At 39.9% G+C, this 137273-nt stretch overlaps 2 protein-coding genes and 3 pseudogenes across 6 annotated transcripts; 1 reads left to right on the top strand and 4 right to left on the bottom strand.

The window, feature by feature from the left end:
* Positions 1–33259: 33259 nt before the first annotated feature.
* On the bottom strand, positions 33260–33774 carry LOC114312235 (thioredoxin domain-containing protein 9 homolog pseudogene; annotated as a pseudogene).
* A 3700-nt stretch (positions 33775–37474) lies between these two features.
* On the bottom strand, positions 37475–39411 carry LOC145805890 (uncharacterized). The gene is made up of 2 exons (XM_082901267.1): positions 38912–39411; positions 37475–38698 (listed from the first exon to the last, which is right to left on the bottom strand). Exons 1-2 carry the CDS (start codon positions 39206–39208, stop codon positions 38030–38032), a joined length of 966 nt encoding a protein of 321 aa, XP_082757393.1. The 5' UTR covers positions 39209–39411; the 3' UTR covers positions 37475–38029.
* Positions 39412–47152: 7741 nt separating this feature from the next.
* On the bottom strand, positions 47153–47680 carry LOC145805546 (truncated FRIGIDA-like protein 1; annotated as a pseudogene).
* Positions 47681–49005: 1325 nt separating this feature from the next.
* On the top strand, positions 49006–95891 carry LOC114312257 (calcineurin-binding protein 1-like; annotated as a pseudogene). Its single transcript, XR_014347911.1, has 20 exons — positions 49006–49065; positions 69090–69168; positions 71543–71661; positions 71748–71788; positions 75748–75959; positions 79386–81263; positions 82600–82815; positions 82932–83597; positions 83758–83993; positions 84121–84301; positions 84441–84596; positions 90536–90679; positions 90760–90967; positions 91369–91771; positions 92556–93034; positions 93580–94237; positions 94321–94330; positions 94418–94474; positions 94556–94633; positions 95284–95891. The product of XR_014347911.1 is annotated as a calcineurin-binding protein 1-like (transcript).
* Positions 95892–99777: 3886 nt separating this feature from the next.
* Positions 99778–133027, bottom strand: LOC114312969 (thioredoxin domain-containing protein 9 homolog). 4 transcript variants are annotated; one of them, XM_082902818.1, is made up of 4 exons: positions 132868–133027; positions 132549–132767; positions 130285–130443; positions 126593–130182 (listed from the first exon to the last, which is right to left on the bottom strand). In XM_082902818.1, the coding sequence occupies exon 4, from the start codon at positions 129490–129492 to the stop codon at positions 128845–128847; it is 648 nt and encodes a 215-aa protein (XP_082758944.1). In that variant the 5' UTR covers positions 129493–130182; positions 130285–130443; positions 132549–132767; positions 132868–133027; the 3' UTR covers positions 126593–128844. The 4 variants fall into 3 exon arrangements, with proteins under 4 accessions (XP_028115067.2, XP_082758944.1, XP_028115078.2 ...); XM_028259266.2 differs by lacking the exon at positions 126593–130182 and adding an exon at positions 99778–100013; XM_082902819.1 differs by having other exon boundaries at positions 126593–130443; positions 132502–132767.
* Between the last annotated feature and the right edge of the window lie 4246 nt (positions 133028–137273).

Here is a 137273-nt window from a genome sequence, read left to right as displayed (position 1 = left end):
GAATTGTTGAATTGTGAGTGAAAACTATGGCTAGTAGTAATGTAGTGTGTTTCTTCAATGTCTGTTATATATTCTTGTTTGGTGTCTCTTTTTTTCCCTCTATCTTCCAGTCATGGTGTTTCGGAACTTTTGTGGTGTTATAAGCTTTAGAGAAATTCAGACCATGATAGTCAGGTTGTATGAGAGGTTAGTTTTAGCTGAAAACACTGTCTACTTTATCCGCTACTCACTACCAGTTTAGTAGTCTGTGAAGTCAAAAGAGCTGTGGAAATATGGAGAAATTCGGACTGATGTGTGAAACGTCCAAAGTGGTGGTACTTGTTGAATCAACCACTTACCTCACTTGAGGATTTAGAATTCCGAGCTTGTCATTCTTGAGATGTATTACTAACTTTTCATGTTGAGCTGTACTCTAATTGTGTGATAGAGAGAGTTTGAAACATAAGGATATGAGAGCACGGGACAAAAATTTTGGCCTGACTTCCTTACTTCAATGTGTAATTGTAATAGAATACCCGTGTTTTGTAATAAATCAATCCCTGTCTATGGCACGAAAACTAAATGACATCTTCACCATTGATCTGTTTCTGTCAGTTGTTAGTTCCTAGTGGCCCTAAAGATAAATGATATCTTCACCGTTGATCTGTTTCTCTCAATTTTTAGTTCCTAGTGGCTAGTGTTGAAAATGAGTGGAGTCAAGTCAAACTTGTTTGTTTATTGAGCTTAAAAAAGAAAAGTTAGTTTGGCTCAAAATTCAACAATGAATAAATTTTTTGACTCAAACCTCGAGTGTGCCTCCTTTAATTAATAAATGCCTAAATGACCGGTTTGAGCTCGTTTATATATATGTAAAGAAATTGAGGAGAATCAAACTCTTACTGAATTTATTGAACTAGCCTAAAAATATAGTTTGAGCTTATCTAAACAAACTCAACAAAGTCAAACTCTTTCTGAGTCAAGCCCAGCTGAATTTGTGAACAAATTAGTTCATTTGCAGTTCTACTAATGGTATGACACGTCAGTTCTATTTTTTTGAAGGTTGGAGAAACATGAAGTATAGCATACAATATAGAATCTTGCTAATGAACTAATGGCATGACATGCCAGTTCCATTTTTTCCAAGCTTGGAGAAACATGAAGTAAATGTAGCATACAATATAGAATCTTGTTAACGAACATCTACTGGACTAGGACTGCAAACGAACCGAGCCGAGCCGAGCTTTGCTGAGCTCGAGTTCGTCTTGTTTACTTATCGAGCTCGTTTATTGAGCTTGAGCTCAGCTCGATAAGAAACTGGGCTCGAGCTTGACTCGCCTCGTTAACATTAATGAAACTCGAGCTCGCCTCGGCATGATAATTTTTTTTTAATATTATTTATATTATTTAATATATAAATAATGTATTTATACAATTATTTATATATTATTTATAATATAAATAATATATTTATTATATAATTTAAATAATGATAAACGAGCCGAGCTTGACGAGCCGAGCTTGTTGTTTACTAAACGAGCCGAGCTGAGCCAAGCCCTTAACGAGCAGAGCCAAGCCAAGCCAAGCTTGTTCATAAACAGCTCGGTTCATTTGTAGCCCTACAATGGACATTCATTCAGGGTCAAATAATGTTAAAAACATAGTGAACCAAATAATGTTAAAAAAAAAAAAAAAAAAAAAATTTAGTTCATGTTTCACATATTACCAAAGAACAGATTATATGATATTTCTTCAATATTCAACTAAGAGAACCCTGTTTCTATACAAACCGTGGCAGGAAGGAGCTAACCTCTGTGTACTACTGTGGCAAGAAGGAGCTAACCTCTATGAAGCGAAAATCCCAGCAATATTGACGACTGAGTTTGGTGTATCATTTTTCGTATGACTCGAGAACAGCTTGAGTATCCTTGTACTGCTAGAGCATGTAAGTTTCACATTTGATTGGAGGAAGCCTGGTCGTAAACCAGCAATAAAAATAGCGAAGCTTCATAAAAACAAAGAAGTTCAGCATATTTTTAAAGAATTTTTGTTAATGCACAAAGGTTTTCGATTAATTGGACCACAGCTTAGCTATTGTTGGATATCTCAACTTTCATAATTTTTTGTAAGGCAAAATTCACTTTATCCCCATATAGTTTGAGATCGAAGCACTTTACCATTTGTGATTTAAATATAGACATATTGTCCCATTGTGATTTTGGACTAAATAGCAACCTAACATCTGTTAACGCTAAGCATCAAAAGACTATTTTACCGTTGCATTAAAAAAAAAAAAAACTAATAATTTGCTTTATCTTTGCTATTATACACTTAAATTTTAACTTGATCACATATTTTAATAATTAAACCATCTATTAACTTTCAATTACTATTTATTTATACACACACACACACACACATATATACACCTAATTATGTAAACTACTAAAACTGTTAATTGTACACAAATCTATATACCTAATTATTTAACCTAACTCCACTCCTAATTATACATACATGTACTTACATATACGGAGGGAGATGAAGCGATGGCGATGGACGGAGAGGGGAGAGGGGAGAGGGGAGTGCTAACGAGGGGCTGAAAAGGAAAAATGGGTCGGGGACAAGGACCGTGTAGGTAAGAGGAAACGGCAGCACTAGTGCTCAGGAAGGCAAGATGGGGCGGGTGCATGGAGAGGGGCGATGGGGTGGTTTGAGGTGGTGGGAGAGAGGGAAAGTGTAGTTGGTTAGGGTTAGGGTTTGTAGAGATTTGGTTGCTCATGTAACAAATTTGGAAGTAATTGGATAAGATGAGGGCCAAAATGTCATTTTCATTCTTAATTTTTTCAATTTTTTGTTTAAACAAATGCTCACTCTCCAAAAGCGTGTGCATCAAAAATTATGTCAGTTTTTTTTTTTTTTTTTGAACAAATCAAACTTTGTTAGTTTGAACAAAAAGGGTAACAATGGCAATTTAGCCCAAAACCATAAGGGGGCATAATCCAAATCAGAGCGTGCATTACAAATTCTGTTATTTTGAGCAGGAAAAGTAACGATTGATATGCCTATATTTGAATCACGGGCGAGTAAAGTGCTCCGGACTCAAACCACAAGGGAGTAGAGTGAATTTTGCCTTTTTCCTTAATACCATTTTGCCTCTAAGTCAAATTACAAAAAAGGAACAAAACCCAACTCCGGACAGACCCTCCTGTCAAACTCAGCCCATCCCCATCCTCCGGTGCCACGCCCAACATATGTTACATGGACTCAGGTACGAGTGTCGGGTGTGGGTGCGTACCTAGAGGTTAAACCCATCAAATCTCAAATTTATGGGTACAAAAACTCGACAAAAAATGATCATATTTTTATATTTTTAATCTATTATATAAGATAAAATAATGTTATACGTAACATATAATGTCAAAAAGGCATTTTACTCATTTTATAGTAATTAGACAACCATATATACATATAATGATAACGTTAAATATAAAAATACAAGAAATGTCTAGTGGAAAATATTGAATACATATCTTACACACACCCTTGTCCAAGTGTCGGGTGTCCAACACGGGTATTTAATCTATTTTAAAGATTGCATGTAACATAGCTCCCAGCAACCTACCCACCTTAAGTGCCACCCTAGCGCCTCGTTGTAGACACCCCATTTTTGACCGACCTTAAGACTCAGACATCATCGATTGAGCGCTCGGTGATGATGCATATTGTGCTCATTCTGAGGTTTCAGAGTCTCGGCTGCGAGCCTTGCCTCCAGACTTCGGGGCTCTTTTGTGCTTTTTCTCGGTTTGCGAACCAGGTCCTGTTTTCTCCGTTTTCTTTTTTCGAAGGGAGGGAGAGGTCTCGTAGACCATCTCTCAGTGGCCGTAGGCTACGTTTCATGGTCGTAGGCCATTTGTCCCGTTTGGAGACCAATTTTTGGTTTTCAGAGCCATCGGCCGTGTGCCTCGGTTTGGGACCGCTCAACTACCTCCGTTTGCTCTGATTTTTGGCACACACCTTGTTTCCTCTCTATAGAGGGACACTGTGGCCCAAGAGACCACCTTCGTGGTCGTATGCCACCTCCGGTGCCTAATAGCTTGTTTTCAGGGCCCCAAGCCGCGCGTTTTGGCTCCCCAAACCCTCGTTTTACATCGATTAGGGTTCATGTTTGCATGGACCCTATTTTCATTATTTGGAAGGTGGTAGTATAGTGGGAGACCATAAATTCTTTTGAAAAATATTTTCTCTCTCCTCCAGCCGATTTTCTTGACAGAAAGTTGGTTTTTCCCACTTTTGGATCATAATTTCTGGTCCCCCATACCAGCATTGTGTTGTACTCATCTGGGAGGACACCAATATGGGTAGGCCGACCAGCTTTTCTTTCTGACCCTTTTGAACAGTGCTAGAAAGTTGGTTTTTCCCTCTCTTGGGTCACTTTTTCTGGTTTTTCACCCCGCAGCTGTATTCTACTCATTTGGGAGGCCACCTTTCTGGTATGGCCGACCAGAAATTCACGTTGACCCTTTTAAACCCTGGTCGGCCGACCACTTGAACTGGTCGGCCTACCTTCTGCTTTTTGGCCTTCCCAAGTGCATCACAGCTGTGCCAGCTCTGAAGCATTTGACCCATTGTCCGAGATTTCAGCCCTTTGTTTGGTCTTCTTAAGTTGTTTTTGACCCTCTTGCTTAGCTTCTTAGGGAAGCTTGACCCTTTTGGTCTAGCTTCCTCAAGAAGCTTGACCCTTTTGGTTAAGCTTCTTGGAGAAGCTTTGACCCTCTCTTGGGGCTTCTCCAAGAAGCCTTAGCTCTTCTCCTCTATAAAACCAACTCTCCATCTCCATTTGCAAGGGTTAGAAAAAAACCAACTGAGGCATATACATACAACTCTCCATATCTCTCTCATCCAAGCTCAAAACACCCTTGTTCTTGGTCATTTACACTACATCTCATAGCCTACCACCTCCACCATCCATTCCAGCACTTTGAGACTGATTTGCAGGGGTTGAAGGTTCACTAACTTGGTCCAGAAGTTGCTGCATTGCTGTGCTACAAGGGTAAGTCTCCATTTCCCCTTTTCTTACATTATTTTGCTCCATAGCTTAGCCCTATTTAAAAGAATTTTTGGGTTTTTTTATAAACTGTAAAGTGTCTTATTTTGAGCTCCTCTTAAAGTTTGATTAATGATACTTTTCTGTTTGAGGTCTCCTACATCCTTGTATGCTTCATCTCTCTTTAGGGCATATTTTGCATGATATCTTAGCCTTACTTGAAAGCATTTTCGAGATTTTTCATGAACTAAAAAAAGTCTTATTTTGAGCGCCTCTTGAAGTTTGATTCAGGGAATTTTTCTTTTTGGGGTCATCTTCCCCTTGGCATGCTTCATTTCCTCATGATTAGGGCTATGCATTAGGGCATTCGCATTGGCCTTGGTTTGGCCTCTTAGCCACTGAAATCCAATGGATTTTCAGTGGCTTAGATGTGTTTTTGAGAGCTAAAATCAGAGGGGGGTGACCCCCTCTCTCCTTGTCTTGTTTGTTGGCCCTTTTGGCCTTCCAAAGGGCCCCTTACTTGCATGTTGTGAAGTCACTTTTTAGGCCCAATTTCGTGAGTTTCAAGGTCTTCCTTAGCTCTGTCTAGAGCCTCTTTGACCATATTTTGTGTCCCCCATGCATGTGTGGTACAATCCTCCTCAAGTCCTTTCAAGAGGACCTTTCATTGTATGCTTCCTTGACCCATTTCAGGGCCTTTTTGGTGAGTTTTAGGGTTGTCATAATTGATTTCCAGAGTTGGTTTTACCATGTTAAGTGTTCTTGTTATATGTGTTGAGTAACCCCTTGCATGGCCCTCCAAAGGAGCTCATCATTTTTGCATGCATTGGATGCATTTCAGTGGTTATTTGGGGTTTATTTGACATGCCATGTTACTGTTTTGGGCTGGTTTGGTGACCTCTCTTATGCTTCATATACATGCCATGTAAACCATGCTTACTAGCCTAGGTTGCATGTTGTTTTAGCCCTTCATGTTAGCACTTTTGGGCCATGCTTGGAACTAATGTTATGCTTATTTTGGACTTCCTTGGCTCTGTTTTCATGCCTCATGGCCAAATAATGCTTGCTCTGCATACTTGTGGTTCAATGCATTTGTCTAGTTTTGAGTTTCGGGGCCTCTTTCATGCATTAGGTGCCATATTTCCATGATTTGGGACAATTGAGCATCATATTTTAGTGCTGAAAATTGCATGTTTGTATGCCATCATTCATCCCTTGCCATGCTTTGGTAGAGTGGCATTTGATGCCTTAGGTTCGGTCCTCGGTATTCGTGCATATGTGCACGCATTTCGATTGTCTCATTTTGATCTAAGGGCCACTGATGTGAGTGTGGCTGAGGTCCACTCATGTTGGTGTAAGTCCATTACGCATTGTGTATGCCATTTCAGTTCATAGCATTGCGTATGCTAGGTTGCATGTTAGAGCATTGTGTATGCCATGTTACATCGAGCATTGTGTATGTCATTTCATAGTATTGCGTATGCTGGGTTGTATGTTAGTCGGATTGTGTATGCCATCTCATTTGCATCATGTTTGGGATAGGAGTTAGCCTAAGCACGGGAAACGAGGGACGTTTCATACTCCGAGTGACGGAACGTGTCTCAATTCCCGGTCGCCGACACTCCAGATTACCCATGATCGAGTTTAGGTCTTGTTGTGTTTGCATGTGCATTCATTTCATATTGAGTCGTGCAATTCGACTCCTTGGCCATCATGCATCGAGATGCGTAATTGGTGGCACGAGGATCGAGGACTACACTCCCTGAAGAGTAGTCATGCATACATATGTGAAAATACTTTGACATGCCCCTTTCTTGCTCTCTGTTGTAGCAAATCAGAAATCAACAGCCTTCTGGAGCTTCGCACAGCATTTCGGGATTAAGTGTAAACAGAGGTGAATCGGGGCATCGCAATAGATTTCCGCGCAAGGCAATTCGAACATGCATCATTCATCATTCGGAACAGAGCTGAGGCAGTCCATAGCTTGCATGCTAATTTATCCGCTTTCCTAGTTAAGTTATTAATTAATTAGGATTTTGTACTTATTCGGACTGTAATTATTCATTCGGACTGTATTATTTATTCGGACCCTTCGAGCGAGGGCACAACTGTAATAAGTGTGTGTGCGTGTGATGTATGTCTTCCAACCCCACTTCTTTCTCCCGTTTATTTACCAGCTTATGATGGTTAGATTAGGGCATGTTTCAATTAGCATACTTATGCTTACATGTTTGCATCATTCATCTATTTTGCATGCACCGGGCTCGGCGCATCATACTAACTGCATTCGTATCTCAATTCCGAGTTGAATACTTGTTAGCTGTAGCATTTCATATGTCATTTTAGAATAGCCGAGCCTATTGTAGTTGCATCTTTGCATGTGTTGCATTAGGCATTTCTATATAGTTAGGATCATGCATGGATTTCTAACATAGCTTTTGTTTTGGACTGGAGTACTTGGTAAGTTTTATGCTTTAGCATCCTTGCACGCGTGTGAGTGACTGCCATGATAGCATGCTTACCATGAGGCTATTTGCTTATGTGATATACCTGCCTGAATGCCTGTGGGTGAAGGTTGGATTATCTGAATTGGAATAATGCGTTGACTGTGAGTTTTAAGCCCACTAGATAGTGGCAAAACCATGTTTTCTAAGCCCACCCGAGGGTGGCAAAATCTGCATTTTAGCCTACTTGCGAGTAACAAACCGTTTTCAAAGCAAACATGAGATGTTTTGTTCCAATTTAGGCGACCCAGTCTATACTTGTATGCTATGTGCATCACGTAGTAAATCTAGGCTAATAACCGGAATAAGAACACATAATGTTTTCAAAACTCGATATCATGGTTAGTAGAGGCCGATCTTTGATCGGGCGAGCGGGGGTGCTCACGAAGTGACCTTCCCCAATCGTACCCAAGTTCCCGAGCCGAGGCAACTTTGGTGATGACGGACACGTGGCCTTAGGCAAACAAGTCAGGGTTTCCTAAATTCCCCGAAATAAAATATTTAGGTGGCGACTCTGTATCTGGCAAAGCAGTCCATGTTTGGCACTTCTTTTAAAAAAAATATGTTTTCAAAAACGATTTGCCGGATTTGGACTCTTTGATGATTCATCGGTCTTGTATTGCTCTGCGAGATTAGATATATGACCGTGACATTTGAGTCCTGAACTGTAGTGAGCCCAAATGAACAAAACGGGATTCCCTCCCGGGACGTTTGGGGACGTCTACAGTTTCTGGTGACTCTTCTAGGGAGTTAGAGAACTTGACTCAAACCCATGATATCTGGTTTTGACTACACTTGTGTGTTTCTTTGCATTACATTTGCATTGGTGTGCCTAGGACACCGTGTTTGCCGTATGCTATTCCTGAACAGTTTGCCGGAGGCTCGCTTCAAGAAGCGTGCCATAAGGCTGACCGGTAGCGAGCTTTGCCACGACGGGAACACAAACCCCGGTTTTACCGGGGCACCCTTTTTGACCATTTGAAATAGTGCATATCGAAATCCATAGTTACTATTTCAAGCTAGGACAGGTTACTTACCCGATTATAGGTTGTTTGAAACCGCTGTGTGCGTAGTGAAACCCTAGTTCCTGATAAAATAGGACAGGAAAACCCTACCCCAACATAGGGGTGTTTTGGATCTTACTTGCTTGTTATGTGCTTTTAGAGTGCGTCTCTACAGGGAAAGCATGTATCAATTTTCAAGTTCGGGCATCAGGCCTGCGGGCACCAATTCAGTGTTTTTGGGAATCAGTTATCTGCGGGTATCAGATTCAGTTTGGGGACAGTGATTTGGGGATAATGATCAGTGTTGGAGAACAGCATTTTCAGCTTATCAACTGTGTGCTGCGGTGCCCAACTGTGTGTTGTGTATATATTTTAAGCCGTTATGCTGTCCGTTCATCTGGTTGTTTATTTCCTTATTATTGCTTTATTTATCTTTTTTCTAGGTAGTTTAGCACAATTGTTTCAGACTATGCTGTCCGTTCATCTGGTTGTTTATTTCCTTATTATTGCTTTATTTATCTTTTTTCTAGGTAGTTTAGCACAATTGCTTCAAACCAAGCAGATATTTCCCAAGCACTTTGGACAAGAGGTCACCGACTCAAACGATCTGAGGATCTGGTCAACGGACAACCAGTGTTCCACTCTCTACCCCCGGTTATTAGACGGAGGCCGAGAAGACGCAGTGTATCCGAGTAGAGATTACCAGATCAATGGACTTTGAACAGTCAGATTGAGCTTCCTGAGGCTACTCTAGAGTTAGACCTACCGGTATTTCAAATAGATCAGGGCAGTATGGCAAGAACGACAGGAGTTGAGGAAATGATGCGTCAGATGCAGGACACCATGAGAGCCATGCAGCAGGATGCTGTTCGTCGAGATGAATTTGCCAAGCAACAGGCCAAGATCATGGCCCAACAAGCAGAGTTAATTGCCAGGTTGCAACAACAAACTGGGGCATCTGTTTCACATCAAGCTCCTCCACCACCAGGGGTTCAGACACCTGGGGAAACACGCAATGTCCAGGAAGGTACGGACATTCCGGTAGGGCCGGCTCCGCCCCCAATTTTACCCCAGCTATCCAAAACACCTACCAATCTACCGGACTCTCCCTTCGAGTTTGAGGTCGATCCTACCGCGTTAAAATTAATCAAGCTTGAGAAGTTGTTCAAGAAATCCCAAGGGGTGAAGTCTATCCCGGACATTGAGGACGGGTACACCGACGTAGCTGTGACGCTACCAGATAGGTTCAAAATGCCACAAATCGTCCGTTTGACGGATCTGGGGATCCCATGGTGCATCTTCGGTTATTCTCAGATATACAATGACCAATGGGCCTCACCAGACTGCAGAAGCTTTCATTATTCGGCTGGACCTTGTCAGGTGTGGCCGCTATCTGGTATGCAAAATTAGAAGATGATGTTAAGCGGAGCTGGGACGAGATGGCCGAGGCTTTCATTGCACAGTACTCCTATAACACTCAAATTGAGATTACAACCCGTGATCTTGAGACAACAAGGCAGGAGCCTAAGGAGAGCTTTTCAGATTTTGTGGCTCGGTGGAGGGCCAAGGCCTCAATGATGACCCTAAGGCCCACTGACAAGGACCAAATTCGGATGATTGTGCGCAATCTCCAGCCAAAACTGATGCAGAAAATGATTGTGCTCCCCTTCCCTACCTTTTCAGATTTGCACGAGATGGGGGTACAAATTGAGGATGCTACAAAACAAGGTCTGATTGACCAAGACAGAGAATAACCCCGAAGAACCTTCAACCGCAACAACAATACAGGCACCAGCAATGCCGCAAATGCTAGAGCTTCAGAAGTAAGCATGGTCACCACCATTCCCCCTCCAAGACCCATGGCAGCTACACCTTTCTCCGGCGTGTCCGGAAGCAACACACAAACCACCAAATACCAACCTCGAGGCCAAAGGACCTTCACCCCATTATATATGCCCATGTCCAAGGCTCTGGGGTATTAATCAGGAAAGGGCACTTAAAGCCCCTGGAGCCGAGGCCATTGCCAAATCCACTCCCTCCCTCTCATAACCCAGCAAAATACTGCGCACATCACCAACAACATGGTCACGACACTGACCAATGTTTTAGACTGCGTCATGAGATCCAAGATCTCGTTGACAAGCAGGTGATTGTGCCTCCCGAAAAATCCAATGTCACAACAAACCCTCTTCCACCGCACAACCAAGCTCCACCCCCCAAACGTATCAACTTTATCCAGACTGGGGTCGTATCTTACGATCCTAGCATATAAATCACCCCATCCCACCTACCCAAGCCGGAGGTGCTCCTTCCTGACTGCACTGACTTGTGCATGTTGGACATCTCCAGAACCCAACCCAGACCAATGGTGGTGACTGTCGAAGACAGAATAGGGGAGATTTCAGAGGAGAATGAGATTGTTGAGTCAGAATCTGAGGAATCTAGGAGTTTTGCGGAGGAGGTATACAGTCCGAGTGACTACATTCTATCAGTAGGCCAGGTTGGGCCAAATGTGAAATTGTCGGCAGGGACAGAGCTTTGCGTGATACAGGGGGATGAATTTGGTCAGAGGATAGATGACTTGGCAGCTGTGGAGGAGGACTTTGCTAACCTCCAATTTTTCAATGAACAAGATCCAGAGGGCATGGTAGTCAACTGGTCAGATTTTGAGGAGTCAGCGGAGGTCACCGGATGGCTTGATGACTACCAGATGTTGTCAACAAAACTCAGTTGGGACAGGGCCCGGCAAAGGCAAGAACATCAATTGTGGCCGGAAGGGCCGAAAATCTGAATGCATCGCTGGAGAGCGCCGGTGCTAAGAATTTCGCTCAGGATCTGGGCATTTTGAATACAGGAATTATTGAACAGCCAGCTGTACCGACGCAGTTGGAACAAGAAAGATTTGGGAATTCTGAGAGAATCAGGAAAGCTAAAGCCCTCATGGGAACTGAAAGTGCCGTGTGCACGGGTACAGAGAATGCTGTGAGCATGTGGACGGAAAGTACTGTTGGTATAATTGCACCGAAGCTGGACAGGTGTCTGTTGGCTGCCGATGGAATGTGGTGGGAGGACGATGATCTATGTCTCGCCCACACGGATGAGGACTGGGGGAGCGATCAACCAGACGATACCTGGTACATTGGTGAAGTTGACCATATGACTAGGAGTGGACGGTATTTCAAGCCTCCACATCTAGATCAGCCAGAGGCATCTGGGAAAGATAAGGAGGCAGAGAAGCAAAAAGAGAAGCAAATCGAAGAAGAGGCTGTACTGAAGCAGTTAAAAAAGATACAGGCAGACATCTCCATCTAGGGACTACTTATGGCATCGCAAGTGCATCGACAAGCTGTCTTATCGGCCATGGACAAGGCCAAGCTCTCAATAGACACCACGCCCAAACAGCTAGTGGGCTTAGTTTTTTCAGGAGGAGCTACCCCGATGTTGACTTTCTCCGACAAAGAGCTGCCACCTGAGGGTGCGAACCATAACAAGCTACTCTATATCTCTGTGGAGTGTAGAAACAAATGGATACCCGTGGTACTTGTTGACATAGAGTCCGCCATCAATGTGTGCCCGGCGAGAACTGCATATGCAATCGATTTAAAAACCGCAAACTTTGCGCCGACAGCCCAGGTGATTCGGGCATATGACAACACGAGCCGAAAAGTAATGGGGACAGTGAAAATTCAGACCAAGGTTGGGCCGGGACAACGTGAGATTGACTTTCACGTCTTGGAAGTTCCTGCGACGTTCAATCTGCTTTTGGGACGGCCGTGGTTGCACCAGATGAAGGCAGTTTCGTCCACCTTGCATCAGATGGTGAAATACCCCCATGGGAAAGGAGTGGCCATTGTTTTTGGAAATTCGTCGATCCATCCACCACCAGAAGTATCTACGCCAGTCCTGAAAATTGAGCACGGTATGGAGGATGTGTTCTTATCCGGTTTCACTCTAGCTGAGGCCCGGGTCGTGCAGAACATTTTGGCTGTTAATGAGGGGGTGTATGCCAGTGCTCAATCAGTATACCTCATGAACAAGCTTCAACACATCCCCGGGATGGGATTGGAAAAGAGCGGCCGGAAGAGTGTTGCAGCGTTGGCCGAAGTGCCACACAACCCGCATACTTTTGGTTTGGGTTATCTGCCCACCAAGGAGGATTGGATAAAGAAAGGTAAGGAGATGGCTGGGAGAACCAGAGCAAAGAAGGCCAGGAAGCCTTATGAATTAATGCACCGACCCATCCAGGGTACCCTAAACGGACGCTTCGTCCGAGAGGGGGAGGACTTTCCATTTTGCGGCTTCCCGGAACCATGGTTGAACACGAAAAGGAAGTGCGTGCCGGGGTTTGAGATCTTCTTTGACCTGCAGTTATCCAGGGATGACGTTTCCAAAGAGCAGACAGACCCATTAGCTGAGGCTGAGCAGAGCAAGAAAGTAGAGTCTGAGGATGCCGGAAGTGAAATAGGGGTAGCGCTGGCGTGTCTACTTTCAGATCCTCCGATCGAACAGAAGTGCTTGGGGGATAACTTCTCGGTATGCGTGATCGGGAATGAAACAGCTGCGGGCCTACCAGCAAACATTTTGGATGCATCTATCGCACCCTCTCTCATTTGGCAGTATGAAGAGGGATTTTTCTTAAGCAGCGCTGGGTTAGGTAGTGAGCCGGAATCTGATTCCACCGAGTCTGTTGAGTCGGAATCAGGTTCCAGCTCGACTGAGTCTGAGTCCGGTATTCCAGGGGGTGACAACCTAGATACCACAGTCCTGTCCAGGTCGTCTTTTTCTTTCTCTTTTGAGTTTGTTGTAACTGAAGAATCGGACGATTTGGATGTGCTTAATGAGAATGATGTGGCTGTGGTTTCTGAGTACTTTTCTGTGCCCTTGATTTATTGCATTAACTCAGACTTTCAAAATTTTGATGAAAACGACGAGGAAGAAATTCCTCTGGTTTTGCAACGCTTAATTGAACAAGAGCAGGAAAGATTTGTTAAACCCTTAATGGATGAAATCACTACTGCGAACATTGGTACTGAGGAGGACCCGCGGCTGGTCCAGATCGGGTCCACGTTGTCTTCGGAGGAACGCGAGCGCTTAGTCGCTTTATTAAAAGATTTCAAAGATATTTTCGCATGGTCCTACGAAGACATGCCTGGAATCAATCCTGAGATTGTACAGCACCGGATCCCTCTTGACCCCGAGGCCTGACCCATTAAACAAAAACTCAGAAGGATTCACCCGGACTAGGCTCTCAAGATTAAGGAAGAGGTCACCAAGCAAATTGACGCAGGTTTCCTGCTGGTATCCGAATACCCAACTTGGTTGGCCAACATCGTTCCGGTGCCAAAGAAGAATGGTAGGATTCGGGTATGCGTGGATTTCAAGGATTTGAACAAAGCCAGTCCAAAGGACGGCTTTCCCTTGTCGCATATCGATGAGTTAGTGGACTTCACAGCAGGGCATGCTTTGCTTTCGTTCATGGATGGCTTTTCGGGCTACAACCAGATAATGATGGCACCTGAAGACTGAGAAAAGACTGTATTCACCACCCCGTGGGGGACTTATTGCTATAGGGTAATGCTATTTGGGCTGAAAAACACTGGAGCTACATATCAACGGGCCGCAACCACAATATTGCACGACATGATCCACAAAGAGGTTGAGGTGTACGTGGACGACATGATTGTCAAGTCCAAGGAAAGAGAGGGCCACTACACCGCCTTGCAAAAGTTCTTTCAAAGGATCAGAGAATTCCGGTTGCGGCTGAATCCTTAGAAGTGTACGTTTGGTATTACAGCAGGGAAAATGATAGGGTTTCTGATTACGCAGAAAGGTATCGAAGTTGACCTTTCCAAAATCAAGGCCATTCTAGAAATGCCACTACCAAGGACTGAAAAGGAGGTGCGAGGCTTTCTGGGTAAAGTGCAATTCATAAGACGATTTATCTCAAAATTAACCTTGACTTGTGAACCACTTTTTGGCCTCCTAAAGAAAGGAAAGAAATTCCAATGGGACGGCTGATGCCAAGCTGCTTTTGAACAAATCAAGGAATACTTACAGAACCCACCCGTGTTGTCACCACCAGAGCCGGGGAGACCGTTGATTTTGTATCTTTCAGTAACTGAGACTACGATGGGCTGCATGCTCGCGTAAGAATCAGAGGACAAAGTGGAGAGAGCCATCTACTACCTGAGCAAGAAGATGCTGGAGTATGAGACTTGCTACACACCGTTGGAAAAGGCTTGCTTAGCCTTAGTATGGGCTACCAGGAAGCTGTGGCACTACCTGTTAGCTTACTCCGTAATGTTGGTTTCACGATTAGATCCCATCAAATATCACTTTGAGAAACCAGCACTTACGGGTAGGCTAGCTCGTTGGTTGCTGTTGCTTTCCGAATTCGATCTGAAATATGTGACGCGCAAGTCGGTTAAGGGAAGAGCAGTAGCAGAATTCTTAGCCGATCATCCAATGGAAGGAGGTGAAGCAGTTGAGTACTTATTCCCAGATGAGGCCATTTTGCATATCGAAAATGAAACTTGGACGATGTACTTTGACGGAGCGTCGAACCAGTATGGGTATGGGATAGGGGTGTTGCTTATAGCATCCGACAATTCTCGTATCCCTTTAGCATTTAAACTCCGATTCAAAGTCTCGAACAATGAAGCAGAGTACGAAGCATGCATTACTGGTTTAGAAGCAGCCCTGGAACTAGGGGCAAGGCGGTTGGATGTCATTGGGGACTCGAACCTTGTTGTATCCCAAGCTAAGGGGGATTGGAAAGTCAAAGAGGAAAAGATGATAATGTATCACCAAACCTTGGACCTGCTGATTCCTCGATTTGAGAAACTAAACTTCACTTATTTACTAAGAGAAAACAACAGGTTCGTAGATTCACTAGCAACTCTATCTTCCATGATAGACATCCCGTTTGGAGTCCGGATGCGTCCAGTCATTATCGACCAGAAATTTGTGCCGGCTTACGAGTCAATTGCTGCTATAGATGAGGTTCAGGATGAGAACCCCTGGTATTATGATATTTGGAATTTCTTGGAGAAGGAAGCATATCCACTAGGGGTAAATGCCAATGATAAAAGGGCAATCAGAAGAATGGCCGTTCAGTTCATCATCTGCGGAGGTAAATTGTATAAAAGAGGTCATCTGGGAATGCATAAGTTGTGCGTTGAAGCTGAAGAATCGAAACGCCTGATGGAGGTCATCCATGGAGGGGAATGCGGTGAGCATATGAACGGGGTAATGCTAGCGCGAAAGATCCTCAGACAAGGTTATTATTGGTCCACCATGGAGGAGGATTGTATCGGCTTTGTTCGGCGATGCCACAAGTGTCAAATCCATGCAAACCGCATGAACATTCTACCGTCGAAGCTGTACAATATGACTTTGCCATGGCCATTTTCGGTTAGGGGAATCGATGTGATCGGGGCTGTCACTCCAAAAGGGTCGAATGGGCATGAGTTCATCCTAATCGCGATAGATTATTTCACGAAGTGGGTTGAAGCCCAATCTTATGCGGTGTTGAAGGCATTGCATGTTGCAAAGTTTATCAGAGACAACATCATCTGTCGTTATGGGATCCCGAACGAGGTCATTTCAGATAATGGTTCCCACTTCAAGAAGGAAGTGATTAACTTGTTGGAGAAACATAACGTGCCTTTTCATAAGTCATCCACATACCGGCCGCAAACCAATGGAGCGGTTAAGGCTTCCAACAAGAACATCAAGCACATACTGCAGAAGATGGTGGAAACCTACCGAGATTGGCCAGATAAGCTGCCGTTTTCTCTGTGGGGCTACCGAACTTCAATTAGAACCTCTACTAGGGTGACTCCATATTCATTAGTTTATGGGATGGAGGCCATTCTGCCTATTGAAATTGAGGTTCCGTCTTTGCGAGTACTGGCTGAGTGTCAGATAACTGAAGCAGATTGGCAGCAGAGCAGATTTGAGGAACTCATGCTCTTTGATGAAAGAAGACTGCAAGCATTGTACCATGTTCAAGGTTATTAGCGCAGAATTGCATGGGCTTTCAACAAGAAGGTCAAGTCCAGGAATCTAAAAGAAGGAGATTTGGTGCTCAAGGACAACCGAGCTCCCATCCACGATCCTAGGGGTAGGTTCAGACCCAATTGGACTAGTCCCTACATCATTAAGTCTATCTAGTCAGGTGGAGCTGTGGTTCTGATGGACCTGGATGGCCTAGAGTTCTCCCAACCGATCAACATGGACAAGTTGAAGAAATATTACCCCTGAGAGGCTCGCTAGGCCGAAAACCCGAGAGGGCGACCTAGGCAAAAGTCAGAGCACAAAATTTGAAATTATAAAAACTGAGCTCGCAAGGTTGAAAACCCGCAAAGGGCGACCTTGGCAAAAGTTAGAGCGTAAAAGGAGAGTGAAAATACTCGAGTGAACCTGAGCCTGAACTACGTAAGGCTTGATTCCCATCTTTGGGATACGTAGGCAACTTCATCTTGAAGTTCAGCCATAAACTTTTCCCCGATCAACTTTGTCCATTTGATCATCTCGGCCATCTTTGTCTATTCAGCATTCAAGAGTTCGGTCAGGATCTCCGGTGCAGTGCTTTTCAGACTAGGGGCAACTTTCCGTTGCTTTGCAGTGCCGCGGTACTATTCAGACTAGGGGCAACTTTCAGTTGCTAGGATCCGAGTTTGTGCATCTCAGTGACAGATTTCAGGCATGTCCAGTTCTGATCCATATCAAAAATGGTTTTGAAAAGTTTTAATGAAAGTTGACTTTGTTCAAAATTAATCTTTTTACAACTTAGACCATTTTTGGACCAAAGCGGAAAATTTTCAGTAGCCACAACCTTCAATTTCATTGATTTCAATATAGAGTTCTCCTGCTCTTACATACAAATTGAAGTTGTTTTTTATTACATTCATAAAGAAAACTTGAAAGTACTAATGAAGCAATAAATCCGGGGCATGGATAAGTCAGGTGTTCCTGCGCCCCCTCCTAGAGCTGGTCGAAGCCTCCGATGCCAAAGTGGGCCCTTCATGTGCCTCTTCATTGAGCCAATCCAAACACTCATCAGACAAGGCGCAACTGAAAGTGGGAGCGGGGGCCGGGAGTTCTCTAGTCCTCCATGCTATGGCATACTGGGCAAGCTGTGCGCCTCAGACTGGGAATGCGGCCAGGTACTCTATCCCCTCTGGCGGGCAAGTCTGATCATGGCCGAACTGGCGTTGGAATCAGAACGGAAAGTAGAAGACACAGTGTGTCATGCCAATCAATTGGATCCCGGCCTGTTGGGACATGCTGTAACTTATTGCCGATAGGTTGAGCCAAGGGCACCGCCAAGTAATGTTGTCCGCAGTCAAGTTACACATCCAGTTGTACCACCACCCCTCATCCAGGGCATCGACCAGGTGTTGTCAAAAAAAGTAGCCGCGACTTGAATATGCTGGGCAAGGCTCCACAATCTGTAACTTGTCCATCAACCACACCTGGAGAGGGATGAAAAATGAGAGAATAAAGAATAGAGAGATGTACGATGAGAAAAAAGAAAGAAAAGGGTTTTGTGAGAAAAACCGAGCCTGAGGGCTGAGTGATGTGAGCTATACATATGTGAGATTAGGTGGGAAACATTACCTGCAATAGTAGTGGGCTCCCCGCAAGCCTAGCCGTCTCCCGGCAATGAAAAACTTCTCAGCCCATCAATGTCTCAGCCAATGTCATGGCGATGCAACTCTTGCCCTCCTTCAAACCTTGGGCAACCTCAATCAACCGAACATTGAATCCATCGGAGCCCGGGGCAAGCAAGAAGTGAGACAGCAAGCATAGGCAAAGCACGTGTCGCCGATAGCCCTGCCAATGATGGTCACCGCGGTCACCAGCATCAGAAAACCAGCGAACCAAGCTTGGGATGTCCAGCTCCCCGTCTTGAACCAATGATCGAGCATCATGCAAAGTGAGGCCGCACATTCGTCCTCGGGCGTGGACGTGGCCAAATCGGAGTTGAGGCAAGATTTTCTCGTTGCGCTCGGATTCCATCAAAACTCGGAAATCCTCGAAGGTAGGACACATCTCTTGCCCGCTAAAGCTAAAGACGTGTGTTACCGGATTCCAAAACCTTGCCGCGGCGTGGAGGAAAGGAAGATGTAGCGGAGTACGGCCCAGCGTGAATAGTACATTCAAGCCAAAGCCCCGGAAGTTCAACTTTTCCGAGCCATCTAGAGAAACAATCCAAGCTTTGAGATTTTGGATGAGAAACGCTTCTATTTTGATGCAAAACTGAGATAAAATGAATGAACCACGAAGCTGGGACTTTTATAGAGGATAAGGCACTGTTTGGGGGACACGTGTCAACAAACTGATGGTTGCCAAGTTAAGTGGTCGGCCGACCACCTTTTCTGGTAGGCCGACCACCCCTTTGGTCTTCATTGAAAAAAACTGGTCGGCCAGCTCCCTTAGGTGGTCGGCCATGGAGAGAAGTGTGGCTTTGGTCTTGTCCTAGCTTCTGGAAGAGAGTTCGTAGCATTTCCATGCATCGGGAGTGTTGAAGGTGCGAATTTTTCTCTGTTTCGGATGCGTTCCGTCACCCAGATCGTCCGAAATGCATTTTGTTTATCGAGTTGTTGTTAAGTCTTGCTTACCGAGTTGTTGTTTTGCTTATCGAGTTGTTGTTTCGTTTGTCGGGTTGTTAAGTTGTTGTTAAGTTTTGTCGAACCGCTGAGTTTTGTATATTAAGTTGTTACTCTTTGTTTAATCAACATTGTTATGTCTTGTTTATTGACTTGTAAACTTGCTAAGTATGTGTCATTTCTTAGTAAGTTGATTGTTTAGTTTGTTGTGTCGGTTCATTACCTGACTTGGCAATTTTCAGTGCACAATTCCATTCGTTCTCATTTTCGTGCAAAACAATGCGATGCAATGCTGAGAACATAAAATACAACACTTTTTCAAAAAGCTGTTTCATTCCATCATGCTTTCTTTGTTACAACATTTTACAACAAGGGTACAAGTTTTACAAAAAATAAAACAGCCTAATAGTGTACAATGTGCTACAACTACTAGTAAAAAAGGAAAATAAAGCAGGGAACAACTGCATCAGTGCTATCAAGCATAAGAGTAAGAGGCCCTCTTCGTTCTCTTCTGTGAAACAGCCTCTGCACCATCATCGTTGTCGGAATCGGAGTCGCCGCCCTCGAAATCCTCCTTAGCCTCATCTCCACTACCGGAACCGGAGCCAGAGTCCTCCTCTCTGCCGGCGGATGTCTCTGACTGGGGATGTGCAGGCTCCTTCTCTTCGCTGGACTCCTCATCCACAACAGGTGCTCTGTGTCTGCCTCAGCCGCGAGTCGAACCCTCTCTCCCAACTCCCCGGGAAGGCCTAGATGGCCCGACCTGCGGCTCAGTATATAGCGGAGGCATCTGAAAAGAAAGAGTGCAATTCGAATACATCAGCCAAAATATGTATATCAGACACACAGACAAGAAAGGTACATAGAGTGGATGTATGCAGATATAGTACATGAATGAGGTGTGTGTCAGATGTGATCTACACATACAGACAATCAATGCAGTGAAATGTTCAAGTTCAGTATGTCATCAGAAGTATGATAAATGCAAGAAAACTAAGAGTACCGAGACACCGAGGATGGACAACTGTGCCTCCCTCCGCAAGACCATGCCCTCAAGTGAGGCCACCAATCCGAGCATCCCCTCCATGTACTCTCTAGGTGGCTGCAGATACAAGCTCAAATCATCAATGAATAAATGAGTGTCTAAATATCTGGGTGATAAATGAAAAATAGTGGAGCATACCGGTGGTGAGTCAGGATCGCTGATGTATCGGTGATCAGGCATAGGGGGCTCTATCGAAATCGGGTAGGAAGTCCCGTATCGCCAACACGTCAACTCGGTCGGAATGTCTGGCCATCCGGCATGATGGTAAGTCGGGGGGATAGGGGGAACCAGTCCCAGCCCCACCTCTCGATGTGCCGGCTCTGCTGGTTGAAGGGACATCTACAGCCTGGGGTCGGCTCGATGATGGCATGCCAGTAGGCCTCCTCGTGGGAGTACGAACACCTGTCAATGGGGGCATCAAGTATGTATGATGGTAGGTCGCATAGTCCCCCTCCTCTAAATGTAGCAATACATCTGTACCCAACATGGCACTAACGACATCCTAGGGAGTGAGCCCCTCAGTAGACCGCATATCGACCGGAGGTGCTGAGGGGATATCCTGATGAGGGTAGCCTATTGTCTGGCGCATGAAGTGATCCCCCAGAAACCAGGCTCTACCAACAGGCCCCTCAAATAAGATCCTGTACTGGGAAGCGGCCCACCCCCCAGCAAGCTGAAATCGGGTATTCTCATCCAAGGGCGCCCAGGGCTGCCATGTGATCTGCGGATAACCAATGCATAAGCTGATTAGAAATCGTAAATGTGCAAGATGAATCAAAGACGAAAACATGGAGAACTGAGAGTTTTGAATTACCTCTGTCGGCCGCACTGTGTCAAAATACTGCCGCAAGTAAGGCAGAGTCTCTCAGGCCCTCGGCCAATACTGGCCCTCGAATACAAGTGAATAAAGGATCGTGAAAGGCACCGCCACCTTGAGCTCCAGAGCCAGCGTCGAAAAGTACGTGAAAACCCAGAGCTGTGAAAAACAAGGCGATAGCCATCAGAATACAGAATGCTGAGTGCAGAACGTGAATGCAGAATGTAAGAGAATGGGGAATGCTGATAACAGAATGCAACATACAGAATGTAAAGTGTGCCGTGCGTGCAGTGTACAGATAACAAAAAGCATAAATGTAAATCAAGAGGGCAGAAAATACCTCCCAGGCTCTCCAGTAGCCACCGACTATGTTCCCCCGTCCGTGGGAGGTCGCGCTCATGTAGTAATAAATGGTAGCTAAGCCAGCGCCACCCCAATCATACTGACTGACTCATGCGAGGTCTACCAGGGCACTCAGTAGATAAAGCCCGACAGTGTTCCCCCTATCGGAGAACAAAGTGGTCCCGATGAGGAACATCAAAAAACCTCGAGTGTACTGCGCTGTCTCCTCGGGAGTCTCGGGCTCAGTCCTCCTGAAATGTGTGGAGAACCAAGTATATTGGACCCTGCCTAATGCTCTGTCAACCGGTGGGCGAGCTCCCAATAGATAGATCCAGGCGGCCTCCCACTTGCCCATATCCTCATCGTAAGGGATCGCCCAGCCTCCCACGTCAAGGCCTGTCAATACAGCAAAGTCGTACGGGGTCATAGTCATGTCCCCAGTGGCCGAGAAATGGAAGGAGTTGGTGGTGTCCCACCATCTCTCTACAAGAGCCCCCATCAATGTCCTGCTAGCAAGATAGTGAGATATCCCAGTGCAAAAGGGTCCGAACCCTGCCTGGTCAACCCAATCACGGACGGCCTCCAGGAGCTCTGTGTACCACTCCCTCGCAACAATGGAGCCATATCCTCGTGTGACACGGGAAGACACATGCATTCATAATGAACACATGTATTCAGTTTCAGAATGAAATGAATAAACTGCGTGCAAATGAAATGTATGAGCTGTGTGCAAACCAAATCAGATACAATGCTGTGAGCTGTGTACAAATGCAAGTGTGTGCTGTGCGTTCACCTCAAATTTGGGCTGTGTGTTCAGAAACTCAGAGTTTAGGCTGCGTGTTCGACTTTCAACAAGTGTGGACTGTGTGTTCATCCAAATCAATGGGCTGTGTGTTCATCTCAAATTTCGAGCCATGTGTTCAACGTCAAGTATTTGAGCTGTGTGTTCATATTTCAAAATTAGTGGGCTGTGTGTTCATCTCAAAGTTCAAGCCGTGTGTTCAACGTCAAGTATTTGAGCTGTGTGTTCAGATTTCAAAATCAGTGGGCTGTGTGTTCATCTCAAAGTTCAAGCCGTGTGTTCAACGTCAAGTATTTGAGCTGTGTGTTCAGATTTCAAAATCAGTGGGCTGTGTGTTTATCTCAAAATTCGAGCCGTGTGTTCAACGTCAAGTATTTGAGCTGTGTGTTCAGATTTCAAAATCAGTAGGCTATGTGTTCATCTCAAAATTCGAGTCGTGTGTTCAACGTCAAGTATTTGAGCTGTGTGTTTAGATTTCAAAATCAGTGGGCTGTGTGTTCATCTCAAAGTTCGAGCCATGTGTTCAACGTCAAGTATTTGAGGTGTGTGTTCATATTTCAAAATTAGTGGGCTATGTGTTCATCTCAAAGTTCAAGCCGTGTGTTCAACGTCAAGTATTTGAGCTGTGTGTTCAGATTTCAAAATCAGTGGGCTGTGTGTTCATCTCAAAGTTCAAGCCGTGTGTTCAACATCAAGTATTTGAGCTGTGTGTTCAGATTTCAAAATCAGTGGGCTGTGTGTTTATCTCAAAATTCGAGCCGTGTGTTCAACGTCAAGTATTTGAGCTGTGTGTTCAGATTTCAAAATCAGTAGGCTATGTGTTCATCTCAAAATTCGAGTCGTGTGTTCAACGTCAAGTATTTGAGCTGTGTGTTTAGATTTCAAAATCAGTGGGCTGTGTGTTCATCTCAAAATTCGAGCCATGTGTTCAACGTCAAGTATTTGAGCTGTGTGTTCAGATTTCAAAATCAGTGGGCTGTGTGTTCATCTCAAAGTTCAAGCTGTGTGTTCAACATCAAGTGTTTGGGTTGCGTGCTCAGACTTCAAAAATTCAAAGTTTGGGCTGTGTGTTCAGCTCTCAACAAGTGTGTGTTGTGTGTTCACAATCAACATGTGGGCTGCGTGTTCAGAAATTCACGTGATTGAGCTGTGTGTTCAAGATACAAACGGAATGTTGTATGATAGACTAAGTGTTCAGGACAAGTTGTGTGCTAAAATGAGCAGATAAACATAGCGAAAGCATGAAATGCATAGAAAATGCATAATACATTGCGAAAAACGTAAAAGTGAGGTGCATACCTCCCGTGCCTGATGAGAGAGGTGGGACTCCGGGTCTCGCAATTGCAGATCCACGGGTGCTCGATCATCAAAATTAGTAAAATGGTAGAAAATGGCCCGGGGAAGGATATGCTCTCGAGGGTGATACCTCTCGGGATCGAAGGGCCAAATCCTCGGGGGTAAGGACATGATGTCTGGATCACCTCTGGCACCGGGAGGACCTCCGCCATAAGGGAAATGACCCGCCATCTCGAAAAATGAGCAAAAATGAGCAAAATGAGCCAAAATTGGAAAAAGTCAACAAAAGTCAACTCTCAGGAAATGAAAAAGTCAACAAAAGTCAACTCCCAAGAAAATGTTCCAAATATTGAGACAAACTTACCTCAAGTGGTGAAAATGGAGAAAGAAGCATCGAAATCAAAATTTAATTGGTTCAAAGTGAAGAGAACTGAAAGTTTTCGCGAAACAACTTTGCGTGGGGCATTGGAAAATGTTCCAAATATTGAGACAAACTTACCTCAAGTGGTGAAAATGGAGAAAGAAGCATCGAAATCAAAATTTAATTGGTTCAAAGTGAAGAGAACTGAAAGTTTTCGCGAAACAACTTTGCGTGGGGCGTTGGAAAACGCGTATAGAGCACGGATCTGAGGAAGAAAATGGTCTAGGAAGGAGGAGAAGGTGAATTCGGATCTGAAGTTGTGAGGAATAAAGCTTTGGCCGAATGGATTTAAAGAAATGAGGGTGAAAGTACTAAACTGCCCCGGATTCTGTCTAGGTGGTCGGCCGACCACCTTTTCTGGTAGGCCGACCACCCCTCTTCACCAAACCTAGTCGGTGGCCTCCAGTGGACTCCAAACCTGGTCGGTGGTGTTCCCAAGGTGGTCTCCAAGGTCTCTGCAAATTTTGGTAGTGATCGAAGTCCCCGGCACTCAAGAAAGTACAAAGAAAGTGCACTTTTTGTCGCGAAATCCCTCGGCGGGAACTTCAACTCCAACTTTCGATGCGTGTTTCATCGTTACTCGTCAAGAGCAAGGTGTATCCTTTGTGAATATGTTGTGACCCTTCCGGGAGGTAAACCGGAGGCCGCGATTGAGTCGCCCCGTCGAAACTCGCATTTCTTTGCTCGTTGTTTTGTGTCAAATATGCGTTCAAGTTTGCACTTATCCAGCATTGTCATGCACGTCACTTGCATTCTCATGCACGCCACTTGCATTGTCGTGCATGTTTCATTGGTATTGTCACGCCTCCATGTTTAACTTGCGTTGTCACACACGTTTCTTCTTGCATTGCGATGCACTTTCTCATCGGAACCATGTTCATTTGCATTCGATATAGCATTGAACATATATTGTGCTTGTTAAGTTTCTCTCTCTTCCAGGCACGATATTATATGTACGGTTCATTTGATGCTGGTGCGACCAGACGAGCCGTGCAGGTATTGTATCTTCTCCGTGTGAGACGTAGCGAGAATTGAATAATTTTCCGCATTCTTAAACTGCATGAAATGTAGTCGTTGCTTTGCATTCTTACTTAAAACCGTTGCATCTATTATGAATACTTGCTTCATTACAGCTTGCTGCTTTGCATGATCATGAGTTATGTCCGGCTTTGGGCATATCTGTAGACACCCCATTTTTGATCGACCTTAAGACTCAGACGTCACCAATTGAGCGCTTGGTGATGTTGCATATCGCGCTCATTTAGAAGTCTCAGAGTCGCGGCCGTGAGCCCTGCCTCCGGATTTCCGAACCCTCTTCTGTGCCTTGCCTCGGTTTGCGAACCAGACTCGGTTTTCTCTGTTTCTTTTCCTGAGGGGAGGGAGAGGTCCTGTAGACCATCTCTCAGTGGCCGTGGGCTACATTTTGTGGCTGTAGGCCATTTTTCTCATTTCGGAGCCCGGTTCCCGGTTTTCGGAACCGTCAGGCCGTGTGCCTCGGTTCGGGACCGCTTAACCATCTCCATTTGCTCTGATTTTTGGCATACATCTTATTTTCTCCCTTTTGAGAGACACTGAGGTCTGAGAGACCCACTTCGTGGTCGAACACCACTCCCGGTGCCTAACAGCTAGTTTTCGGGGCCTCGGGCTGCTCGTTTTGGCCCCCGAACCTTCATTTTGCATCGGTTTGGGCTCATTTTTGGTGGAGACCTTATTTTCACTGTTAGAAAGCTTGTAGGAGGGTGGGAGGCCAGAAATTTTGCTGAAAAGCCAACTTCTTTTTGGTCAAAAGTGGTTCAGCATGAATCCGGGAAGGAGAAAAATTTGCGCGGCTTCACCGAAACGGGCGTAACTCTTTGCACAAGAGGAATTAAGATGAGGCCACCACCATTGGAAATCTTACTTCCGGGGCTTCATTTTGCACTCAAGAATCTCCCAAGTCCAAGTCCGGGGGGGGGGAGATGTGGTTGGTTGAAGTCTGGTTGGACCGAATCTGCGCGGCTTCACCGAAAAGGGCATAGCTTTTTCTATAGGAGGAATTTTAATGCAAGGTTTGCGCCATTGGAAAGCTAACTTCTGGGGCTTCATCCTAGGGGGTGGCCGGCCACTTTTTTCCCTTTGACCTAGCCGGCCGGCTAGGGGAAGTGGCCGGCCGGCCACCTGCAGCCAAAATGCCAGGCCAGCCTGCTTTTTCAGGTTGAGTACATTCCAGCTGTGCCTTGGTTTTCCCCCAAAAATATCTACATCCGGGGGACCCTTTTGGAGGAAAAAGAAGCCTCATTTTCCCTCCACTTTGGCTAGACTCTTCTATCCATCTCTTGTCCATATAGAGAGCCTCCCAACTCTAGAAAAAGGGTTAGAAGAATTGCTTTGAAGATATAGATACATATCTCTCCATTTCCTTCAAGTCTTGGCTCCATTTCTTCATCATCATCAAGCTCTACCACCACCACTCCATTCCAGCAGCAAGGGGAGGAATTCCAGCAGCTTAGAGTCATCAAAGTTGGTCCAAGAAGCAACAAAAGCATTGGCCTTCAAGGGTAAGTCCACTTTCCCTCTTTTCTAGCTCATTTTTGCACCATTCCTCTAGCCATCTTGCTTACGGTTTTAGGCTCCGACATTAACTGAAACTAGGTCTATTTTGAGTTATTCTACATGTTTTTTGAAGGGCTCAACCCTCTTTGAGAATCCTATCTCACACTTGCTTCAATATCTCCTTGTATGTCAATATTCTTGCATGCTTCACTAGCCTATCATTTTTCTATTTTTGGACCATGATCAGAACTGAAAGTGGCCTTATTTTGACCTTATTAACATGTTTTATTAAGGGTCTTTGCTTGTTTGGTGAATGATTTGTATACCTCATGTTATAGCCACTTTTGAGCCTCATTTTGCATTGCATTTCTAGCATGTTTGTATACTGATTTCGGGGCTTCCATAAACTGTAAATGTGCATATTTTTGGTCCCTCTTCAATGTTGTAGAAGGAAATTTTTCAGTTTGGGCTTTGCATATACCACTTGCCTCTTTGGCCACCTTTTGACCCATTTTCTTGCATAAGAGCTTAGCCATATCTATGTTTGTTTTTGGAGTTTTTACAGTTCTGTAAAGTTGCTTATTTTGGGCCTCTCTTCAATGTTGTTGAAGGGCCCTAACCTATTTGGAGTCAGAAGCTGTGAGTTGCTTCATAATCTCATATTTAGGGCCATTTTTGCATACTAGTTTTGCCCTATCTATGTTTGCTGTTTGGCCATGATTTGTACTGGAAAATGCTTATTTTGGGGCTGCCTTGCTTCTGTCTTTTCATTCCATGTGCCAATTATGCATGCTTTGTATAGCTGTAGTTCATTCTATGTGCCTAATTTTGCATTTCGGGAGAGATTCCATGCATCGGGTGCACTTTCGCCTCATTTCGGGGCTGTTTTCCCCCACATTTCAGTGCTGAAATTCCATTAGCATGTTTGCATATCATTTTCCATGCTATTGCATTGCGTATGCCATTGCCTCGGTTTGCGTGCCCGTGTGCACGCATTTTGAGGCACTTCATTTTCATCCATCGGCCTCTTATGTGAGTGCGGCTGAGGCTCTCTCATGTTAGTATAAGTCCATGTTGCATTCTATATGCCATTTTAGCCATATTGCATTGCGTATGCCATTGCCTCGGTTTGCGTGCCCGTGTGCACGCATTTCGAGGCACTTCATTTTCATCCATCGGCCTCTTATGTGAGTGCGGCTGAGGCTCTCTCATGTTAGTATAAGTCCATGTTGCATTCTATATGCCATTTTAGCCATATTGCATTGCGTATGCCATTGCCTCGGTTTGCGTGCCCGTGTGCACGCATTTCGAGGCACTTCATTTTCATCCATCGGCCTCTTATGTGAGTGTGGCTGAGGCTCTCTCATGTTAGTGTAAGCCCATATCATATTTCCATGTCATTTGCATCGCATTCTGTCATTTTCTCGGTTTGCGTGCCCGTGTGCACGCATTTCGAGACATCTCATTTTCATAGCATTGTGCATACTAGGCTGTATCTTAGTTGCATTCATGCATATCATGCATATTGCATCGTGTTCGGGATAGGAGTTAGCCCGGGCACGGGAAACGAGGTGCGTTCCGTACTCCGAGTGACGGAACGTGTCTCAATTCCAAGTCACCGACACTCCGGATTACCCATGATGGAGTTAGGTTCTTGTTGTGTTTACACGTGCATTCATTCTATATTAAGTTGCACATTTTGACTCCTCGGCCATCATGCATCGGTATGCGTGATTGGTGGCGCGAGGATCGAGGCATGCATATATCTGTGAAAATACATTGCCATGCCCCTCTCCTGCTCTCTGTTGCAGCAAAATGAAGAATGAGCAACTTTTCGGAGTCTGGCACGCATTTTAAGAAAAGGTGTAAACAGAGGCTAATTGGGGCATCCCAGTGGATTTTCGCGCAAAGGCAACCCGGGCATGCATCATTCATCAATCCGAAGCGGAGTCAAGGCAGTCCCTGGCTTGCATGCCAGTTTACAGTTTTCTTAGTTAATTTGTTAATTAATTAGGAATTTGTACAATATTTGGACTGTAATATTCTTTTATTCAGGACTGTATATTTATTCGGACCCTCTGCGCGAGGGCACAACTGTAATAAGTGTGCGTGTGTGTGTTGTATGTCTTCCAACCCCACGTCTTTCTCCCTTTTATTTACCTGCTTATGATGGTTAGATTAGGGCATATTTCAATTAGCATACAGTATGACAGCATGTTTGCATCATTCATCTGTTTTGCATGCACCGGGCTCGGCGCATCATACTAACTGCATTTGTATTTCAATTCCAAATTGAATACATGTTAGTTGTAGCATTCCATATGCCATGTTTAGAATAGCCGAGCCTGCTATAGTTGCATTTTGCATGTGTTGCATTAGGCATTTCTGTATACTTAGGATTCATGCATAGATTTCTAATGAATGTCTGTTTTGGCTTGGAGTACTCGGTAAGTTTTATGCTTCAGCATCCTTGCATGCGTGTGAGTGAATGCCATGAATAGCATGCTTACCATGAGGCTAATTACTTATGTGATATAACTGCCTGAATGCCTATGGGTGAAGGTTGGGTTATTTGGATTGGAACAAATCATCAAATGTTTGTTTTAAGCCCACTAGATAGTGGCAAAACCATCTTTTCCTAAGCCCACCTGCAAGTGGCAAAATCTGCATTTTAAGCCTACTTGCGAGTAGCAAACCATCTTTCAAATAAACGAACATGAAATGTTTTGTTCCAATTCAGGCGATCCAGTCTATACTTGTATGTTGTGCGCATCACATAGTAACCTAGGCTAATAACCGGAATAAGAACACACAAAGTTTTCAAAAATAGATATCATGATTAGTAGAGGCCGATCTTTGATCGGGCGAGCGGGGGTGCTCACGAAGTGACCTTCCCCAATCGTACGCAAGTTCACGAGCCGAGGCAACTTTGGTGATGACAGACACGTGGCCTTAGGCAACGAGTCAGGGTTTCCTAAATTTCCCAAAAATAAAATATTTAGGTGGCGACTCTGTATCTGGCAAAGCAGTCCATGTTTGGCACTTCTTTCAAAAATCTGTTTTCTCAAAACGATTTGCCGGATTTGGACTCTTTGGTTCAGACTTAGAACCGTGACAAATTTGAGAGTCCTGAGCTGTAGTGACCCCAAATGAACGGAACGGGAGCTCGTTCCTCCCGGGGTGTTCGGGGACGTCTACAATATCATTCTGCATTTTGCCCCCGCCTACGGGCATGCCTTCGGGCACATCTTTGTTTATCTCGCCTGTTTGTCTAAGTCTTCGGCCTTGTCAAAAATGGGTCGTCTCTGGGCTTTGACATTCACTCCCGTCACTTATGACTTCCGAGTTCTGTCAAAGAGGGGCAACTGTAAACACCCCATTTTTGACCGACCTTAAGACTCAGACGTCACCAATTGAGCGCTCGGTGATGATGCATATTGTGCTCGTTCTGAGGTTTCAGAGTCTCGACTGCGAGCCTTGCCTCCAGACTTCGGGACTCTTTTGTGCTTTGTCTCGGTTTGCGAACCAGGTCCTTTTTTCTCTATTTTCTTTTTTCAAAAGGAGAGAGAGGTCTCGTAGACCATCTCTCAGTGGCCGTAGGCTACGTTTCGTGGTCGTAGGCCATTTGTTCCGTTTGGAGACCAATTTCCGATTTTCGGAGCCGTCGGCCGTGTGCCTCGGTTCGGGACCATTTAACTACCTCTGTTTGCTCCAGTTTTTGGCACACGCCTTGTTTCCTCTCTATAGAGGGACACTGTGGCCCGAGAGACCACCTTCGTGGTCGTACGCCACCTCTAGTGCCTAACAACCTGTTTTCGAGGCCTCGGGCCGCGCGTTTTGGCCCCCGAACCCTCGTTTTGCATCGGTTAGGGTTCATATTTGGCATGGACCCTATTTTCATTGTTTGGAAGGTGGTAGTATAGTGGGAGACCTGAAATTATTTTGAAAAATATTTTCTCTCTCCTCTAGCCGATTTTCTTGACAGAAAGCTGATTTTTCCCACTTTTGGATCACAATTTCTGGTCTCCCATACCAGCATTGTGTTGAACTCATTTGGGAGGCCACCAATACGGGTAGGCCGACCAGCTTTTCTTCCTGACCCTTTTGAACCTTGCTAGAAAGCTAGTTTTTCCCTCTCCTGGGTCACTTTTTCTGGTTTTTCACCCCGCAGCTGTATTCTACTCATCTGGGAGGCCACCTTTCTGGTATGGCCAACCAGAAATTCACCTTGACCTACTTTTTGGCCTTCCCAAGTGCTTCACAGCTGTGCCAAGTGTGAAGCATTTGACCCACTGTCCGAGATTTTAACCCTTTGTTTGGTCTTCTTAAGTTGTTTTTGACCCTCTTGCTTAGCTTCTTAGGGAAGCTTGACTCTTTTGTCAAGCTTCTTGAGGAAGCTTGGCCCTTTTGGTTAAGCTTCTTGGAGAAGCTTTGACCCTCTCTTGAGGCTTCTCCAAGAAGCCTTAGCTCTTCTCCTCTATAAAACCAAGCCTCCATCTCCATTTTCAAGGGTTAGAAAAAAAAACAACTGAGGCATATACATACAACTCTCCATATCTCTCTCATCCAAGCTCAAAACACCCTTGTTCTTGGTCATTTACACTACACCTCATAGCCTACCACCTCCACCATCCATTCTAGCACTTTGGGACTGATTTGCAGGGGTTGAAGGTTCACCAACTTGGTCCAGAAGTTGCTGCATTGCTATGCTACAACGGTAAGTCTCCATTTCCCCTTTTCTTGCATTATTTTGCTCCATAGCTTAGACCTATTTGCAAGCATTTCTGGGTTTTGTTATAAACTGTAAAGTGTCTTATTTTGAGCTCGTCTTGAAGTTTGATTAAGGATACTTTTCTTTTTGAGGTCTCCTACATCCTTGTATGCTTCATCTCTCTTTAAGGGCTTATTTTGCATGATATCTTAGCCTTAATTACAAGCATTTTCAAGATTTTCCATGAACTAAAAAAAGTCTTATTTTGAGCCCCTCTTGAAGTTTGATTAAGGGAATTTTTCTGTTTCAGGTCATCTTCCTCTTAGAATGCTTCATTTCCTCATGATTAGCGCTATGCATTAGGGCATTCGCATTGGCCTTGGTTTGGCCTCTTCGCCACTGAAATCCAAATCCAGTGGATTTTCAGTGGCTTAGATGTGTGTTTGAGAGCTAAAATCAGAGGGGGGTGACCCCCTCTCTCATTGTCTTGTTTGTTGGCCCTTTTGGCCTTCCAAAGGGCCCCTTACTTGCATGTTGTGAAGTCACTTTTTAGGCCCAATTTGGTGAGTTTCAAGGTCTTCCTTAGCTCTGTCCAGAGCCTCTTTGACCATATTTTGTGTCCCCCATGCATGTGTGGAACAATCCTCCTCAAGGCCTTTCAAGAGGACCTTTCATTGCATGCTTCCTTGACCCATTTCAAGGCCTTTTTGGTGAGTTTTAGGGCTTTCATAATTGATTTCCAGAGTTGGTTTTACCATGTTAAGTGTTCTTGTTGTATGTGTTGAGTAACCCCTTGCATGGCCCTCCAAAGGAGCTCATCATTTTTGCATGCATTGGATGTATTTCAGTGGTTATTTGGGGTTTATTTGACATGCTGTGTTACTATTTTGGGCTGGTTTAGTGACCTCTCTTATGCTTCATATACATGCCATGTAAACCATGCTTACTAGCCTAGGTTGCATGTTGTTTTAGCCCTTCATGTTAGCACTTTTGGGCCATGCTTGGAATTGATGTTGTGCTTATTTTGGACTGCCTTGGCTCTATTTTCATGCCTCATGGCCAAATAATGCTTGCTCTGCATACTTGTGGTTCAATGCATTTGTCTAGTTTTGAGTTTTGGGGCCTCTTTCATGCATTGGGTGCCATATTTCCATGATTCGGGACCATTGCGCATCATATTTCAGTGCTGGAAATTGCATGTTTGTATGCCATCTTTCATCCCTTGCCATGCTTTGGTAGAGTGGCATTTGATGCCTTAGGTTCGGTCCTCGGTATTCGTGCATATGTGCACGCATTTCGGTTGTCTCATTTTCATCTAATGGCCACTGATGTGAGTGCGGCTGAGGTCCACTCATGTTGGTGTAAGTCCATTATGCATTGTGTATGCCATTTCAGTTCATAGCATTGCGTATGCTATGTTGCATGTTAGAGCATTGTGTATGCCATGTTACATCGAGCATTGTGTATGCCATTTCAGTTCATAGCATTACTTGGCCCTAGGGAATAAAGATAGATTATGCATTGGCTCATGAAACAAACAAATCTTCTAAACTATTGGCTCATCATGTGTAATGCATTGGCTAAAAAAACAAGATTCTGTTATCGTTGACACCCTAAACCCTATTTAACTATATTTAAAAAAAAAAAGAATCATACCCTTTTTTATTGGTTATGAAAAGGAATCATACATTTAGACTGTTGATGTTTAGTTTGAAATCTTCACAAATTTTAAAATGTGTTCAAGTTTGATTTGTTGATAAGTAAATCTCAAACAAGCTTCAATAAAATCAATAATGAACCAAGCTTTAACTAGTTTGGGTTTTTACAGTGCATAGAAGCTTATCAAGTCATTGTCTCAATAACTTAATGAGTTTTAAAGTGTATTGAAGTTTGGATTGTTAACATAGAAAGTCAATTTCGAAGAGCTAAAGAGGAGCCGAACGCAAATAACTTGATCCGTTTTATAGCCCTACACACTTTGCATAAGCAAAGGCATCTCCAATCCTTTGACTCAAACCTATATCAAATTTATATTTGGGTATACCAAATTGAGTTTACTCAAAATTTACCAATCTGCAATTATTCAACCTTCTACTCAAATTTGAGGAAAATTTTGAAGTGGCCTAATTAACATTTGAATACTTTCTCACAGAAAATCATCCTGGGAGCAAATTTCTCAGCAACCAAACAATGTAATTTCATGTTAAAATCCAATCAACCTATAAACCATACTTGAAAAAAGAAAAGATAGAGATATGCATACCTTGCAAGGCCAATTCTCGCGATAGAAATGGTAGACGATGCGATCGCTGGCTTTAACGACGGAGAAGAAATCCTTTTCGATGGGGATCTTGGAGTACTCACCATGGCCGAGGGCGATCCAACGTCTCTGCTTCTCCGCCATGTTCTTCATCTGTTGGAGGCGGCGCTCTCTGAGGACGTCAATATAGTCGAGATCGAGGCGATCTAGGGCGTGGATCTCGTCATCAATCTTGTCTTCAACGGCTTTGGCCACCGTCAAAACTTGCTTCTCTATGATCTGCAAATTGGAGACTCAATAATTGAAAATGCAAATGTACCAAACAAACATATATATAGATACGGACATATATATAAAGAGGGATATGAGCTTTTTACCTCTTGAACCTTGGAATTTTCCATAGATTTGATTGTTGGAGATCACTACCTCCTCTCTTCACAACAATTCAAAAACTTTCAAACTGAACCAGGATAGAAGAGAGAAAGAGGGACAAGAGGTGTCACCATCAAGCTTTTAAAAACCGGACCGGTGAGTGAACCAGAAAAAGGATCAAGTGGACGGGTCGCCGATTCAACCATTGGGTTGAACCAGATCGAACCGTGAAATCATAATTATGTCATAAATAATTTCTAAAAAATATAAATTAACAATGCAAATTTTTTTTTTAAAAAATCTTAAATATTTTTAGTGATGTTTTTCTATATTTAAAAGAAATTTCTAAATGAAAGTCATAACACTTTACATACTAACAACAAATAAAATTGAAGAAGAAATTTCTAAATGAAAGTCATAACACTTCACATACTAACAACAAATAAAATTTGAAGATGAAAATTTAGCCGTTAAAAACAACAATCATAGTAATAAAAATTATAAAAGCATCCAACTAAAGCAATCCATAAAACATAAGTTACAAAAAAGACAAAACTACGTCCAAACTGACATAAAATAAACCCGTAAGTCACAAAGTATAAAGTTTACAAACATAAAACACAAATCTCAAGCAACAAATGTAAAAAGACGTTTACAATATGACATCATTCTTAAAATATATATATATATAAAAAAAAAATCAACATAACACAACATCACAAACAAGGGACGATAATTTAGCCAATCATCATCATCATTCTCATTAGCATTAGAGGCCCGGTTGTTTGATCTATTATCAATGTTCAAATATTACAATTCAGATTCAGAGACTCGATTAAAAAAAAAAATCAGATTCAATACAATAATTAATTATATCATGTGACAAAAGGAAAACAGAGGCTTCTTCAAATAAAAGGAAAACAGAGGCTTCTTCTTGCAAACTTACAAAGAATAACAAAGTCAATACATCTAACATTATACTAATATATGTTTAATTGTTTGTTAATCACAAATATCTACATATATACTAAGAAAACTATATGCATATGTGTATATATATATATATATATGAAAAGGACCTAAGATATTCAAAGCAACAACCATTTTTTTACTCTCATTACCCACAAATTGATTACTGCAACAATCTTCCATTACCAGTGAAAAAATAATAATAATAAAACCAGGCAGTTAACCATCAAACCAGACACCAAACTACGGCACCACCACCGACCATCTCACCACTTTCTACAGCGGCCGCAAAAATAGACCCAAATTTTTTGAAAAACCAATAAGGAAATCAAAGATTCATCAACCCCCTCAAACCAAATCAAAGATCACTAAGTAGCCCTACAAATTACACAAAAGTAGTACCTGGAGGCTGGAGGTTGAAAGTCTTTCGCAGCAGTAGTGGTAAATCTGTGTGTAAAGTTGAGAACTTGATTCGTTAATGGTGTGGTGGTGATGATGATTGACGAAAAAAATAGAGAGAGCCAGATCGATTGCTTGAGAGAGGGAGAGAGACTTGAAAAGAAGCCCTAGGAAGATCAGAAACGAAAAAGAACAGCAGATCTGGGGAAAAAAGAAAATTTATATATATCATAGGCAAACCGGTCCGGTTCGATTAATCCGTGAACGGGTCAACCGGTTTCACCAATTCTCTTTAAATACACTGTTTTTTTACTTGAACGGTTTAAGACAGTCGACCGGATTGGAACCTCAACCGATGTTCAATTAGTTGAATTGGTAAGTCCAGCCCGAGTTTTAAAACCTTAGAGCATCTCCAATGGTTGTTGCTATATTGGGGTTGTTATTGCTATAATTTGACAATGAATAGTGTTATTTTGTCAAATTATAGCAATGGTGCTCCAATGGTTGTTTGCTATTTTTGGCAAATCCCAACCAACTTTCCCTCCAACTTTGTAGGTGTTGTTTGGATATAGGTTTTTTGTGATTTTATTTTTGTTTATTTTTTTGTCTTTTGTGACATTTTTTTATCTGTTTGTTAAAAAAATTATATATTTATATTATTCTCAACTAGACAAATATAAAAAATTAAAAAAAAATTAAAAATTAAAAAAAAAATTTATTTGATTAATTCACCCCACCAAAAAAAATTTAACTACACATAAAAATTAATTTTAAAACCAATTACCCACCAACAACCAACCACCAACCAACCATCAATTATTAACCCAACATTCATTCACTCACATCCACCCACCCAACAACCATTCATTATTCATTCACCTACCCAACAACCATCCATCATTCATCTACCCACCCAACAACCATTCATTATTCATTCACCCACCCAACAACCACCCATTATTCATCCACCCACCCAACAACCATCCATCATTCATCTACCCACCCAACAACCATTCATTATTCATTCACCCACCCAACAACCATCCATCATTCATCTACCCACCCAACAACCATCCATCATTCATCTACCCACTCAACAACCACCCATTATTCATCCACTCACCCAACAACCATCCATTATTCATCCACCCACCCAACAACCATCCATCATTCACCCACCCACAATTTTCTCTATAAATATAACATAAGATTTTCTACAATTTTCATATTCACCTACCTATCATTTTCATATCTTCAAAACTCTTTGTATCCACCAAGAAAATTTTCTACAATTTTCATATTCACCTACTCACACATCCATTTACAATGAACAATTTGAGTAAAGCCATATTAAATGGAGATTTTGATGAATCTTCATCATCTGATGATGATATCATCATGATGCAACTATTCACAGCGCAACAACAAAGATTACAGATGTTAAGCCTAAACCAACAAACCAGACGTGTTGGTTCCACAAGTGGTCGTCGATACATTAATCGTGAGAGGGTCAAAGGCGACGAACAAATTTATAGAGATTATTTTGCAGATAATCCTGTCTATCCAGAAGAATACTTCCGAAGACGTTTTCGAATGAGGCGGTCATTGTTTGTTAGTATCTTACACAATATTCAACAAGTGAATGAGTACTTCATCCAAACCCGTGATGCCACTGGTGCTCCTGGATTATCCGGTATACAGAAGATGACTGCAGCACTTCGGATCCTCCAATACGGCGTGCCTGCTGATGCTGTAGACGAGTACATTAGAATCGGCGAAAGTACTGCAATTGCCGCCTTAAATTTTTTTACCAGATCAATTGTTGCTACCTATGAAGCTGTTTACTTAAGATCTCCAAATGAAGCAGATGTCGCCAGATTATTGCAAGAGGGAGAGCAACGCGGGTTTCCTGGAATGTTAGGGAGTTTGGATTGTATGCACTGGCGTTGGGATAAATGTCCAAGTGCCCAAGCCGGTGCTTACACTGGACACTATCACAAACCAACAGTTGTACTCGAGGCGGTTGCCTCCTATGACTTGTGGATTTGGCATGCTTTCTTTGGCATGCCTGGCTCTCTAAATGATATTACTGTTCTTGACAGGTCGCCTTTATTTGCTGAATTAACTAGAGGACGTGCCCCTGCTGCCAACTACACCATCAATAATCACGCATACACCATGGGGTATTATCTTGCTGATGGTATCTATCCTCGTTGGGCAACGATTATGAAAACAATATCTCAACCTCAAGGCGCAAAAAGACAACTATTTGAGAGGATGCAGGAGGCATGTCGGAAAGATGTCGAAAGGGCATTTGGAGTGCTCCAAGCACGATTTAATATTGTCAGCGTGCCAGCTAGAGGTTGGAGTGATGAGGATCTGTATTACATCATGAAGACGTGTATTATTTTGCACAACATGATCATTGAAGACGAGCGTGATATTCCAGAAAATGAACGCAGTGCAGCACAACTTGAGACTGATACTAGTAATTTGGGCTGTCAAGTGTCACGCGATCCGAATGAGGAGTACGCTCAATTTATGTTGAATCGGCAAAGGATTAGATCTGTTGAAGCCCATAATGTAATTCGTAATGATCTAATTGAACACTTGTGGTCCCGAGCTGGAGAGTTAGATTAAGTTTGCATTTTATCTTTTTAATGACAGTTAATGTCATTTAATGTCAGTTAATGTCTTTTTATTCGAATAAAATGTTCTTCATTTAATGTCTTTTTATTTTACAATGTCTTTTAATGTCAGTTAATGTCTTTTCATAAAATGTCTTTTTTTACATTGTGAAGTACAAAATACTAAAAAATAAAATAAAAAAACAACAAGGAATTTCATTACAAAATAAAAATTACATTGCAAATAAAGACTGACAATTACATCAAAATATAAATGATATTGCAAATTTCAAAAATACATTATCCCGTAATTATTCATCAGGAGGTAGGGGAAATAAAAATTTGGGCTGCTCACATTTGAGGACCACTTGGCGAAAATCTCATTTTTTCGCATTGTGTAATACGCTTTCATCTGAGGGTCCAAATGAGAAATGTCCGTAGTCATTATTTGGTATTCTTCCTTTCTCATCTCATGTTCTTGTCTTCTGATCTCGAAGTCATGTTTTTTCATCTCAAGTTCTTTCATCTCCTGCAGTGCTTGAATCCTTTTTTCTTCTCTTTCATCTTTTTTCTTTTCCTTCTCAGCAAGGTATTGGTTAAATGTGTCCAGTTGTGTGCTCATTTTTTGAACTTCAGCTTGAGCGACTTGATTTTTCCGAAATAATTCTTTTGCAGATTTCCTACCCATCGGCCTTTTACCCCTTGCAGAGACACTGCCTTCACCGACAGTTGGATTGTTACCAACACTTGGACTGGTGTCATCTTCAAGAGAAATGCAGTTTTCCATAGGGGAATCAGGGGCTGAATTAGGGGTAAACACTGTATGCATCCTTGACTTTACCGTATTCGTGGGAGCTACATCTTGCCACCTGATATTGTCTTGCAATATTGGCCAACAATGTTCAAAAGCGAAATGTTTGTTTTCATCTTGATGGTATAACAGTTTTGCTTGAAGCATCTGTTTAAAAAAAATTGTAGATAAAAATTAAATGTAATTGAAAATCAAAACATTATTTAAATAAAATAAATAATAATTGAATAATAAATAATAAACATTATTTAATATTCCAAAAAATTAAATGTTTTCATATTGAAACATTATTTAATTACGTAATTTTTATACGATACCAGAATAAGAAACTAAACATAATAATTGAAAATAAAAACTTACTATATCAACTTGAGAAATCCCACTTGGGTGAAGATTTTCGACTTGTGTTAAACATCCCCGAAATTTGTTAGAACATTTCATGATTATACCCCATCGAGATTGAATAGACACTTGTGTTCTGGACTGATCATTCTGAAGCAGGCAAAAATTTTCATAAATTCTTCCCCAAAAGTGAGCATACGATTGCGAATTGCCAACAATTGGGTCTTCCGAAATGTGACACCAAGATTTACAAATTGCCATATCTTCTTCAACGGTGAATGATTTTCCTCTCTTTGTTTTTGATGAACCTTCCATAGTGATTGGATGAAAAAACTAAAAAGAATATAATTTAAGAGGTTTGTTGTGAAATTAAATTCAAAGAAGAGAGGAGAGGAGAAAAGAAAAATTAAATGTAAATATTTGTGTGAAATAAAAGTGAAAGAAAGGTTTCAATTTATAGAAATCAAATTTATTACCGTTTGGCAAATAGCCGTTTAAAGAGCCGTTGTAAAAATTAATTTCAAATTTTTTTTTTTTTTTTTTTTTAGTTGAACAAACCAAACAGAGCCCAACGGCTCTGTTATTTACACTGACCCATCACTCTTTTGCATACATCTATCTCTGTCTCTTCTCACTCTCATCTCCCTCTCATCTCCTCCACAGCTCTTCATCTCCCTCTCACTCACTGTGTCTACTCCTCCATGGCCGAAATTAAACAGAGCACAAACCAAACAGAGCACAGGATCGGAACCCGATCTCCCCTTCTCCTCCAAGATCGAAACCCCCTCCTCCAAGATCGGAACCGCTTCTCCTCCATGATCGGAACCCGATCTCCCCCTTCTCCTCCAAGATCGGAACCCCCTCTGGTACAATCTTCATCTATATATATATATATATATATGTTTTGATCTATCTGCATATATATATATATTTTGATTTGTCTTGATCTCCATCAAAAAATTCTGTTTTTATGTGTTTTGGTCTCCATAAAAAATATCTGTCTTCATATATACATATTACATATATATATATATATATGTTTTGGGTTTGATTTTGATCATATATATATATATATATACGGTTTGCTATGTCTTTAATGGGTATGTTTTGGGTTTGATTTTGGTCATATATATATATATATATATATACGGTTTGCTATGGGTTTGATCATATATATATATATATATGTTTTGGGGTTGATTTTGATCACATATATATATATATATATACGGTCAGCAGAGGTTCATGGGTTTGATCATATATATATATATATATTTTGGGTTTGATTTTGATCATATATATATATACAAGCTGTCTTCATCTCCAATGATCATATATATATAAATACACGATCTGTCTTCATGTGAAATTTGCTTGATTGTAAAAATTGGGTTTGATTTTGGAAAATAGCTTCCCTACTGGATTAATTCTGTTGTTTTCTCAACTGAATTTGGTGCCAATTTCTGTTGGATTTTGCTGATCTGGCAATGTTGGCATCTGCTATTTCACTTGCCATATTTGAGAACACATATGGCATCTGCCATCTTTGGCAAGGGAAATAGCAGACCATTGGAGACTGATTTTTGCCATTTCTGTCATTTTTTAGCTTTGACAACTGATATAGCAGCTCCATTGGAGATGCTCTTAGTCACCGTGTAATCGTGTGTGATACTTCTTCTAGAAAACATCACATACGATGTTGCTCTGATGTTTCTTCTCCCTCTGTAATTCCATGTTTGGTATAGTTTATTATTGTAATTGTACTTGCTTGTTGTTTATAAGTTAATAAAAATTACATAAATAAAAATAATTTATTATCATAATATTAATTTCAAAAAAAAAATGCAAAAGCTAGCCAAATAGCATATATCTTAGAGCATCCTTAATGTTTTAATAGTTTTTTTTTTATTTAATTTTTTTTTTTTTTTTAAGATAAGAAATGTTTCAATAGTGGAATAGTTAGATGTTAAAATATTTTAGCAATCATGTAACTAATAGAATTGTAAGAATATACCACATAAGATATGGAACGAACTTATGTGATAATTTTTTCACATTCATATATTTGCATCTCTATTATATGTGATATAATGGAATTTGAAACAATAATGATGTGACTGACATTGAGATTTTGATAATTATAAATTATATTGATCCACATTTTAATATTTAAGAAATATATATAAATTAGATACATCTTCATACTTATTATATATCTGCTGCTCCGAGAATTGGAGGGCCTGATCTACTCCAGCAAAGGGATGTCCACGGTTTAATTTTTAAAATAAAAAATACTATAAATATAAATAAAAATATAATTTTTTGTGACATATTGTATATATATTTAGTGTTGACGTGGTTATTGACGTGATATTTGCAAAAATTTATTTTTTTAAATATATTATTAAATTGTTTTTGAAATAATATTTTTACATGATTATATTTTTAAATGATAATATTCTTTCAATGGTAATATTTTCAAACGATCAAATGGGCCAGATCGAATAAGAAATAGTAAATATGAAGCAAGCAAGCAGAGATGCAACAAGCAGATATACACACAATGGCGGGAAGACCATTTACCTAGTAATGGATCTTAATTATTTTTGGAGAACTAAAATTAAATGTCTTTTGTGATGCAGATCCATTAGAGGAAAATCAAAACAGTAGAGTCCTATAAGAAAGATTAAAACTACTTCACGATAAAAAAAAATGCCCCATAAATGAGGGGTCTTTCTTTTATATAGTTTTTGATCTCCTTAATGGATGGCTAAGATCAATTTGATTAAATGATCATCATTATTATTCTAAAATATTTTAGAATCATTTTGCAATTGTATTATATTTTAGAATTCTCTAAACTATTCTACTACGTACTAGTGAATTTTTTTATATTTTTTTAAAAATTCTACACCTTTCGAATTCTTCTAAATGACTATTGATGGCCATTGGATTAAATACTTATTTAACCCAAAAGAAATATGATAATAATATAGTAAATACTAATGATGGCCATTCGATAATCTATTATGTCAATGTTGTATTGAGTGACACAGGAAATAATACAGTAAATACTAAATAAAATAATAGCAAACATAACATTATTGTTATAACAATATTTATAAAAATTATAATTAATTTAAGGGTGTGATTTTAAGATACATGTTAAACAAACTTTAAAAAATTATATATTTTTATTACATTACTTTCAAGTAAAATGAATAATTATTTTAAGATTTAAGCATAATAATATGTATTTAGAAACACGTTAAGAAAGTTTTTATTTTGAAATATTTCAAGTAAAACGCAAATTCTCAAATAGAATTCATCTACATATGCGTAAATTAATTACAAAATTTAATGTCAACCAACTACTATCATTACCTAATATATATATATAACAGTGGTATTACATGCACCAATTAATCTACATACTAGTGTACCAACTAGTGTTATGTCATTATTAATGACCTCACTTATTATACAAATTACAAATATCCAAAATTTCTAAAATTATGTTACATCATCTGTTAGTATACTAGTTAGTATATCAATTGATGCATATAGCATTATTCTATAAATAAACATAATTTATCTTAGAACTCTGGTCTAATATCACCCCATCAATAATTCCCTCACTCAATTCGACTGCACTAATAATCACCTTACTTAAACAAGCATGACATTAGTGCTTGACTTTTTTGTAATAATAGGATACTTGAAATATTCGATTAATCTCGAGACCCATACTGGGGTTGCTTAGCATTGGCTTTGCTAAAAAAGCACAAAAAAACAAAATAAGTTAAATAAGTTAATAAGACAAAATGTCACATTCAAATCATAATCATTTTACTCTTTCTCTCACAAAAATTTAAAAAGTCAAAAAAACCAAATCAAACAAACTTTTAATCCCAAACTAAAATAACCAAAAAACTAAAAAACTAACTAAAAAAATTAATTGCCATACGGCAACACAAAGTGTCCTCCACCTGTGTTCATATATATTATTGCAGGTAAAAAATAATAATTTAAACTAATAATACAATTATCTTACAATACAAATTAAACTTATAATACAATAATTTAAACTCATAATACAATTATCCACCTATGTGAATTCTTACAATTATTATTAATTTTTTAAAGTTTTTTTAACACGAATCTTAAAATCACACCCTTAACTTAATTGTAATTTTTATAACTAAAGTTATAACAATAATGTTATGTTTATTATCAATTTATTTACTATTTATTGTATTATTTCATGTGTCACTCAACACATGATCGAATGGTCATAATGTATTTAAATACTGAGAGAATTTCTTTTGTATCCCTATATTTTTTCTCGATTTTCAATGACATCCCCAGACTTCGAATAATTTTAATTTTACCCTCAAAATTTTTGAAATCGTATTAATTTTGCCCCTGCTCTCAAATTTGAAATAAAAAGAGTTAAAAAATTTACATTTTGGCACCAAATTAATGATACATGCAAACCCATCCACTCCTACTCAAATCCACCATCTCCTCAAACCCTCTTCAAATCCAAACCTTAAAACCCTTCTTCTTTTTCAACCTCTCTTCCTTCTTTGTTTCAGTTTCTTATACTCACTTTCACACACACACACACAAACATATATACAGAGAGAGAGAGAAAGAAAGGGGAGAGAGAAAATGAAGGGAGAATACATAAAGGAAAATTCAAAACCCTCAACAGAAATCCTATCGCCGAAACTGAGTACTTGACACAATTCAGTAGCTTGCTGATTGTGACAACCCCACCACGTATAATATTTTATATTTGGTTAATTAAGGAGATTTGGGATTTTAGGTAGTCATTATGCTAACTTAATTTGGGAATTATGAGAATTGTAGAATCTGATTCGTATATGATTTTATTAAAGATTTATTTTAGAATTAGAAATTAAGGGTCCAAATGGCTTAAGGAAGTGAATTTAAGAAGTTGAATCAATTTAATTTTAATTACGGACCTATTTGGGAGTTTAATTAATATTTAGTTCAGCTTAGTAAAATCAAGATTCAATTAATTGGGTTCAAATCGGAGTCAATTAAGTTAATTCATGAGGTGTTCAATTGAATATGAAATTTATTGATAAGGATTTTGGGTTTGATCAGAAATTGGAGGCCTATACGATTTGAGAAATCAAAATTGATGATGGAAATAAATTTAATTTGATAGTTGGAGCCTTTTGAAATTTTGATTAAAAATCTTATTCAAACTAATAAATTTAAATATAATTAATTGGGTCTTAATTGAAGTCAATTAGACTAATTAAATTATGTGAAATTTATGTTTAGTAGTAATTAATTTAATTATGTGCTAATTGAGGTTTATAAGACTATATGTGTTATTTAATTAAGCTAATCGTAATCACAAATCAAATTAAGGAAGAATTTAGAATTGTGAGTGTGTGTGGGTGTGCAGAGAAACCAGATTTGTTTGTATAAGTGTTGTACTGGAAATTAGATGCAAACACATAGATAGAGAGAGAGAGAGAGAGAGAGAGACCAAAGGAAGAAGAAGAAAGAAGAGGGTTTTGTGGGACATCAAATTCAAGCTAAAAAAAATTGTGGAAAATTCATCATGAGGTAAGGAATTTCATCCTTTTTCTAGGATTGTTTAATTAATTTAGACAAAAATTGATTCAAGGTGGATTTTGAGGGGATTAAAAATAAAGATTTGAAGATTAATTATATAAATTGTTAAAATTTGGATTTGCATGTAAAATAGTTAGGTTGAAGAATACGAATTATGATTCCTTAAATTTGGGTTCAATTTCATAATAATAGAAGAAATTAGCAAGATGATGAATAAATGGAGTTAGGTTCAAATTTATAGAAGTTAAATTGAGAATCAATTATATTGAGCTTGATTTTTGTAGTCTTGCATGAATTTGAGTTCCATTTCTACATGCATGAACAAATTTTGTAAGTTTAATACTCTAATTATACATGCATCATGGATTTTGAAAATTTTGAACTAATTCAATCTCATATTTTGAAGAAAGAAAGGAAAAGCTTTGAAAATTAGGAATTTGTTTGATTTTGTTCTTTAATCCATGCATGTAATTTAATTTAAAAGTTTTATTCAATTTAGACACATTTTGGAACATCTATGATTATAAATTAAGTTTTTGGTTACAAATTAAGTTAAGTTGAAACTCTAAGAAATTATTTTTTGTAATTCATTAGATAAGTTTGATTTTTGTTATTAATAATGTAATTGGGTTCTATTTTTTTTTTCATACATCATGAAATTTCAAGGGTTTGGAAAGTTTAATTTATATTTTAAAATTTGTGGGTTTGATATAAAGAAAATGAATTAAATCTAAATTTGGGCAATTGGAGCATGATTTTGAATAAATGATTTCTAATTAGGAGTGTTTACTAAATTATACAATGATTCCCCATGTTTTTGTACCAAAATACAAGTTTTGAGGCTTTGAATATCAAATTTGAACTTCAAACACAATTCTGGAAATTCCAAAATTCACACTGTCCACTCGAGCGAGGAAAGTCTTGCTCGAGCGTGAAAATCGAGCTCCCAGAAGTTTTTCAAAATTTTACAGTCCGCTCGAGCGACCAAAGTGGCGCTCGAGCGAGGACTCTATTTTCAGCAATTTCTGACTAACTCTTTTAAATGCATAATTGCATCCTCATGACATTGTAAGTATTCTTAGGCACCAATTGGACTCACATAGTCATGGAATGAACTAGAAACACATAAAGAGAGTTAAATTGAAATGAAATGAATATTAAATGGTGCTTCTATTGTATGTTTGTTGTGTGATTTGTTTAGGTGGACGTCCGAGGCCTTACATCGACTTAACCCACTGTGAGTAGTAACTTTATAAAGATATGTTCAAATTATATTTATTTTCGAAACTGTCATTGTCCTCGAAATCGATATATGATTGATTGAATGGTTTATTGAAACTTTAGTCTTTTATGAATTAATGAAGTTCCCTTTTGAAAATGTATTCGTGTCATCCTTTAGTGAGGCCCTCGCCTAGGGGATACAATACTATGGCCCATTGTTTAATAGGCCCTTGCCTAGGGGAAACAATACCATGGCCCATTGATAAAGAGGCCCTTACCTGGGGGAAATTAATACCATAGCCCATTGGCCCTTGCCCGGGGGAAACAATACCGTGGCCCATTGGATAATTGAAGCACAGAGATCTCTGCTGTTAGACCTTAATGGTCACATTGGATATGATATATTGATTGACCGATTGTGGTCCCATTGATTGACCATTGAGGTCCCATTGCTATTGATATATTGCTATTCTATTGGATGTACCACGTAAATTGTCATTGAATGAGTATTACCATTGAGATAACATGCACCACTGAGGAATTGTATTGAAAATGCTATCGAACAATGGTTTCTGTCATTGCAAAGGATTGATATGATGGCTAATCGAATTGTTTTACCTATTGAAATGGATTGTTTCAGAAAACGAAATATATGTTTTGATAAGGGAATTGATATCGAAAAATGTTTTGTGATAAAGTTTGATATAATATGGCCAATGCCTTACTTTGAAAATGATTTAAGATTCGTTTTGAAATCACAAGGCAGGTTTTTGTATTATCGTTGAACTTCATTCATTTAACCCCTTTGTTCTGTTATTACTCATTAGGTTTTAGCTCACTATTTATATGTATATGTAGGCAAGCAAACTGAGCAACAAAGATAGAGAAAGTCTTGGAGTCTACCCGTGTCAACCTTTTGAAGAGCTTCCGGAATTGAACAAGTTAAGCTTGAGTAGAGCCAAAAAAATTAGCCCTTAGCTTTGTCAGATATTTAAATTTTGTTGAGTCTTAAATGTATATGTGTGTGAGATATATAAGATTTGTATGTAAATTATTATTGTGTTTAAATGTTTTAATTATTTTAGTCATCATGTATGCACAAGCTCAATGGACATTGTTATTTCTGTTTTGCTTCCGCTTTAGGCCATGATATAATTTAAATATCTTGAAATTTAGTCTTTGAGGTCGAAGGTAATCCATGATTACTAGCCGGTTACGACGCTAAACCTATAGGGGCGGGTTTGGGGTCGTGACGCTGATACCTTGCAGCAATGGCAACAAAATCAAAAGTTCCTCTACACTAAACCCATCTCTCAAACCATAAGTCCCCACAAGAAGAAGAAACCTAAATGCCTCCAATGGATTCTCACCATTAGAATCCACTTTCCCTTTTTACTCATCAGCTAAATTCCTCGCTCTCTACTTCACTTCACTCCCAATCTTCGGCTTCACACCCATCAACTTCTTCAACAAAACCACACAGGTTTGCCTTAAATCATACAGCTCTGATTTCATCACATAGAAATATTCCATCGCATCCAAAACCATCGTAGCTGAGTCCGGAGTGAGCCGAAGCACGTTAGGAAGCTCGGTTTTGATCATGACTCACTCATTGTGCCGCTCGACTATGTAGTTTCTCAAGCCTAACCCATCCATGTTCTCGCAGAAGGCTTTCAGCTCTGGCTAAACCGAGATAAGTGAATCCGGTTGTTGGGTTTGATTTGGGGGTTGTTTGGGTGGTTGAGATTGGGGGTTTTGTTGGGATTAAAAGAGAGTAAACTGGGTTTGGAGAAAGGATTAGAGGGGGGAAAAGTGGGAATTGAGGTCGGACCATGATAGGATAAAGGAGGAGAGAAAAAATGAGTGGGATTGAAGATCTTCGAAGGCTTTTCAAAGATTCTCTTTCTTCGAATCGGCGAGACTCAAAGCTACTAAGATTGTCTCCATTGTCACCCTTTTGTGAAACTTTGTAGAGAGAGAGAGAGAGAGAGAGAGAGAGAGAGTATGAGGCAGTGCTTGTAGAGCGGAGGAGAGAGTAAAGAATTAAAGAAAGAGGAGAGAGGGTGAGTTTGGATAGAAGAGGGTGTGTTTGTGTCTTTGTTTTGAAATTTAGAGCCAAAATGTAATTTTTTTTAACTTTTTCCATTTCAAATTTGACGGCAAGGGTAAAATTAATACAATTTCAAAAACTTTGAGGGTAAAATGAAATTATTCAAAGTCTAAGAATGTCATTGAAAATTGAGAAAAAGTATAAGAGTACAAATGAAATTTTCTCTTAAATACTGGTAAGAGGATTTGTGTTTATTCTCTTATCGATTTTTTGTATTATTTAACTTTTTCTCTAAAATAATTTTTACTCTCACACTCAATCATTCTTCTTGAAATGCAGACCCATCACGTATCACGAGCAGATGAGGTTTGTCCTCTCGCCACGTGTCTCCTAACTCATTTTTATCCCCTATACATTCTGCCTTGCTATTTCTCACTCACTCATCAAACAATTAGCATTAATTCACCGTTTGATCAAACCCACCTTCAATCATAACCATTTACCATGTCCGATGATCAATCAAGACCCTTAACCTAGAAACCCAATGAGCCATCTCCAACCTCTCGGCACTCCATTATGCTCTTAATAGCATCAGCAATTAGTGCTGCACTCTTGTTCCTGTCCGAGTTAACCTTAACCGGGACAGTGATATCCCTGGTCATTACTAACCCCAGTTTTGATCTTGTTCAGCCCATAGTTCTAAATATCGGCCGATACGCTACGTATCGGCTGATATGTATCGGAAAAATGGAGTACCGCAACAGATACAGGCCGGTATACCGCTGAGATTGAAAATCGCAGGAGCATCGGCTGAGTCCCGATATGTATCGGCCTGTAACCGTTACATAAGCCATTACACAAGCCGCGACGGGCCGATACTCACACGTTCGGACCGGTACAGGAAAGAAAAAGCTGAAAAACTTGTGAAATGATTTTTAAAATTTCACTGCCGCGACACTCGATTCCCAATACGTACCGATCGATACTGTCGATACCGATACTCCACCGTTGATACCGTTACGTTACCCGATACCGCTATTTAGAATCTTGGTTCAGCCCAATACTATTCCCAATTGGGATAATAATATTCTTGGCCACCATCGGATTCTTGTTTTTCGACGGCTGCAGCGTGGCAGCGACTGTGGCATTGGCTTGGTTATACAATTACATTACGGGAAAACGGCGGTGTGGGGCGGTGGCGGAGCAACTCGATTATGCGAGGATGAGGATTGCTAGTAGGGCTAGGGATATAAGGGAGAGGGCTAGAGAGTATGGTCAGAAAGTACAGCAGAACAAAGCACATAGTTAGAATGTTAATCAAGAGTCAGAATCGAAAGATAGTGGTGGTGACGGTGTTGATGGCGGCGGCGGCGGCGGCGGCAATGATGGTGGTGGTGGTGGTGATGGCAATGACAACAATGATGGCAGTAGTGGAGATAGCTAATGTGTTCTACTACTAGCTAATGGTGGTGGTTTATGTCTGGCATTATGTTATGTTAATATGCATGTATGGATTGGGGTTATGAGCATGTTCTTAATCTCTCTCTCTCTCTTTAATAAGTTTAATTGAATGTGTTTTGTAAGTGAATGTATTTTGTAGCATTATGATGCAAATAATGGTTAAGTCACGAGTGTGTTTGTTAGAAAATGATTTATATGTTGTTTTGTGAAATGATTAATTTAGTTAGTATTTTTATTTTTTATGATAAGACATGTAAAAAATAAAAATATATATATTAATTTCTTTATAGGATTTTTTTTTTTTTTTTTTTTTTTTGTTAAAATAGTCTATTGTCAAAAAGGTTTTAATTAATAACAAGAACGATTAAGGTCCTACCAATATAGTCCTTTCAAAAGAAAATTAGTTTATCTTTTCTTCTTTATTTTTTCATACAAATTTATCGTTAAATTTAAACAAAAACTCTAAAAATGCTGTTTGGTAACACTTACGTTTTCAGTTTTCTGTTTATATTTACAAAAATTTTAAAAACTCAAATAAAAATTTGTTTGGTAAATTTTTGATTTATAAATCAATGGTCTCAGTTTATAAATTTGGCCAAAAAATGTAAACTCAAAAAATGTGTTTCCGTTTTGAGTTTTGAGTTCTTTTTTTTTTACCACCCAACACTAGCCACCACCTGCCACCATTTTCCACCACCGTCTTCCGCCACCACCACCCACCACCCACCACCCACCACTCACTCCCCACCACCACTTGCCACCACCACTCACCACCCACCTGCCGCCACCACCCACCACCGGCCACCACCACCCACCTGCCGCCCACCGGCCACCACACCCACCTGCCACCCACTCGCCGCCGCCACCCACCCTTCGCCGCCGCCACCACCACCCACCCTTCGCCGCCACCGCCACCACCACCCACCCTTCGCCGCCACCGCCACCACCACCCACCTGCCATCCACCCGCCACTACCATCCACCGCCCGCCGCCACCACCACTCACCACCCACCTGCCACCACCAGCCACCCACCACCACCTGCCACCTACCCGCCACCACCACCACCACCACTCACCCGCCACCCACCACTACCACCCACTCGCTACCACCCATCACCCACCACCCGCCACTGTTACCCACTCATCCACCATCACCACCCGCCACCTACCAGCCACCACTGCCAATCCGCCACCACCACCCGCCATCCACCACCCACCTGCCATCACCACCCACCACCCACTCGCTACCACCACCCACCCACCACCTGCTTTTGAAACCCATGCTTAATTTCGGGGGCGAAATTCTTTAAGAGGGGGAGGTTATAGCGATCCCGGTTATCCCTTTGCTGTTCTGTTGTATTCCGGACTTGGTTCCGTGAGGTTCGTAGTGGTATCTGTCTTGTTGTCGTCCTTTAAATTCCACTTGGTTGAGTTTTAGGATGTTTATGGGCTTGTGTTGAACAGGTGGGTTAAGCCTTGGTCTTTATCCTTGTTGCCCAGGTTTTTGGTGTTACGCTCGAGCGGGTCATTCTGCGCTCGAGCGGAGTTTGGTTTCTAGTCTAGCGCTCGAGCGGGTGTTCTGGCGCTCGAGCGGGTATTGCACGCCTCCAGTATTTTCGGGTGTCTGCAAAACTTCTGCAGACTTGATTTTTGCGCTCGAGCGGATTTGTTTACGCTCGAGCGGTGGCGCTCGAGCGGGTCGTTGGGCGATCGAGCGGGTAGTACTTCCAAAGTATAAGTTCTGGGAGGTGGAAATCTGCGCTCGAGCGGGCTGGTTTTGGCGCTCGAGCGGGCCTTATTACGCTCGAGCGTGTCCAGAGTTTTGTTCTTGGCGCTCGAGCGTCGTGTTCTCCGCTCGAGCGGACCATACGTATATGAATTATCCGCTGGGTGATTTCAAATCACTTTTTTGCTTTTCTTTCTCTCTCCTACGTTTTCTAAAAACCATTTTTGAGAACCTCTCTCTCTAGATACTCCCTTCTCTCTAGGGTTTGATCTAGTTAGAGTGTCTTCCTTCTCTTCGGCCTTTGTAAAAGTTGTGTTGATCGTCGAGGGCGTCTTTTTAATCTGAAAATTTCAGAAATTGGAGCATTTTGGTTTTAGTCTTCATCTCCATTGGAGCTCAAACTTTGAGGTAGGGATAACCTACTCCTTTCTATGAACCTTGTCTCTAAATTTTGGTATTTTGAGATGTTGGGGTTGGTTTGGTAGTTTGGTAAAAGTTTGGGGCACTTATGTAATTTTATAAAAAGTTGGGGTTTTTATTTATATAAAACCTAGATGCATGTTTGGCATGAGAAAGTGGAAAATAAATGTTGATACATTAATGAAAATGGAACCTAAGGGTTGTAATGTGAATTATGGAAAATGTCCTAATTACATTGGTTAATTAATTTGCATAATTAATTATGAGACATGAAGAATTGATTTGGGAAGTCATGGGATAAAAGGGTGTAGTTGGATTATTTATCACTCACCTAGTTGGAATGTCGATTATATATCCATTGTTGCATTTATTTTCTGTATAGAAATAACTGCTTTGGGCTATCGGTGGAGGATAGTCGTGATTGTTGTAGACAATGCATGATGATTAGGCAAACTGTAACTAATCACTGGAATGTGTCATCGAGATTGACGATTGAAAGAATGCATTCAATTTATGTATTGTGTGATGATGTGTATAATTGTTGTTTATATGCATTGTGTTGTGTTGGAGGAGATAGGGGATGTACTCCACGGTTTAGGGGAAGATAGGGGATGGACCTCTAAACCGGATGTGTTAGGAGGAGATAGGGGATGGACTCCATAGATAGAGCTCATATGCTTATCTATTAATGTGTTGACAGAGCTCATATGCTTGTCATTGGAAGTGTGATAGTGCTCATATGCATATCTGTGGAAGTGATGATATAGCTTGTATGCTTATCTGTTGTTGTGTGATATAGCTAGTATGCTTATCTAATATGAAATGGGAAGTGTTTGATATGAGTTATTGTCTCATGTGAGTTGTTTGGCCAGGTTCTGAGCCATGGATGTAATTTGAGAATTGAAAAGGAATTGGAAAATGAGTTGTAATATGAACTTGTATATCATGAAAATGTAATATATGATAAGGGAAGGTACCAGTGTTGACCATCTATCAACTGCTAATCTTTTAGTCATTGTTCATATTTGGTTTAGTGTATTTCTACTGGGCTGTGGCTCACCCTATATGGGAATATCATTTTCAGGTGCAGGTAGCATGCCACCTCCAAGGACATAGCTTGGGAGGCTAGAGGCAGACACACTTTTGTCGTTTTATTTTGATGTATTACATGTAATTCAAGCCAAGGGCTTAATGTGTAAATGAGTTAGTACTCTTTTGTTGTAACCAAGTGTTAACTTGGAAAGCTGTAAGCCTTTAGGGCATTTGCTTTTGTCGTTAACATGTAATACTTTTTGTAATGAAACTCTGATAAAATGAAGAATGTGGAACTTTTATATATCAATGAATGTCTTTATTGATGGGTTTTTTAGTTATTATTTTGAGGGCGTTACAACTTAGTATCAGAGCCTACCGGGTTCGAATACTTTGGGTACGTGGGAAGTGATTAGGATCACAATGGGTTTGTCTCGCTTGATAAAGACTTAGATGTAGTGTCATATGCTATGTGTTTGATTGATAACATGCTTATGTGACTATGTGGGTATGGGATTTAGTTTCTAGGATGTTGATTGGATCCTTGGGTTTCTGGGAGTCTTGTTGGAAAAGCACTTGATCAATGCTGTTTCTAACCGGAACTCTAGTAACGCCTCGGGACTATCATTATCCGGAAACGAAATTCGTAAGTGCTTATGTGTTTATGTGCTTACGTGGAGTGAATTACTGTTGTCCATGCATTAGGACGTGAGTGTTTAGTTTTGGCACATTTGTGAATGTGCTAACGTTCTGTATTACCTTTATTAGGATGTCAGGACGAGGAAGAGGTGCTAGGCGTGGTAAACTTGCAAGGCAGGAAGTACCGTTACCGGAGGAGGTTCCGGCAGTACAGGAGGGAGTTGGTCAGGCCAACGTGGCCGAGCCAGCGGGTCAGCAGGCTATGAGTGCCTTGGCACGAGAGATAGCAGGAGCTTTGGGTATACTCAGAGCTGGGAATCAGGCAGCTGAGGTGGGGCCCTCTTTCTTGAAGAGAGAGTTCTTCCAGTCTAACCCGGAGGAGTTTGTTGGGGATCCAAATGAGCCACTAAAGGCTGACGAGTGGCTAAAACAGATGAGTAAGACGTTCGATATGCTTGGCATCGAGGACGGGGCACTGAAAGTGACCTTGGCATCCTTCCAATTGAAGGGAGATGCGGGTCAATGGTGGAAATACGAGAAGGCTCGTGTTGGTGGTACATGGGAGGCGTTCGTAAATGCTTTCCAGGAGAGGTTCTTATCTGCAGTGGCTAGGGAGAAGCTGAGGGATCAGTTTAGCCGGCTTAATCAGCAGGGTATGTCTGTGGCAGAGTTTGAGGCCACTTTCACTAGTTTGTCCAGGTTTGCACCTGAGTTGGTGACATCCGAAGAACGTCGTTGCTATGAGTTTGAGCGGAAGTTGAGGCGAGGCCTTAAGCTGAGGGTTGGTGGGTCTTACATCCGAGAGTATAGACACCTAGTGGATGCTGCAGCTCATATGGAGCTCATGATGCAGGAGGAGGATGAGGGGCAGAGAGGCTCTAAGAGGAGCCAAGATGGTCAAGGTGATGGCAGGAGACAGAGGGGTTCTAACCCTCAGCAGTCTCAGGGAGGAGTTGCTAGATCGACCTTTCCGGTGCCGAGTGTAGGCTCGGGGAGAGGTAGTCAGGGAGGCCTGACTTGTTTTGCGTGTGGCCAGCTGGGTCACAAGTCTTCAGTTTGCCTGCAGAAGGGAGGGGGTTAGCGAGCTGCGTCTTCATCAGCTAGACCTCAGGGCCAGAGTCAAGGCAGAGGCCAGCCTTTGTCTTGTTATCAGTGTGGTCAGCCTGGGCACCTGAAGAGGTATTGCCCGCAGTTGAGTGCTACTTCGGGAGCGTCTGGTTCTAGGCAGACGCAGGGTTTTCAGCCAGCTCAATCTGTGCAGGCCTCGAGGGCCAATCCGGGGGCTTCATCGTCCCAATCAGTGCAGCAGTCGTATGCTCCGAGAGGTGAGCAGGTGGATCAGGGGCCTACAGGGCGCGTGTATGCTGTTACCGCGCAGGATTTAGTACCGGCTCCATCGGTAGTGAGAGGTACTTTTCTGTTTTGCAACTCGGTTGCTAGTGTGTTGATTGACACGGGTGCATCTCATTCTTTTGTATCTGCTGCATTTGCATCTGTTTTGGAATTGGAGTTAGCATAGTTAGCATCTCCTATTTGTGTAGTGTCGCCTCTTGGTGGTGAGTTGATCTTGAAACAGGGTGTTAGAGGTTGTGATATAGAGGTCGCCGACTATAGGCTTCCTTTTCCTTTTGTGGTCATGCCCATGAAGGGCTTTGATGTTATTTTGGGTATGGACTGGCTATCGTCATACCGGGCTGTTATCGATTGCTACCGCCAGAGGGTCACGTTATGTACCTTGAGCGAGGAGTGGTTCCATTTCTTGGGAGACCGGGTTGGTAGTGTTTTGCCACCGGGGTATGATTCGCGAGGGCGAAGTGAGCTTAGTGGTCTACTTGCTAGCTTTGAGAGTGGTGAGTGTGATGAGACCCAGATTGTATTGCCAAGGGTGGTTTGTGAGTATTCGGATGTCTTTCCCGAAGACCTTGTCAGTTTGCCACCTCACCGAGAGATAGAGTTCTCTATTGATTTAGTGCCCGGCACGGCGCCGATTTCTATGGCACCTTACCGTTTTGCTCCAGCAGAGTTGGTTGAGTTGAAAGTCCAGCTCCAGGAATTGCTAGATAAGGGTTTTGTCCGCCCTAGTGTTTCACCGTGGGGAGCACCGGCCCTCTTTGCTAAAAAGAAAGATGGTGCCTTGAGATTGTGTATAGACTACCGGAAATTGAATCGGGCTACGATCAAAAATAAGTACCCTATGCCCCGTATAGATGATTTGTTTGACCAGTTGAAGGGTTCCCATTGTTTCTCTAAGATAGACTTGAGATCGGGTTACCACCAGTTGAGGGTCAGGGAGGAGGATATTCCGAAGACGGCATTCCGTACACGGTATGGCCATTATGAGTTTCTGGTGATGCCATTCGGGCTTACCAATGCACCGGCAGTCTTTATGGACTTGATGAACCGGATCTTCCGGGAATTCTTGGATCGATTTGTAGTCGTTTTCGTGGACGACATTCTTATCTATTCACCTTCTGAGGAAGAGCACGAGGAACACTTGAGAGTGGTGCTTGAGTTGCTTAGAGCCCATAGGCTGTATGCCAAGTTTGGGAAGTGTGAGTTCTGGCTGAGGGAAGTCAAATTCTTAGGCCACGTGGTATCCGGGGAATGAGTGTCTGTTGATACATCCAAGGTGGAGGCAGTGCAGGATTGGGCACAGCCTAAGAGTGTGTTTGAGATCCGCAGCTTTCTGGGATTAGCTGGGTATTACCGTCGGTTTGTGAAAGATTTCTCCAGATTAGCGTCACCGTTGACTAGATTGACGCGGAAAGGGGTCAAGTTTGTGTGGAGTGAGACTTGTGAAAAGTCGTTCCAAGAACTGAAGGTTAGATTGACCACTGCTTCGGTGTTGATCATTCCGGAGAGAGGGTTGGGTTATGCGGTTTATTGTGATGCCTCACGAGAGGGTTTGGGTTGTGTGTTGATGCAAGAGGGGAAAGTGGTAGCTTATGGCTCACGTCAGTTGAAGATACACGGGAAGAATTACCCTACACACGACCTAGAGTTAGCGGCTGTGATCTTTGCCTTGAGAATCTAAAGGCACTACCTTTATGGTGAGAGGTTCGAGGTGTTCTCGGACCACAAGAGTTTGAAGTACCTGTTCACACAGAGAGACTTGAATTTGAGGCAGAGGAGATGGATAGAGTTCATTGAGGACTACGACTTTGAGTTGCACTATCACCCGGGAAAGGCCAATGTTGTGGCCGATGCCCTTAGCAGGAAATCCATTAGTGATGTAGCTTGTATAGCCATCCGGGAATGGGAGATGTTGGGGGCACTTGGCGAGTTTGATTTGTTACTGGGCGAATCTGTTAAGGCTGCGGCCTTGTTTTCTGTTGTTGCACAGCCTACACTTGTGCCTAGAGTGTTAGAGGCACAGAGAGGTGACCTTGAGGTAGAATCCCTCCGAGAGAAGATCTCCAGTGGGAAAGTTAAGAAGGGTTTGACGGTGCATCCCGACCTGAGTGTGAGATACCGAGACCGTTTGTTTGTGCCGGAGTCTTGCCGAGAGGAAGTACTCCGAGAGTTTCACCATTCACGTCTTGCGGTACATCCGGGAGGCACCAAGATGTATCGGGATTTGGGTCGCCAGTTTTGGTGGCGGGGTATGAAGAGAGATGTGGCTGTTTTCGTATCAAAGTGCCTTACTTGCCAGCAAGTGAAGGCCGAGCATCAGAGGCCAGCGGGTTTGTTGCGACCCTTGCCTATTGCCGAGTGGAAGTGGGAGCATGTCACTATGGACTTCGTTGTAGGTCTTCCGAGGACTCAGCGGGGTAATGATGCTATTTGGGTGGTTGTAGACCGGTTGACTAAGTCGGCACACTTTATTCCTATGCGCGTGAGAGATTCAGTAGATCATCTTGCCGACTTGTATATTCGGGACATAGTGAGGTTGCACGGGGTCCCAGTGACGATCGTCTCTGATAGAGACCCTCGTTTTACTGCCAGGCTGTGGCAGAGTTTGCAGAGTGCCTTGGGCACCAAGTTGACCTTTAGTACGTCTTATCATCCGCAGACTGACGGGCAGTCCGAGCGTACTATTCAGATCCTCGAGGATATGCTTCGGGGTTGTGTCCTGGACTTCAGTGGAACGTGGGAGAGGCACTTGCCCTTGGTAGAGTTTGCCTACAATAACAGTTTTCAGTCTAGTATTGGTATGGCACCGTTTGAGGCCTTGTATGGCCGACCGTGTAGGTCTCCAGTTTGTTGGGCCGAGGTGGGTGATGCACCTTTGTTGGGCCCGGAGTTGGTGAGAGAAACGACGGAGAAAGTTGAGCTTATCCATAGGAGGCTTGTTACAGCCCAGAGTCGTCAGAAATCTTATGCTGACCGTAAGAGGAGGCCTTTAGCGTTTGAGTTGGGTGATCATGTCTTTCTGAAGATATCACCTAGGCGAGGTTTGATGAGGTTTGGGAAGAGTGGGAAGTTATCCCCTCGGTTTATTGGTCCTTTTGAGATCCTTGAGAGGGTTGGCGAGGTTGCTTATCGGTTAGCTTTGCCGCCGCAGTTGTCCGGAGTTCATGACGTGTTTCATGTGAGTATGTTTCGGAAGTATGAGCCAGATCCATCACATGTATTGGATTGGACCGATTTAGAGGTAGATGAGGATGCCTCGTATGAGGAGAGACCGGTTCGGGTCTTGGATAGGCGGGATCAGGTCCTACGTGGCAAGACCATCCCTTTGGTGAAAGTCTTGTGGAAACATCACGGAGTGGAGGAGGCCACTTGGGAACGTGAGTTGGAAGTCCGTGAGAAATATCCGGATTTGTTTGTTGATATGTAATCTTGTAATTAGATTCCGAACTATTGTTGAACTTAAGAGCTTTTATATATGTCTTAAGTTGTGAAACATTGAAAATGTTTTGGTTTATTGGAAGTATGTTTTGGGACTTGCCTTATATGGAAGTTGAATGTAACTTTATACATGTTGAATATATTGTTGAAATTGGAAAGGAAATGCATAATGTTGATGCATGTTGAAAGTACATATGTTGTTTACATAATGTGAAATGCCTCTTGATAAGAGATGGGATGACCGATAATGGGTCGAGTTTTTGAATGTTAAAATGTAACATTGTTAAAATGAAGGAAAACCTGCTTTTGAAACCCATGCTTAATTTCGGGGGCGAAATTCTTTAAGGGGGGGAGGTTATAGCGATCCCGGTTATCCCTTTGCTGTTCTGTTGTATTCCGGACTTGGTTCCGTGAGGTTCGTAGTGGTATCTGTCTTGTTGTCGTCCTTTAAATTCCACTTGGTTGAGTTTTAGGATGTTTATGGGCTTGTGCTGAACAGGTGGGTTAAGCCTTGGTTTTTATCCTTGTTGCCCAGGTTTTTGGTGTTACGCTCGAGCGGGTCATTCTGCGCTCGAGCGGAGTTTGGTTTCTAGTCTAGCGCTCGAGCGGGTGTTCTGGCGCTCGAGCGGGTATTGCACGCCTCCAGTATTTTCGGGTGTCTGCAAAACTTCTGCAGACTTGATTTTTGCGCTCGAGCGGATTTGTTTACGCTCGAGCGGTGGCGCTCGAGCGGGTCGTTGGGCGCTCGAGCGGGTAGTACTTCCAAAGTATAAGTTCTGGGAGGTGGAAATCTGCGCTCGAGTGGGCTGGTTTTGGCGCTCGAGCGGAAGTGCTTTATTCTTGGGTCTTGGCGCTCAAGCGGGCCTTATTGCGCTCGAGCGTGTCCAGAGTTTTGTTCTTGGCGCTCGAGCGTCGTGTTCTCTGCTCGAGCGGACCATATGTATATGAGTTATCCGCTGGGTGATTTCAAATCACTTTTTTGCTTTTCTTTCTCTCTCCTACTTTTTCTAAAAACCATTTTTGAGAACCTCTCTCTCTAGATACTCCCTTCTTTCTAGGGTTTGATCTAGTTAGAGTGTCTTCCTTCTCTTCGGCCTTTGTAAAAGTTGTGTTGATCGTCGAGGGCGTCTTTGTAATCTGAAAATTTCAGAAATTGGAGCATTTTGGTTTTAGTCTTCATCTCCATTGGAGCTCAAACTTTGAGGTAGGGATAACCTACTCCTTTCTATGAACCTTGTCTCTAAATTTTGGTATTTTGAGATGTTGGGGTTGGTTTGGTAGTTTGGTAAAAGTTTGGGGCACTTATGTAATTTTATAAAAAGTTGGGGTTTTTATTTATATAAAACCTAGATGCATGTTTGGCATGAGAAAGTGGAAAATAAATGTTGATACATTAATGAAAATGGAACCTAAGGGTTGTAATGTGAATTATGAAAAATGCCCTAATTACATTGGTTAATTAATTTGCATAATTAATTATGAGACATGAAGAATTGATTTGGGAAGTCATGGGATAAAAGGGTGTAGTTGGATTATTTATCACTCACCTAGTTGGAATGTCGATTATATATCCATTGTTGCATTTATTTTCTGTATAGAAATAACTGCTTTGGGCTATCGGTGGAGGATAGTCGTGATTGTTGTAGACAATGCATGATGATTAGGCAAACTGTAACTAATCACTGGAATGTGTCATCGAGATTGACGATTGAAAGAATGCATTCAATTTATGTATTGTGTGATGATGTGTATAATTGTTGTTTATATGCATTGTGTTGTGTTGGAGGAGATAGGGGATGTACTCCACGGTTTAGGGGAAGATAGGGGATGGACCTCTAAACCGGATGTGTTAGGAGGAGATAGGGGATGGACTCCATAGATAGAGCTCATATGCTTATCTATTAATGTGTTGACAGAGCTCATATGCTTGTCATTGGAAGTGTGATAGTGCTCATATGCATATCTGTGGAAGTGATGATATAGCTTGTATGCTTATCTGTTGTTGTGTGATATAGCTAGTATGCTTATCTAATATGAAATGGGAAGTGTTTGATATGAGTTATTGTCTCATGTGAGTTGTTTGGCCAGGTTCTGAGCCATGGATGTAATTTGAGAATTGAAAAGGAATTGGAAAATGAGTTGTAATATGAACTTGTATATCATGAAAATGTAATATATGATAAGGGAAGGTACCAGTGTTGACCATCTATCAACTGCTAATCTTTTAGTCATTGTTCATATTTGGTTTAGTGTATTTCTACTGGGCTGTGGCTCACCCTATATGGGAATATCATTTTCAGGTGCAGGTAGCATGCCACCTCCAAGGACATAGCTTGGGAGGCTAGAGGCAGACACACTTTTGTCGTTTTATTTTGATGTATTACATGTAATTCAAGCCAAGGGCTTAATGTGTAAATGAGTTAGTACTCTTTTGTTGTAACCAAGTGTTAACTTGGAAAGCTGTAAGCCTTTAGGGCATTTGCTTTTGTCGTTAACATGTAATACTTTTTGTAATGAAACTCTGATAAAATGAAGAATGTGGAACTTTTATATATCAATGAATGTCTTTATTGATGGGTTTTTTAGTTATTATTTTGAGGGCGTTACAACCACCGCCACCACCACCACTCACCCGCCACCCACCACTACCACCCACTCGCTACCACCCACCACCCACCACCCGCCACTGTTACCCACTCATCCACCATCACCACCCGCCACCTACCAGCCACCACTGCCCATCCGCCACCACCACCTGCCATCCGCCACCCACCTGCCATCACCACCCACCACCCACCACCTACCACCACCATTTACTCGCTACCACCCACCACCGGCCACCGTCACCCACCCACCCACCACCACCACCACCCACCCGCCACCACCCGCTACCCACCACCCACCGTCACCACTTTCCACCACCGTTTTCCGCCGCCACTTGCCACCACTTGCCATTTCTCACTTTTTTTTATATTTTTAAATTTTTTAAAACATTTTGTTAATTACCAAATGCGTTTGTAGTTAATGTTTTTCTAAAAATAAACAAAAACCAGTTTATAAATTTTTTGTAAATATAAACTGAAAACGTAAACGTTACCAAACAGACCCTAATCCCTTTTACTTTGGATTTGAACTTTTTTTTTATTTGAGACCCTAAACATTAATCACTTGAGATTGCTTGTAAATATCTTAATATTGGTGTTAGTTTCTCATAATATATATTTATAAGATAAATTACATAATAAACTCTGAATTTTACCCCTACAACTTGAACTTTATTATTATTATTATTAATTTAAATTATAATATTTTAATTTGATGTGAATCTCAACTTTTTATCTCTCCTGTTAATATGTTAAATAGTGTGTACTATATGTATTATAACTAAAAAATAGAATAGTATAATTTCATACTTTTTGAGTTATAACTATTTTATTTTATTTTTTTGTCGTGAGTCATAATTAAAATAATGATATAACTAAAAAACAATATTTATCATAACTAAAGAATAAATTAATATAACTAAAAATACATATGATACCCCTTTTAAGAACGTGCGTATTATAATTTCCCTATGTTTAATGATGAAAAAGTTCCGCGATTGTTTTTCCGATTACCAACTCACAAATCAACTTTTATCAACCATTCACTAAAATCAAAATTATTCATCATAAATCATACCTTGCACTCGACCACACACATTTTAATCCTTTCTTTTCCCACTTAGCCCCACCTAAGCCTCGTCTTCCCACCACAAAAGTCCATGGCCCATGGGCCATTCCAAGCCCAACCTCCGCCATCGGGCTTTGGCTCAGCCTGGGTCCATGTCAGAGGCCCATATTAAGGCGATACATATACTAAATAACATATATATATTTTGCATGTGTTGATATTGTTAGGTTTTATTATTGGCAATCCCGTTTGACAAGGATTTCTTTAAGAAATTGATTTTCTTCCAAAACTATGATTACTTTTGGATTACTATAAGTAATTGGATTTCTTCCAAAACTATGATTACTTTTGGATTTTCTATAAATAGTTGGTTTTCTCCCAAAACTATTTAATTCCTCCAGATCTTCTTTTTGGTTCTTGAGGTTTATATCTGGGGATATTTTGTTAGTTTTCTTTGATGTTTTATTGAGTATTCAACTCATGGTTTAAAGAGAGTACATCAAAGGTTTTGTTTGTTATACAAAAGAGAGAGTTGTTCTTCGGTGGATTCTGAAGAATTCGAGCCTGAAGCTTCGGTGGATTCTGGAGTGGCTCATCGTAAAGACAATTCCGAGGTGAAGACGGGGTTGGAAGAGGCACATAGAGGTTGGTTCAATTAGGCGTGGATTTGCTAGGTAATTGAGAGTATACCTGTGTAATTCCTTTAAATCTTCTTAGTGGATTGTTTTGTAGCTGTTGCCCGCGATTTTTTTTATCACAGTTGGAGGTGTCCAATTGTGATTTTTTTCACGTAAAATCGTTGTGTCGTTTTGTCTTGATTGTTTGATTGGGAGTGTTATATATTGCTTTAAATTGATACACAATCACAAATCAACATCTAGGGGATTTCTAGATTTTTCAGATATATTTTTGCAAAGCAATAAGATTAAAAAATGAGTAGCACGCCAACTATATTTTCATAGGTTTAGGTGTACATAAAATTGAATAACATAATCATAATGATGTAATTGTGTATTTCAATTAATAAATTTATTTTTTATTATTAATTCTAATTATTGTAATACGCTTCAAAAATTTATATTATAGTTTTATTTATTTATTTGAATTTAATTTTAAAAACACACACAAACTAATAGCCAATTTTAGGCCTATATAAGCTAGGCTCGACTCAAAACCCATAAGTTCATATTTTCAAACCCATGAATAGGGCTTGAGCTTTATAAATATAGTATGGGTTGCTCATTGAGCTCGACCTGTTAACTGATCAAGGTCTATGGGCTTGAGCTTGGGTTGAGAATTTCAAGGTTGCATTAGTCCATCCCAGTCCAGTGCCGAGACTTAGTCGCACCGCCACTTGTAGAACCACCTTATTCCTCTCATATTTTACTATTGTCTCGTCTTCTTACCCAACTATTATCTCTCACCCCGTTGTCCTTCTGGTGTGTCACCATCACAACCTCACATTACAACCACTCTACTCACGAGGACAATTAGCAAAAGTGACTCCACCACTTCTTAGGACCAACAACTGGTTCCATTATCTCCACAACTACCTTTATTATTAAGGTGTTCAAATTACCCAATGAACTAAAAAATCAAACCAAACTGACCTCTTTGGGTTGGATTGATTTAGTTTGATTATCGTTTTTCAAATCATTAGGATTGGATTGGTTCTTAGTTTAGGTCTTGTCTAAACCAAATCAACCCAATAACCAAATCTATTTATATACTAAAATTTTGTTTATATTGACATACTTTTACCTAATTAGTCTATTATAATGAATTTGATTATACCTAATAATTGTTCACATATAGAAGTTGTCTCTAGTGAGTTGTTTTATATTTTGCTTGGGATGCTTTGCTTGGTTGATTCGATTAGTTTGTTATTCATTTATTTATATGGATTGAACTGTCTTCAATCCTCTATCGGACTGGATCATCCAATCTAGCCCAATAAGCCTACTGTTGAGCCTCGCTTCGATAATTTGAATCGTTCACATTTAAAATATAAAACTAAATATAAATATATTTTGATGAAAGGGTTACTGATGGATCATCCAGTTTGGCCTGATAGGCCTATTGTTGAGCCTCACTTCGGTAATTTGAACTGTTCACATTTGAAATATAAAACTAAATACAAATATATTTTGATGAAAGGGTTACTAATGTCCAATCAACTTGATTTTTTTTACATGTATATTTTACTCGACATACTCTAAAAAGTAAACAGTTTGTATCATTAAAATGGTCCCTAGAATGGGCCCAATAATTCGTTTTCTAAGAGGGAGAAATATGGGGCGTGAATGATGGGAGGAAAGTGCTAAGAAGTTGCTTTGAACGGAAAATTTATTTTGATCCAAGTAAATTGAACTGTCAATTACATAATAAGTTAATCTCAGTTGTTCTAGCCAATTGTGTTAGAGAGACATTTTAAAAAACTTTTTTTGTTTTATTATATATATTGTATGTGTTGATATATTTTTGTAAAGCAATAAGATTAAAAATAAAAATAGAAAGTGGGTTAGGACACAAATTATGAAAGTAGTAATTATATTTTCATAGGATTATGTAGACATAAAATTTGAATTACATACATAATGATGTAATTGTGCATTTCAATTAATAAATTTATTTTTTATTATTCATTCAATTTATAATTATTATAATACATGTCAAAATTTTATATTATAGTTTTATTTATTTATTTGAATTTAATTTAAAAAACACGAATTTATAGCCAAATTTAAGTCCGTATAAGCTAGACTCGACTCGACTCGACTCAAAACTCATAAGTCCATATGTTTAAGCCCATTAATATGGCTCAAGCTATATAAATATAGTATGGATTGCCCATTAAATTTGACTTGTTAATCGATCAAAGTTCATGGGCCTAAGTTTGGGTTAAGAATTTCAAAGTTGCACTAGTCCAACCCAATCTAATGCCGAGGCTTAGCTCCACCACCACTTGTAAAATTACCTTCTTCCACTACTATCTTATCTACTTACCCAACTATTATCTCTCACACTATTACCCTTCGTGGTGTGCCACAGTCATCACCTCACATTACAACCATCCCACTCACGAGGACAATCATCAAAAATAACTCCATCATTCCTCAAGGCCAATGACTAGTCGACCACTCCATAAGCACCATTATTACAAATCATTTAGGGGTGTAAATTTGGCCTGGCCGGCCTATGTCGGGCCTCGCAGGTTCTCGGCAAAATTTAGGCCAACTCACGAGCCAGAAAATTAGGCCTAGACCCAGACCTAGGCCTAGGGGGTATTTGGGCCTTGGGCGGGCAGGGCTAGTGGGCCTGAACATTTTTTTGTTTTTATTATTTTTTCTACCAAAATTTTATTATTTTCCATTAAAAAAACACTAGGCCTCGGGCGGATTAAACCTTGAGTGGGCCTTAAGCGGGCCACGGGACGGGCCAAGTTGACCGGGCTGGACTTCAAAATGATGGCCTAGGCTCAGGCCTAGGGTCTCGAACTGGGCTCGGGCCTAGGTCCAAATGGACCTAAACGGGCTAGGCCCACCCCGAGCCGCGAGCCATTTTTACACTTCTGAAATCATTCATTTTTAGTTATCTGTTTCTTACTAACTGGAACTCTCTAATCAAATGAGCACTTATTTTTAAAATATAAAAAAAACAATTGTAATTTTCACTAAAAAATAAATAAAATTCATCAACTTGTGAATGTAATTACATCAAACTTATGAATTTTTATTTTTATTTTTAGATATATATAAATAAATCAAGTGTAATTTTCAGTAAAAAATAAATAAAATTCTTTAACTTGTGTCATTAAATGGCTTATGTTAAAAAACTTACTGCGTGTAATGTAAGGTTTCTTTTAATCGTTTAACAAAGAGAAAATTAGTCTAAGGTCCCTATCCCATTTTTAGTAATGGAAGAGATCCACAATATTATTTTGTGATATCTAAAGTTCCTTAACCCGACACCCATATATTACAGAGAAATTTGATTCTTTCAAATCAAACCTGTCTCTCTTCCTCTCTTCCTCCCTCTCTGCTCTTCTCTCAAATCAGACTGCGCACCTCTCTCTTACAGCGGCGACAACGTCCTCAAACGTCACCACCATCGGGAGGAGTTCTCGAATCAAGAAGGCGGATGTGGGCAGGTTGTCAGGTATTCGGGTTGGGTTTTTGTAGGAAAAGACATCTATTTCGAGAAAATCGAAGAGACTTAGAAAGTGAAAGAGAAAGAAAATAAGGTTTCTGATGAAACCCAAGAGAGAGAGTGTGTGGAGGAAGAGCTTTGGAAGGAATACTTCTGCGTAACCCACCGAGAACCCCATGGAAAGGTATAAAGAGAAAGTTTTAGAGAAAGAAAAGCTTTTGATTCTGCTCTGAGAGGTTAGAGAGAGAGAGATATGAACAAACAAACTGCAACAGCACAGTAGAAGGCTAGTTTGGCTAGCTGTGATTTTTTGATTTTGAATGACTAATAATAAAGGAGTTTAGATAACCAAGAAATCTTTCATGGTAGGTAACCAGAGCAATTATTCAATTTTGAGATTTTGAATGACTAATAATGGTTGTGAGAAATCTGGAGAATCAGAAGCTTCTTCTGCAACCATACATCCAAAGACAAAAATATTAGAGAGAGAGAGAGAGAGAGTTTAGGCCAAGCTGAGACTTGAACTTACTTTGTGCAGAGAAATTTGGAAAGAATTTCTTTAGAAAGTGGGAAGTCTAGAGAAATTTGGAGAGAATTTCTCTGGATGATGGGAAGTCCAGAGAAATTTGGAGAGAAGTCCAGAGAAATTTGGACAGAATTTCTCTGGAGAGTAGGAAGTCTAGAAAAATTTGGATAGAATTTCTCTGAAGAGCGGGAAGTCCAGTGAAATTTGGATGAAATTTCTCTAAATCGATATGTGAAGGACCTTAGACAATATGAAAAATATTAGATATTCTTTATGTTATAAAATTTTAATACTAGAAACCTAAAAAAAAAAATCCCCTTTAACAAACCCTAAAATGTTTGGTGTTTGGGAACTTGGGTTTGAGATTTTTTTTTTGATTTTTTTCACTAAAAGACAAACTTTTTGCAAAACCAAAAAAAATACATCCAAACAAAATATCACATCCAATCCCATAATCATTTCACTTTTTCTTTAACAAATATCACATCCAACTACAAAAAAACCTAATTATCTTCCCAAACACCAAAATTTTTTTATCCAATAATATCCTACAATTAAAAAAACCTACATAAAAATCCACTTCCCAAACACCAACAATACCTAGATAAATTAGGTTACAATCTATACTATATATTAAGCAAAATGGAGTTTTTAACTCATAGGCCTTGTGAGAGCTCCAATATCCTAATCTTAATTTTCTAATTTTTTGATTTGACAAAAAAAAAAAAAAACCTCAGCATTTATTGTTTCTCCCAACCCAACCTCAACATTTATTAACTTCTCTCAACCCACAATCCCTTTTGATTTCTCTCATAATTACTGCAACACCCTTTTTAATTTCTCTCATACACTATGGTTACACACAAACATAAAGAAGATAAGAATTTAGCTATAGATCTCAAAAAAATATAACATCTAAATTTGAATTATGATTTAGTAATATAATTATGTATTTTTTTATATATATCTATCAAAATTTTAAATCACTTAATGTAACAAATTAATCAATTTTCTAAAATTATTAATTTTTTAATTTACAAAATAGATTAAAAAAATATTAACTGATTTATTTATTTAATAACAAAAATATTTCATAATCTCTCCCTCCTAATCTCTCTCACCAATTTCAAAAAAAAAAAATAATAATTTAAAACTTACATTCGTTTTCTCTTCCCAAAAAATCATATAATATTTTTTATTAAAGTTATAAATATCTATTTATATTATGATTTAGTAATATAATTATGTATTTTTTTTATATATATCTATCAAAATTTTAAATCACTTAATGTGACAAATTAATCAATTTTTTAAAATTATTAATTTTTTAATTTACAAAATAGATTAAAAAAATATTAACTGATTTATTTATTTAATAACAAAAATATTTCATAATCACTCTCTCCTAATCTCTCTCACCAATTTAAAAAAAAAAAATTAAAACTTACATTCGTTTTCTCTTCCCAAAAAATCAGATAATATTTTTTTATTAAAGTTATAGATATCTATTTATATCTTATATATTATATTATAACATAAAAAAAAACTAAAAAAAACTTTAAAGCTTATCTAATAATTATAATAATAGTTTTTTTTAATTTATAAAATTCCGTGCATAGCACGGGTTATCACTATTTATCTATCTATCTATATATATATATCTATACTATATATTAAGTAAAATAGGGTTTTTAAGCTTAAGCCTTGTGAGAGTTCCAATCTTCCAATCTAAATTTTTTGATTTTTTTATTTAAAAAAAAAACCTTAGCATTTATTAACTTCTCCCAACTTCCAAGTCTTACCCTCATAATAACACTTTAATGTATTAAGAACAAACATAAAAAAAATTATTTGAAATCCAACAAATAAATTCTTTGAAAAGTTTCAACACATATGATTATTATCCCTCATAATAATACTTTAATGCATTAACAACAAGTATAAAAAAAATTCTTGAAAAGTCCAACACATATAATTATTATCAAAATATTAAGGGCAAATTACATATACACCCCTCGAGGTTTGGCTAAATTACAGATACCCCCTGAGGTTTGAGAAATTACGAATTCCCCCCTGAATGCTATATTTGCATAAGAAATTAGGGGGTAATTTGTTATGAAATATAAACCTCAGGGGGTAAATTGTTATGAAAATACAAACCTCAGGGGGCGGGATGTAATTTCCGAAACCTCAGGGGTATCTGTAATTTAACCAAACCTCGAGGGGTGTATATGTAATTTGCCCAAATATTAAACTTTAATATAATATAATAAAAAAAGACATTTAATTCTTTAAAAAGGCCAACACATATGATTATTATCAAAATATTAAACTTTAATATAATATAAAAAAAAACATTTAAAAAGAAAAATATATATATATATATATATAGATAGCGACTGATATGCTAGCTATTTTTAAATAGGGCAAATTACATATACACCCCTCCAGGTTTGACAAAATTACAGATACCCCTGAGGTTTGAGAAATTACGAATTCCCCCCTGAATGCTATATTTGCATAAGAAACTAGGGGGTAATTTGTTATGAAATATAAACCTCAGGGGGTAAATTGTTATGAAAATACAAACCTCAGGGGGCGGGATGTAATTTCCGAAACCTCAGGGGTATCTGTAATTTAACCAAACCTGGAGGGGTGTATATGTAATTTGCCCTTTTAAATAAAAACGAAAAATTTAATGAAAAAAAAAAAATAGTAAAATTATCTCAACCGAAAATCGAAACCCCAACCTGTCCAAATACTTGCACTGATTCGCTCTCTCTCGACCGATCGAAACACTGGTACGTACTTTGAATCGCTCTGAGCTTCTTTCGTTCATTGTCAATGAAAGACGTTTAATTGTTTTGGTTTTTTTTTGGGGGTGTTTCAGTTCTCAATCGCAGCTATAAATGATACAGACTCAAGAGGCCAGTGGGAACCTTTAGCCCCAACTAAATAAGCCCAGGCATGTCCCTCCATCTCTCTCTCTTTCTCTATGTGTGATCGTTAATATATATATATATATATATATATATATGTATGTATAGGCGTATACAGAGTTTGCATTTTTAGTTACATTCTTAATTTGGCTTTAAATGGGAAAGTTTTTCTTTTTATTGACTATTTTTCGTGGAATTACATGCACTGGTGTTGCCGAGAAACCTATGGAACTGGAAAGAAAAAGAAAACAATATTTGAAAAAGGTGTTTGTTTTCTTGTTACCTAGAAAATGAAATCAATACAACTAAATCCAAATCCTCGTAAATTTCAAGAAATTATGGTTTATTGTTATAATAAGAAATTCAAGAAAATGGGTGGGTGTTAAATTCCTGACTTAGTATGTTTTGAATTTTTCTGAGTATTCATCTTCTACTCCAGTATTGGATTATATAGTTAACCCAATTCAGTTCACTACAACATTATGTTATGGTGTACTTTTTTATTTTGAACTACAGTTATAGACTCTAGTAAGAAAACCTGTTGTTGCAAGTAACTGATTGTTCACCGTTAAATGAAAGCTTCAATAGTGTAAAGTATTTCGTTTGCTCCGTTGAATTGTTTTTCTTTTTTGACATTTTTGGTTGGCTTGTAGACAATATATAATTTTTGGTAATGTCATCCAATTATTTTATTTGCTCATGCTTTTCTTATGCTAGTATTTATGAAGCACTGACATGGACATGGACATGGACATGGACATGGACACGGACACAGACACGGACACAGATACAGACACGGATACGGCGAATTTTATTTTATTTTATTTATTTTTATGTGTAGATTCATATTACATTCATCCTAAATCAAAATTAACAAACACTAACATAGTAACATTAATTCAATAAATATAACCTATGATGCACGGACACGGACACGCGACACGACACGGACACGCGAAAACGCAAATTTTCAAAAAATAAGAGACACGACACGCTGGGGACACGTTCAATATATATGATTTTATTTATTTATTATATGTAAAATTAAAAAATATAAATATTATTTATTTATTTTAATATCAAATATTATTTACAAATTAAAATTTTTTTATAAATAAAAATAATTTATTTAAACAGATAATAATATCTAAAAAATAGAAAAAAGGAAAAGAAAAAAAAAATTTGTTCAAATATATATCTAGTATATAATATATATACTATTATTATTAGGATATAAATATATATGTATATATAATATTAGTAAATGATATATATATGTATATATATTATTAGTATATGATATATAAAGCGATCGATGGTCAAACGCCGAAACACGATAGTGATAGCGAGAGCAAGAGCGAGAGAGAGAGAGAGCAGATAGCGATCGATAGTCAAAGGAGAGGGCCGAAACACCATAGAGAGAGAGAGAGAGAGAGAGAGAGCAGAGAGGGAGACGACACAGACGAGGAGGACGACACAGACGAGGAAGACGACGCAGACGAAATGAAGAAAGAAGAAGAAAAATGAAGAAAAACAGAAGAAAAGAAGAAGATCGAAGGAGAGATTTGAAGAATTGAAGAACATGCCTGATCTAGGGCTCCATTTCAACAGGTTCTTCACCCTCTCTCTCTTTCTCTGTGTTTGCAACAGGTTAGGGTTTCTCTCCCTCTCTGTCCATAACGTGTCCAACAGTGTCCAAACAAGTGTCCGGCTGCAAAAATTGAAAAAAAAAAGGGACACGTTGGGTAGAGTGTCGGACACGTGTCCGAAGCGTGTCCGTGTCTGACACGTGTCCGACACCCAAACGTTGCCTTAGGGGACGTGTCCGTGCTACATAGAATATAACCACTACATTTAAACAAATTAATAGATCATCCATTCACAAAAAAGTCTTAATAAATGATAACAAGAACTAAGATGAGAAGGAGAAAACATTCATCATCCAATAATATTCTTCACAAAAGCACTAAATAAGAGTGGCAAAAGAAAAAAACATAAAATAAAATTAGTCTCACTGTGTCCCAATGTGGACACGCGTGTCCTTGCCGTGTCCCATTCTGTGTCCCCATATGGACACCCGTGTCCCCGTCGTGCCCCCTATAAAAAAGTCATTAAATTAAAGGGATGTGTCCTCGTGTCGGACACCGGCACGGCACTGATTTTGGAGTGTCCATGCTTTTTAGGCTAGTATTCATTGGCTAGGTTATTAAATTCATTGAATAATAACCTAGTTGGTGAATACTAGAGCTAGTGACACGGTAGCGACTGAAATGTAAATTGCTTGTTTTTCTTTCCTCACCAAGTATAGCATGATGAGTTCAAGTTACGGAAACTCCGGGTTTAATTTTGTGTATTTTACTTCCATACACCTCATATGGTGCTTTCTCCATCTGGTCAATGCAAGAGTTTCATCTTTCACAAATTTACCAAGAAGGACTTCTTAAGTTACAAGCCAAGGAATATGAGAAGGCTCGTGAACTATTAGAATCCTTGTTAAAAGATCCTCTTATTTCTAGTGCTCAGGTATCATGTGCTCCAAAGAATCTCTAGATGATCAAGCAACTTACTGTGTTGTCAATAGTTTCTCACTTTGCTTTTCTTTGTTTTAGGTGAAAAGTAGTGCCAGTGACGGTCACCTTTTACAACTCATGTTTAAATTTATCCTCCAATTATTTTTTTAATGTAATTTAGTTATATTTTTAGGTTTGTTCATTTGTTAGCCCTCTCTCTCTCTCTCTCTCTCTCTCTCATTGTTTAACCAAAACATTCAAAACTTAAATAAATTTCTATAGTTGCTGAGCAACATCAAGGTTTATTTTCCACTTCTTTTTATAAGGGGGCCAATGAAACTCGTCCTTCCTAACCTCCAATATATATTACTAGCCTGGCAATGATACTTCTTGTGAAGTTATACATTGGCAAGTTAAAATTATATGTCCCTGCCCCCCAAATAAATTAATGTTAAATATGTGAAGGATAATTTCGGTGGAAAACTAACATGCGTCACTTGAATGGCAATAAGGAGCTATTTGTTGTCTTAGATTTATAAAAAGCTGTAATAGTTCTCAAGTAGATCTAAGGCCATATGGGGAAATTACTGTCTTAGATAATTCAAAGATATAGGTTGTAAATTCTGCACTCCCAAACAAACACATAGACAAATTATGTATTACGCATCTCTGTGGTGACTTGGTGAGACAGAGATATTTTTAGTTGAGAAGAGTTTGAAGTTGTGTTCAGCAGTAGATGTGGGATTGGACCTAGGAAGCACTTGTCTTAGAATGTCTGATGCTGTCATAATGTGGTGACAAAACGTATCAGTCGTACAAATCTTTTAATTTTCTAAGTTGATTTGATCCATTCATTTGCAGAGCTATTTACTCGCAAGCATTTATGATGGTTTTCCACTTACTATACATTTTATTGTTGTCGGTATGGACTCGGAGTAAATGATTTGACCAATGAATAAACCAAATATATAAACTTTTCATTATTATAAAGCACTATCCCCAATTTTATATAAACTTTTCTATTCTAAACTTTTCTCCACCACCCAACACCATCATCACATTTTCCACCTCCCATCTTTTTTAATATTTCAACTCCACTTGCCTCATTAATTAAAAAAAAAAAAAAAAAAAAAAAAAAAAAAAAAAAACAATTAAACCAAAAATCCCAAAACCGTGGTTTTTACCAAAACCGTGGTCCCATCTTTTTTAATATTTCAACTCCACTTGCCATAATGATGCTGTCCATGCCTTGGATCCTCTTCTTATTCTTATTACAAAAAAAAAAAAAAAAAAAAACCAATTTCCATATTTGCACAACACACCATATTTTATTCATATTGGGGATCAACCCCGATCACACTTTTACAGCAAAAAAAAAAAAAAAAAAAAAAAAAAAAAACCAAACCCAAACACCCACATCCACAGGCGGGATTTTTTCTTCTCTACTCTGCCGCTGGTCTCTTCTTTTTGCCTCCGTCCTGGGCGGTCCTTGACGGTGTTGCCTCTGTGTTTCCCACTCCACTGGGCACGATCACTACCCCCTGCTCCTCCACTGCAGCATATGGCGGCCCTCCAAATCGGAACATCACGGTGGCCTTCCGCTTCAGCTCCTTATTTTCTGCTTTCAGCACACTTATCTCTGTTCGCGCATCCTTATACATGCGTTGGAGCAGAGCCAGTTGGGCGTTTAAATGCTGCACCTCATTTGTCTTACTCTGCAGCCGGTTCGACAAGTTTGTGACCGCCGTCATGGTTTCCACACATGACTTCAAAGTATACTGATTGGCCTCCACATCCGACTGCACTGCCATTCTTTGCTCCACAGACCGCATCGGAAAGTTCAACGGAGCAAACTCCGGGGCGTTTGGTTGAGGTTCCAGTGCCACCGCACCAGTTCTCTCTCTTGTTGACTCGTTGAGGTCGGGAAAGAGGGTGAGCAGACTCCGGGAAGACGAGGCCATTTTCTGGGCAACAGAGTGTTACAGAATATCTCTCGCAACAGAGTGTTACAGACTCTCTCTCTCAGCACAACGAAGAGTTTTTCAGAGGATTTTCAGAAGATTTTTGTCTGCCTCAGCCTTAGCATCAACCTTGGTTAAATAGCGAGGCAGCCACGCGTATCGCGCGCCACTTGACGCCAGACGACAAACGGGCGCGCCAGCCAAGGCACTCACGTGCCTCGCCATCATGTCCGGCACATCTTTTTATGACTTGGGCTCGCCTTTTGATGGCACGCCTTTTTATGGATTGGGCACGCCTTTTGATGGCACACCTTTTGAAAAATTGGGCACACCTTTTGAGGGTGCGACTTTTTAAGGGTCCGACAAGACTCTGTAAACTGTCCCGACATTGATTCCGGTTAACTCCTTCATGGGTCCGACAAGACTCTGTAAACTGTCCCGACATTGATTCCGGTTAGTTTCTACAAGGGTCCGACAAGACTCTGTAAACTGTCCCGACATTGATTCCGGTTAGCTCCTTTAAGGGTCCGACAAGACTCTGTAAACTGTCCCGACATTGATTCCGGTTAGTTTCTACAAGGGTCCTGCAAGACTCCGTAAACTGTCACAACATTGTCTGCTACAACGGTCCGACATGACCCCATAAACTGTCTTCTACATCGGTCTGACACCGCCATCCAGTGTCCTCTACACCGTTATGACACCACCATACAGTGTCCTCTACAACGTTATGACACCCCATACAGTGTCCTCTACAACGTTATGACACCACCATCCAGTGTCTTCACCAATGGTCTGACACGACCATACAGTGTCACCTATCCTTTTTTATTTTTATGTATTTTCTTGTTTTGTTCCTCTCTTCAAACTCAAGTTGGTTAGTTTCTATCCTCCTTGAGTTTGCGGGGGGCTGTTAGAATTTACCATAAACCTACCACCACTACCACTTCACCTACTCCACTAAACCTAACCCACTACACCACTACCACCTCCACTTCACCTACTCTCCACCTACTCCCAAACACACTCCTATATAATAGGAATCCTTGTAATTGTAATATACATATCAATAAATACAGATCTATCAATAATATCAATCATCAATACATATTTCATTCTCTCTATTTTTCCATACATTAAATTTGACATATTTGATAATAAAGTTTATGCTTGTATACAAATCTAGAGGTTCATTCCTAGATCTATGTGAATTACTATTAGATTTGATTTGGGTTGGTCAGATTGGGTTTTTTGATGCGGCTCATGTCCCAATTTTGGCTTTAAAAAAGTACCAGGATTAGGTATACCAAAGAAAAAGAGTATCACTAACTTAGATCTTTTTGCATTTATCATTTAGGACTTACGAGATGATGAAAGTCTCATGCACGATTTTTAATGAGAGAAACAAGTGATGAATCATCTTTTTGACTTTGACTTTCGCACTCTAGTCATCGTTTTTCTTTCTCTTACTTCAAAAGTAGTTGCTTCAACTTTAGCCACTTGAATTTTCAATATTCCTTTATATGTCTCATCAAAAAAATGACATTTTCTTTTGGAGTCCGAGCTATTTTAGCATGATATTGGGAAATCTCACCAAAGATGTCGTAGAACCAATAGTTCATTATCTACTGGATCTTTCCATTCTAATACTCTATCTAATATTTATCGGTATTTATGAAATCTCTTTCTATCTAACAGAAGTCTATTGGATGAAATGATAAAGACATTGTTCAGAAAAAAGATGGCTTTTCCCAGATGAAATGGAAATTGGGTTAATGTAACAGGAGAAAGATCTCCTAGTCCTTGGCTTGAAAGATGTGTAGAAATGAAAGAGGGATGAAGTGGAACAAAATTGACTGGGGGTGGTAGAGTCATGGAAACACTCTTGAATCGAGATCTTTTGGATCAACTTTATTTCAATTTTGTTGAGGCATCAATCCCATTTTTTTCGTATCATAACAACTACAATTACGAACATACACATAAATTATCTTCATAGATTGGGAAAACTTGTTTGATTCTTAGGTTTATTTTTTGTGATTTTGGAACCCTATAGACTTTACCATTCATCTTGATATTTTATTGTATATAAATTCTGCAAGTTTATATTATACAGCTATTATTTACCTTTTTTACAGATTTTTGGCATTGAAGAACCTTGCCACTGTTTTTCTTCAACAAGGTCCTGCCCATTATGATAGTGCTCTACGCTGCTATCTTCAAGCTGTAGAGATTGACACCAAAGATTCTGTTGTTTGGAACCGGCTAGGAACATTATCATGCTCAATGGGCTTACTGAGTATCTCGCGATGGGCATTTGAACAGGGACTCTTTTGCAGCCCAAACAACTGTAAGCATTTTATTTAGTTATTTTTTGTTTACCATCACCTACCACACACTTACCATCACCTACCACACACTCACCTACTACACTCACCTACCACCACCATCCACTACACCTACATCTATATAAGAAACCATTTGTAATAGACAAAAAATCAACAATACATCAATCAATAATACATCAGTTTTTTTACATGGTATCAGAGCAATAAGATTTAGGCCTATATTCCTTTTTTTCCGGCGGGCAGTCGACTGGCACCCATGCCTTTGCTGCCCGCTGGAATTTTCAACACCTCCTTTCTTTCCACCATTCACCTGAACAGGCACATTTCCACCACCTCCGCCGCCAGGGCCGCCCTTCTTACCGCCATTTCCTCCATTACCACCAGCACCAGCACCGCCACCAGGCTTGGCCTGAGCATTCATAAGCTGCTGCCCATTCATCACCACATTGGGAATCATCTGACCATCACCCATAACCGGTTTCAACTTGCTCATAATCTGATCAGCCATTTCATCATCCAATTCATCGTCATCATAGTCATCATCATCATCATATTCATCAAATTCATCATCGCTCAGATCATTGTCCTCGGGCAAGGTGAACCTCACCGCCTTCTGGTTCGGGTCCTTGTTCAAGGGGGGCACGGGCCCACTGAGTCCCTTGAATTGGGGCATCTTCATATCTTGAAGCGCTTTCATCTGCTGCAGCTGTTGCTGAAGCTGTTGCTGTTGCTGTTGCTGGTTTGGGGCTCCTTGTGGACCACCGCCTTTGGGCTGGTTATTACCATTGGCACCCTTCTGAACCTTGTTGTTTCTTGAGCTTTCTTTGCTCAGTGCCTCTCCGACCCATTTGTTTTCTCTCATTTTCTCTCTGTTTTTGTTTGGGAAAAGACCCAGAACAGAGAACAGAAAACAGTGAAGAATCTATTAGCAACAAACTCCTTTTCTCTTTCCATTATTGTACCCTTCTGGTTGTTCTGTTTCAGTTCAAAACATGAGTAAAGAAGAGTTCTTGAAGATCCAGACTTGTGTTCTGAAAGTGAACATTCACTGTGATGGTTGTAAGCGCAAAGTGAAGAAAATCTTGCACAAAATTGATGGGGTTTACAAAACCAATATAGACTCAGAACAGGGGAAGGTGACAGTGGCAGGAAATGTGGATGCAGACACACTGAGCAGCAAAACCAAGACCCAGCTCAGATTCGGTTTACCACCATATTTTTTTTTTAACCCACTTCCTCTCTCCACTCAAGGACATGCACCTCTTTGTCCACTTTTCAACCCTTTCCTTCCTCTTTTTTGCACCCCACTCACAGATTCACACACCATCACTAGTTTTTTTAAATCATTATTTTATGTTTTATTTTTTCTTTTTGATCATTACACCATTGCCCCAACATCCTCCACTCACAAATATTCTCCCTTTTCTTTCTCTATTTTTTATTCTTATTATTATTATTAAACACAACAAAAACAAACCACACCCGACACACCCACTATCTCTTACAATCATTTATCATTTTTTTTTTCCACCCACTATCTTTTAATATGTAAACATATACATAGATATACATTGACTTCAATTTCTTTTCTTTTCTCTCTTTTCTTTTCTTTTCTATCTATCATATATATTATTATTATTATTATTATTATTATTATTATTAAAAAAAAAAAAAAAAAAAAAACATTGCAGGTTTTCACAAAACCGTGGGCCACGAAACCTTTTTCATTATTATTTCAAACCAAAAAAAAAAAAAAAAAAAAAAAACCACAAACCAAACAAAACAACCACACCCACAGTGGGATTTTTCTTCTCTACTCTGCCGCCGATCTCTTCTTTTTGCCTCCGTCCTGGGCAGTCCTTGACGGTGTTGCCTCCGTGTTTCCCATGCCACCGAGCACATTCAATCCCCCCTGCTCCTCCACTGCAGTATATGGAGGACCTCCAAATCGAAACATCACGGTGGCCTTCCGCTTCAGCTCCTTGTTTTCCGCCTTCAGCACACTTATCTCTGCTCGCGCATCCTTATACATGCGTTGGAGCAGAGCCAGTTGGGAGTTTAACTGTTGCACCTCATTTGTCCTGCTCTGCAGCCGGTGCGACAAGTTTGTAACCGCAGTCATGGTTTCCACACATGACTTCAGAGTATACTGATTGGCCTCAATATCAGTTTGCACCGCCATTTTTTGCTCCACCGACCGCATCGGAAAGTTCAACGGAGCAAAACCAGAGGTGTTTGGTTGAGGTTCACTGGCCACCGCACCAGTTATTTCTCTTGTGGGCTCGTTCAGTTCTGGAAAGAGCGTGAGCAGACCACGGGAAGAGGAGGCCATGTTTTGGGTAGCTGGACGGGAAGAAGAGGCCATGTTGCTGAGTGTTTCAGAGACGGGTTGGTTACAGCGTATTACAGAGTTTCTCTCTCTGGCAAGGAAGAGTTTTTTTTCAGAAGATTTTAGCAGGTTTTCTGCCTCAGCCTCCGCATTGATTTATATAGAACATGACGAAGCGGCAGACACGCGCATCATGCGCCGCTCGACGCTCGCCGACAATATAGGCGCGCCTTTTGATGGCACGTCTTTTGATGGCACGCCTTTTGATGGCACGCCTTTTGATGAATTGGGCACGCCTTTTGATGGCACGCCTTTTGAAAGATTGGACACACCTTTTGAGGGTGCAACTTTTACAACGGTCCGACATGACCCTATAAACTGTCCCGACATTGATTCCGGTTAGCTCCTTCAAGGGTCCGACAAGACTCTGTAAACTGTCCCGACATTGATTCCGGTTAGCTCATTTATGAGTCCGACAAGACTCTGTAAACTGTCCCGACATTGATTCCGGTTAGTTTCTACAAAGGTCCGACAAGACTCTGTAAACTGTCCCGACATTGATTCCGGTTAGTTTCTACAAGGGTCCAGCAAGACTCCGTAAACTGTCACAACAACTGTCACAACATTGTCTGCTACAACGGTCCGACATGACCCCATAAACTGTCTTCTACAACGGTCCGACATGACCCCATAAACTGTCTTCTACATCGGTATGACACCACCATCCAGTGTCTTCACCAATGGTCTGACACGACCATACAGTGTCTCCTATCCTTTTTTATTTTTATGTATTTTCTTGTTTTGTAACTCTCTCCAAACTCAAGTTGGTTAGTTCCTATCCTCCTTGAGTTTGCGGGGGGCTGTTAAAATTTACCATCACCTACCACACACTCACCTACTACACTCACCTACCACCACCATCCACTACACCCACATCTATATAAGAAACCATTTGTAATAGACAAAAAATCAACAATACATCAATCAATAATACATCAGTTTTTTTACATTTTTGAATTTTGGTTTCTCATGAACAGCCAACCTTATCCTATTAGAAGTTCTGGACATTATGTTCTTTTTTTCTGGACAATGCATCCAGGGAATTGCATGGAGAAGCTCTTGGAAGTATTGATTGCTATTGGTGATGAGGTTGCGTGTCTTTCTGTCAGTCAGTTAATTTTGAGGCATTGGCCATCACATTCTCGAGCTTTGCATGTCAAAAATACCATTGAAGTGTTGGAACCAATCCCATTTTCTCCAAGAGGTATAGACAAACTGAAACCAAAACATGTTCGTCTTAAGTTCTTGGACAAGAGAAAAAGAACAGACGATAATCTAGATGAGGGTGTTTCACCTAAAAAGTTGAACCAGAATGTAGAATTGCAGCTTGCAGAAGCTTCCTAAACAGCCCTTGCTGATGCACTGTTGGGAATCTTACATCCCTTGAGTGGATGCAGTTCTGAACAGGGGTCTGACAAATTATACAAATCTGGTGACATTAGATTAAGTATACAATTGCCTCATGGTTCATAAAATATTATGGGGTCTGTGGAAAGAAAAGGACCTAATGTCACCTCAGATGGTGAAAGTGTGTATCAGTGATTGGAACTCTGAGAAATCTAGTGTTTTGAGAGAGAAAGAAACAAATGCTTATGAAGAACAACCTCAAGAGAGGTGTAGTAGTCGTCTTGAAAGGCTCAGGAGTCGTAAACCAGGAAAGAAGAATTGGATTTTGCTAACAGGAAAGATCTGGCTAAAGTTGTGGTTCAATTTCTGGAACCTTTCATTGTGGTTGGAGAAGGAGCTCAAGATAGTAATAGTGCTGTTAGTTGTTCATTACCTTGTCCTGATGTTGTGGCTAATCCAGTCTATACTGAATTTGATGATGTTACAACATTTGTCAAGGAAACTTCAAAAAATTATGGTGCTTACCACATGGATCACTTGCTTTTAGAAGAGGTTGCAAGTAGAGCCATTTCATACCGGGACACCGTTGCTTTGTTTTTGGAGTTGGAGAAATTGACAAGGCAATGGGGAAGGGATAGGACACGGGAATGCAGTATTTTTCTTGCTGAGCTGTACTATGACTTTGGGTCACGCTCTTCTGACACCTCCAGGCGGTCTGACTTCATGTCTGATGCATCTTATCATCTTTGTAAAATCATTGAATCTATAGCTACAGATTATCCTTTCCACATAATTGGTGCATCTGAGGATGAGAATAGCTCTTCAACAAGTAGTTCTCAATGCAATTCTGAAACATTAGTTGGGAACAGTTCTCAGTTGTCCAATAATTCTCACTTGGGTTCGCTTTTTTTGGTTAAGTGGGAGATTATCAATTTTCGATGGCGACAGGGCTAAAGCTCAGCAAGAATTCTGTATTTCTTTGTCACATTTATCCAATGAAGAAAATCTGAACAATCACCTTCGGTCTGTTTGCCTGCCACAATGCAAAGTTATTAAAGAGTTAACTGTAGACAGGATCCTTCATGAAATTAATTTATTAGAGGTTGATTTCTTGTTGAAGGGGGCAGCCATAGGTCAGATAATTGAGAAAGAAATGTATCTTGAGTGTGCACACTTGCATGCTCCCCTTCCTTTTCTACAATGGACACTCACCAGGACATATCATGGGTTGCTGATAACAAAGGCGATGAGATTGCTTCAGTTGAATTATCAGCATTGGATGTTCTCATTAAAGCATGCGAAAAGGCAAAACCAAACAGACTTTGAGGTGTTTTTGAATTGTTGCAGAAGGAAGCTGCAAATACTCTTGGTTGCAGCTGGCATGGATGAATGTCTTGCTTCACATAAATCTATTCACAAGATGTCTGTCCTAAAACCACTTTCTGCTTCAGGAACAGAATTAAATGAAAGCCCAAGCATGCATTGGAATCAATTGGTTGCAGAAGAAGTGAAGGCAATCTCTCAATGTGCATTACAAATGAAGACCTTCATAGATCTATCTGGAAATTCTGTAAGTTCAGTTTATATTGGTAGAATTTGACGTTTATATTTTATAATTTTTTTAAAAATATATTATTGAAAGAACCATCATTATGAGATATGGCTACAATTACTATTTGTTCCTGTAATTTTAATAATTTTAAGCGTAATGTGTTTCTTAGAACTGATGCGGGTCACTGATAGATTTAAACTTTTCAATTAAGATCATGTGCTTCATGCAAGATAAAGCGTAAACGATCAGTATTACTGTCTAACTCAGAAGTTTTGAGAACCTCAGGTCTTGGAAAATGTGATCAAATCATGATGAAACCTCCAAATATTCAAATACTTCTTCTAGGCCCCTATAGGTCTATGAAGCATGATACATCAAGTGGCATGTTGGTTTGTTGCTCAAGAATTACTTATGTCAGGTTGAGTCACGATCAAGCTTATCATGTTTAGCAAGAGCTGTGACTGTTTTGAATTTGGGATTGAATGCTGCTGGCATTAATATTTTGAGTTTTAGGGGGCACCAAGAACTATAGTATGGTATAAGTATCTTCACATAGTAGGTTACACAATGATGTTACTTATAGTTTAAATTAAACATATTATATTAGTAAATTATAAAAAAAAAAAAAATTCGAATTCTTTTCAGTTTGTAAGCAGTGAAAACCCTACATTTGAAATTTGAATTTTACCACCAAAAGTCCAAAAAACGGGTGAAAGGAAACTGCTGGAAATAAGAAATCCTCGAAGCAATCCATTTCCCTCTGAGCACCGGCTCAAAATGGAGTGACAAATGAACAAGGCAAATAGCTCTAAGGATAGAAGAGCCTAAGGTCAACCCCGATCAAGGGGCAAAAGCTCAAAAGCACCACCATTGCATAACCCTCGGACATAAACTCCTTGAGCAATGGAAGGCATCAACAGTCCAAGAAAGGCTTTATGAGACCAACTCTGAAGTTTGGAGGCCAGGGAATCCTTTGGCGAGCCTTGTCGAATCTTTCCAGCAAAGAGCGTTAGAACAAGGCCGGGATCAAATGGCTCGATTCCCTCAGGGAATGCAAATCCCCAGAAAGATAAACTCCTCAAGGAAGACAAATGGCCTCAGTGATTGTGGGAATAACTGTGGATTCTTGCTTACATGGTGGTTCAGCATTTTATTTTATTTTCCCCCGTTTTTAATGCAGGGTTCAGCAAAGGTGTTTTACCTTCACAGCTGTAACATTGATTGGATTATAGTTGACATTTTTGTGATGTTAAAGCAGATTCCAGTTTTTCAAGGATTCATGATTCAGTTAATCTTCTGTTTATCTTCTTGCACCCATTTTTCATTACAGCATATGCTTGTTGTCTTTCTGCAGAATGGCTTTATTGCTCTTCTGAGAATTATTGGTGATATTCAGTCTTTGCTGCTGACACTCATGTGCAATATTGTGAGTACATACTTTTCTAAGAAATCTGCTGGACCTGCAATTTCAGATCAAATTGAACAAAGCCGAAGATACTGCTTTATTGATTCAGCCATTTTAATCTGCAAACTTCAACATCTGAACCCGAATGTCCCTATCAAAACTCAAGTGAGTTGTATCGCCCTCTTCTGAGGAATTGAAACTTCACATTGTGTTGGCCTATGCAGTGATTTCTGTCTTTCATTTAAGTTTTTAACACCATTTGCTTTCATTTATTATCTCAGATTGAATTGATCGTGGCAATGCAAGACTTGCTGGCAGAGTATGGGCTGTGCTGTGCAGGTAACAGAGGAAGGAACATTTCTAAAACTTGCAATAAAGCATCTATTGTCCTTGGATATGAAGCTTAAGTCAAACTTTCGTTCTTTAAACAAGGGATTGGAAACAATGCAATGTGACAAGCAGCTTTCCCACAATAATCCTGTCGAAACATCTCTAGACAAATCAAAGTCAGACACGGTAAATGTTGCCTCAGATACAGTGAATGTTGCTATAGATAAAGGCAATATTGTGGAGAAGGATGTTCTTGAGGGAGTGCCTTCCAAAGGCATTTTGTCTCATGAGAGTATGGAGAAAGAGAATACAGGATTGGAATGTAGCAAATGCAGTGGTGATGGGCCCAACGGTATGTCCCATGGAGAAAAAGCAAGCAAGCAATTTAATGATCTTGGCAGTGAACTAACTGAAGATGAAAGGGAGGAACTTGAGTTGGAATTGATAATGCTTTGGATCGATGCTGTTTCTGTTTGTATGGTTTAAAGCTTAGATCAGATTCATCCTATGAAGATGATTTAGTGCAGCACAAAAATACTAGCCGTGGCGATTATCAGACAAAGGAACAGTGTGCTGATGTTTTCCAGTATATACTGCCCTATGCGAAGGCTTCATCTGTTAGTGAATTTTCTGTTCCTTTCTCATTTCTTTCATTGGTTTTTTTTTTTTTTTTCCATTTTTCTTTAGTCTCAAATTATTATTTTCTTTTTTGAAGATTATGTGGTGATTTTTGCTTTTTCTGACTTCCATTCGACTGCTAACATTTGTACGTCGCAGAGAACTGGATTGATAAAGCTTCGGAGAGTATTAAGGGCCATACGCAAACACATTCCACAGCCACCAGACAATGTTTTGGCTGGAAATACAATTGACAAGTTCTTAGATGATCCCAATCTGTGTGAAGATAAACTCTCAGAAGTGGCCGGATCTGATGGGTTTCTTGATTCTATCATGAAGATTATATTTCCCGATGGTAGAAGCCTCAAACAACTCAAGGCATCATCATTAGGGAGGTATACATCCATAGATCAGTATTTTTATGTCATTTAATTTAATTTTTCCCCCAAATGATGCTTTGGCCCATGGATTGTTATTACTTGGAACGAACTGTGTTTTTGATGTGTAATTAACTGATTGCAGCTCTGACCCATATTTGGAGGTCTATTGCAACTTGTACTACCTCCTTGCTCAGGCTGGGTTTGTACTCACCAAGGAAGGGGAAGAATTTGTAGAGCAAGACGCTAACCTTTTCAAATATGATTTACAGTACAATCCTTTACGTTTTGAGAGTTGGCAACGGCTTGCCAATATTTATGACGAGGTAAATTTGATGTTAATTATCGTTCTCATCTTGAATGTTGTACAAAATTGAAAATGAGAAAAAAGATGTGTTGCTGTGCTTTGACGATTCCCAGCATTAATTTGATTGATGAAGACTTCCCATGGTTTTATGTACGCAGGAGGTGGATTTACTGCTAAATGATGGTAGTAAGCAGATAAACATTATAGGTTGGAGGAAGAATTCTATTTTACCTCACAGAGTTGAGACAAGTCGTAGGAGAAGTCGGCGGTGTCTATTAATGACTTTGGCTTTAGCAAAGACATCAGCTCAACAGGTCCTGAAGCTTGAGTAACCAGCTTAGAGGTATGATAGAATATCACCCCCTATTTATAAATGAAGATTAGGGTTTACAAGAAAGTCAATTACAAGATAATCCCTGAGGGCACAAAATGATTACAGACAGACCTTAGTGAAACTTTCGGCTAATATAATATGCTAACACTCCCCCTCAAGCTGGTGCGAAGATATCTCTCATGCCCAGCTTGCCTAATATGTCATGAAATGGTTTATTCCCAATCCCCATGGTGAGAATGTCAGCAAGTTGTTCACCAGACTGGACAAAAGGAGTACAAATGGTACCACTAGTGAGTTTCTCCTTAATGAAGTGGCGATCAATCTCAACATGTTTTGTCCTGTCATGTTGAACTGGATTGTGAGCGATGTTGATGGCGGCCTTATTATCACAGTATAACCGCATGGAGTCCGTCTGATCAATACCTAGATCACGCAACAATAATTTGATCCATAAAAGTTCACACACACCTTGTGCCATAGCTCTAAACTCAGCTTCTGCACTTGACCTGGCAACCACATTCTGTTTCTTACTCCTCCAAGTAACTAGGTTGCCGCCAACAAATGTGCAATACCCTGAAGTTGATCTCCTATCAGTTACTGACCCAGCCCAGTCAGCATTTGTATAGGCTTCTACACGAAGATGATCACACTTTGAAAAATACAGACCCTTACCAGGAGCAGACTTCAAATACCTCAAGATTCTCATGACAGCATCAAAGTGAATCTGATGAGGAGCATGCATAAACTGACTAACTACACTGACAGCAACAGCAATATCAGGACGGGAGTGAGATAGGTATATGAGCTTACCCACTAATCGTTGATAGCTCCCCCTATCCACAACTTCTCCTCCTTCATCATCCCCCAATTTCTGATTGGGTTCCAGTGGGGTGGCACATGCCTTACAGCCAAGCATCCCAGTTTCCTTCAACAGGTCAAGCACATATTTTCTCTGTGAGATAAATATCCCATCCTTAGAGCGAGCAACTTCAATTCCCAGAAAATACTTCAAGCTTCCCAAGTCTTTGATTTCAAATTCTTTAGCTAAATATTTCTTCAACAGAGGTATTTCCCCACTATCATTGCTTGTAAGAATTATGTCATCTACATAAACAATAAGTGCTGTAGTCTTACCGCGTGAGGAATATTTCACAAACAATGTGTGATCTGCCTGACTTTGTTTGAAGCTGTAAAAAATGATGTATAAAGAGAAATAGAGAATTGTATTATTGATTGATATATTGATCTTATTTTCTGTCTATTACAAATGGTTCCTTATATAGATGTAGGTGTAGTGGATGGTGTGTAGTGGATGGTGATAGTGGTGTAGTGGGTTAGGTTTAGTGGAGTAGGTGAGGTGGTAGTGGTGTAGTGGGTTAGGTTTAGTGGAGTAGGTGAGGTGGTAGTGGTGGTAGGTGATGGTAAATTCTAACAGAAGCCATATTTAAACATAGCCTGAGTGAATCTCTCAAACCAAGCCCTTGGAGACTGTTTGAGACCATATAATGACTTCCGTAGTTTGCATACTTTGCCTTCTGTTTGATGATCCTCAAAACCCGGAGGAATGTCCATATATACTTCTTATTCGAGGTCACCATGGAGAAAAGCATTCTTGACATCAAATTGATAAAGCGGCCAATCTAGATTAGCTGCTAGAGAGAGAAGTACTCTGACTGAATTCATTTTAGCCACTGGTGCGAAGGTCTCCTGATAATCAATACCATATGTCTGAGTAAACCCTTTTGCCACAAGTCTTGCCTTGTAACGCTCAATAGACCCATCTGCTTTGTGTTTCACAGTATATACCCATTTACATCCCACAGGTCGTTTGCCCGTAGGTAACTCAGTCAATTCCCAAGTGCCATTCTTCCTAAGTGCTTTCATTTCCTCAATCATGGCTAGTTTCCACTCAGAGGTAGCAAGAGCATCCTGAAAATGGTTAGGAATGCTAACAGAGGAAATATTGGACACAAATGCTCTATATGAGGATGACAAATGAGAGTATGATACAAACTGTGAGATAGGATGTTGAGTACAAGATCTCACACCCTTCCTCTTGCAATAGGAACATCAAGATCAATGGACTCAAGAGATTCAAAGTTACCCAGACTCTCATCAGAAGCAGGAGATGGCAGGGGAGTAGCAGAAACGGTCCCGTGTATCCAGTTAACTGGTTTTCTATCTATGTCCCGGACATAAACATGCCCGTCCTTATTCTTGGTGACAGTGGGTTCGATAGTCCCAGTAGAAGAGGGGGGTGCAAGAACAACTGGTTCCACCATAGGAAGCACAGTAGTAGAGGGTGGTGCAAGAACAACGGGTTCCACCATAGGAGGCACAGGAACTGGTTCCACCATAGGAGGCACAGGACTCACTTCACACCAAGGCTCCCCTGGAAATGAGGACGGTGACACCGGAAAGGACAAGAAATAGGACTGGGACTCAAAGAAAGTTACATCCATGGACACAAACCACTTACGAGAAGAAGGGTGGTAACATTTATACCCCTTTTGAGTAGGAGAGTAACCAAGGAAAACATATTTGAGGGAGCGAGGGTCCAACTTACCACGAGAGGGAGAGTGATTATGGACAAAACAAACACAACCAAATATTTTGGGAGGAATAGAAAACAAGGACGGAGAACTGAGGAGGACGTGAAGCGGAGCCTGTTTGTCCAAGACCTGGGTAGGGAGACGATTAATAAGATGGGCAGCGGTGAGAACAGCGTCGCCCCAATAGGGCCGAGGCACATTCATAAAAAAACACATGCACCGAGCCATGTCAAGAAGATGCCGATTCTTGCGTTCGGCCACCCCATTTTGTTGAGGGGTATTTGTGCAAGAGGTCTGATGGATAATGCCATGAGTAGAGAAATATTGTCCTAACCCAGAATCTATGTATTTCCCGCCATTATCAGAACGAAATATTTTGATAGTGGCCCCAAACTGAGTACAAATCATCTTATGAAAAGTGCGAAACACAGAGAAAACCTCACTCTTATCTTTCATGAGATACACCCAAGTAGCACGAGAAAAATCATCAATAAATGTAACAAACCAGCGATGACCTTTCACAGACAGAACACGAGAGGGACCCCAAACATCAGAATGTATTAATGAAAAAGGAACGAAACTTTTATTCAAACTGGGAGCAAAAGAAGCTCTATGTTGTTTGCCAAGTTGACAAGACTCACAAAGAAAGTCAGACACATGATGATTTGCGAAACTAGAAGGAAATAAATGCTTAAGTAAATGAAATGAGGGATGCCCAAGACGCCGATGCCACAGTCATAAATCAGCGGGGGTAGTGGAAGACGTGGTGGAAGAATAAGCAAGTTTGTTCGGTTGATCTAGGAAGTAGAGACCATTTTCTGCACTACCACTGCCAATCGTCCTCCCCGTGACAAGGTCCTGAAAAAGACAATGATCAGAAAAAAACGTCACACTACAATTCAAATCCTGGGTAAGACGACTTAAGGATAACAGATTAACAGAAAACTTGGGAACATGGAGAACAGAAGATAGATGTATGGTAGGAGTGACTTGGACTAAACCTTTTCCAGAAATGGAAGAAACAGTACCATCGGCAATCCTAACTTTGTCCTGACCTGAAGAGGACTTATAGACAGAGAAAAGATCAGAGGAGCCAGACATATAATCTGAGGCACCAGAATCAATAATCCAAGGCAAAGATGTATGACACAGGAAAGCACAAGGAGAAGATGCTAAGTTACCTGAGCGGGCAAAGGACGAGGAAGCGGTACTGAGGGCAGTAGAAGATCGGCGGTCCAACAATTGGCGCAAAGCATCCTCCAGCTCAGTATCAGAAGCTTGGGTAACAGAAGTAGAATTAGACTCAAGGGTATCAACGGTACTAGACTGATGAGCCCGGGAATAGGAACCACGTCCTCGAGATTGGCCGGACCGACCTCCTCGAGAACCAGACCGATCACCTCGACCCCCAGATGGAGTCCCATGAAGCTTCCAACACATCTCACGAGTATGCCGCGGCTTCTTGCAATAATCACAGAATACAGACTCCTTAGCAGCAGACGGAGGAGGTAGACTGAGGCCATCTCGAGGAGTAGACAGTAATGCGGAACGGTCAGTAGAGACAGGGGACATCATAGCAGACCGACGACTCTCCTCATTTTGTACATAGGCAAATGCCTCCTGAAGTGAAGGAAGAGTGTCCATACTCAGAACTCGACCCCTAACTGGATCATACTCCACATTTAGGCCGGCCAAAAATTTAAAGACCCGTTCCCGTGCGATGAACTTCTTGTACCCGACAGAATCAGCAGGGCAAACGGGCTTATAGTCTTCCAGGTGGTCAAGGCGTTTCCAGCCGTTGGTGAGGAAAGTGAAGTACTGAAGAACAGTCTGCTCCCCCTGAAGTGAGCTCTCAATAGATCGGCGCAACTCAAATGCTTGTGAAAAATTTCCTTTGCGGGAATAGGTAACAGCCACAGCCTCCCAAACGTCCTGGGCAGTCTCCATAGACAAGTAGCCCTCACCAAGTTCTGGAACCATCGAATGGATAAGCCAACTCATAATCAAAGAGTTGGTAATCTCCCATTGGTCATAACCTGAGTCAGTGAACGTAGTCAAACTTTGAGACCATACTAGGTAGTTCTGACCATTAAATAGAGAGGTGGTGATTTTCAGACTAGGGTTGGGGTTCTCAGTCATGGTAGTAGGTAGAATGGGACTCTCACTCTTTGGTGTTTGAGAAGAAGGGGACACACTGGTGGAATCTGTCATGGATACAATACTACCAAACCCGCAACAAAACTAGTGGAAATCACAAACCCGGAAGGTGGTAGTGAGATAACAGGCACAATGACCACTATAAAGACATAACAAAATTAAGAAACCATTTTTTTTTTTTTGTTTTGTTTTGTTTTGTTTTTTTTTTTTTTTGTGTTTTTTGTGTTTTTTTTTTTTTTTTGTGTGTTTTTTGTGTTTTTTTTTATATATATATTGATTTATTTATGTATACATGTATTTATATATAAATATATATAACAGGCTATATTTATATATACCAAGGCTGAGATCATACCACAGTGAGACAGAGGCTGAGGACGATGACGACGAGCGACGATCGACAGAGGAAGGCGAGGAGATCGACGAGGTGAGGGAGACGACAGAGGAAGGCGAGGAAGACGAGCTGACGGCTGAGTGATGATCCACCCAGGTAAGCTTCCAACCCTAGAGTGTCGTTGGTGTAAAGGTCTACCAACGAGGGTGAGCCGAAACCCTAGAGGTTCTGCTCTGATACCATGAAGCTTGAGTAACCAGCTTAGAGGTATGATAGAATATCACCCCCTATTTATAAATGAAGATTAGGGTTTACAAGAAAGTCAATTACAAGATAATCCCTGAGGGCACAAAATGATTACAGACAGACCTTAGTGAAACTTTCGGCTAATATAATATGCTCACAGGTCCCACTCAGTCCCTATGTTCGATTATATGGTCCTCAAATATTGATGTTCAAATCCATATAGCATTTTCACCCTTGCTAGCTAGACATGGCTTGCAAATTGAATTAGATAGATTCAACAGCATACAGATTCGACACCAAAGGCGTGTTATGGTCTAGTGTTAGGGTTATTGCCAATTTGGTTAGTCTGATGATATGAACATTTGGATGGTTAATCATTTGAATGGTCATCTAATCAACTGGTCAGGTCCATTCTGATAATTTTGACACTAAAATCTGTAAAGTGAGGCGTGCCTTGTGTTGGATCCTGCACCTGCAAGTATCTACCATACAACCAGTAAAGTTGCTTAAGAAAAAAATGAGATAATCTTGGAGGCTAAGATTAAAAGTGGTTTTTCTTCTTCGCTCTTAATATTTCTATTTATTATATGGTAAATTGTCAGGCAGTCAATAAATTTTGTTTGGTTCCAGGGTGAGATACATGGATTATTGGCATTAATCTACTATGATGGCCCACAGAATGTGGTTCCCTTCTATGATCAAAGATCTGTTTTACCCTTGAAGGATTCAGCATGGATGATGTTTTGTCATAACGCAATGAGACATTTTAAGAAGGCCTTCGCAGTATCTTCTTTTTCCCACTTGCTATTAGTTTGCTATTCTTTTCAAATATGAACTGCACCAACAAATTTGAGACTTCTACTTGCAGGGAAGATTGGTCTCACGTATTTTATTTGGGGAAACTCTCTGAAAAGCTTGGATAACTCTCATGAGATGTCATTTTCATATTATGATAAGGCTATTGATTTGAATCCTTCAGCGGTAGATGCTGTCTACAGGATGCATGCTTCACGCTTAAAGTTACTTTGTACACGTGGCAAACAAAATAAAGAGGTTCTAAAGGTTGTTCCTATGTCGAACTTATCTTTCTTTTTTCCATTATCAAATTGCCTTCCACTCCTTGTTTCTTTTTTGTAGATTTCATTTTTTCCATTGATTTATTCATCTATGTGTTTTATTTGAAGTGGCAGATGAAAGATATCTAATATTCCATTTCAAAATAATTGCATCTAAATACATATGCATCTCCGCTTAGTCCTACACGAAGAGAAACGATCACTTGGACACAAACAAACATGTAGAAACATACACACCTACGCATGGTTGTAGTGTTTTATTTTATTATTATGAATTAGTTTTACCTTTATTATTGACAATATCTTCAACTTGCACAAGTAATGTTGTAGTTGATGTCTGTGCTATAATTTGTTTTTTTGTCTTGATTATTCTTGGGTCTACCTCAGGTTGTTGCAGAATATTCTTTTAGTGAATCAACAAAGGAGAATGTCATGAAGATATTGAGCAGAATGGGTACTGAAATTCCAGATTTGTTAATGGATGTTGAGGATAAAAGTATTCAAACCAATCCCGAGGATACAAAGCTAGTAGATTCACATCAGTTGGAAGAGGCGTGGCATATGCTTTACGGAGATTGCCTTTCTGCCCTCGAAATTTGTGTAGAAGGAGACCTCAAACATTTTCATAAGGCCAGATATATGCTTGCCCAAGGGCTGTACAGAAGGAGGTGAGAGTGGGGATCTGGAGAGGGCAAAGGATGAACTTTCCTTTTGCTTTAAGTCATGTCGCTCATCCTTCACAATTAATATGTGGGAGATTGATAGTATGGTCAAGAAAGGAAGGTACAAGCCTCGAACTATTTTTGCAACACAAATATTTTTCTTATTTGGCTCCATGAAGTAATTACAACGAAAATGTGTCTTTATTACCATGTTTGAGTAATTAAAAGAAAAAGGGACAAGTCATTATCATAGGAAATACTGAATAGTGTCATCTCCGCATTGAAATGATATCATTCTTGAAATGCTAAAATGATTCTACATGCTTTGCAAGAGTGATGAATCGTGTTTTGAATGTATTACTGGAAAGTCCCCAGTAAAGACTGGGTTTTGGCCTTAGTTTTAACATTAGGCTTCTACAGAGACATGCACATTGTCTATCCAAAATTAAATAAGGGGGAAAAACAAAAAAAAGAAAAAAAGAAAAAAAAAAAGAAATAAGAGGAAGTCCCCAGTAACATTTTCCTGTAGGTCCTTTGTTAGTTATTTTTATTAGCTTCTGAACGAAATAATTCAATAGACAATCGGCATATTTTTCCTTCTCTTAATTTCAGGTGCAAAACACCAGGGCCTTGTTTGGTTTGTTTTTCAGAAAATTTTTTGGGAAAATTTCTCTACAAACAAATTTTCAAGAGTAATCAAACCAAACAAATTTTTCCAAAAAAAATTTCAAAATTTTGTTTGGTTACCTACTTTCCAAAATCACTCTCTCTCTCATACACATCAAATCAATCACTTTTTTTAAAACTCTTTCCCCAAAACAATTTTTCAAAACCATTTCTAAAAAAAGGCAAACCAAACAAGTTTTCATACTTGTTATCTCAAAAACTACTCGACAAACACAAACCAAACACACCCCAGATCTTTCTGGGAACAGAAAGGTCCTTGAAGTTCACTTACCAGAAAGCTCTCGCAAATTTATCACTTGCATTCGGAAGTACATTCTGTTTTATTGGAAACTGTTGGAGGAGGCGGGAGACATCTGTACACTTGACCGGGCTTACATCTCTATTCGAGCAGATAAGAGGTACAACCATATTTTCATTTTAAAGATTTCCTTGATTATATGTTGCAGTAAGACTTACTATCAGTATCAAATCCAGTTCCCCTTGTGCCTTGAAGTTCTTGTTCTAGTAGCTCTTGGGAGGTATGTTAAGTCCCTAATTTCATTGACACATCAAACTGAGAATGTTGGCTCTGGTGCTGCAAGCCGCTCTGAGCATCTTCTGGAGAAAATTTTCTCCTTGTTCATTGAGCAGATGAACTTATGGTCAGATTTCTGCTATTTGCCCCAGATCATTAATCCAGAATTAACGGAGAGCAGCTTATATGGGTAAGTGATGCTGAGAAAATTAGTTTCCTAAGAAGCCTGAACTATATGCAAACTTACGGAGCTTCTAAATGTACACACAATATTTCCATGTACACCCACCAGAAATTATTATTATTTATGACAATTTTTTGCCAAGGCACAATTATCATTTAGGACAAAATTACAAAAAACAAAATTCGTTCTCCATCCCACCTCCCCAACTTACCACTCACCTCCTCGGCCACCCTCCCGATGCTGCTTCGTTTCTCTGACATCCTAGTTACAAGCATACATATCTGTATATATATGTGTGAGAGAGAGAGAGAGAGAGAGAGTATAGGGTGGGGGGTGTCCGGGAGGGGAGGGGCTGGGGTGGGGTGGGGTGGGGGCCATCAGGGGAATTTAACTATTCTAGTGTTCTGAATTGGCCAATGTGTTGATTCAGCATAGTGCATTCCAAGGGTTGTATACATCTTTAGCAATTTATTATCCAATACCAGTTCACATGAGAGAAACAGGTTCCTCTCCTGGTTTTACATACGTTCTAATAATTTTTCTCCTTGTAGATATCTGTACCAATATATCCAGTTATTAGAGAGAAATGTCAGAGTTTAAGTACTTGAAGGAATAAGTGAAGAGATACGAAAGCGTTTTAAGAATCCAAAGTTGTCAAATAGCAATTGTGCTAAAGTTTATAAGCATGTCTCGGTTGCTTGGTATCGGTCACTTGTAATTAGCTTCGCATTGATCACACCTTTACATTCTGGACTCTCAAGTGAGATCCAAGTTCCTAATCCATCAGATTTGGGGTCAGAGAGCAGCCAACAGCTCTGTGTTGATCTGCAGACAAATGAATTGTGGAATTCTTCCTTTGAAGACCCATCTAAAAAATCTTGAAACAAAATGGAACCCTTTATTGCCAAAAATCAAAATGGTTATAATCAAGAAAGCTTCAGAGCAAGATCTGGAGACAGCTGCCACACTGCTTGATGTTCTTACAACTTAAGTAGAGACACCTCCTGTGCAGTGCTCGCATCAAGTGTCAACCTGTATGTGGTGCCGTTTCAGTTAGCAACTGCAGGACACTTCTATCCCGGCCTCGATGGGGTCAATGCTCTTGATCTGAATATTCCGCGGAAGCTTCTTTTATGGGCGTAGACACTGTTGCATGGCCATTACACGAACATCCCGGCCGTAATGAAGTATTGTGAAGAAAATGCCAAGGTATTTAATTGAGTAAACTTTGTAGAGGTGTTTGGTTGGCATGCCAAAATGCATTGTGTAAATGAATGTAAATTAATTCCTAGGAGGTGATTGGCACTTTATTATGCTTTGTCCTTCAACACTGGCTGCTTTGGCTGCTTCTGTGGCCTATTGACTAAATTTTGGCTTGAATGTCTGCAGAAGCAGCCAAAACAACTTCAGCAATTGTTCTTTTATTAGATGTAGAGCATTATGAGAGTATAATTTACAATTGCATGTAAAAGGAATCTATGAGCAAATGGAACTAATATATCTTGGATTTTGGTTCTATATCTGCAGTCAAAGATGAAAATGGATCTGGAAGTTCATCAGTGCCATCAAATACAAATACACCCGCTGCTGGCGCTTGTAATACAGGTTGACTTCTCCTTATTTTTTTCAGTCTTCATTTTTTTCATATTTCTGAGGTTGCTTATTTTCTATATGCTCACACTGCCCAATATTTTGGGAACATATACGTGTGTCCGGGGCCAATGCCAACTGCTGTAGTATTTAAAAAAATTGAATTGGTGCCAGATTGTAATTTTCTTTCTTCTCCCTTACACACGAACTATATGTGTGCGCGTGCACGTGCTTGTGTGTTTAAAACTCTGTTTATGTCTCGTCTTTTGTTTCGGCACTTCGTCTTGTATTTATGAAAAATTCACCGGATCATTGCTCATGGAAATGACTAATTTCTATCGGGCCAGGGTCCTTCCGAACTGGAGGTCTTGTCTGTTGCTCGGATGCTCGCCATGTCAGCATTTTTTTTTAAATTAATGGTTCAGATTTTATCCACCTGTTTATAAACCCAATATTAGATCCAATTTAAAAACCTGACCCAATATTTAATGGGTCAATGGCTAGATAATTTATACTTTCAATTTACAAAAGGTACTGACGTGGCACAATCTTGAAGTCCGGAAAGTAGCCATCCTCATTTCTTTTTATTCCTTCTTTGGTTCTCTTGAATGTGTTAATTCATCATTCCTATTCACTGATGTTTATTCATAATGCTGATGTGATAGGTGGTGGGAAAGATGGAGCGAGTAAATCCAGTGTAGCAGAGGCTGCTACATCAACCACCGTGGCATCAGCTGCTGTGCCCAAAAATGAGAGCTCCCAAAATACGACATCTGCTTCATTGCCTGAAAGTGAGAGTGCACAGAATGTGGCATCTGCTTTGCTGGAAGGCAAGCCCACTCATGACCCAGTCATAAATCCAATTGGTGAGAAACTCCAAATCTGCCTGGTTGTAACAAAAATGTTGAAGAAAGGAGCAATCTGGATGTGCATGATGGAGCAGATCCAGGCAAAGGTTGACTTCAGTTTGGCCTTGCAACCGACACACTTTACATGTGTAGTGATATACGGCATGTATGGGGGGTCATTCTTTTCTTTTCTTCTTCTTAGAATGTAGAAAATGTTGTCTTGAAGAGATGACAGGACATGAGTGCTCATAAATACAGAGTCTTTTCTATTTTACTTATTACCTGAAGAGGTTTGTTTATGTCATGACAATCTCAAATTTTGCGATTTTTTATGTACAAACCAATTTCCTAGTAGAACAGTGAAATCGTACGCAAGTTGTTAGACATTTGAACAATAAAAATTTTCCATTTCTTTTGTTTGTTTAGGGGCTGAATTTTGCGCTCAAAACAGACTAGTTTGGGAACTACTTCTATTGTTTATTATTTATTTTGTATTCTTCTATATTTTTTAGAGGACGAAAAAAAATTTTATGCACTTTTTGAAAAAACAACTTTTTTTCTCAAAAAAAAAAGTCAAAAAACAAATAAAATTTCTTTTTGAGTTTTTATGCACTTTTTGATTTCAGATATGGAATACAAAATTTTGAGAAAAATGTAAAACTACAATCGTTGTACATTTACATAAACACTATGTATCCAAAAAAATTATCTATAATTTGAATGATTCTAATCTGTAATATACTTTCTTTTTTTCTTTAATGTTTGACTTGTAAATTGTTTTTACTTCTTGCTCTTACCCATCCCTCGAATGCATTGAAATTGGAAAGTTTTTAGAAAAATATCCTTAGTAGGCTTACAAGTAATGCTATGTGTCAAGTGTTATTGTTATCTAAGGGAAGTTTAATACTTTAGCATATGTTTATGTGTATTAGCTTAAACACGTATGTTTAAGTTGTAACCCTATTATCATTGAAATAATATTATAGCAGCTACTTCTCTCTTTCTCTCTCGGTTTATTCTTTTTCCTCTTCTTCTTCATCTGTGAAGCTAACATGGTATCAGAGCCTCTTCTTCTTCCTGGAAGAATTTTTTCTTGGTCTTTCTTTACTTACCTCTTGTTTTTTCATTTATTTCATGTACAATTTCCAAAAAAAAATCCCCATGCTCGAAATTTGATGGGCTTTCTCCTTATGATTTTATTTTAATTTTTTGTCCATTGTTTGGTGGTTTTTCTATTTTTGGTTGATTTTCTGGGAAAACGACTCATTTTTTGAAACTCCTTGCTCCAGCCTTTTTCGGGCTAATTTTTCTGTTCCTCTCTTCTCCTTGGGAGCCTACTGGACCAATGTGGTAGGTTAGGAGTCCTCTTTTGATGATTTCTTGAGGTTTCTGGGGTTGATTAGTCCTTTGCTTGCTCTATCTGGCTTGTTTTGGTGTGGGTTTGCTCTGTTTTCACCCATATTGGTGAGTTGCTGTCTCCAGTTGATTGTTTTCTGATTTGGTTGATACCTTGCTCTATTTTCCTATGACTGGGTTCGAAGGCCAGACTTCTAAGGGCCTTAAAGAAAAGGATTGAGTTGTGGTATGACTCTAGGTGATAGTCCTTCGCTTCAAATTAGTCTTGTTAAGCTTGATGGTATCAACTACTTGATTTGGTCTCGCTCCTGCAGTCTTGCTATCGCTACTTGTGGTTTGACTGGATATATTGATGGTACCCTCAAGCAACCCACTAATGATGGTGATTTGCGTACTCAATGGATTTCTGAGAATGCTTTGGTTATGACCTGGTTGATCAATTTCATGCAACCTACACTTAGTCGGACTTTCCTTTTGTTGGACACTACGCATAAGATTTAGACAGTTGTGGCACATATGTATTCTAAAAAAGGTAATGATGCACAGGCCTATGAGTTGTGGCAGAAGGTTCGAGGCTTAGATTAAAAGGATCACTCACTTGCGGTGTATTATTCTAAGCTGAGTGGCTTGTGGCAAGAATTGGATTATTACCAGAGCTTTCAGGCTGTTTGTTCTTACGATGCCTCTTTGTTTCAGCAGGCTATCGTAAAGGAATGTGTTTATGATTTCCTTGCTGGTCTTAATTTAGAGTATGATCAGATTTGCGTTCAAGTATTAGGCCGTTGTCCATTTCCCACAGTGCGAGAGGCTTATGCACTTGTTCAGTAAGCGGAGAGTAGACGTAGTGCTATGGTGCATTCCTCTCCACCAGATCGCTCTGCGTTTGTTGTTGCTCCTTCTTCGGGAGACACTATGCTTAGTTCATCTCAGTTTGGTAGCAAGGTTCCATCGGCTGATCGGGATTGCTTGAAGTGTGATTATTGTGGGAATGACAGACATGACCGGGCACATTGTTAGAAGTTGAATGGTCGTCCTTCTCGAGGCCATGGTCATAGTGGTGGGTTTCTTCCTCAAGCACATGGGTTCGAGGTTATTGCTAGCACCCCTCCTGACACTGGTCTTATTTCACAGGATGAGCTACACACTCTCAGGCGTTTGATGGCTCGGCTGGATTCTACCACAGCCTCTTCTTCTTCTGCTTCTTCCAACTTTGCTCATACAGGTAATCCTGCTAGTGTACTCAGTACATCCTCATCATCTGCTACCGACCACATGACAGGTGCCTCCCGTCTTTTTTATTCATATTCCCCTTGTTCTGGGCGAGATAAGGTTAGAGTGGCAAATGGCACTCTATCCTTTGTCTCTGGCAAGGGTTCGGTTCTTTGTTCCTCTTTATTATCTCTTTCATCTGTGCTTCATGTTTCTAATTTTTCCACTAACTTACTCTCTGTTAGTAGTCTTACCACCTTTCTAAATTGCTCCATGACCTTTTTTCCTACTCATTGTGTCTTTTAGGAATTGGCTACGGGGAAAATGATTGGCAGTGGTAGAGCACAAGATGGACTATACTTTCTGAATGTTGTTCCTTCTGCCTTACCTTTGTCATCTCAGGCTTTCAAGTGCACTACTGGCTCATCTCTTCATCTCCTCTATCAGTGGCATCATCGTTTAGGTCATTCGTCCTTTAGTGTTTTAGAGAAACTTTTTCCTTCTTTAGTTCGTGATTGTCCTAGGCATAATTTTGGTTGTGATGCTTGTAAACTTGCAAAGCATAAACGTACTTGTTATCCTTCCATTAATAAAAGAAGAACTTTTCTTTTTATGCTTATTTATACTGATGTGTGAGGCTCCTTCCTGTGGTTTCTACTTCTGGGTATCGGTGGTTTGTTACTTTTATTGATTGTTATTCCCGTGTGACTTGGATTTACTTGCTTCAAACTAAAAGTGAAGTGTTTTCTTGTTTTCAAATTTTTCATAAAATGGTGACTAATATTTTTAATGCTCAAATCAAAATTCTTCGGAGTGATAATGGGACTGAGTATGTTGATGGAGCTTTTCGGGCATACCTAGAAAAGCATGACATCTTTTATTAGACTAGTTGTGTTAGCACTCCTCAACAAAATGGAGTTGCTGAACGCAAGAATGACTATCTCCTTGAAGTTGCTCGCTCTCTCTTGTTTACCATGCATGTTTCTCCGTCTTTTTGTGGTGACGTTGTTCTTACCGCTACTTACCTTATTAACCGTACGCCTTCCAGTAACCTCAAATTTCAAATTCCTCTTGAACTTTTACCTGTCACTTATTCCCCTCCCCTTCTCTTCCTTCTCAGGTTTTTGGATGTGTGTGTTTTGTGCATCTCTAACCTCATGCTCGTGAGAAACTTGATCCTAAGGCTGTGCGTTATGTCTTTATTGGCTATTCTGATACTCAGAAGGGTCACAAATGCTATGATCCACACACTCGTAAAGTGTATGTTAGTATGGATGTCAGCTTCCGTGAATCTAAGTCCTTTTTTACTTCTTTCCCTCAATCTCCTCAGGGGGAGTGTGTTCCGGATGACATTGCAGATGTATCATATCAGCATGAGTTATCTTTTTTCCTTTCTAGTTAGCGGTCTATTATTTGTGGCGAGGGGGAGTCCAATAGTTCTCCTGATGTGGAGCTTGACATTGGTGATCGTTTGGACAGAGCTGATCTTAAGACTTACTCAAGGCGTCAGAAAAAATAGATTCCTCTTGTGCCACCAGGTCAATCATCATCCCTTGTGCCAGCTCTATATCATGTTCCGGCTTTGTCACAACCCAAACTCGCCTCTATAGGTTTAGTGTCGTAACCAGCCAGTAATCCTGGGATTACCAAAGGCCTCTGACCTAAATATCATATAATATAAGGGACTGCAGGAACAATTATATAAAATACATTGTCCATAGAGCTGTGCAGACATACATGAGACATAAATTTAAAACTTTATACACCAACCCACATATGACATCAAGTATACATTTACATTGTCATTAACTTAACACGTAAAAGAACTGCTCACAAAATAAACAAAGTCTTAAACTTATAGCTTGATCCACAAAACTCGACCACTTGACTGTTTCTGGAACCTCCTCGGGAGGCGCAAGGGTTGGCCAACAAAAATAGACTTCCAGACCTTCATCACTGAGTCTGGTCATGCATCTGGTCACCTACATACATTATATAAATAGTGAGCGGAAGCCCAGTGAATAATAACAGAGTAAAAAGTTTAATGAATGATGTCCCATATCAGATTTGGAAAGTAGAGTTCAAATCAGAAATAGATTCATATTCTTATTCAGAGTTCAAAAGCATGTACTTATTCAATTACACAGAGGATCATACGTGGTACACCCATTAGCACTAACAGATCAGATACAGAGCATTATGAGTCATACTTGACCAGTTCCATAAAGGAACCTCTGGTATCGGGAACAGATAACATACTTAAGCCATAGTATTGTTACCCTCGGGTGAGAGCCATGAGACCACGATATTATTACCCCCGGGCAAGGGCCTTGTGCTCATAGAGCACGGTATTGTTACCCTCGGGCGAGGGCCATGTGCTAAGGATTCCATGAATACTTTTCAATATATGGATAGTCATTCATTGATACAGAACATAGCATTTCAGAAAACTAATCATTTCTTGTCATATCATATCATTTCATATAGGAAAATATTTAAACATGAACATAGCTTTACAAAGTTATTACTCACAGATAGCTCCAAAGCAGACAGATAGAGCAGACAAATCAAACTAGTTGCAGCGCGTGACCTACATAAATATAACAGACAAACATATTGAAATACACACTCGGATATTACTTAACTCACTGTGTTTCGTTATTAGTGTGTTTCTAAGTCTTATCCTCATTATTATGGCTTAATTGAGGCTTAAGGATGCCTAAGATGCAATGAGGATGCCAAAATATACTTTAAAACACTTAGTCAAATTTTTTACAACAAGGTCTTCGCTCAAGCGCAACCTCGGTCGCTCAAGCGGTCTGTAAACTCTGCAAAAGTACTGGTTGCATGATTTTTTCGCCCGACGGTTGCTCGAGTGCAGAGTTGAGTAAAAAAGGTCCTCGCTTGAGCGCAATTCTTGTCGCTTGAGCGGTCTACAAAATTTTGTAAACTTCTGGGAGCATACATTTTACACTCAAGCCAACTTTTGGTCGCTCGAGCGAAAGTGCAAAACATAGAGTGGTCGCTCGAGCGTAGGTTCTGTCGCTTAAGCGGAGAAACAAAATTATGGGGTTTCTAGATTTGCTCCCAAGCTCAAAACTCGAATTCAAACCAATAAATCATGTTCTTTTGGGCCAAAAGCTTAAGGAAACATGTATAAACTTGGAAAACATTGGGAACTCAAAATCATTTCGCAAAATCAAAGCCCAAAAGCATGCCAATTGTGCAAACTCAAGCTTGAAATGTTGAAAACATCACATGCATGTAATTTCTTGACTTCAAAACTTTCAAAACATGATCAATCAAGGTAAAATGATATGAAACTTGATGACTTTCCAAACCCAAGGTGAATTAAGGACATGCATGAGAGAATTACTTGAAATTCAAACTCAAAAATGTGATGAAAGTGCATGCATGCATGGTATGGCTTAAATTCATCAATTCCAGCTCAATTCTTGCATTACACAACTTAATTTTCTAGAGTTCATGTCCTTGATATCATAATTTTTATAATCTAAGGGTTGAATTCTTACCTAGACTTTCCAAAGTGAGAACTAGAGGCTTAACCCTTGAGTCTCTAAGTCCAAACCCTTCAATTCCCTACAATTATTCTTTCCTTCCTTGAAGACAAGTCTCTTACTCTAATTCTCTATCTCTCACATTTTTGTGTAGGCTCAAATGTTGAAGAGGAGATGACTAAAGTGGTGTATAAGCCTTATATAGGCTTGATTAGGGAATTTAATTAATTAGGATTACCACTCATCAAGTGAGCATTAATTATTCTAATTATTTCGTTCCATATCGAATTTCAATTTAGCCCACCATAAATTTCCAAAACTCTCAAATAACACATAAACCAAGTCAATTTCATGTTTTGTGGCCAATAAGGCCCTCAATTCGCAGAGCGAAACGGAAGCACAAACAGATACTTCTACGATATACAAATATAAACACAAATAATGCAATACGCATGCAATTAATTCAGGAATTCACCTTAATTCCTTATTAGGCTCATTTTATCATGGATTAATAGTTAACCACAGGTCGGGGTTGTTACAGGCTTATTCTCCAGGTAATGACCCTCTGTCTACTTCTCCACCAATAGTTTATAGTCATATTGTTGATGATTTGAGTCTTCCTATCGCTTTTAGAAAGGGGGTTAGGGCTTGTACTCAACACCCCATTTTTAAATTTGTGTCATATGATTCATTGTCTCCTACATATCGTGCTTGTGTTTTGTCTCTGTCTTTTGTGTGTATCCCATAGGGTTGGAAAGAAGCTATCAATGATCCTAAGTGCAAAGTAGCTGTGGTAGAGGAGATGCAAGCTCTGAGCAAGAATAACACTTTGGAGTTGGTTTCTCTTCCTAGTGGAAAAAAAACTAGTAGGGTGTAAGTGGGTGTTTACCATTAAGCAGAAAGAAGATAGGATAATTGAACGGTACAAAGCAAGATTAGTGGCCAAGGGGTTTACCCAAACGTATGAAATTGATTATCAAGAAACCTTTACTCCTGTTGGAAAGATGAATTCCATTCGAGCTCATCTTTCATGCACTACTAACTTGGGATGGTCTTTACAACAACTGGATGTAAAGAATGCCTTTCTCCATGGTGACTTAGAAGAGGAGGTGTATATGTATGTACCACCGGGATTCTCATCTCAGTCTACAGATGGAAAAGTTTTCACGTTGAAGAAGGCTCTATATGGTTTAAAACAATCTACCCGAGCTTGGTTTGACTGATTTCTAAAGGCTATGTTGAGATTCAGGTATAGGCAGAGCAATGCAGATCACACCATGTTTGTCAAACACAATGCAAATAAGGTTATTGTGCTTATTGTATATGTGGATGACATAGTAGTGACAGGAAATGATGAGGAGGAAGTGATGCATCTCATGAGGCAATTGGCCAAGGAATTTGAGATCAAAGATCTTGGCTCGTTGAGATACTTTCTTAGAATTGAACTTGCTAGATTTGACAAAGACATCTTTATTTCTCAAAGGAAGTATGTTCTAGATCTTCTTGGGGAAACTGGTATGTTGGGTTGTAAACCATCTGATTCGCCATTGAAGCTAACCATCATCTCTGCAGTGGTGTTGGTGATCTTGTGGATAAGGATAGGTATCAGAGACTTGTGGGAAGACTTATATACCTTTCCCATACTCGTCCCGATATTGCTTATGCAGTCGGGATAGTGAGTCAGTTCATGCATGATCCTCATGCAATACATTTAGATGTAACATATCACATTTTGAGGTACCTTAAATCAGTTTCGGGAAAAGGGATTCTTGTAATAACCCTCACCACTGTCTACTGATAACCCTACTGATTACTGTTAAACTGAGACTGAACATGATTAGTAATTGAATTGATTGAAATACTGAACTGACTGATTGAATGTCCCAGTTTAAATGCATTTCTATCTGTTTGACTGTTAAACTATATGTTCATGTTTTATGCATTAAACTGCAAATTGAAGGCCTTATCGGTGGCCGAATCTGAAATTGATTGATGTTTTATGATCATTAGAATTTATGTGATTTTATGGTAAAATTTATTGAAAATTGATTTGGTATGGTTAAATTAGATCAAATAAACTAAATTGCATGGGTTGGACTAATTACCACTTTGCCATGCCTAGTGGACCACTAACTAAACACTTTGAGCTTCACACACACTTGGCCAAAACATTTTCATCAGCCATTTTGAGAAGTAAGAACCGGCTAGAGTGAGAGAAATAGGAGGATTGTGGAATCAACTAGGAGATTGGCTTGAATTGTGGAAGAATTGGAGATTGATAGCAATTGAGCTTCTAGACTTGTGATTGAGGACCCAAGGTAGGATATTTAACCTCTTTTTAATGTATTTGTGTATTGTCTTGCATGATCCATGAGGAACTAGAGATCCTACCCAAGAGTTGGTTCAAAATGTTGAATTGTAGCATGTATCATGCATGCATGTTTCCATTCTTGAGTCTTGAAGCTATTGTTCATGAAATTCACATGCATGTTCATGTTTTTGCAAATGGACCATGATTTCATCTTGTTTTTGATAAAATTGGCTCATTAGAGTAAGTATTGGAAGCTTTGAATTGGTTTAAACTCATGCATGTCATGTTTGAGTTATGTTCATGAAATTTAGTTTGAAATTGGGTTGAATTGATCTTCCTTTGGGGCTTTGATTTTACAATTGAGCTTTGAATCATGTTATATTATGAGTTTTGAAGTGTTTTCCATAAAATTGGCTCAAAAGGATCGAATTTGGTACATTGAAACTTGATTTTTAGTTTGAGGTTCGAATCTGGGAATTTCCAGATTTTGAACTCACGCTCGAGCGGGGTGACTGGGGCTCGAGCGTGAAATTCGTGCTCCCAGCACTTTGCACTGTTTTGAAGTCTGCTCGAGCGGGGTAATTTACGCTCAAGCGGGACCTTGTGTCTTACGCTCGAGCGGGTGTCGAGCGCCCAATCGAGCGTGATTTTCACCCATCCAGCACTTTTGACTGTTTTGCAGTACGCTCGAGCGGGTAAGTCTACGCTCGAGCGGAAACCTTTGTCTGCATGTCCGCTCGAGCGGAGTAACCTACGCTCGAACGGGACCCCTGTTTTCTGAAAATTTTGAAAAATGTTTTAAAGTGCATCTTTGCATCCTCATCCCATCCTAGGCATTCTTAGGCCTAATTTAAGGCATCTTAATGAGGATACTGATGTAAAACCACACCGAGTCTGAGTAGGGACTAAGTCTTTGATTCCTGAATATGAACTTAGTGTGTGTTCATCCTGTAAACTGCGTAGGGTTGGCATCTGAGGACGCGCTTTAGCTTAACTGTAGCTCAAAACTCTGTGAGTAACAATTATGTAAAGATATGTTCAAATATGAATATCTTCTGAATGGTTTAACTGTACTGTTTCTGAATTGATACTGTTAACTGAATGAATGTATGTCCTCTATTCTGAACTGTATTGTGACATCCATAGTAACTACTGTTACTGTTACTGCTACTGTTACAGAGATCTCTGTCAGTTTCTATCTTGAAACTTCTGTTTACTATTATGATGGCCATTATTGACTGCTCGGTCTTCCAAGACCTACTGTTTACTGTACTGTTCTGCTAATGGATGTACCACATATGACTGTTATGATTGAATGACTGATATACTGAATCAATTGATTGTTTTCAATATTGAAAGGACATTCATTCTTAACCTCTTTACGCATTATGTTATTCACTGGGCTTTAGCTCACTGTTCATATATATATGTAGGTGTTCAGGCACCGGACCGTTGCTAGAAGCGTCGGGGTAAACTCCAGTTTTGTCAAGCCAACCTATGTACCTCACTGCGAGGTTCCGAACCTATTTCAAGCTAAGGCTATGGGGTGTTTTAGTTTTCCCCCTTTCTGTTCTGTTTTTGTATAGACTGTATAGACTGTTACTGTACTGTTTTAATAGGGATTAAGTCCCTGTCCCGATCGATTGTAAATGTTGTACATACTGTTTTGCACTGATTGTATATATGTATGAAAAGTCTTTTTGCATACAGACTGTTACAGCTCATTGGACATTGTTTATTTACTGTTTTGGCTTCTGCTAGCCCCTGTACTCTGTTTTACTATTTTACTGTTAAGCAGGCCTTCGGTAATCACGGATTACTGGCCGGTTACGGTGTAAAACCCATAGGGGCGGGTTTGGGTCGTGACAGAGTGGTATCAGAGCGATACTTACCACGAGTTATACCGCACACACGTGTCCAAATGAGCTATAGGATGTCCTAGAAAAGTGATTAGGGCATTACATGAGCATGATAAGTGTGTGTGGCTATGACATGACTGAATATATACTAATGCGATAATCTGTTTAAAGTATGCAACTTCTTATCTTTATTATTACCATGTTGCATATAGTGAAAGTGAAATGGATAATGCAAATACTGCTGATGGAACTGAATCATCTGACGCCAGAATGGCGAGACTTGAAAAAACTGTTGAACTGCTAACTGAAGCCTTAAGGCAACAGCAACAGCAGAACCCACAGCTCCCATCTCCTCTTCCGGTACAGCCGGAACCGAATGTTAATGATGGGGATATAATTGCTCTGACACAGAAGTTTAGCAAGATGAAACCGCTATCCTTTCAGGGAGGCCTCAAACCACTAAAAGCTGAAGCTTGGGTTCTTGAAATAGAAAAGCTATTTGAAGTATTTCCGTGCACTGAAGCACATAAAGTATTGCTAGCTACCTTCATCTTGCAAGAAGAGGCCAAAAGGTGGTGGATACTAGTCTGTGACACCAACACCGTTATGAATTGGGCTCAATTCAAAGGAGCCTTCTTTGAGAAGTATTTTCCTCAGTGTGTCCGAGACTGAAAAGTGACTGAGTTTGAACAGCTGAGACAAGGCACCATGTCGGTAGCCGAGTATGAAACAAAGTTCACCGAACTTGCCAGGTATGCACCACACATGGTGGACACCGATTACAAAAAGGCTAGGAAGTTTGAAGGCAGCCTGAATGTGGAAATTCTTGACAGAATAAATGTACTGAAACTGTTGAAGTATGTAAATGTTCTTGACAGAGCCATCATGGCTGAAGCAAACATTGGGGCACTGAAACAGCCTAAAACACCAGGAATTGAATGGCGTGGTAAGAGACGGGGTTTTAAATTCAAGAAAGACAAAAATAACCCGTTGAACAAAAAACAAAATACAGGGTCAACGACTACTTCTAGTCAAGGGAACCGTTCCATACCGCCCTGTTCTAAATGTGGTAAGAACCATAAGGGAGTTTGTTATAAAATTTCTAGTGCTTGTTACAGGTGTGGCAAGGTGGGCCACATGGTCAAAGATTGCCCTTCCACTTCACAGGGCAATAGTAAAGCTGCACCAAGCGTAGCAGTATCAACTGTTGCATCAAAACCTAACCCTAAAGCTACCGGGAAAGAGCCTATGAGGCAGGGCCAAGTGTTCACCCTAGTACCGGGAGATGTGCAGAATACTGAGACCATTGTGTCAGGTATCCTCTCAATTTGCACTCAAAATGCATATATTCTGATTGATTCGGGGTCTACACATTCATATGTATCGCATGCTTTTTCGCGAAAATTGAATAGACCATTAGAACCCATGAATTACTTGTTAGCTGTATCTTCACCTGTCGGGGGATCTGTGACTTGTGCTTATATGTACCCTGCATGTGAAATTATTGTTAGGGATATGCATCTGTATATTGACTTACTGTCGTTAAATATTGACCATTTTGATGTAATATTGGGGATGGACTGGTTACAAAAATATCATGCTACTATTGACTATGTAACAAAACAAGTAATTTTCCGTCCACCTGGTTTACCCGAATTTGTGTTTGACGGAATTGGTGTAGTACCTCCCCCATATCTAATTTCATCTATGAAAGCCTGTAAATTGATTAAGAAGGGGTGTAAAGGGTATCTGTGTTCTGTATTGACTGTCTCTACTGATGATAATGTTAATGTGAACAGTATTCCTATAGTTAGAGAATTCTCAGATGTTTTTCCAGATGATCTACTAGGGGATTTGATTGATAGGGAGATTGAGTTCACTGTTGATGTGATTCCGGGTACACAGCCAGTATCTAAAGCTCTGTATAAAATGGCACCTACCGAATTGAAAGAACTGAAAGTTCAACTGCAAGAACTGTTAGATAAAAAGTTTATCAGGCCCAGTACTTCACCGTGGGGCGCACCTGTCTTATTTGTGAAACAGAAAGACTACTCACTGAGACTCTGTATCGACTACCGTGAGCTGAACAAGGTAACTGTGAAAAATAAATATCCATTGCCGCGTATTGATGACTTATTTGATCAGTTACAGGGTGCTCAAGTTTTCTCTAAGATTGATCTCAGATCCGGATATCATCAGTTGAAAGTTAAACCAGAGGACATTGATAAAACTGCTTTTCGAACGAGGTATGGACATAACGAATTTTTAGTTATGCCTTTCGGAGTTACCAATGCACCTGCTACATTTATGGACCTCATGAACAAAATCTTTAAACCATTCCTCGATGACTTTATTGTTGTATTCATAGATGACATTCTGATTTATTCCAAGAGTAGAGAAGAACATGAACATCATCTGAGACTTGCCCTACAGACCTTAAGAGAACAGAAACTTTATGCTAAACTGTCTAAATGTGAATTTTGGCTTGATCATGTTATGTTTTTGGGACATGTTATTAGCAAGGATGGAATTTCAGTTAATCCACAGAAATTTGAAGCAATGGTAAATTGGCCTAGACCAACAAATGTTACAGAAGTCCGAAGCTTTTTGGGATTAGTTGGATATTACAGAAGATTTGTCAAAGATTTCTCCAAAATTGCCTTACCGTTGACTCAATTGACTCAAAAGGGGATATCATTTGACTGGACTGACCAAAGGGAATCAGCTTTCCAAGAGTTGAAAACTCGACTTGTGACTGCACCAGTTCTTACCCTACCTTCAGGTACGGATGGTTTTACCATTTTTAGTGATGCTTCTCACGAGGGTTTGGGATGTGTTTTAATGCAGAATGGGAGAGTAATTGCCTATGCTTCCCGACAACTGAGACCGCATGAAAAGAATTACCCAACCCATGATCTAGAACTTGCTGCAGTAGTGTTTGCACTAAAAATCTGGCGTCACTACCTTTATGGGGCGACATGTGAGGTGTATACAGACCATAAGAGTTTAAAGTACTCCTTCACACAGAAGGAACTGAATATGAGGCAGCGGAGATGGTTAGAACTGATAAAAGATTATGATCTACAGATTTTGTACCATCCGGGAAAGGCCAATACCGTTGCCGATGCACTGAGTCGGAAATCGATTGGAAACTTAGCCTATTTACTCACCAGACAGAAAGAGTTGCTTTGTGACCTTGAAAAATCTAAAATTGAGATTGTTTTGCGAGAACAAGGTAGAACAATAGCTGTTATTTCTACTCAACTGGCACTGATTGAAGAGATTAAAGAGAAACAGCAACAGGATGACTTCTTGAAGAAGATCATCGAAGAACGGGAATCTAAACCGAAATCGGACTTCAAATTTGAAAATAATGTATTGAAATTCCAGGAAAGATTGTATGTACCGAATGATTCTGAACTGAAAAGAAGAATTCTGCAAGAGGGCCACAATTCAAAACTGTCTATCCATCCGGGGAACAAAAAAATGTACCAAGACCTGAAACTGAATTTCTGGTGGCCGGGAATGAAGAAAGAAATTACTGATTTTGTATCAAAGTGTCTTCATTGCCAACAAGTCAAAGCGGAACATCAACGACCCGCAGGCTTACTGCAACCCTTACCTATACCAGAGTGGAAATGTGAACATATCACCATGGATTTCATTGTTGGTTTACCTCGCTCTAGTAAAGGTATGGACTCAATTTGGGTTATAGTTGATAGACTGACTAAATCTGCTCACTTCTTACCTGTCAAAACAATTTATAATGCGGACAAATTGGCTATACTCTATATTGATGAGATTGTTAGATTGCATAGAATGCCTGTGTCCATTGTTTCTGATAGGGACTCAAAATTTACATCGAGATTCTAGCAAAGCTTAAAGATTGCATTGGGTACTGAACTGAGACTGAGTAGTGCCTATCATCTTCAGACAGATGGCCAATCAGAAAGAACCATCCAGACTCTGGAGGATTTACTGAGAATGTGTGTTCTTGATTTCCAAGGAAATTGGGAAAGCCATTTGCCTTTAGCTAAATTCGCCTACAATAACAGTTATCATTCAAGTATTGGTATGGCACCTTTTGAGGCATTGTATGGCAAAAAATGTAGATCTCCGATTTGCTGGGCAGAAATTGGAGATGGGCCTTTGCTTGGGCCCGAGATTGTATATGAAACGACTGAGAAAGTAAAACTGATACAACAGAGACTGAAAACCACACAGAGTCGACAGAAAAGTTATGCGGATGTCAGAAGGCGAGACAGAGAGTATGAAGTATGTGATAACATTTTTGTAAAAGTGACACTGATGAAAGGCCAGACTCGTTTTGGAGTCAAGGGCAAACTGGCGCCAAGATATGTCGGACCGTATGAGATTATTGAGAAAATCAATCCGGTGGCGTATCAAGTAGCGCTTCCTCCTGAAATGGAGCATATGCATAACGTCTTCTACATCTCTATGTTGAGGGACTACCTCCGGGATCCTTACCATGTGATTGAGCTTACTCGTGTAGTGTTGAGTGATGACTACACTTACGAAGAATGGCCTATTCAGATTGTAAATAGACGGATCAAGAAGTTGAGGAACAAAGAGATCCCGTTAGTGAAAGTTGATTGGCAAAACCATGGTGGTGTGTATGCCACTTGGGAGAGGGAAGATGACATGGCCAAGAGATATCCTGAATTGTTCCTACTGAATCCTGTTTTCTTCCAGAATAAAGGTAATTCGAGTTTGAAGGACCAAACTCTTTATAAGGAGGGGAGACTGTAATAACCCTCACCACTGTCTACTGATAACCCTACTGATTACTGTTAAACTGAGACTGAACATGATTAGTAAGGTGCCGTTTGGCAACACTTACGTTTTCAGTTTTCTGTTTATATTTACAAAAATTTTAAAAACTCAAATAAAAACTTGTTTGGTAAAATTTTTGATTTATAAATTAGTGGTCTCAGTTTATAAATTTAGCCAAAAAATGAAAACAAAAAAAATGTGTTTCCGTTTTCAATTTTCAGTTTTTTTTTTTTTTACCACCCAACACTAGCCACCACCCGCCACCATTTTCCACCACCGTCTTCCGTCACCACCACCCACTCGCCACCACCACCCACCTGCCATCAACCCACCACCACCCACCACCCGCCACCCGCCACTACCATCCACCGCCTGCCACCTACTTGCCACCACCACTCATCACCCACCTGCCACCACCATCCAACACCTGCCACCACCAGCCACCCATTACCACCACCCACCTGCCACCCACCTGCTACCACCACCCACCTGCCACCGCCGCCGCCGCCACCACCCATTCGCTACCACCCACCACCCGCCACCATCACCCACCCACCCGCCCGCCACCACCCGTCATCCGCCACCCACCTGCCACCACCACCGGCCACCACCACCACCACCACCCGCCATTGTCATCCACCCACCCACCACCACCACCACCTACCCACCACCACCCGTCCGCCACCACCCACCACCCACTTGCCACCCACTCGCCACTACCACCCACCCCTCACCACCACCACCACCACCACCACCTACCCACCACCACCCGTCCGCCACCACCCACCACCCACTTGCCACCCACTCGCCACTACCACCCACCCCTCACCACCACCACCACCACCACCATTCACCACCCATCCACCCGCCACCCGCCACTACCATCCACCGACCGCCACCTATTTGCCACCACCACTCACCACTCACCTGCCACCACCATCCACCACCAGCCACCTGCCACCCACCCGCTACCACCACCTACCTGCCACCACCACCACCCACTCGCTACCACCCACCACCCACCACCCGCCACCGTCACCCACCCATTCACCATCACCACCCACCCGCCACCACCAGTCATCTGCCACTTACCTGCCACCACCACCCACCACCTGCCATCACCACCACCACCATCCACTCGCTACCACCCACCACTTGCCACCGTCACCCACCCACCCACCCACCACCCGTCATCCGCCACCCACCTGCCACCACTACTCACTACCCGCCACCACCACCACCACCACTCGTTACCACCCACCACCCGCCACCGCCACCCACCCACCCACCCACCACCACCACCACCCACCCGCCGCCACCAGCTACCCATCACCCACCGTCACCACTTTCCACTATAGTCTTCCGCCGCCACTTGTCACCACTTGCCATTTTTCACTATTTTTTATATTTTTAAATTTTTTTAAACATTTTGTCAATTACCAAACGCGTTTGTAGTTTATGTTTTTCTAAAAATAAACAAAAACCAGTTTATAAAATTTTTGTAAATATAAACTGAAAACGTAAACATTACCAAACACACCCTAATTGAATTGATTGAAATACTGAACTGACTGATTGAATGTCCCAGTTTAAATGCATTTCTATCCGTTTGACTGTTAAACTATATGTTCATGTTTTATGCATTAAACTACAAATTGAAGGCCTTATCGGTGGCCGAATCTGAAATTGATTGATGTTTTATGATCATTAGAATTTATGTGATTTTATGGTAAAATTTATTGAAAATTGATTTGGTATGGTTAAATTAGATCAAATAAACTAAATTGCATGGGTTGGACTAATTACCACTTTGCCATGCCTAGTGGACCACTAACTAAACACTTTGAGCTTCACACACACTTGGCCAAAACATTTTCATCAGCCATTTTGAGAAGTAAGAACCGGCTAGAGTGAGAGAAATAGGAGGATTGTGGAATCAACTAGGAGGTTGATAGCAATTGAGCTTCTAGACTTGTGATTGAGGACCCAAGGTAGGATATTCAACCTCTTTTTAATGTATTTGTGTATTGTCTTGCATGATCCATGAGGAACTAGAGATCCTACCCAAGAGTTGGTTCAAAATGTTGAATTGTAGCATATATCATGCATGCATGTTTCCATTCTTGAGTTTTGAAGCTATTGTTCATGAAATTCACATGCATGTTCATGTTTTTGCAAATGGACCATGATTTCATCTTGTTTTTGATAAAATTGGCTCATTAGAGCAAGTATTGGAAGCTTTGAATTGGTTTAAACTCATGCATGTCATGTTTGAGTTATGTTCATGAAATTTAGTTTGAAATTGGGTTGAATTGATCTTCCTTTGGGGCTTTGATTTTACAATTGAGCTTTGAATCATGTTATATTATGAGTTTTGAAGTGTTTTCCAGAAAATTGGCCCAAAAGGATCGAATTTGGTGCATTGAAACTTGATTTTGAGCTTGAGGTTCGAATTTGGGAATTTCCAGATTTTGAACTCACGCTCAAGCGAGGTGACTGGCGCTCGAGCGTGAAATTCGCACTCCCAGCATTTTGCACTGTTTTGAAGTCCGCTCGAGCGGGGTAATTTACGCTCAAGCGGGACCTTGTGTCTTACACTCGAGTGAGTGTTGAGCGCCCAATCGAGCGTGATTTTCATCCATCCAGCACTTTTGACCGTTTTGCAGTACGCTCAAGCGAGTAAGTCTACGCTCGAGCGGAAACCTTTGTCTGCATGTCTGCTCGAGCGGAGTAACCTATGCTCGAGCGGGACCCCTGTTTTCTGAAAATTCTGAAAAATGTTTTAAAGTGCATCTTTGCATCCTCATTCCATCCTAGGCATTCTTAGGCCTAGTTTAAGGCATCTTAATGAGGATACTGATGTAGAACCACACCGAGTCTGAGTAGGGACTAAGTCTTTGATTCTCGAATGTAAACTTAGTGTGTGTTCATCCTGTAAATTGTGTAGGGTTGGCATCTGAGGACGCGCTCTAGCTTAACTGTAGCTCAGAACTCTGTAAGTAACAACTGTGTAAAGATATGTTCAAATATGAATATCTTCTGAATGGTTTAACTGTACTGTTTCTGAATTAATACTGTTAACTGAATGAATGTATGTCCTCTATTCTGAACTGTATTGTGGCATCCATAGCAACTACTGTTACTGTTACTGCTATTGTTAGAGAGATCTCTATTAGTTCCTATCTTGGAACTTCTGTTTACTGTTATGATGGCCATCATTGACTGCTCGGTCTTTCAAGACCTGTTGTTTACTGTACTGTTCTGCTAATGGATGTACCACATATGACTGTTATAACTGAATGACTGATATACTGAATCAATTGACTGTTTTCAATACTGAAAGGACATTCATTCTTAACCTCTTTACGCATTATGTTATTCACTAAGTTTTAGCTCACTGTTCATATATATATGTAGGTGTTCAGGCACCGGACCGTTGCTAGAAGTGTCGGGGTGTAACAACCCTCATACTGATTACTGATTAATGACTGATTGATCACCAGTTACTGTTAAACGGAACTGATAATGACTGATAACTGACTGATAATTGAACTGAGTAAAGTACTGAACTGACTGATTGAAATTGGAATCTGAATTAACTGAGTATATGTTAGTTAATTGCATTCTATCTGTTTGATTGTCTGATTATCTGTTCATGTTTATATGTTTAAACTACTAATTGAAGGCCTTATCGGCGGCCGAATTAGAAACCGATTGATGTTCCGTGACCCTCATAATTAATGTGATTTTATGGTATATTTATCTGAAAATTGATTAGGTATGATTAAATTAGATAAAATAAGCTAATTAAAGAGTTTGTTTTATTTACCATATTGCCACCCTTAGTGGCCCACTCAACATACATGTTTGAGCCTCATTACACCTTGTATCAAAAACACATTTCCATCAGCCATTTCTCCTTGCTTTGCCGACTTAGAGAGAGAGAGAGTGAGAGTTTGTGTAGTTCTTGAGATTTGGCTTAAACAACTTAGAGAATTGAAGGTTGATTGTTGCTTTGTGGTCCTACACTTGTAATTGAGGCTCTAGGTAAGAGAACTCAACCTTTATTGATGTGTTTGAGCTAGTTCTTGCATGGTTCATGTTAATTTGTAGAGTTAAGTCATGATTTGGTCCATAAATGATGGATTGAAGATCATTTCTTGCATGCATGTTGGTATTGTTGCATTTTGAGGTTGATTACATGGACATTGGTACATGCATGCTCATATTGTTGTTATAGACCATGTTTTCATCTGGTTTTGGAAAGAAATGAGCTCATTTGAGCAAGCTTTGGAGCTTCAATTTGGTTTAAAACTCATTCATGCATGTTTGAATGATTGTTCTTGAAAATGGGTTTGAATATGGTTTTAATTGACTCACCTTTGGGGCTTGAATTCATGAATTGAGCTTTGAAACTTGTTATACATTGAATTTAATGATGTTTTCCAGAATTTGGGACCAAGAGGTCGAGTTTGGAGTGGTTGAATGCTTGGTTTGAGCTTGGGAGGCAAATCTGGAAATTCCAGATTTGGCTTCCTCGCTCGAGCGAAGGATTCCCCGCTCGAGCGAGCACCTTTGTCCAGGGCTCCGCTCGAGCGACCATCGAGCGACCATCGCGCGTAAAATTTCAGCATCCAGTACTTTTACTGTTTTGCAGACCGCTCGAGCGAAGGATTCCTCGCTCGAGCGAAGCCTTTGATTTTGGACTTACGCTCGAGCGTAGAAAGTCTCGCTCGAGCGAGGCTCCTATTTTCAGCAAACTTTGCGAAATATTTTCTAAGTGTATTTTTGCATCCTCATCCCATCCTAGGCATTCTTAGGCCTAGTTTAAGACATTTAGATGAGGATATCATTGTAGAACACACCAAGGCAAATTAGGGATTTAGTTATGTTATTTCCCAACTGTGTAGCTTAGTGTGTGTTCAACCTGTAAACTGTGTAGGGTTGGCAACTGGGGAGACACGCTCTAGCATACTGTAGCCCAGAACTCTGTGAGTAACAATTGTGTAAAGATATGTTCAACTGATTATCTTCTGAATACTGAACTGAACTGTTTACTGAACTGGTATTATTTACTGAATGAATGTATGTCCTTTATTTCTGAACTGTACTGTGGCATCCTTAGTATCTACGGTTTACTGTTACTGTTACTGTCACAGAGATCTCTGTCGGTTTCCTTGTGGAACCACTACTGTTTACTGACTGATGGCCATCATTACTGTTCGGTCTTTTAAGACCTACTGTTACTGTTATGCTAATGGATGTACCACATATGACTGTTTACTGTACTGAGCAACTGAATTACTGATTGAAATGAACTGTTTTCATTACTGTAAGGACATTCATTCTAAACCCCTTTACGCTTTATGTTATTCACTGGGCTTTAGCTCACTGCTCATATATATATGTAGGTGTGCAGGCACCAGACCGCAGCTAGAGGCGTCAGGGTTACTCCAGTTTTGTCAAGCCAGCCTTTGTGCCTCACTGCGAGGTTCCGAGCCTACTGTTAAGGCTTAGGGGTGTTTTAGAATTTCCCCCTTTTTGTACTGTTTCACTGTTTTGTATAGACTGACTGTTTACTGTACTGTTATACAGGGATTAGGTCCCTGTACTGTGTGACTGTTAATTTTGTATACTGTGTTGTACAGACGGAATGTTTTCTGTACTGTTATGTGGGGTTGAGTCCCTAGTTAAGTGGATGTGAATATTGTGTATACTGTTATGTACTGCTTTTGTATAATGTATGAAAAGCCTTTTTGCATACAGACTGTCACAGCTCAATGGACACTATTTATTTACTGTATTGGCTTCCGCCAGGCCCTGTACTCTGTTTCACTGTATTACTGTTCAGCAGGCCTTCGGTAATCTCGGATTACTGGCCGGTTACGGTGCTAAACCCATAGGGCCGGGTTTGGGTCGTGACAGAGTGGTATCAGAGCGATACTTACCACGAGTTATACCGCACACACGTGTCCAAATGAGCTATAGGGTGTCCTAGAAAAGTGATTAGGGCATCTCATGAGCATGATAAGTGTGTGGTTATGTTATGACTGAATATCTGTTAATGTGTTAAACTGTGAAACAAATGACTGCTTATGTTTAAAACCGTTACAACTGCTTATAGTGAAATGGACAATGCAAATGAACCTGAGTCCTCATCTACTGAGGCAAGAATGGAAAGAATGGAAAGAATGATAGAACTGATAACTGCTAGACTTGAACAACAACAGAACCAACCGCCCCCACCTCCTCCTCCTCCGGTACAGCCGGAACCTAATGTTAATGTGGATGATGGGGATATTATTGCTCTCACCCATAAATTCAGCAAGATGAAACCGCCATCCTTTCAGGGAGGCCTTGAACCGTTAAAAGCTGAAGCTTGGGTTCTGGAAACAGAGAAATTATTTGAAGTGTTTCCGTGCTCAGAAGCGAACAAAGTACTGTTAGCTACCTTCACCCTACAAGAAGAGGCTAGAAGGTGGTGGATGTTAATCCGTGAAACAAACATTGTTATGACTTGGGCTCAGTTCAAGGAGTCCTTCTTTGAAAAGTACTTCCCTCAGTGTGTCAGGGATAGAAAAGTGACCGAATTTGAACAGCTGAAGCAGGGCACAATGTCCGTTGCAGAATATGAAACCAAATTTACTGAACTTGCCCGTTATGCACCGCACATGGTGGATACTGAATATAAGAAGGCCAGAAAATTTGAAGGTGGCCTTAATGTGGCAATACTTGACCGGATAAATGTTTTGAAATTACCGACTTTTGTGGGTGTTCTCGACCGGGCATTGATGGCCGAGTCGAACATTGCAGCAGTGAAACAATCTGAAACACCAACGACTGAATGGCATGGAAAAAGGCAGAGTTTCAAATTTAAGAAAGGCAAGCACAACCCAGCCAACAAGAAACAGAATACGGGGTTGACAACTAGCCCCAGCCAAGGGAGTGGTTTCATACCACCCTGTTCTGAATGTGGCAAGAAGCACAAAGGGGTTTGCTACAGAATATCTGGAGCCTGTTACAGGTGTGGCAAGGTGGGCCACATGGTTAAAGACTGCCCCTCTGCTCCACAAGCCAGTGGTAAAGCTGCACCAAGCGCAGCAGTGTCAAATGCTCCACCAAAGCCTAACCCTAAAGCTACCGGGAAAGAGCCTATGAGGCAAGGCCGAGTGTTCGCACTAGTACCGGGAGATGTGCAGAATACCGAGACCGTTGTGTCAGGTATTCTCTCTATCTGTACTCAAAATGCATATGTACTGATTGATTCGGGGTCTACGCATTCTTATGTATCATATGCTTTTTCACGGAAATTGGATAGACCCTTAGAACCCATGAACTATCTGTTAGCCGTATCATCACCCGTAGGGGGATCCATGACATGTGCTTATATGTACCCCGCATGTGAAATTATTGTTGGGGATATGCATCTGTTTATTGATTTACTGCCATTGAACATTGATCATTTTGACGTAATATTGGGGATGGATTGGTTACAAAAATATCATGCCACTATTGACTGTGTGACCAAGCAAGTTGTTTTCCGTCCACCTGGTTTGCCTGAATTTGTGTTTAATGGGAGTGGAGTAGTACCTCCTCCGTATTTGATTTCGTCAGTGAAAGCTGTTAAATTAATTAGAAAGGGTGTAAAGGATATCTGTGTTCTGTACTGACTGTGTCTACTGATGATAGTGTTAAAACTGATGTGAATTGTATTCCTATAGTCAGGGAATTTCCAGATGTTTTTCCAGATAATCTTCCAGGAGATTTGACTGATAGGGAGATTGAATTTACCGTTGATGTGATTCCCGGAACACAACCAGTTTCTAAAGCTCCTTACAGAATGGCTCCAACTGAACTGAAGGAACTGAAGGTGCAATTGCAAGAACTGTTAGATAAAAAGTTCATCAGACCTAGCACTTCGCCATGGGGTGCTCCTGTTTTGTTTGTCAAGAAGAAAGATGGCTCACTGAGACTGTGCATTGACTACCGTGAACTGAATAAGGTAACTGTAAAGAACAAATACCCTTTGCCACGCATTGATGATTTATTTGATCAGTTACAGGGTGCACAAGTGTTTTCTAAGATTGATCTCAGATCGGGGTATCATCAACTGAAGGTTAAACCGGAAGACATTGATAAAACTGCTTTTAGAACAAGGTATGGACATTATGAATTTCTAGTTATGCCTTTTGGAGTCACGAACGCACCAGCTGCTTTTATGGACCTCATGAACAGAGTTTTTAAACCATACCTTGATGACTTTATTGTTGTATTTATCGATGACATATTGATTTACTCCAAAAGTATAGAACAGCATGAACATCATCTGAGACTTGCCCTACAAACCTTAAGGGAACAGAAACTGTATGCTAAACTGTCTAAATGTGAATTTTGGCTTGACCATGTTATGTTTTTGGGGCATGTTGTTAGCAAAGATGGAATTTCTGTTGATCCGCAGAAAATTGAAGCTGTGGTGAACTGGCCTAGACCAACAAATGTGACTGAAGTCCGAAGCTTTTTGGGATTGGCTGGATATTACAGAAGATTTGTCAAAGATTTCTCCAAAATTGCCCTACCATTGACTCAGTTAACTCAAAAGGGGACATCATTTGACTGGACCGACCAAAGAGAATCTGCTTTCCAGGAGTTGAAAACTCGACTTGTGACTGCACCAGTTTTGACTTTACCCTCAGGTACGGATGGTTATACCGTATTTAGTGATGCTTCTCATAAGGGTTTGGGATGTGTTTTAATGCAGAATGGGAAGGTTATAGCTTATGCTTCCCGACAACTGAGACCACATGAAAAGAACTACCCAACCCATGATCTGGAACTTGCTGCAGTAGTATTTGCACTGAAAATCTGGCGTCACTATCTGTATGGGGTGACATGTGAAGTGTATACCGACCACAAGAGCTTGAAGTATTTCTTCACACAGAAAGAACTGAATATGAGACAGCGGAGATGGCTAGAACTAATAAAGGATTACGACCTACAGATCTTGTACCACCCAGGAAAAGCCAATACCGTTGCCGATGCATTGAGCCGGAAATCGATTGGAAACTTAGCATGTTTGCTTACAGGACAGAAAGAGTTGCTTTGTGACCTTGAAAAATCTGAAATTGAAATTGTTTTACGGGAACAAGGTGGAACCTTAGCTGCTATTTCTGCTCAACCGGCACTGATTGAGGAAATTAAAGAGAAACAGCAACTGGACGATTTCTTGAAGAAGATCATCGAAGAAATAGAATCCAAACCGAGATCGGGATTCAAATTTGAGAACAATGTACTGAAATTTCATGAAAGACTGTGTGTACCGAATGACACTGAACTGAAAAGAAGAGTTCTGCAAGAGGGCCACAATTCGAAATTGTCTATCCATCCGGGGAATACGAAAATGTACCAAGATCTGAAACAGAATTTCTGGTGGCCGGGAATGAAGAAAGAAATTGCTGATTTTGTATCCAAATGTCTTCATTGCCAACGGGTCAAAGCTGAACATCAGCGACCTGCCGGATTATTGCAACCCCTACCCATACCAGAGTGGGAATGGGAGTATATCACGATGGATTTCATTGTGGGATTACCTCGCTCCAGAAAAGGTATGGATTCAATTTGGGTTATTGTTGATAGACTAACCAAATCTGCTCACTTCTTACCTGTCAAGACGATTTATAATGCGGACAAATTGGCTGTTATCTATATTGATGAAATCGTTAGACTGCATGGAGTGCCTGTGTCTATTGTTTCTGACAGGGATTCGAAGTTTACATCGAGGTTTTGGCAAAGCCTACAGACTGCATTGGGTACTGAACTGAGACTGAGTAGTGCCTATCATCCTCAGACAGATGGCCAATCAGAAAGGACCATCCAAACTCTGGAGGATTTATTGAGAATGTGTGTCCTTGATTTTCAGGGAAACTGGGAAAGTCATCTGCCATTAGCTGAATTCGCCTACAACAACAGCTACCATTCGAGTATTGGTATGGCGCCTTTTGAGGCATTGTATGGCAGAAAATGTAGATCTCCAATCTGCTGGGCAGAAGTTGGAGATGGGCCTTTGCTTGGGCCCGAGATTGTATATGAAACAACTGAAAAAGTGAAACTGATACAGCAAAGATTGAAAACTGCACAGAGTAGACAGAAAAGTTATGCAGATGTCAGAAGACGGGACAGAGAGTATGAAGTGGGTGATCACGTTTTTGTGAAAGTGACGCCAATGAAAGGCCAGACTCGTTTTGGAGTCAAAGGCAAGTTAGCACCGAGATACGTCGGACCTTATGAGATTATTGAGAAAATTAATCCGGTGGCGTATCAAGTTGCGCTCCCTCCTGAAATGGAACACATGCATAATGTTTTCCACATTTCTATGTTAAGAGACTATCTTCGGGATCCCTTCCATGTAATAGAGCCTACCCACGTAGTGTTGAGTGATGACTACACATACGAGGAACGGCCTATACAGATTGTTAACAGACAGATCAAGAAACTGAGGAACAAAGAGATCCCGCTGGTGAAAGTTGATTGGCAAAACCACGGTGGCGTGTATGCCACTTGGGAAAGGGAAGATGACATGGCCAAACGATATCCTGAACTGTTTCCACTGAATCCTGTTTTCTTCCAGAATGAAGGTAACTCGAGTTTAGAGGACTAAACTCTTTATAAGGAGGGGAGACTGTAACAACCCTCATACTGATTACTGATTAATGACTGATTGATCACCAGTTACTGTTAAACGGAACTGATAATGACTGATAACTGACTGATAATTGAACTGAGTAAAGTACTGAACTGACTGATTGAAATTGGAATCTGAATTAACTGAGTATATGTTAGTTAATTGCATTCTATCTGTTTGATTGTCTGATTATCTGTTCATGTTTATATGTTTAAACTACTAATTGAAGGCCTTATCGGCGGCCGAATTAGAAACCGATTGATGTTCCGTGACCCTCATAATTAATGTGATTTTATGGTATATTTATCTGAAAATTGATTAGGTATGATTAAATTAGATAAAATAAGCTAATTAAAGAGTTTGTTTTATTTACCATATTGCCACCCTTAGTGGCCCACTCAACATACATGTTTGAGCCTCATTACACCTTGTATCAAAAACACATTTCCATCAGCCATTTCTCCTTGCTTTGCCGACTTAGAGAGAGAGAGAGTGAGAGTTTGTGTAGTTCTTGAGATTTGGCTTAAACAACTTAGAGAATTGAAGGTTGATTGTTGCTTTGTGGTCCTACACTTGTAATTGAGGCTCTAGGTAAGAGAACTCAACCTTTATTGATGTGTTTGAGCTAGTTCTTGCATGGTTCATGTTAATTTGTAGAGTTAAGTCATGATTTGGTCCATAAATGATGGATTGAAGATCATTTCTTGCATGCATGTTGGTATTGTTGCATTTTGAGGTTGATTACATGGACATTGGTACATGCATGCTCATATTGTTGTTATAGACCATGTTTTCATCTGGTTTTGGAAAGAAATGAGCTCATTTGAGCAAGCTTTGGAGCTTCAATTTGGTTTAAAACTCATTCATGCATGTTTGAATGATTGTTCTTGAAAATGGGTTTGAATATGGTTTTAATTGACTCACCTTTGGGGCTTGAATTCATGAATTGAGCTTTGAAACTTGTTATACATTGAATTTAATGATGTTTTCCAGAATTTGGGACCAAGAGGTCGAGTTTGGAGTGGTTGAATGCTTGGTTTGAGCTTGGGAGGCAAATCTGGAAATTCCAGATTTGGCTTCCTCGCTCGAGCGAAGGATTCCCCGCTCGAGCGAGCACCTTTGTCCAGGGCTCCGCTCGAGCGACCATCGAGCGACCATCGCGCGTAAAATTTCAGCATCCAGTACTTTTACTGTTTTGCAGACCGCTCGAGCGAAGGATTCCTCGCTCGAGCGAAGCCTTTGATTTTGGACTTACGCTCGAGCGTAGAAAGTCTCGCTCGAGCGAGGCTCCTATTTTCAGCAAACTTTGCGAAATGTTTTCTAAGTGTATTTTTGCATCCTCATCCCATCCTAGGCATTCTTAGGCCTAGTTTAAGACATTTAGATGAGGATATCATTGTAGAACACACCAAGGCAAATTAGGGATTTAGTTATGTTATTTCCCAACTGTGTAGCTTAGTGTGTGTTCAACCTGTAAACTGTGTAGGGTTGGCAACTGGGGAGACACGCTCTAGCATACTGTAGCCCAGAACTCTGTGAGTAACAATTGTGTAAAGATATGTTCAACTGATTATCTTCTGAATACTGAACTGAACTGTTTACTGAACTGGTATTATTTACTGAATGAATGTATGTCCTTTATTTCTGAACTGTACTGTGGCATCCTTAGTATCTACGGTTTACTGTTACTGTTACTGTCACAGAGATCTCTGTCGGTTTCCTTGTGGAACCACTACTGTTTACTGACTGATGGCCATCATTACTGTTCGGTCTTTTAAGACCTACTGTTACTGTTATGCTAATGGATGTACCACATATGACTGTTTACTGTACTGAGCAACTGAATTACTGATTGAAATGAACTGTTTTCATTACTGTAAGGACATTCATTCTAAACCCCTTTACGCTTTATGTTATTCACTGGGCTTTAGCTCACTGCTCATATATATATGTAGGTGTGCAGGCACCAGACCGCAGCTAGAGGCGTCAGGGTTACTCCAGTTTTGTCAAGCCAGCCTTTGTGCCTCACTGCGAGGTTCCGAGCCTACTGTTAAGGCTTAGGGGTGTTTTAGAATTTCCCCCTTTTTGTACTGTTTCACTGTTTTGTATAGACTGACTGTTTACTGTACTGTTATACAGGGATTAGGTCCCTGTACTGTGTGACTGTTAATTTTGTATACTGTGTTGTACAGACGGAATGTTTTCTGTACTGTTATGTGGGGTTGAGTCCCTAGTTAAGTGGATGTGAATATTGTGTATACTGTTATGTACTGCTTTTGTATAATGTATGAAAAGCCTTTTTGCATACAGACTGTCACAGCTCAATGGACACTATTTATTTACTGTATTGGCTTCCGCCAGGCCCTGTACTCTGTTTCACTGTATTACTGTTCAGCAGGCCTTCGGTAATCTCGGATTACTGGCCGGTTACGGTGCTAAACCCATAGGGCCGGGTTTGGGTCGTGACACGGGGTAAACTCCAGTTTTGTCAAGCCAACCTATGTGCCTCACTGCGAGGTTCCGAGCCTGTTTCAAGCTAAGGCTATGGGGTGTTTTAGTTTTTCCCTTTTCTGTTCTGTTTTTGTATAGACTATATAGACTGTTATTGTACTGTTTTAATAGGGATTAAGTCCTTGTCCTGATCGATTGTAAATGTTGTACATACTCTTTTGCACTGATTGTATATATGTATGAAAAGTCTTTTTGCATACAGACTGTCACAGCTCATTGGACATTGTTTATTTACTGTTTTGGCTTCCGCCAGCCCCTGTACTCTGTTTTACTGTTCTACTGTTAAACAGGCTTTCAGTAATCATGGATTACTAGTCGGTTACGGTGCTAAACCCATAGGGGCGGGTTTGGGTCGTGACAATTCTGTTCTCAAATCATTGCCACTTGAGGTTAGAGGTCTTCACGGATGCAGATTGGGCTGATTCTATAGATGACCGACAATCTATTTCTGGTAACTGCGCTTTTGTGGGGGAAATTTGGTTACCTGGCGTAGTAAGAAGCAAGCAGTGGTGTCCAGGTCTAGTGCAGAAGTAGAATATAGAGCTATGACACATGGTACATGTGAACTTATATGGCTCCAATCCTTGCTGGGTGATATAGGAATCATTTGTGATGGACCTGTGACGTTGTATTGTGACAACAAAGCTGCTATCAGTATTGCTCACAATCTTGTTCAACATGATAGGACTAAGCGCATTGAAATCGACAGACATTTTATTAAGGAGAAACTAACTAAGGGTTTGATATGTATGCCTTATATGAAGTCGGAAGATCAATTGGCTGTCATATTTACTAAGGGTCTTAGCTATAAGGTTTCTATCCTATTTGTTGGAAGTTAAGCATGAGAGATATATTTGTACCACATTGAGGGGGAGTGTTAAGTGTAATTGTTATCTAAGGGTAGTTTAGTACTTTAACTTATGTTTATGCTTATTAGCTTAAATACGTATGCTTTAGTTGTAACCCTATTATCATTGAAATAATATTACAGCAGATGCTTTTCTTTTTCTCTCTCGGTTCATTCTTCTTCCTCTTCTTCTTCATTTGTGAAGCTAACACTATGTACTCGGGGAACTTTTTTTTATCCAAAATTGGATTGAGTTTGATCCTTTCTTTCTTTCTTTTTTTTTTTCTTTTTTTTTTCTATAATGTTTTGATTTGATAAATTGTTTTCACTTCTTGCTCTTGCCTTGGAAAAGGTAGGGATGTGTTCGCCAAACAATCCTTAGCTTGATTCAGAAGCATTACCCTTTCTTACACAGCCACCCCTACGGCAAGAGGGTGTTGACAGTGACTCGACGCACCAAGCAGCAACATGTCTTTCCATCTAAAAGGGAGACACAACATAGTGTGGATTTGCATATATATGCTCTATCTACACTTTCCTTTTTTGGCTAGGACTTTTATATAGTTATGTTGTTGCTAGATGTTTTTTTAATGGTAGTTTAATTTGATTGTTTGTAGTTTAGATTAAGGAGAAAATAAGAGTCGTGAAAATTAGTATTAGTATATATTATGATCTGCTCTAATTTAGGCTTTTGTTGTGGAGTAGATTGTAAGAAATAAGGGAGGAAGGTGTTTGTTTGTTTGGATTGTATTATCCCTACATGGTTTTTCCTTCCCTCTGGTGCTTGCTATACATTATTATTATTAAAGCTCTAGTGTTTTGAATTTTTATAATATCATACTTTTGTGTGTGTTTTTTTCATGGTTTAGTCTCTCTGCTGCATTTTGATTGTGTTAGTTATGGCCTCTTGACAAGGAAGAGACACACTGAAGAGAACAATTGTAGGCAAGGGGATCCTCTTATCTAGATCCTTCTTTGTATCTTGTACCATGGTTCTAAACAAGGAATAAGACTAGACTTGGGGATCCATTGGGTGACAATGTCTCTCATCACCACATGATGATCTTGAGATCCTTTTCTTTTATTCCTTGCCCAAAACCAGTCTTTTAACAACACGTGATGGATCTTGGGATCCTATTTTATATCCGAGTCCTCTCTTATAACTTGTCTAAAACCTTCGAATAAGGGACAAGAATGAAATTCGGCCTCCGATAATAGGAACTAATCTTTGTTATCCAAAGCTACTGCTTCAAATTGAATCAATGCCAAAAGCACTGCACTGCCCTCTTTTGTGAGGTCTATCTAATTTTCTCAATTTATTTAGTTTATATGGAATACTAGCATATAAAACTAATGCTATGCATGGGAGATCAAAGGTTTATTTAGATATAAAATAATAACAAAATCAGTTAAGATTTATTAAAAAATCAAGATAGCGCTTGTCATTTAATTTGTTAATTTTTACATAACCCTAATCTCTCTCTTCATTTGATTTGCTAAATTTTACACAATCCTAATCTCTCTCAATTGAAAGAAGCCCAACCCTTTTTGAAAATATTTGAATTTCTTAAAGAACCAAAATTTGACAAAGTGAGAATACAACATAGTGTTCTTTCAGTTGGGCCAGCCAAAACTGAAAGGTCTGAACCAATCCACCACAAATGGGCGATTTTGATGGTCCTCTAATTGAACATGTTTTTCCTTCTTGGCAGTGAGGGTCCAAACTCAACCCAAAATGTAGAGGGAATTGACCAATCTGACCAAGCTGGACTCTGGCTAAGCCTGCTCAAGTCGAGCAAAATGAGGCCTACTATAACCATCCACAGTGACTCATCACCATTGAACCAAAAATTTCTGGCTTTATACCAAGTTTTCCTTAATCACCATAATTTCTAGACACCAATAAACTAAAATTTCAATCTCATTCAAAGAAAAAGGGAAGAGATTAGCATTCTTTAAGCATTAAAAAATATAGCAATCATAGAAAGGAGAGAAATGACAAATTAGCATAAGGTCCTTTAAAGCAAAAATTTGTAACCCAGATGCGAAGCAAAATCAAATTGATAGAAAGGAACAATCACACGCGATAACCATCCAAGAGATGGTTTTGAGGTGATAGAATGGATCTTACATAACCAACTGAATTTTGAACCAAAATAAGCTGATAATAATACCAACTTCCAATGGCCCCTAAAACACTTGTAAAAAATACTGTATTATTGATTGATATTGATTGATCTATTGATACATATTCTGTCTATTACAAATGGTTCCTTATATAGATGTAGGTGTAGTGGATGGTGTGTAGTGGATGGTGATAGTGGTGTAGTGGGTTAGGTTTAGTGGAGTAGGTGAGGTGGTAGTGGTGTAGTGGGTTAGGTTTAGTGGAGTAGGTGAGGTGGTAGTGGTGGTAGGTGATGGTAAATTCTAACAGCCCCCCGCAAACTCAAGGAGGATAGAAACTAACCAACTTGAGTTTGAAGAGAGGAACAAAACAAGAAAATACATAAAAAAAAGGATAGGAGACACTGTATGGTCGTGTCAGACTGTTGGTGAAGACACTGGATGGTGGTGTCATAACGTTATAGAGGACACTGGATGGCGGTGTCAGACCGATGTAGAAGACAGTTTATGGGGTCATGTCGGACCGTTGTAGCAGACAATGTTGTGACAGTTGTGGTGACAGTTTACGGAGTCTTGCTGGACCCTTGTAGAAACTAACCGGAATCAATGTCGGGACAGTTTACAGAGTCTTGTCGGACCCATGAAGGAGCTAACCGGAATCAATGTCGGGACAGTTTACAGAGTCTTGTCGGACCCATGAAGGAGCTAACCGGACTCAATGTCGGGACAGTTTACAGAGTCTTGTCGGACCCTTGTAGAAACTAACCGGAATCTATGTCGGGACAGTTTACAGAGTCTTGTCGGACCCCTGTAGAAACTAACCAGAATCTATGTCGGGACAGTTTACAGAGTCTTGTCGGACCCTTGAAAGGACGCACCCTCAAAAGGTGTGCCCAATTTTTTAAAAGGCGTGCCATCAAAAGGCGTGCCCAATCCATAAAAAGGCGTGCCATCAAAAGGCGTGTCCACTTTATCAAAAGATGTGCCATGAAAAGGCGTGCCAGTTTGTCGGGCGTCAAGAGGCGCGCGATGCGCGTGGCTGCCTCGGCTATTTAACTAAGACGAAGGCAGAGGCTGAGGCAGAGAAAAACTGAGAGAAACCTCTGAAAAATCCTTTGTGTTGTTGAGAAAGAGAGTTCCTTGTGCTGAGAGAGATAGTCTGTAACACTTTGTTGCCCAGAAAATGGCCTCGTCTTCCCGTGGACTGCTCACCCTCTTTCCCGACCTCAACGAGTCAACAAGAGAGAGAACTGGAGCGGTGGCACTAGAACCTCAACCGAGTGCCCCGGAGTTTACTCCGCTGAACTTTCCGATGCGGTCTGTGGAGCAAAGAATGGCAGTGCAGTCGGATGTGGAAGCCAATCAGTATACATTAAAGTCATGTGTGGAAACCATGACTGCGGTTACAAACTTGTCGAATCGGCTGCAGAGTAGGGCAAATGAGGTGCAGCAGTTAAACTCCCAGCTGGCTCTGCTCCAACGCATGTATAAGGATGCGCGAGCAGAGATAAGTGTGCTGAAAGCAGAAAATAAGGAGCTGAAGCGGAAGGCCACCGTGATGTTCCGATTTGGAGGGCCGCCATATGCTGCAGTGGAGGAGCAGGGAGTAGTGATCATGCCCAGTGGAGTGGGAAACACGGAGGCAACACCGGCAAGGGCCGCCCAGGATGGAGGCAAAAAGAAGAGACCGGCGGCAGAGTAGGGCGGTGGGTGGCCGTCTGCAGAAAAGAAAACAAAGCTGTTGTTGTGGATTTTTGTTGTTGTTGTTGTTGTTTTTTTTTTTTTTTTTTTTTGTGTAAAATGTGGATCGGGGTTGATCCCGATATGAATAAAATGAGTGTATTGTGCAAATTTGTAAATTGGTGGCAATTGTTTTTTTTTTTTTTGTCACTTTATTAAAAAAAAATAAATAAAAAAAAATAAAAGAAAGAAATAATAATAATATATTTAAAAGAATAATAATAATAATAATAATAAGAATAATATGTTTAAAAAGTGGGGCGGTGGAAAATGATGATTTTGGGTGTGAATAAAATATTTGATGTGTCTATGGAGGTGGAGTACCCACGTGAAATATCTTGAGGCATGTGGGGTGATTATTAGAGAGAGAGAGAGTGACAGTGTGTGCTATGTCCCCCCTGTGTTGTTTGCTCTTTTCTTCTTTATTCTCCTCAAGAGAATCTAGGTACTTGAAAATCTTTGAGTCTTCCTCGCTCAACAGCAGAACAATACCACCAGTAACAGCAGCAGTCTCCGATGGTGGCTTCCGATGGAATCAAATCGATCTCCCGAATACTAGTAGTAGACTGATACTTGGAACTACTACTACTTCTACTACTACTCTCTCCAACATGAAACTCCACTTCAACTTCCTTGCTTACCACCGAATCTGCAAACGAGTAATCTTCTTCTGGAAAATCAACTCCAGTGCTATCAGTTCTCGGAGTAGATCGAACCGATTCGACTAACGATTCGGCTTCAACAGGTCCAGTATGTGAAATCAGGATATTACGAAACTCGTCCTCGAGCCTAGCCATGGCGATCTGCATCGCACCATTGACCTTGTTCTGATCATCGGTCACAGTCACCGATTCCATCGATCGTTGAATCTCATCAACGGCTTGCAAGTATCGATCGATCTCTTGACGATCGGAATCGAAGATCATACGCTCTCTGGCTTCCTCCAACACCGTGGAGTCCCACCGGAGGATGATTTTCTCGGCTGATTCGATTGCTCCGGCGGTGTTTTCCGGCGGCTCCATAGTCGGAAATTGGTTCGATGACTGTTGCTGGTGGTAATACATCTGCTGCTTAATCATCCATGACTGTTGTTGTTGTTAGTATTGAAGGTGGTTCTGCTGGTGTGGCTGAACTACGCTCGTTGCTGGTTGCATCATCGTGAAAAACCCTAGCTTAGATGAGAGAGAGAAGGTATGTATAGAAAAACTCCAACGGGCAGCGAAGGCAAGGTTGCCGGCCGGCTGCCCGCCGGGGGGAAAACAATATATAGGTCTAAATCTTATAGCTCTGATACCATGTAAAAAATACTGTATTATTGATTGATATTGATTGATCTATTGATACATATTCTGTCTATTACAAATGGTTCCTTATATAGATGTAGGTGTAGTGGATGGTGTGTAGTGGATGGTGATAGTGGTGTAGTATGTTAGGTTTAGTGGAGTAGGTGAGGTGGTAGTGGTGTAGTGGGTTTAGTTTAGTGGAGTAGGTGAGGTGGTAGTGGTGGTAGGTGATGGTAAATTCTAACAACACTCTTTCAAGTTCTCTAAATATAAGATAGGATGATGACGTCAAGCCTCATAGCGACTCTTCGCACCAAAAAGCAAAGAGAATTACAACAAGAGGCAATCTATGTAATATTACTAAGAATCTGAATTTGAAGAGTGCGAATTTGAGTTTTGTCTAACGCTCCTGGATTTTGCACTGGACTTTGATGGATTTAGAGATGATTCGCCCTCATAAAAGATAACTTGAGCTTTAGCCAACCCCTATTCCAGGATTCAGTAGAGGATTGTAACTTAAACAAAACATCAATTTTATTTTCTAAATTGATTTTATTAATGATTTGTGTAACCTTCCTTTGGACATACCACGTAATCGTCCACTTTGGCACTCTTTATAAGGGCAAGGGTTGGAGGGACAACAATCTTGAGCTTCTCAGCCAAGAATGGACTTTTCTCAGCATGTATTTTCACGAAACGTGTCTCTATGTGCTGCTTTGACAATATACTCAAGTGCTTGTCCATCACCTGCAATTAAACCAGAAGCATTAGTGTTTTCTTTACAAGTTGGAAATCTACACACTACTTTCAAATAACCCATAAATCAGTCAACCATACCCACAATTTTTAAGAGATTGGGGGGGAGGAGGGGAAACATTAAGATGGTGCACAATCTTATAATGAAGTGTGGTCAAATACTCAAATAGTTGTGCATTCAATTGTGAAGAATTGTTTAACAAAGACTGTTTATCCAACACATCAAAATTTGATTTAGACAACATTCTTTCCTCTGCCAAGAACTCTATAAAATGCATTACAGTTAAATACCTAACACTTCAACAGACAAGCAACACATAAGCACACCTCAGCAAACTTAAATGACATGCAATGATCAGCTACCCCCATAATTAATAATTTTAAAACTGGTATGGAGTTTGTAGTTTTTGTTATGATCACCGTATATAAAAAGGGCAGTCTTAACGCACAAGACTTCCAACATTGCAAGGTTGTAGTTTGAAACCCATGATGCATGGCCTTCCCTCTGTGATGACCACATATCTAGCTCAATTTTGTTTATTCCCAGAAATGAGCCACAAATAATTTCAACAAAACAATCACTTCAATGAAATTAGAACAGTACAAAAAAAACCATCCACAGTGAATGAGAACAATGAAAATATATTGTAATTTGTAATGGTGGATAAAAAAATAAAAACAGTACATCATTTTGAATATATATATATATATATATATTGTGTATATGCAATATATTTATAATAATATAATGAATCTCATGCAAATGTTGAATTTGCCTCTTTGTCAGGAGCAAGTGCATGTATTTGAAACTAGTTCAACTACAAGGTGTATACTCCTTATCTTGGCATATACAAAGGCAGTCCATGATAACAAATGTAACAAATAGGTGGTGGAAAACTTATCTCTCTAGGTCCCATTCCTTCATTTCATACATACTTATATAGGTGGGTCCTTCTAACCATATGCAACCCATCAGATTTTCGGCAAATAATGAAAGAGAATGGAGGAAACTGTATTCAAAGGCCAATATAGTTCATTCTAAACTTTCAAGTGCAGGACTTGCACAGAAGAATAGTTACTGGAAGTATAATTGTGATTTTTATGTTAATCCAAGGGGGATATTGGGACAAAAAAATTTGTGCTTGTCAAGAAGGATTGGGTTCTTCAGCATAGTTGTTCATTTTGGGACAAATTAGGATTATAATCTTTACTTGGCCCTAGGGAATAAAGATAGATTATGCATTGGCTCATGAAACAAATAAATCTTCTAAACTATTGGCTCATGATGTGTAATTCATCTTTTAGTTATTAGCTCATCATAATTATGCATTGGCTAAAAAAACAAGATTATGTTATTGTTGACACCCTAAACCCTAGTTAACTATATTTAAAAAAAAAAGAATCATACCTTTTTTTATTGGTCCTGAAAAGGAATCATACATTTAGATTGTTAATGTTTAGTTTGAAATCTTTACAAATTTTAAAATGTGTTCAAGTTTGATTTGTTGATCAGTAAATCTCAAACAAGCTTCAATAAAATCGATAATGAACCAAGCTTTAACTAGTTTGGGTTTTTACATTGCATATAAGCTTATCGAGTCATTGTCTCGATAACTTGATGAGTTTTAAAGTGTATTGAAGTTTGGATTGTTAACATAGAAAGTTAATTTTGAAGAGCCAAAGAGGAGCCGAACGCAAGTAACTTGATTCGTTTTATAGCCCTACACCCTTTGCATATGCAAAGGCATCTCCAATCCTTTGACTCAAACCTATATCAAATTTATATTTGGGTAAAAATAACTCAAAAAACACACTCCACTCCTTGACCCAAACTTATACCAAATTGAGTTTACTCAAAATTTACCAATCTGCCATTATTCAACCTTTTACTCAAATTTGAGGACAATTTTGAGATGGCCTAGTTAACATTTGAATACTTTTTCTCACAGAAAATCATTTTGGGAGAGAATTTCTCAGTAACCAAACAATGTAATTTTATGTTAAAATCAAATCAACCTATAAACCATAATTGAAAAAAGAAAAGACAACCAATTCTAACGATAGAAATCGCAGACGACGTGGTTGCTGGCTTTTACCACGGAGAAAATGTCCTTTTCGGCGGGGATCTCGGAGTTCTCGCCATGGCTGAGGGCGATCCAACGGCTCTGCTTCTCCTTCATTTTCTTTATCTGTTGATGGCAGCACTCTCTGAGGACATGGATATCGTCGAGATCGAGGCGATCTAGGGTGTGGATCTCATCATCGATCTTTTCTTCGACGGCTTTGGCCACCGTCAATACTTGCTTCTCTATGATCTGCAAATTGAAGACTCAATAATTGAAAATACAAATGTACCAAACAAACATATAGATAGTTATGGACATATATAGAGAGAGGGAGATATGAGCTTTTTACCTCTTGAACCTTAGAATTGTCCATAGATTTGATTGGTGGAGATCCCTACCTCCTCTCCTCATAACAATTCAAAAACTTTCCAACGGAACTAGGATAGAGGAGAGAAAGCGGGGCAAGAGGTGTCACCTCATCGTGTAATTGTGTGTGATACTTCCTTCTAGATAACATCTCATACGACGTCGTTCTGATGTTTCTGCTCCTCCATAATTCCATGTTTGGTATAGTTTACTAATGCAATTATGCTTGCTTCTTATTTATAAGTTAATAAAAATTACTTAAATAAAAATAATTTATTATCAAAATATTAATTTCAAAAAATTTTGCAAAATCTAGCCAAATAACATATTTCTTAGAGCATCTTTAATGTTTTAATAGTTTTTATTTTTTTATTTTAAGATAGGAAATGTTTTAATAGTTGAATAGTTAGACGTCAAAATATTTTAGCAATCATGTAACTAATAGAATTGTAAGAGCATACCACGCAGGATATGGAACAAATCTATGTGATAATTTTTCCACATTCATATATTTACATCTCTATTATATACGATATGATGTAATTTGAAACAATAATGATGTGACTAGCATTGAGATTTTGATAATTATAAATTATATTGATCCACATCTTAATATTTAAGAAATATATATAAATTCGATACATTTTTATACTTATTATATGCCTTAGATACATCTTCATACTTATTATATACCTGTTGCGCTGAGAATTAGAGGGGTTGACCTACTCCAGTAACAGGATGGCCAGGGTTAAATTTTTAAAATGAAAAATACTATAAATATAAATAAAAAATATAAATTTTTTTGTGACATATTGTATATGTATTTAATGTTAATGTGGTTACTAACGTGATATTTGTTGGCCAATCTTTACTGTATTTAAATAGATTAAATTCAGTTGTGTACTAAACAACAACTAAAATATAAAGAAATAAAGGAAATGAGAGAATTTTTTTGATTATAAAAATCAAACTCGAAATAAAAAAAATAATAAATAAAAACAGATTTTATTTTGTTACAAAAATAAAATTAAAATCTGAATAAATAAACAAATAAAACAGAATAATAAATTAAACAACTTACTTGATTAATTTCTTTAAATAATTATCTGATCCAGTCTAGTGTTTGACACTGTGTCGTTAAGACAGATTCGTCATCTCCACAATGCTTTCAGAATACAGACATTTATCTCCCAGGATGAAATGATTAACTACAAACAATAGCAGCACTACAAATTGTTTGCCTAATGAACACACTAAGTGTTTATACTCTTTCTCACAAAAAATAAAATGAAGAAAAATGAAGAATTAATTTGCAGAGGTGAAGTACGAAATTTTTGAATGAAACATCAAATGAGGGTTGCCCTATTTATAGATGGATTGGTGGCTGTAAGTTTTGAATTAAACAGGTGCAAGCCTGTTCAATTTAAACAGATAGGCACTGTTTGGACAGGTTGAAAAATGTCCGGTTTTGAATTTAAATAGATTTAAATCTGTTGGTTCAAAATTCAAACAGATAAAAACGGGAAGGGCCTTGTTTGGGTGTACAGAAAAATCGGACCAGATTATTTCTGGTTTAATTTGAATTCTGAATTTTATTTTACCAAAAATAAAATTAAATTCAAATGTTTTTGGCCAGACAAGCCCAATCCAACTTCACACCATGCACCCGCGCCCAGCCAACCTGACCGGAGAGACGGCGGCGGCGCGCGCGTGGTGATTTTTGGGTCCAATGGGTCTAGCCCATTTTGCCCATAACCTCCCTCTCTAAAACACTTGGGTACCCCTTGGGGCACACCCCAAGTACCAAACCCATGCCTTATAAATCCATTCAAAACTTCCCACCAAATCAATGTGGGACAAGCTTTATTCAAACTTTTAAGGATTTTCCACTAAAACTCTATTTCCATGGAACATACTTTGGCTTCAATTTCCCATTCACTTGGTAATGGTTTTGAGCAATCAAATATACCACGTGAATCACAACGCGTCATAAAACGCGTTACCACTTTGACCTGTGAAAATCGACGCTCGGGTCCCACCTAAATAATAGACCCAAAAAAAAAAAATCTGTTATAAACCCAGATTTTTCCAAACCATTTCCAACAATATTTACAAAAGATTATTTTTTAAAATATATTATTGAATTATTTTTGAAATAATATTTTTACATGATTATATTTTTAAATGATAATATTATTTCAACGGTAATAGTTCAAACGATCAAATGGGCTAGATTGAATAAGAAATAGTAAATATGAAGCAAGCAAGCAGAGATGCAACAAGCAGATATAAGCACAATGGTGGGAATACCATTTGCCTAGCAATGAATGTTAATTATTTGTAGAGAACCAAAATGAAATGTCTTTTGTGATATAGAGCCTTTAGAGGAAGATCAAAACAACAGAGTCCTTTAAGAGAAGACTAAAACAACTTCACTATAAAAAAATGCCTCATAAATGAGGGGTCTTCCCTTGATATAGTTTTCCATCTCCTTAATGGATGGCTAGGATCAATTTGATCCAATGATCATCATTATTACTCTAAAATATTTTAGAATCATTTTGTCATTCCATTATATTTTAGAATTCTCTAAACTATTCTACTACTAGTGAATTTTTTTTATATATTTTTTAAAAATATTCTACACCTTTCGAATTCTTCTAGAGTCCTAAACGACTACAGATGACCATTGAATTAAATACTTATTTAACCCAAAAGAAAGATGATAATAATACAGTAAATACTAAAGATGACCATTCGATAATCTATTATGTCAATGTTGTATTGAGTGACACATGAAATAATACAGTAAATACTAAATAAAATGATAATAAACATAGCATTATTGTTATAACATTATTTATAAAAATTATAATTAATTTAACGGTATGATTTTAACATACATGTTAAACAAACTTTAAAAAATTATATATTTTTATTACCTTACTTTCAAGTAAAATGAATAATTATTTTAAGATTTAAGCATAATAATATGTATTTGGAAACACGTTAATAAAGTTTTTATTTTAAAATATTTCAAGTAAAACGCAAATTCTCAAATAGAATTCATCTACATATGCATAAATTAATTAAAAAATTTAATGTCAACCGACTACTATCATATACATAATGTATAAATAAACACAATTTATCTTAAAACTTCGGTCTAATATCACCACATCAATAATTCCCTCACCCAATTATACTCTATGTGGACTCGCCTTTTTCTACATCCCTGCCTTTCAGAAAGGGTTTGAAAAGAATGCTTCACAGTTTGGACTTTACTTGTGGTTCTGAATCTAGTCTCACAAGTGTAATGTGAAACTAATAAACACCAAAAAGTCTAATCCAGCAAGTCTTTTTGAAAAATTGATTTTAAATCACATAATGCCAAAATTGGATTGCTTTGCTAGATATAGAGCCGCCACCTAAATATTTTATTTTGGAAAAATTTATGAAACCCAGACTCGTGCCAAAGGCAATGTGTCCATCATCACCAAAGTTACCTCGGCTCGGGAACTTAGGTACGAGAGGGAAAGGTCCTGAAATGAGCACCCCCTACTCGCCTGATCAAAGATCGGCCTCTACTAATGATGATATACTTTTTGTAAACATTATGTGTTCTTATTCCGTTTATTAAACTAGTTTTACTATGTAACGCACACAAGCAAGCATAGACTAGTCGCAAGACTTGGAACAATTCAACTCATGTTTGTTTTCGAAAATGGTTTGAATTTGTCACCTCAAGTGGGCTTAAAAATGTGGATTTGCCACCAAACATAGTGGGCTTAAAACATGATTTTGCCACAACAAAGTGGGCTTAAAACTTACATTCGTTGAATTGTTCCAATTCAAACAATGAAGCCATCATCCACAAGCATTCATGTAGTTTAGCAAGTAAGCATATAGCCTCATGACAAGCATGTGAAACATGGAAACATGGCAATCACACTCATGCAAGTATGCTAAAGCATAAAGACTCATCGAGTACTCCGAGCCAAGAAAGAAAACAAAGTTAGAAAAATGCATGATTCCTAACTATGTTAAATGACTAATGCAACACATGCAATAATGTAACTAAATAGGCTCGGCTACTTAATCATGGTATTTGCAACACTTTGATGGCATGCTTTGAAACACGTATTCAAAAAAGTATTGAAATTGCAATGTAGTTTGAATGATGCGCCGAGCCTCGGTGGATGCAAGACAAATGAATAGATGCAAGCATAAGGTATGCTAATTGAGACATGTCTCTAATCTAACCATCAAAAGCGATTAAATAAAAGGGAGAAAAACGTGGGGTTGGAAGACATACACACATGCACGCACACTTATTATAACATTGTGCCCTCGCGAAGGAAGGCTTGAATAAATAAGCTAACTAGCTAT

Source organism: Camellia sinensis, chromosome 13, assembly GCF_055761805.1.
Source record: "Camellia sinensis isolate YWXY chromosome 13, ASM5576180v1, whole genome shotgun sequence".
In the NCBI taxonomy this organism is placed as follows: Eukaryota; Viridiplantae; Streptophyta; class Magnoliopsida; order Ericales; family Theaceae; genus Camellia; species Camellia sinensis.
Note: the sequence above shows the minus strand (reverse complement) of the source record. Positions and strands in the feature narration are given on the sequence as shown.

Excerpts from the sequence above, each read along its gene's own strand:
- LOC145805890 (XM_082901267.1), bottom strand. The coding sequence starts at position 39,208 with ATGGAAGGTTCATCAAAAACAAAGAGAGGAAAATCATTCACCGTTGAA. Across the intron at positions 38,699-38,911 it reads GGATTTCTCAAGTTGATATA|ATGCTTCAAGCAAAACTGTT; the intron begins GTAAGTTTTTAT and ends TTTTTTAAACAG.
- LOC114312969 (XM_082902819.1), bottom strand. The coding sequence starts at position 129,492 with ATGATTAAGCAGCAGATGTATTACCACCAGCAACAGTCATCGAACCAA.